Source organism: Oncorhynchus nerka, linkage group LG15 (assembly GCF_034236695.1).
Source record: "Oncorhynchus nerka isolate Pitt River linkage group LG15, Oner_Uvic_2.0, whole genome shotgun sequence".
In the NCBI taxonomy this organism is placed as follows: Eukaryota; Metazoa; Chordata; class Actinopteri; order Salmoniformes; family Salmonidae; genus Oncorhynchus; species Oncorhynchus nerka.
This window is the reverse complement of record NC_088410.1, coordinates 102,964,941-103,109,119: the sequence shown is the minus strand read 5'-3', so window position 1 is coordinate 103,109,119 and position 144,179 is coordinate 102,964,941. Positions and strand designations below refer to the sequence as shown.

Here is a 144,179-nt window from a genome sequence, read left to right as displayed (position 1 = left end):
CACATAGAGGGGGTCTTGTCCTGTTCCTGCATTCATCCCAGTCATCAGTCACATAGAGGGGGTCTTGTCCTGCTCCTGCAGTCATCAGTCACATAGAGGGGGTCTTGTCCTGTTCCTGCAGTCATCAGTCACATAGAGGGGGTCTTGTCCTGTTCCTGCATTCATCCCAGTCATCAGTCACATAGAGGGGGTCTTGTCCTGTTCCTGCATTCATCCCAGTCATCAGTCACATAGAGGGGGTCTTGTCCTGTTCCTGCATTCATCCCAGTCATCAGTCACATAGAGGGGGTCTTGTCCTGTTCCTGCATTCATCCCAGTCATCAGTCACATAGAGGGGTCTTGTCCTGTTCCTGCATTCATCCCAGTCATCAGTCACATAGAGGGGGTCTTGTCCTGTTCCTGCATTCATCCCAGTCATCAGTCACATAGAGGGGGTCTTGTCCTGTTCCTGCATTCATCCCAGTCATCAGTCACATAGAGGGGGTCTTGTCCTGTTCCTGCATTCATCCCAGTCATCAGTCACATAGAGGGGGTCTTGTCCTGTTCCTGCATTCATCCCAGTCATCAGTCACATAGAGGGGGTCTTGTCCTGTTCCTGCATTCATCCCAGTCATCAGTCACATAGAGGGGGTCTTGTCCTGTTCCTGCATTCATCCCAGTCATCAGTCACATAGAGGGGGTCTTGTCCTGTTCCTGCATTCATCCCAGTCATCAGTCACATAGAGGGGGTCTTGTCCTGTTCCTGCATTCATCCCAGTCATCAGTCACATCCCAGTCATCAGTCACATAGAGGGGGTCTTGTCCTGTTCCTGCATTCATCCCAGTCATCAGTCACATAGAGGGGTCTTGTCCTGCTCCTGCAGTCATCAGTCACATAGAGGGGGTCTTGTCCTGTCCTCTTCCAGTCACATAGAGGGGGTCTTGTCCAGTCATCAGTCATCAGTCACATAGAGGGGGTCTTGTCCAGTCATCAGTCACATAGAGGGGTCTTGTCCTGTTCCTGCATTCATCCCAGTCATCAGTCACATGCATTCATCCCAGTCATCAGTCACATAGGGGTCTTGTCCTGTTCCTGCATTCATCCCAGTCATCAGTCACATAGAGGGGGTCTTGTCCTGCTCCTGCAGTCATCAGTCACATAGAGGGGGTCTTGTCCTGTCCCTGCATTCATCCCAGTCATCAGTCACATAGAGGGGGTCTTGTCCTGTTCCTGCATTCATCCCAGTCATCAGTCACATAGAGGGGGTCTTGTCCTGTTCCTGCATTCATCCCAGTCATCAGTCACATAGAGGGGGTCTTGTCCTGCTCCTGCATTCATCCCAGTCATCAGTCACATAGAGGGGGTCTTGTCCTGCTCCTGCAGTCATCAGTCACATAGAGGGGGTCTTGTCCTGTTCCTGCATTCATCCCAGTCATCAGTCACATAGAGGGGGTCTTGTCCTGCTCCTGCAGTCATCAGTCACATAGAGGGGGTCTTGTCCTGTTCCTGCAGTCATCAGTCACATAGAGGGGGTCTTGTCCTGTTCCTGCATTCATCAGTCACAGTCACATAGAGGGGGTCTTGTCCTGTTCCTGCATTCATCCCAGTCATCAGTGACATAGAGGGGGTCTTGTCCTGTTCCTGCAGTCATCAGTCACATAGAGGGGGTCTTGTCCTGTTCCTGCAGTCATCAGTCACATAGAGGGGGTCTTGTCCTGCTCCTGCAGTCATCAGTCACATAGAGGGGGTCTTGTCCTGCTCCTGCAGTCATCAGTCACATAGAGGGGGTCTTGTCCTGTTCCTGCATTCATCCCAGTCATCAGTCACATAGAGGGGGTCTTGTCCTGCTCCTGCAGTCATCAGTCACATAGAGGGGGTCTTGTCCTGCTCCTGCAGTCATCAGTCACATAGAGGGGGTCTTGTCCTGTTCCTGCATTCATCCCAGTCATCAGTCACATAGAGGGGGTCTTGTCCTGCTCCTGCAGTCATCAGTCACATAGAGGGGGTCTTGTTCTGTTCCTGCAGTCATCAGTCACATAGAGGGGGTCTTGTCCTGTTCCTGCATTCATCCCAGTCATCAGTCACATAGAGGGGGTCTTGTCCTGTTCCTGCATTCATCCCAGTCATCAGTCACATAGAGGGGGTCTTGTCCTGTTCCTGCATTCATCCCAGTCATCAGTCACATAGAGGGGGTCTTGTCCTGTTCCTGCATTCATCCCAGTCATCAGTCACATAGAGGGGGTCTTGTCCTGCTCCTGCAGTCATCAGTCACATAGAGGGGGTCTTGTCCTGTTCCTGCATTCATCCCAGTCATCAGTCACATAGAGGGGGTCTTGTCCTGTTCCTGCATTCATCCCAGTCATCAGTCACATAGAGGGGGTCTTGTCCTGCTCCTGCAGTCATCAGTCACATAGAGGGGGTCTTGTCCTGCTCCTGCAGTCATCAGTCACATAGAGGGGGTCTTGTCCTGTTCCTGCATTCATCCCAGTCATCAGTCACATAGAGGGGGTCTTGTCCTGCTCCTGCAGTCATCAGTCACATAGAGGGGGTCTTGTCCTGCTCCTGCAGTCATCAGTCACATAGAGGGGGTCTTGTCCTGTTCCTGCATTCATCCCAGTCATCAGTCACATAGAGGGGGTCTTGTCCTTTTCCTGCATTCATCCCAGTCATCAGTCACATAGAGGGGGTCTTGTCCTGCTCCTGCATTCATCCCAGTCATCAGTCACATAGAGGGGGTCTTGTCCTGTTCCTGCATTCATCCCAGTCATCAGTCACATAGAGGGGGTCTTGTCCTGTTTTTATTTATTTTATTTCACCTTTATTTAACCAGGTAGGCTAGTTGAGAACAAGTTCTCATTTGCAACTGCGACCTGGCCAAGATAAAGCATAGCAGAGTGAACAGACAACACAGAGTTACACATGGAGTAAACAATTAACAAGTCAATAACACAGTAGAAAAAAAGGGGGGGTCTATATACATTGTGTGCAAAAGGCATGAGGAGGTAGGCGAATAATTACAATATTGCAGATTAACACTGGAGTGATAAATGATCAGATGGTCATGTACAGGTAGAGATATTGGTGTGCAAAAGAGCAGAAAAGTAAATAAATAAAAACAGTATGGGGATGAGGTAGGTGAAAATGGGTGGGCTATTTACCAATAGATTATGTACAGCTGCAGCGATCGGTTAGCTGCTCAGATAGCTGATGTTTGAAGTTGGTGAGGGAGATAAAAGTCTCCAACTTCAGCGATTTTTGCAATTCGTTCCAGTCACAGGCAGCAGAGTACTGGAACGAAAGGCGGCCGAATGAGGTGTTGGCTTTGGGGATGCTCAATGAGATACACCTGCTGGAGCGCGTGCTACGGATGGGTGTTGCCATCGTGACCAGTGAGCTGAGATAAGGCGGAGCTTTGCCTAGCATGGCCTTGTAGATGACCTGGAGCCAGTGGGTCTGGCGACGAATATGTAGCGAGGGCCAGCCGACTAGAGCATACAAGTCGCAGTGGTGGGTAGTATAAGGTGCTTTAGTGACAAAACGGATGGCACTGTGATAAACTGCATCCAGTTTGCTGAGAAGAGTGTTGGAAGCCATTTTGTAGATGACATCGCCGAAGTCGAGGATCGGTAGGATAGTCAGTTTTACTAGGGTGAGCTTGGCAGCGTGAGTGAAGGAGGCTTTGTTGCGGAATAGAAAGCCGACTCTTGATTTGATTTTCGATTGGAGATGTTTGATATGGGTCTGGAAGGAGAGTTTGCAGTCTAGCCAGACACCTAGGTACTTATAGGTGTCCACATATTCAAGGTCGGAACCATCCAGTGTGGTGATGCTAGTCGGGCAAGCGGGTGCAGGCAGCGATCGGTTGAAAAGCATGCATTTGGTTTTACTAGCGTTTAAGAGCAGTTGGAGGCCACGGAAGGAGTGTTGTATGGCATTGAAGCTCGATTGGAGGTTAGATAGCACAGTGTCCAGTGACGGGCCAAAAGTGTATAGAATGGTGTCGTCTGCATAGAGGTGGATCAGGGAATCGCCCGCAGCAAGAGCAACATCATTGATATACACAGAGAAAAGAGTCGGCCCGAGAATTGAACCCTGTGGCACCCCCATAGAGACTGCCAGAGGACCGGACAACATGCCCTCCGATTTGACACACTGAACTCTGTCTGCAAAGTAATTGGTGAACCAGGCAAGGCAGTCATCCGAAAAGCCGAGGCTACTGAGTCTGCCGATAAGAATATGGTGATTGACAGAGTCGAAAGCCTTGGCAAGGTCGATGAAGACGGCTGCACAGTACTGTCTTTTATCGATGGCGGTTATGATGTCGTTTAGTACCTTGAGTGTGGCTGAGGTGCACCCGTGACCGGCTCGGAAACCAGATTGCATAGCGGAGAAGGTACGGTGGGATTCGAGATGGTCAATGACCTGTTTGTTGACTTGGCTTTCGAAGACCTTAGATAGGCAGGGCAGAATGGATATAGGTCTGTAACAGTTTGGGTCCAGGGTGTCTCCCCCTTTGAAGAGGGGGATGACTGCGGCAGCTTTCCAATCCTTGGGGATCTCAGACGATATGAGAGAGAGGTTGAACAGGCTGGTAATAGGGGTTGCGACAATGGCGGCGGATAGTTTCAGAAATAGAGGGTCCAGATTGTCAAGCCCAGCTGATTTATACGGGTCCAGGTTTTGCAGCTCTTTCAGAACATCTGCTATCTGGATTTGGGTAAAGGAGAACCTGGAGAGGCTTGGGCGAGGAGCTGCGGGGGGGCCGGAGCTGTTGGCCGAGGTAGGAGTAGCCAGGCGGAAGGCATGGCCAGCCGTTGAGAAATGCTTGTTGAAGTTTTCGATAATCATGGATTTGTCGGTGGTGACCGTGTTCCCTAGCCTCAGTGCAGTGGGCAGCTGGGAGGAGGTGCTCTTGTTCTCCATGGACTTCAGTGTCCCAGAACTTTTTGGAGTTGGAGCTACTCCAACAGGAGTTGGAGCTGTTCCTGCAGTCATCAGTCACATAGAGGGGGTCTTGTCCTGTTCCTGCAGTCATCAGTCACATAGAGGGGGTCTTGTCCTGTTCCTGCAGTCATCAGTCACATAAAGGGGGTCTTGTCCTGTTCCTGCATTCATCCCAGTCATCAGTCACATAGAGGGGGTCTTGTCCTGCTCCTGCAGTCATCCCAGTCATCAGTCACATAGAGGGGTAGGTAGGTAGGTGCATGTCTGACATCAATGTGTACGAGATTACAATGATTAAGTTAATATGGTCAATCTAAGAAAATGCTATTAGGCGAGGTCGACTTGCGCAGCGGGGGTGTGTTCATTAGGCGACGCCGACTTGCGCAGCGGGGGTGTGTTCATTAGGCGACGCCGACTTGCGCAGCGGGGGTGTGTTCATTAGGCGAGGTCGACTTGCGCAGCGGGGGTGTGTTCATTAGGCGACGCCGACTTGCGCAACGGGAGTGTGTTCATTAGGCGAGGTCGACTTGCGCAGCGGGGGTGTGTTCATTAGGCGAGGTCGACTTGCGCAGCGGGGGTGTGTTCATTAGGCGAGGTCGACTTGCGCAGCGGGGGTGTGTTCATTATTTAACAAGCGCTTGTGTCCCTCTTTGAATTGTCAATTTGGGGCGGCAGGGTAGTCTCGTGGTTAGAGCGTTGGACTGGTAAACGTTGCATGTTCGAATCCACGAGCTGACGAGGTACAAATCAGTCGTTCTGCCCCTGAGCAAGGCAGTCAACCTACTGTTTCTAGGCCGCCATTGTAAATAAGAATTTGTAATAAGAGCTAATGAGCGTTTCTTTTAAGGAGACAGGCCAGCGGAGCACAAGGAAAGGTGAAGGGGATAACCTATTCAGTTGTACAACTGAATGTCTTCTGCGTTTAACCCAACCGGTCTGAATCAGAGAGGTGCGGAGGGCTGACATGCCCGCGTATTGCGCAAGAGACGGAGGCGAAAATTACAATCATTATGCATAACCCATAATTAATTAGTTAAATATAAGTCTAATATTGCATTGAATTTATTTGAAAGAGGTAGGCTAGGACGTCTGTATATCAATCTAGAACAGGATTTTCTCTGTTGGATGCAATTTGAATGGAGTTGATGGAGAGAGAAAGACGGTGCTTGTGAGTGCACTGATTTTAATGCAACGATATTTGAGTGATAGTGTTTTAAATCTCTGCAGCTGCAATTTAAAAAAAATCTTTACAATTAAAAAAACAAGGTGACCCCACGAAGGCTGAATGGAGAAATTAGATCGCATTCGATCTTCACAGTGTATTCTGTGAAGGAAGGTATTCAGACCCCTTGACCTTTTCCACATTTTGTTACGTTACATTTATTATACAATTGATTAAATTGTTTCTTTCCTTTATCAATCTACACACAACACCCCACAATGACAAAGCAAAAACACGTTTTTAGAAATCTTAAAAAATGTAACTTCAATGTAACACAAATATTCAGACATTTTACTCAGTACTTTGTTGAAGCACCTTTGACAGCGATTACAGCCTCTAGTCTTCTTGGGTATGACACTACAAGCTTGGCACACCTGTATTTGGGGAGTTTCTCCCATTCTCTGGTTGGATAGGGAGCGTCGCTTCACAGCTATTTTCATGTCTCTCCAGAGATGTTCGATCAAGCTCAAGTCCGGGCTCTGGCTTGGCCGCTCAAGAACATTCAGAGACTTTTCCCGAAGCCACTCCTGCATTGACTTGGCTGTGTGCTTGGGGTCGTTGTCCTGTTGGAAGGTAAACCTTAAGCCCAGTCTGAGGTCCTGGGTGCTCTGGAGCAGGTTTTCATCAAGGCTCTCTCTTTATTTTTCTCTGTTCATCGTTCCCTCGATCCTGATTAGTCTCCCAGTCCCTGCCCCTGGAAAAACATCCCCACAGCATGATGCTGCCACCACCATGCTTCACCGTGGGGATGGTGCCCAAAAAGTTACATCTTGGTTTCATCAGAGCAGAGAATCTTGTTTATCATGGTCAGAGTCCTTTAGGTGTCTTTTGGCCTCCAAGCCGGCTGTCATCTGCCTTTTTCCTGAGGAATGGCTTCCTTCTGGCCACTCTAACATAAAGGCTGGATTGGTGGAGTGCTGCAGAGATGGGAGAACCTTCCGGAAAGAACAACCATCTCCACAGAGAAACTCTGGAGCTCTGTAAGAGTGACATCAGGTTCTTGGTCACCTCCCTGACCAAGGCCCTTCTCCCCTGATTGCTCAGTTTGGCCTGGCGGCCAGCTTTTGGAAGAGTCTTGGTGTTTTCAAACTAATTCCATTTAAGAATGGAGGCCACTGTGTTCTTGGGGACCTTCAATGCTGCAGATGTGTTTGTAGCCTTCCCCACATCTGTGCCTCGACACAATCCTGTCTTAGAGCTCAACGGACAATTCCTTCAACTTCATGGCTTGGTTTTTGCTCTGACATGCACTGTCAACTGTGGGATGTTATATACACAGGTGTGGCCTTTCCAAATCATGTCCAATCAATTGAATTTACCACAGGTGGATTCCAATCAAGTTGTAGAAACATCTCAAGGATGAAAAATTGAAAAATTAGCTCAATTTAGAGTCTCGTAGCAAAGGGTCCGAATGCTTATGTAAATAAGGTATTTTTAAAATATTTTTTAAAATAAAAATGTTCAAACATTTCTAAATGGGTTTCACTTCGTCATTATGGGGTATTGTGATGTCATTATGGGGTATTGTGATGTCATTATGGGGTATTGTGATGTCATTATTAAACTCCCAGACCTGGACTAAAGCATCCTCCAACTCCTGGACAGTCTGTGGTGCAACGTGGCGTTGGTGGATGGAGCAAGACATGATGTCCCAGACGTGCTCAATTGGATTCAGGTCTGGGGAACGGGCAGGCCAGTCCATAGCATCAATGCCTTCCTCTTGCAGAAACTGCTGACACACTCCAGCCACATGAGGTCTAGCATTGTCTTGCATTAGGAGGAACCCAGGGCCAACCACACCAGCATATGGTCTCACAAGGGGTCTGAGGATCTCATCTCGGTACCTAATGGCAGTCAGGCTACCTCTGGCGAGCACTTGGAGGGCTGTTCGGCCCCCCAAAGAAATGCCACCACACACCATGACTGACCCACCGCCAAACCGGTCATGCTGGAGGATGTTGCAGGCAGCAGAACGTTCTCCACGGCGTCTCCAGACTCTGTCACGTCTGTCACGTGCTCAGTGTGAACTTGCTTTCATCTGTGAAGAGCACAGGGCGCCAGTGGCAAATTTGCCAATCTTGGTGTTCTCTGGTAAATGCCAAACATCCTGCACGGTGTTGGGCTGTAAGCACAACTGTTATTTGTTCATTTATATCTGTTATTCATTTATATCCTATCTGTTATTCATTTATATTGGCAGTAATGCCAAATTCCATGGAGCGTTTAATGCCTAAAATACATTTTAAAAAAACATGTTTCCTGTTCCGCCAAATTTATTTATTTTTTGATACCTTAATGCTTAAGGGGTCTTAAAATTCTAAATGAAATAGTTAAATGATCCTCGGTATGGCCATCAAAACAATTCCATGTGTTAGTTTAAAACCTCTAGAGGGTTAAACATTAGAACCGGGTCCGATGCATGTAAATCGTTACAATCCCTATGTCAATATACCCCGGCAGTAGGACAGCTAAGTAACTGGTACGTCCTGGCCCTGCTCCATGGAGGGTTGTCAAGAGCAATGAGTTGCTCCAGGTCCTCGCTGCCGTAAAATGAAACAATCGCCGTAAAAAACAGGATGAGGAAAATCGGAACGCGTTGTGGACCCGGGAGTACCAGATGGCCTCCTGGGGCTCTGACACCTGGTGAGGGCGCCCGCCTCTTCCCTAAGATACAGAAAGTCTCTAGCTCAATGGGACGTGTTTATAGGAGAGACAAGTTGTCTTTTCCATGTAGGGGGGGGGGGGGGTTGCCAGTGAGCCATGGGAACCTGTCCTCCCATAGAATGGGGGAGTTGAATGGTTAGGGTTCCCCCTGCCTTGTTGTATAGAGTAGCCGCACCAGGGTGGAGCGGGAGTGAAGCACTCTGCTGGTCATGTCTAAACACAGCCCAACCTTCCTACTGCAACTCTGAGAGGGGAAGGAGTAGCAGTAGTTACACCCAAAGAGAGAGAGGGTAAGGGCAGGGAGCCGTAGGTTCTGGCTGGTCCTTGCTGCCGCGTAAGACTGCTTCCCTGCAGGTTTGGCCTGATTCAGGGGCCTGCTGCATCAACTCAGTCCCCCAAGGCCAGCTTGTCTCCTCCCAGCTGGGAGGCTGAACCAATGGGCTGCCATGGGGCCTGCATCGTGGCAATTATTTTGTTGCGGTTGGCTATTTAAAAATAGAACCCAGTAGAAAATGTATGATTTCATAACGAACTGAAGCTTGCATCCCCTCGTAATAGACAGCCAATCCTTAGGGAGTGACTGTGTATGCTTTTTCATTCTCCGCTATGAGAAGCCAGATGACTCTCGTTCCCTCGAGGTAGAGTAACACTCTGGTGGCTTCACAGAGAGCCACCTTTTATTGGAATAACACATCCCTGGTTTAAAGGGGCCAGAGTGATATATCTGGAGGCAAAGAGCTGTAGGCTCTCTCAGTCCCGTCTGATACAGCTGTAGTGGGCTCTCAGTCCCGTCTGATACAGCTGTAGTGGGCTCTCAGTCCCGTCTGATACAGCTGTAGTGGGCTCTCAGTCCCGTCTGATACAGCTGTAGTGGGCTCTCAGTCCCGTCTGATACAGCTGTAGTGGGCTCTCAGTCCCGTCTGATACAACTGTAGTGGGCTCTCAGTCCCGTCTGATACAGCTGTAGTGGGCTCTCAGTCCTACATCCAAAAACTGACCACACCTTGTGATACTTCTCAGTCCTGACTGATACACCTTGGTACTTCTCAGACTGACCCACCTGGACAGCTTGGTTGACACCTCTGAGACCAAACTTCTTTATTGTTCTATCTAAAACACTGTAGAAATTATCATGTAACTATGATATTTTCAAATAAGTGGGCTTTTTTTCAGTCCCTGCTGATCTTGCAAATAAATGGGTCCAACAGCAATATCCCGCCATTCTGATTTACACCCTGTATGTGTGGAGCCCCAAAAGGTGTCCGTCTGATAATTTTCTTCTCCGTGTCGCTGTAGCTCTGCAGACCACGGTCAACAGTCACAGGTAGGTGGGCTCTCATTCCCGTCTCAGTCAGCTGTGGTTGGACTCTGCAGACCACGGTCTGAGTACAGTCTGTAGTGGCTCCTGCAGACCACGGTCTGATACAGCAGGTAGTGGGCCTGCAGACCACGGTCAACAGTCAGTCAGGTAGTGCTCTCTCAGTCCCTCTGATACAACAGTCAGTCAGGTAGTGGCTAGACCTCAGTGGGTCAACAGTCAGTCAGGTAGTGGTTAGACCTGCAGTCCCGGTCTGATACAGCTGTAGTGGGCTCTCAGTCCGTCTGGTCAACAGTCAGTCAGGTAGTGGGCTCTCAGTCCCGTCTGATACAGCTGTAGTGGGCTCTCAGTCCCGTCTGATACAGCTGTAGTGGTTAGACTCTCAGTCCGGGTCATACAGCTGTCAGGTAGTGGCTCTCAGTCCCGTCTGATACAGCTCAGGTAGTGGTTAGACCTCAGACCCGGTCTGATACAGCTGTAGTGGTTAGCTCTCAGACCCGGTCTGATACAGCAGGTAGTGGGCTCTCAGTCCCGTCTGATACAGCTCAGGTAGTGGGCTCTCAGACCCGGTCTGATACAGCTGTAGTGGGGCTCTCAGTCCCGTCTGATCACAGCTGTAGTGGGACTCTCAGTCCCGTCTGATACAGCAGGTAGTGGTTAGACCTGCAGACCACGGTCTGATACAGCTGTAGTGGGCTCTCAGACCACGGTCTGATACAGCTGTAGTGGTTAGACCTCAGACCCGTCTGATACAGCTGTAGTGGGCTCTGCTCAGTCCCGTCTGATACAGCTGTAGTGGGTCTCAGTCAGTCTGATACAGCTTAAACAGGGCTCTAGAAGTCCCGTCTGATCTACAGCCTGTTGTAAGTAACCTCTCAGTCCTCTAACCCATTACACTGCTAGTAAGTGGGCTCTCTAGTCCCATTATACTGTCTAGTAAGTAACCTCTCTCTCTAACCCATAACACTGTCCTAACCCTAGTAAGTAACTCTCTCTAACCCATTACACTGTCTAGTAAGTAACCTCTCCTCTAACCCATTACACTGTCTAGTAAGTAACCTCTCTCTAACCCATTACACTGTCTAGTAAGTAACTCTCTCTCTAATCCATTACACTGTCTAGAGTAACCTCTCTCTCTAACCCATTACACTGTCTAGTAAGTAACCTCTCTCTCTAACCCATTACACTGTCTAGTAAGTAACCTTTCTCTCAGGCCTAACCCATTACATCTGACTAGTAGTAACCTCTCTCTCTAACCCATTACACTGTCTAGTAAGTAACCTCTCTCTCTCTCTAACCCATTACTCTGTCTAGTAAGTAACCTCCTCTCTAATCCATTACACCCTAGGGTAATTTTCTCTCTAACCCATTACACTGTCTAGTAAGTAACCTCTCTCTAACCCATTACACTGTCTAGGGGTTAGACTCTCTCTAACCCATTACACTGTCTAGTAAGTAACCCTCTCTCTCTCTAACCCATTACTCTGTCTAGTAAGTAACATCTCTCTCTCTAACCCATTACTCTGTCTAGTAAGTAACCTCTCTCTCTCTAACCCATTACACTGTCTAGTAAGTAACCTCTCTCTCTCTCTAACCCATTACACTGTCTAGTATTAGTAACCTCTCTCTCTCTAACCCATTACTCTGTCTAGTGGTTAACCTCTCTAACCCATTAGTCAGTCAGTCTAGTGGTTAACCTCTCTCTCTCTAACCCATTACACTGTCTAGTAAGTAACCTCTCTCTCTCTCTAACCCATTACACTGGTTAGTAACCTCAGACCTCGGTCTAACCCATTACACTGTCAGTTTAGTGGTAACTCTCTCTAACCCATTCACACTGTCAGTCTAGTAGTAACCTCTCTCTCTAACCCATTACACTGTCTAGTCTAGTTAGACCTGCAGACTCTCTCTAACCCATTACACTGTCTAGTTTAGTAAGTTAACCTGCTCTCTCTCTAACCCATTACACTGTCTAGTCTGGTAAGTAACCTCTCAGACCAAATCAAATCAAATCAAAGGTAGTGGTTTATTTGTCACATACACATGTGTCAAATAGTCAGTCTAGACAGTGTAATGGGTTAGAGAGAGGTTACCTAGACAGAGTAATGGGTTAGAGTCAGAGTAGTGGTTAGACAGTGCTAGTCTAGTCTCTAACCCATTACTCAGTCTAGTAAGTAACCTCTCTCTCTAACCCATTACACTGTCAGTAAGTAACCTCTCTCTCTAACCCATTACACTGTCTAGTTTAATAAGTAACAGTCAGTCAGGTAACCCATTACACTGTCTAGTCTAGTAAGTAACCTCTCTCTCTCTAACCCATTACAGTGTCTAGTAAGTAACCTCTCTCTCTCTAACCCATTACACTGTCTAGTAAGTAACCTCTCTCTCTCTAACCCATTACACTGTCTGTCTAGTAAGTAACCTCTCTCTCTCTAACCCATTACACTGTCTAGTAAGTTCTCTCTCTAACCCATTACACTAGTCTAGTAAGTAACCTCTCTCTCTAACCCATTACACTGTCTAGTTAAGTAACCTCCTCTCTCTCTAACCCATTACACTGTCTAGTAAGTAACCTCTCTCTCTCTAACCCATACACAGTCTGTCTAGTAAGTAACCTCTCTCTCTAACCCATTACACTGTCTAGTAAGTAACCTCTCTCTCTAACCCATTACACTGTCTAGTAAGTAACCTCTCTCTCTCTAACCCATTACACTGTCTAGTAGTAACCTCTCTCTCTCTCTAACCCATTACACAGTCTAGTCTAGTAAGTAACCTCTCTCTCTAACCCATTACACTGTCTAGTAAGTAACCTCTCTCTCTAACCCATTACACTGTCTAGTAAGTAACCTCTCTCTCTCTCTAACCCATTACTCTGTCTAGTAAGTAACCTCTCTCTCTAATCCATTACACTGTCTAGTAAGTAACCTCTCTCTCTAACCCATTACACTGTCTAGTAAGTAACCTCTCTCTCTAACCCATTACACTGTCTAGTAAGTAACCTCTCTCTCTCTCTAACCCATTACACTGTCTAGTAAGTAACCTCTCTCTCTCTCTAACCCATTACTCTGTCTAGTAAGTAACATCTCTCTCTCTAACCCATTACTCTGTCTAGTAAGTAACCTCTCTCTCTCTAACCCATTACACTGTCTAGTAAGTAACCTCTCTCTCTCTCTAACCCATTACACTGTCTAGTAAGTAACCTCTCTCTCTCTAACCCATTACTCTGTCTAGTAAGTAACATCTCTCTCTCTCTAACCCATTACTCTGTCTAGTAAGTAACCTCTCTCTCTCTAACCCATTACACTGTCTAGTAAGTAACCTCTCTCTCTCTCTAACCCATTACACTGTCTAGTAAGTAACCTCTCTCTCTCTAACCCATTACACTGTCTAGTTTAATAAGTAACCTCTCTCTCTCTCTAACCCATTACACTGTCTAGTCTAGTAAGTAACCTCTCTCTCTCTAACCCATTACACTGTCTAGTCTAGTAAGTAACCTCTCTCTCTCTAACCCATTACACTGTCTAGTTTAATAAGTAACCTCTCTCTCTCTAACCCATTACACTGTCTAGTCTAGTAAGTAACCTCTCTCTCAAATCAAATCAAATCAAATCAAATTTTATTTGTCACATACACATGTGACAAATAAAGGTTACTTACTAGACAGTGTAATGGGTTAGAGAGAGAGGTTACTTACTAGACAGAGTAATGGGTTAGAGAGAGAGAGGTTACTTACTAGACTAGACAGTGCTAGTCTAGTCTCTAACCCATTACTCTGTCTAGTAAGTAACCTCTCTCTCTAACCCATTACACTGTCTAGTAAGTAACCTCTCTCTCTAACCCATTACACTGTCTAGTTTAATAAGTAACCTCTCTCTCTCTAACCCATTACACTGTCTAGTCTAGTAAGTAACCTCTCTCTCTCTAACCCATTACAGTGTCTAGTAAGTAACCTCTCTCTCTCTAACCCATTACACTGTCTAGTAAGTAACCTCTCTCTCTCTAACCCATTACACTGTCTAGTCTAGTAAGTAACCTCTCTCTCTAACCCATTACACTGTCTAGTAATGTTCTCTCTCTAACCCATTACACTGTCTAGTCTAGTAAGTAACCTCTCTCTCTAACCCATTACACTGTCTAGTTTAGTAAGTAACCTCTCTCTCTAACCCATTATACTGTCTAGTAAGTAATCTCTCTCTCTAACACAGTACACAGTCTAGTCTAGTAAGTAACCTCTCTCTCTAACCCATTACTCTGTCTAGTAAGTAACCTCTCTCTCTAACCCATTACTCTGTCTAGTAAGTAACCTCTCTCTCTCTAACCCATTACACTGTCTAGTAACCTCTCTCTCTAACACATTACACAGTCTAGTCTAGTAAGTAACCTCTCTCTCTAACCCATTACACTGTCTAGTAAGTAACCTCTCTCTCTAACCCATTACACTGTCTAGTTTAATAAGTAACCTCTCTCTCTCTAACCCATTACACTGTCTAGTCTAGTAAGTAACCTCTCTCTCTCTAACCCATTACAGTGTCTAGTAAGTAACCTCTCTCTCTAACCCATTACACTGTCTAGTAAGTAACCTCTCTCTCTCTAACCCATTACACTGTCTAGTCTAGTAAGTAACCTCTCTCTCTAACCCATTACACTGTCTAGTAATGTTCTCTCTCTAACCCATTACACTGTCTAGTCTAGTAAGTAACCTCTCTCTCTAACCCATTACACTGTCTAGTAAGTAATCTCTCTCTCTAACCCATTACACTGTGTAGTCTAGTTAGTAACCTCTCTCTCTAACCCATTACACTGTGTAGTCTTGTAAGTAACCTCTCTCTCTAACCCATTACACTGTCTAGTAAGTAACCTCTCTCTCTCTAACCCATTACACTGTCTAGTAACCTCTCTCTCTAACCCATTACACTGTCTAGTCTAGTAAGTAACCTCTCTCTCTAACCCATTACTCTGTCTAGTAAGTAACCTCTCTCTCTAACCCATTACTCTGTCTAGTAAGTAACCTCTCTCTCTCTAACCCATTACTCTGTCTAGTAAGTAACCTCTCTCTCTAACCCATTACTCTGTCTAGTAAGTAACCTCTCTCTCTAACCCATTACACTGTCTAGTAAGTAACCTCTCTCTCTCTCTAACCCATTACACTGTCTAGTAAGTAACCTCTCTCTCTAACCCATTACACTGTCTAGTAAGTAACCTCTCTCTCTAACCCATTACACTGTCTAGTAAGTAACCTCTCTCTCTCTCTAACCCATTACTCTGTCTAGTAAGTAACCTCTCTCTCTAATCCATTACACTGTCTAGTAAGTAACCTCTCTCTCTAACCCATTACACTGTCTAGTAAGTAACCTCTCTCTCTAACCCATTACACTGTCTAGTAAGTAACCTCTCTCTCTCTCTAACCCATTACACTGTCTAGTAAGTAACCTCTCTCTCTCTCTAACCCATTACTCTGTCTAGTAAGTAACATCTCTCTCTCTAACCCATTACTCTGTCTAGTAAGTAACCTCTCTCTCTAACCCATTACACTGTCTAGTAAGTAACCTCTCTCTCTCTCTAACCCATTACACTGTCTAGTAAGTAACCTCTCTCTCTCTAACCCATTACACTGTCTAGTAAGTAACCTCTCTCTCTCTAACCCATTACACTGTCTAGTTTAGTAAGTAACCTCTCTCTCTCTAACCCATTACACTGTCTAGTCTAGTAAGTAACCTCTCTCTCTAACCCATTACACTGTCTAGTCTAGTAAGTAACCTCTCTCTCTCTAACCCATTACACTGTCTAGTTTAATAAGTAACCTCTCTCTCTAACCCATTACACTGTCTAGTAAGTAACCTCTCTCTCTAACCCATTACACTGTCTAGTAAGTAACCTCTCTCTCTCTCTAACCCATTACTCTGTCTAGTAAGTAACCTCTCTCTCTAATCCATTACACTGTCTAGTAAGTAACCTCTCTCTCTAACCCATTACACTGTCTAGTAAGTAACCTCTCTCTCTAACCCATTACACTGTCTAGTAAGTAACCTCTCTCTCTCTCTAACCCATTACACTGTCTAGTAAGTAACCTCTCTCTCTCTCTAACCCATTACTCTGTCTAGTAAGTAACATCTCTCTCTCTAACCCATTACTCTGTCTAGTAAGTAACCTCTCTCTCTAACCCATTACACTGTCTAGTAAGTAACCTCTCTCTCTCTCTAACCCATTACACTGTCTAGTAAGTAACCTCTCTCTCTCTAACCCATTACACTGTCTAGTAAGTAACCTCTCTCTCTCTAACCCATTACACTGTCTAGTTTAATAAGTAACCTCTCTCTCTCTAACCCATTACACTGTCTAGTCTAGTAAGTAACCTCTCTCTCTCTAACCCATTACACTGTCTAGTCTAGTAAGTAACCTCTCTCTCTCTAACCCATTACACTGTCTAGTTTAATAAGTAACCTCTCTCTCTCTAACCCATTACACTGTCTAGTCTAGTAAGTAACCTCTCTCTCTCAAATCAAATCAAATCAAATTTTATTTGTCACATACACATGTGACAAATAAAGGTTACTTACTAGACAGTGTAATGGGTTAGAGAGACCTCTCTCTAACTAGACAGAGTAATGGGTTAGAGAGAAGAGGTTACTTACTAGACTAGACAGTGCTAGTCTAGTCTCTAACCCATTACTCTGTCTAGTAAGTAACCTCTCTCTCTAACCCATTACACTGTCTAGTAAGTAACCTCTCTCTCTAACCCATTACACTGTCTAGTTTAATAAGTAACCTCTCTCTCTCTAACCCATTACACTGTCTAGTCTAGTAAGTAACCTCTCTCTCTCTAACCCATTACACTGTCTAGTAAGTAACCTCTCTCTCTAACCCATTACACTGTCTAGTAAGTAACCTCTCTCTCTCTCTAACCCATTACTCTGTCTAGTAAGTAACCTCTCTCTCTAACCCATTACACTGTCTAGTAATGTTCTCTCTCTAACCCATTACACTGTCTAGTCTAGTAAGTAACCTGTCTCTCTAACCCATTACACTGTCTAGTAAGTAATCTCTCTCTCTAACCCATTACACTGTGTAGTCTAGTTAGTAACCTCTCTCTCTAACCCATTACACTGTGTAGTCTTGTAAGTAACCTCTCTCTCTAACCCATTACACTGTCTAGTAAGTAACCTCTCTCTCTCTAACCCATTACACTGTCTAGTAACCTCTCTCTCTAACCCATTACACTGTCTAGTCTAGTAAGTAACCTCTCTCTCTAACCCATTACACTGTCTAGTAAGTAACCTCTCTCTCTCTAACCCATTACACTGTCTTGTAACCTCTCTCTCTAACCCATTACACTGTCTAGTTTAGTAAGTAACCTCTCTCTCTAACCCATTACACTGTCTTGTAACCTCTCTCTCTAACCCATTACACTGTCTAGTTTAGTAAGTAAACTCTCTCTCTAAACCATTACACTGTCTAGTAAGTAACCTCTCTCTCTAACCCATTACTCTGTCTAGTAAGTAACCTCTCTCTCTAACCCATTACACTGTCTAGTTTAATAAGTAACCTCTCTCTCTCTAACCCATTACAGTGTCTAGTAAGTAACCTCTCTCTCTCTAACCCATTACACTGTCTAGTAAGTAACCTCTCTCTCTCTAACCCATTACACTGTCTAGTCTAGTAAGTAACCTCTCTCTCTAACCCATTACACTGTCTAGTAATGTTCTCTCTCTAACCCATTACACTGTCTAGTCTAGTAAGTAACCTCTCTCTCTAACCCATTACACTGTCTAGTAAGTAATCTCTCTCTCTAACCCATTACACTGTGTAGTCTAGTTAGTAACCTCTCTCTAACCCATTACACTGTGTAGTCTTGTAAGTAACCTCTCTCTCTAACCCATTACACTGTCTAGTAAGTAACCTCTCTCTCTCTAACCCATTACACTGTCTAGTAACCTCTCTCTCTAACCCATTACACTGTCTAGTCTAGTAAGTAACCTCTCTCTCTAACCCATTACACTGTCTAGTAAGTAACCTCTCTCTCTAACCCATTACACTGTCTAGTTTAATAAGTAACCTCTCTCTCTCTAACCCATTACACTGTCTAGTCTAGTAAGTAACCTCTCTCTCTCTAACCCATTACAGTGTCTAGTAAGTAACCTCTCTCTCTCTAACCCATTACACTGTCTAGTAAGTAACCTCTCTCTCTCTAACCCCTTACACTGTCTAGTCTAGTAAGTAACCTCTCTCTCTAACCCATTACACTGTCTAGTAATGTTCTCTCTCTAACCCATTACACTGTCTAGTCTAGTAAGTAAACTCTCTAACCCATTACAGTGTCTAACCTAACCCATTACACTGTCTAGTCTAGTAACCTCTCTCTCTCTAACCAATTACACTGTCTAGTAACCTCTCTCTCTAACCCATTACACTGTCTAGTCTAGTAAGTAACCTCTCTCTCTAACCCATTACTCTGTCTAGTAAGTAACCTCTCTCTCTAACCCATTACTCTGTCTAGTAAGTAACCTCTCTCTCTCTAACCCATTACTCTGTCTAGTAAGTAACCTCTCTCTCTAACCCATTACTCTGTCTAGTAAGTAACCTCTCTCTCTAACCCATTACACTGTCTAGTAAGTAACCTCTCTAACCTCTCTCTAACCCATTACACTGTCTAGTAAGTAACTCTCTCTCTAACCCATTACACTGTCTAGTAAGTAACCTCTCTCTCTAACCCATTACTGTCTGTCTAGTAAGTAACCTCTCTCTCTAACCCATTACACTGTCTAGTAAGTAACTCTCTCTCTAACCCATTACTCTGTCTAGTAAGTAACCTCTCTCTCTAACCCATTACACTGTCTAGTAAGTAACCTCTCTCTAACCCATTACACTGTCTAGTAAGTAACCTCTCTCTCTCTAACCCATTACACTGTCTAGTAAGTAACCTCTCTCTCTCTAACCCATTACTCTGTCTAGTAAGTAACATCTCTCTCTCTAACCCATTACTCTGTCTAGTAAGTAACCTCTCTCTCTAACCCATTACACTGTCTAGTAAGTAACCTCTCTCTCTCTAACCCATTACACTGTCTAGTAAGTAACCTCTCTCTCTCTAACCCATTACACTGTCTAGTAAGTAACCTCTCTCTCTAACCCATTACACTGTCTAGTTTAATAAGTAACCTCTCTCTCTCTAACCCATTACACTGTCTAGTCTAGTAAGTAACCTCTCTCTCTCTAACCCATTACACTGTCTAGTCTAGTAAGTAACCTCTCTCTCTCTAACCCATTACACTGTCTAGTTTAATAAGTAACCTCTCTCTCTAACCCATTACACTGTCTAGTAAGTAACCTCTCTCTCTAACCCATTACACTGTCTAGTAAGTAACCTCTCTCTCTCTCTAACCCATTACTCTGTCTAGTAAGTAACCTCTCTCTCTAACCCATTACACTGTCTAGTAAGTAACCTCTCTCTCTAACCCATTACACTGTCTAGTAAGTAACCTCTCTCTCTAACCCATTACACTGTCTAGTAAGTAACCTCTCTCTCTCTAACCCATTACACTGTCTAGTAAGTAACCTCTCTCTCTCTCTAACCCATTACTCTGTCTAGTAAGTAACATCTCTCTCTCTAACCCATTACTCTGTCTAGTAAGTAACCTCTCTCTCTAACCCATTACACTGTCTAGTAAGTAACTCTCTCTCTCTCTAACCCATTACACTGTCTAGTAAGTAACTCTCTCTCTCTAACCCATTACACTGTCTAGTAAGTAACTCTCTCTCTCTAACCCATTACACTGTCTAGTTTAATAAGTAACCTCTCTCTCTCTAACCCATTACACTGTCTAGTCTAGTAAGTAACCTCTCTCTCTCTAACCCATTACACTGTCTAGTCTAGTAAGTAACCTCTCTCTCTCTAACCCATTACACTGTCTAGTTTAATAAGTAACTCTCTCTCTCTAACCCATTACACTGTCTAGTCTAGTAAGTAACCTCTCTCTCTCAAATCAAATCAACATTTTATTTGTCACATACACATGTGACAAATAAAGGTTACTACTAGACAGTCTATGGGTTAAGTAACTCTCTCTCTCTACTAGACAGAGTAATGGGTTAACCCATTACACTGAGTAAGAGGTTCTAGACTAGACAGTCTCTAGTCTAGTCTAGTCTCTAACCCATTACTCTGTCTAGTAAGTAACCTCTCTCTCTAACCCATTACACTGTCTAGTAAGTAACCTCTCTCTCTAACCCATTACACTGTCTAGTTTAATAAGTAACCTCTCTCTCTCTAACCCATTACACTGTCTAGTCTAGTAAGTAACCTCTCTCTCTCTAACCCATTACAGTGTCTAGTAAGTAACCTCTCTCTCTCTAACCCATTACACTGTCTAGTAAGTAACCTCTCTCTCTCTAACCCATTACACTGTCTAGTCTAGTAAGTAACCTCTCTCTCTAACCCATTACACTGTCTAGTAATGTTCTCTCTCTAACCCATTACACTGTCTAGTCTAGTAAGTAACCTCTCTCTCTCTAACCCATTACACTGTCTAGTTAGTAACCTCTCTCTCTAACCCATTACACTGTGTAGTCTTGTAAGTAACCTGTCTAGTCTAGTAAGTAACCTCTCTCTCTCTAACCCATTACACTGTCTAGTAAGTAACCTCTCTCTCTCTAACCCATTACACTGTCTAGTAACCTCTCTCTCTAACCCATTACACTGTCTAGTCTAGTAAGTAACCTCTCTCTCTAACCCATTACACTGTCTAGTAAGTAACCTCTCTCTCTCTAACCCATTACACTGTCTTGTAACCTCTCTCTCTAACCCATTACACTGTCTAGTTTAGTAAGTAACCTCTCTCTCTAACCCATTACACTGTCTTGTAACCTCTCTCTCTAACCCATTACACTGTCTAGTTTAGTAAGTAAACTCTCTCTCTAAACCATTACACTGTCTAGTAAGTAACCTCTCTCTCTAACCCATTACTCTGTCTAGTAAGTAACCTCTCTCTCTAACCCATTACACTGTCTAGTTTAATAAGTAACCTCTCTCTCTCTAACCCATTACAGTGTCTAGTAAGTAACCTCTCTCTCTCTAACCCATTACACTGTCTAGTAAGTAACCTCTCTCTCTCTAACCCATTACACTGTCTAGTCTAGTAAGTAACCTCTCTCTCTAACCCATTACACTGTCTAGTAATGTTCTCTCTCTAACCCATTACACTGTCTAGTCTAGTAAGTAACCTCTCTCTCTAACCCATTACACTGTCTAGTAAGTAACCTCTCTCTCTAACCCATTACACTGTCTAGTTTAATAAGTAACCTCTCTCTCTCTAACCCATTACACTGTCTAGTCTAGTAAGTAACCTCTCTCTCTCTAACCCATTACACTGTCTAGTAACCTCTCTCTCTAACCCATTACACTGTCTAGTCTAGTAAGTAACCTCTCTCTCTAACCCATTACACTGTCTAGTAAGTAACCTCTCTCTCTAACCCATTACACTGTCTAGTTTAATAAGTAACCTCTCTCTCTCTAACCCATTACACTGTCTAGTCTAGTAAGTAACCTCTCTCTCTCTAACCCATTACAGTGTCTAGTAAGTAACCTCTCTCTCTCTAACCCCTTACACTGTCTAGTCTAGTAAGTAACCTCTCTCTCTAACCCATTACACTGTCTAGTAATGTTCTCTCTCTAACCCATTACACTGTCTAGTCTAGTAAGTAACCTCTCTCTCTAACCCATTACACTGTCTAGTAAGTAATCTCTCTCTCTAACCCATTACACTGTGTAGTCTAGTTAGTAACCTCTCTCTCTAACCCATTACACTGTGTAGTCTTGTAAGTAACCTCTCTCTCTAACCCATTACACTGTCTAGTCTAGTAAGTAACCTCTCTCTCTCTAACCCATTACACTGTCTAGTAACCTCTCTCTCTAACCCATTACACTGTCTAGTCTAGTAAGTAACCTCTCTCTCTAACCCATTACACTGTCTAGTAAGTAACCTCTCTCTCTAACCCATTACACTGTGTAGTCTAGTTAGTAACCTCTCTCTCTAACCCATTACACTGTCTAGTTTAATAAGTAACCTCTCTCTCTAACCCATTACACTGTCTAGTTTAGTAAGTAACCTCTCTCTCTAACCCATTACACTGTCTAGTAAGTAACCTCTCTCTCTAACCCATTACACTGTCTAGTAAGTAACCTCTCTCTCTAACCCATTACACTCTCTTGTAAGTAACCTCTCTCTCTAACCCATTACACTGTCTAGTAAGTAACCTCTCTCTCTCTAACCCATTACACTGTCTAGTCTAGTAAGTAACCTCTCTCTCTAACCCATTACACTGTCTAGTCTAGTAAGTAACCTCTCTCTCTAACCCATTACACTGTGTAGTCTTGTAAGTAACCTCTCTCTCTAACCCATTACACTGTCTAGTAAGTAACCTCTCTCTCTCTAACCCATTACACTGTCTAGTCTAGTAAGTAACCTCTCTCTCTAACCCATTACACTGTCTAGTAAGTAACCTCTCTCTCTCTAACCCATTACACTGTCTAGTCTAGTAAGTAACCTCTCTCTCTAACCCATTACACTGTCTAGTTTAGTAAGTAACCTCTCTCTCTAACCCATTATACTGTCTAGTAAGTAATCTCTCTCTCTAACACAGTACACAGTCTAGTCTAGTAAGTAACCTCTCTCTCTAACCCATTACTCTGTCTAGTAAGTAACCTCTCTCTCTAACCCATTACTCTGTCTAGTAAGTAACCTCTCTCTCTCTAACCCATTACTCTGTCTAGTAAGTAACCTCTCTCTCTAACCCATTACTCTGTCTAGTAAGTAACCTCTCTCTCTCTAACCCATTACACTGTCTAGTAACCTCTCTCTCTAACACATTACACAGTCTAGTCTAGTAAGTAACCTCTCTCTCTAACCCATTACACTGTCTAGTAAGTAACCTCTCTCTCTAACCCATTACACTGTCTAGTAAGTAACCTCTCTCTCTAACCCATTACTCTGTCTAGTAAGTAACCTCTCTCTCTCTAACCCATTACTCTGTCTAGTAAGTAACCTCTCTCTCTAACCCATTACTCTGTCTAGTAAGTAACCTCTCTCTCTCTAACCCATTACACTGTCTAGTCTAGTAAGTAACCTCTCTCTCTCTAACCCATTACACTGTCTAGTAAGTAACATCTCTCTCTCTAACCCATTACACTGTCTAGTAAGTAACCTCTCTCTCTAACCCATTACTCTGTCTAGTAAGTAACCTCTCTCTCTCTAACCCATTACTCTGTATAGTAAGTAACCTCTCTCTCTAACCCATAGCACTGTCTAGTCTAGTAAGTAACCTCTCTCTCTCTAACCCATTACTCTGTCTAGTAAGTAACCTCTCTCTCTAACCCATTACACTGTCTAGTTTAATAAGTAACCTCTCTCTCTCTAACCCATTACACTGTCTAGTCTAGTAAGTAACCTCTCTCTCTCTAACCCATTACACTGTCTAGTAAGTAACCTCTCTCTCTAACCCATTACACTGTGTAGTCTAGTTAGTAACCTCTCGCTCTAACCCATTACACTGTGTAGTCTTGTAAGTAACCTCTCTCTCTAACCCATTACACTGTCTAGTAAGTAACCTCTCTCTCTCTAACCCATTACACTGTCTTGTAACCTCTCTCTCTAACCCATTACACTGTCTAGTTTAGTAAGTAACCTCTCTCTCTCTAACCCATTACTCTGTCTAGTAAGTAACCTCTCTCTCTAACCCATTACACTGTCTAGTTTAATAAGTAACCTCTCTCTCTCTAACCCATTACACTGTCTAGTCTAGTAAAAACCTCTCTCTCTAACCCATTACACTGTCTAGTAACCTCTCTCTCTAACCCATTACACTGTCTAGTCTAGTAAGTAACCTCTCTCTCTAACCCATTACACTGTCTAGTAAGTAACCTCTCTCTCTAACCCATTACACTGTGTAGTCTAGTAAGTAACCTCTCTCTAACCCATTACACTGTGTAGTCTTGTAAGTAACCTCTCTCTCTAACCCATTACACTGTGTAGTCTTGTAAGTAACCTCTCTCTCTAACCCATTACACTGTCTAGTAAGTAACCTCTCTCTCTAACCCATTACACTCGCTTGTAAGTAACCTCTCTCTCTAACCCATTACACTGTCTAGTAAGTAACCTCTCTCTCTCTAACCCATTACACTGTCTAGTCTAGTAAGTAACCTCTCTCTCTAACCCATTGCACTGTCTAGTAAGTAACCTCTCTCTCTCTAACCCATTACACTGTCTAGTCTAGTAAGTAACCTCTCTCTCTAACCCATTACACTGTCTAGTTTAGTAAGTAACCTCTCTCTCTAACCCATTATACTGTCTAGTAAGTAACCTCTCTCTCTCTCTAACCCATTACACTGTCGAGTAAGTAACCTCTCTCTCTAACACATTACACAGTCTAGTCTAGTAAGTAACCTCTCTCTCTAACCCATTACACGGTCTAGTTTAGTAAGTAACCTCTCTCTCTCTAACCCATTACACGGTCTAGTTTAGTAAGTAACCTCTCTCTCTAACACATTACACTGTCTTGTAACCTCTCTCTCTCTCTAACCCATTACTCTGTCTAGTCTGGTAAGTAACCCCTCTCTCTCTAACCCATTACACTGTCTTGTCTAGTAAGTAACATCTCTCTCTAACCCATTACACTGTCTAGTAAGTAATCTCTCTCTCTCTAACCCATTACACGGTCTAGTTTAGTAAGTAACCTCTCTCTCTAACCCATTACACTGTCTAGTTTAGTAAGTAACCTCTCTCTCTAACACATCACACTGTCTAGTGTGGTAAGTAACCTCTCTCTCTTACACATTACACTGTCTAGTTTAGTAAGTATCCTCTCTCTCTCTAACCCATTACACTGTCTAGTAACCTCTCTCTCTCTAGCCCATTACACTGTCTAGTAACCTCTCTCTCTAGCACATTACACAGTCTAGTTTAGTAAGTAACCTCTCTCTCTCTAACCCATTACACTGTCTAGTAACCTCTCTCTCTCTAGCCCATTAAACTGTCTAGTAATCTCTCTCTCTAACCCATTACACTGTCTTGTCTTGTAAGAAATCTCTCTCTCTAACCCATTACACTGTCTAGTAACCTCTCTCTCTAACCCATTACACTGTCTAGTCTAGTAAGTAACCTCTCTCTCTAACCCATTACACTGTCTAGTAACCTCTCTCTCTAACCCATTACACTGTCTAGTATCTCGCTCTCTAACCCATTACACTGTCTAGTAAGTAACCTCTCTCTCTCTAACCCATTACACTGTCTTGTAAGTAACCTCTCTCTCTAACCCATTACTCTGTCTAGTCTCGTAAGTAACCTCTCTCTCTCTAACCCATTACACTGTCTTGTCTAGTAAGTAACACCTCTCTCTAACCCATTACACTGTCTAGTAAGTAACCTCTCTCTCTAACCCATAGCACTGTCTAGTTTAGTAAGTATCCTCTCTCTCTCTAACCCATTACACTGTCTAGTAACCTCTCTCTCTAGCACATTACACAGTCTAGTTTAGTAAGTAACCTCTCTCTCTAACACATCACACTGTCTAGTGTGGTAAGTAACCTCTCTCTCTTACACATTACACTGTCTAGTTTAGTAAGTATCCTCTCTCTCTCTAACCCATTACACTGTCTAGTAACCTCTCTCTCTCTAGCCCATTACACTGTCTAGTAACCTCTCTCTCTAGCACATTACACAGTCTAGTTTAGTAAGTAACCTCTCTCTCTCTAACCCATTACACTGTCTAGTAACCTCTCTCTCTCTAGCCCATTACACTGTCTAGTAACCTCTCTCTCTCTAACCCATTACACTGTCTTGTCTTGTAAGAAATCTCTCTCTCTAACCCATTACACTGTCTAGTAACCTCTCTCTCTAACCCATTACACTGTCTAGTCTAGTAAGTAACCTCTCTCTCTAACCCATTACACTGTCTAGTAATCTCTCTCTCTAACCCATTACACTGTCTAGTAATATCTCTCTCTAACCCATTACACTGTCTAGTAATCTCTCTCTCTAACCCATTACACTGTCTAGTAATCTCTCTCTCTAACCCATTACACTGTCTAGTAACCTCTCTCTCTAACCCATTACACTGTCTTGTCTAGTAAGTAACCTCTCTCTCTAACCCATTACACTGTCTAGTAATCTCTCTCTCTAACCCATTACACTGTCTAGTAATCTCTCCCTCTAACACATTACACAGTCTAGATTAGAAAATAACCTCTCTCTCTAACCCATTACACTGTCTAGTAACCTCTCTCTCTAACCCATTACACTGTCTAGTAATCTCTCTCTCTAACCCATTATACTGTCTAGTAAGTAACCTCTCTCTCTCTAACCCATTACACTGTCTTGTAAGTAACCTCTCTCTCTAACCCATTATACTGTCTAGTCTTGCAAGTAACCTCTCTCTCTAACCCATTACACTGTCTAGTTTAGTAAGTAACCTCTCTCTCTAACCCATGACACTGTCTTGTAACCTCTCTCTCTCTCTAACCCATTACTCTGTCTAGTCTCGTAAGTAACCTCTCTCTCTCTAACCCATTACACTGTCTTGTCTAGTAAGTAACACCTCTCTCTAACCCATTACACTGTCTAGTAAGTAACCTCTCTCTCTAACCCATGACACTGTCTTGTAACCTCTCTCTCTCTCTAACCCATTACTCTGCCTAGTCGTGTAAGTAACCTCTCTCTAACCCATTACTCTGCCTAGTCGTGTAAGCAATCTTTCTCTCTAACCCATTACTCTGCCTAGTCGTGTAAGTAACCTCTCTCTCTAACCCATTACACAGTCTTGTAAGTAACCTCTCTCTCTAACCCATTACACAGTATTGTAAGTAACCTCTCTCTCTAACCCATTACACTGTCTAGTTTAGTAAGTAACCTCTCTCTCTAACCCATTATACTGTCTAGTAAGTAACCTCTCTGTCTCTAACCCAGTACTCTGTCTAGTCTTGTAAGTAACCTCTCTCTCTAACCCATTACACTGTCTAGTAAGTAACCTCTCTCTCTAACCCATTACACGGTCTAGTCTAGTAAGTAACCTCTCTCTCTAACCCATTCCACTGTCTTGTAACCTCTCTCTCTCTCTCTCTCTCTAACCCATTACACTGTCTAGTCTAGTAAGTAACCTCTCTCTCTAACCCATTACACTGTCTAGTCTAGTAAGTAACCTCTCTCTCTAACCCATTAAACTGTCTAGTCTAGTAAGTAACCTCTCTCTCTCTAACCCATTACACTGTCTTGTAACCTCTCTCTCTAACCCATTACACTGTCTAGTGTAGTAAGTAACCTCTCTCTCTAACCCATTACACGGTCTAGTCTAGTAAGTAACCTCTCTCTCTCTAACCCATTACACTGTCTAGTGTAGTAAGTAACCTCTCTCTCTAACCCATTACACGGTCTAGTCTAGTAAGTAACCTCTCTCTCTCTAACCCATTACACTGTCTAGTCTAGTAAGTAACCTCTCGCTCTCTAACCCATTACACTGTCTAGTCTAGTAAGTAACCTCTCGCTCTCTAACCCATTACACTGTCTAGTCTAGTAAGTATCCTCTCTCTAACTCATTACACTGTCTAGTAAGTAACCTCTCTCTCTTTAACCAATTACACTGTCTAGTCTTGTAAGTAACCTCTCTCTCTAACCCATTACACTGTCTAGTCTAGTAAGTAACCTCTCTCTCTAACCCATTACACTGTCTAGTCTAGTAAGTAACCTCTCTCTCTAACCCATTAAACTGTCTAGTCTAGTAAGTAACCTCTCTCTCTAACCCATTACACTGTCTTGTAACCTCTCTCTCTAACCCATTACACTGTCTAGTTTAGTAAGTAACCTCTCTCTCTAACCCATTACACTGTCTAGTAAGTAACCTCTCTCTCTTTAACCAATTACACTGTCTAGTCTTGTAAGTAACCTCTCTCTCTAACCCATTACACTGTCTAGTAACCTCTCTCTCTAACCCATTACTCTGTCTAGTCTAGTAAGTAACCTCTCTCTCTAACCCATTAAACTGTCTAGTCTAGTAAGTAACATCTCTCTCTAACCCATTACACTGTCTTGTAACCTCTCTCTCTAACCCATTACACTGTCTAGTCTTGTAAGTAACCTCTCTCTCTCTAACCTATTACACTGTCTAGTAAGTAACCTCTCTCTAACCTATTACACTGTATAGTCTAGTAAGTAACCTCTCTCTCTAACCCATTACACTGTCTTGTAAGTAACCTCTCTCTCTAACCCATTACACTGTCTAGTAAGTAACCTCTCTCTCTAACCTATTACACTGTCTAGTCTAGTAAGTAACCTCTCTCTCTAACCCATTACACGGTCTAGTGTAGTAAGTAACCTCTCTCTCTCTAACCCATTACACTGTCTAGTGTAGTAAGTAACCTCTCTCTCTCTAACCCATTACACTGTCTAGTCTAGTAAGTAACCTCTCGCTCTCTAACCCATTACACTGTCTAGTCTAGTATGTATCCTCTCTCTCTAACCCATTACACTGTCTAGTAAGTAACCTCTCTCTCTTTAACCAATTACACTGTCTAGTCTTGTAAGTAAACTCTCTCTCTAACCCATTACACTGTCTAGTAACCTCCCTCTCTAACCCATTACACTGTCTAGTCTAGTAAGTAATCTGTCTCTCTAACCCATTAAACTGTCTAGTCTTGTAAGTAACCTCTCTCTCTAACCCATTACACTGTCTAGTAAGTAACCTCTCTCTCTCTAACCCATTACACTGTCTAGTAAGTAACCTCTCTCTCTAACTCATTACACTGTCTAGTAAGTAACCTCTCTCTCTCTAACCCAGTACACTGTCTAGTCTTGTAAGTAACCTCTCTCTCTAACCGATTATACTGTCTAGTAAGTAACCTCTCTCTCTCTAACCCATTACACTGTCTTGTAAACTCTCTCTCTCTAACCCAGTACACTGTCTAGTCTTGTAAGTAACCTCTCTCTCTAACCCATTACACTGTCTAGTAAGTAACCTCTCTCTCTAACCCATTACACGGTCTAGTTTAGTAAGTAACCTCTCTCTCTCTAACCCGTTACACTGTCTAGTTTAGTAAGTAACCTCTCTAACCCATTACACTGTCTAGTCTAGTAAGTAATCTCACTCTCTAACCCAATCAAATCAAATTTATTTATATAGCCCTTCGTACATCAGCTGATATCTCAAAGTGCTGTACAGAAACCCAGCCTAAAACCCCAAACAGCAAACAATGCAGGTGTAAAAGCACGGTGGCTAGGAAAAACTCCCTAGAAAGGCCAAAACCTAGGAAGAAACCTGGAGAGGAACCAGGCTATGTGGGGTGGCCAGTCATAACAGAACATGACCAAGATGTTCAAATGTTCATAAATGACCAGCATGGTCGAATAATAATAAGGCAGAACAGTTGAAACTGGAGCAGCAGCACAGTCAGGTGGACTGGGGACAGCAAGGAGTCATCATGTCAGGTAGTCCTGGGACACGGTCCTAGGGCTCAGGTCCTCCGAGAGAGAGAAAGAAAGAGAGAATTAGAGAGAGCATATGTGGGGTGGCCAGTCCTCTTCTGGCTGTGCCGGGTGGAGATTATAACAGAACGTGGCCAAGATGTTCAAATGTTCATAAATGACCAGCATGGTTGAATAATAGTAAGGCAGAACAGTTGAAACTGGAGCAGCAGCATGGCCAGGTGGACTGGGGACAGCAAGGAGTCATCATGTCAGGTAGTCCTGGGGCATGGTCCTAGGGCTCAGGTCCTCCGAGAGAGAGAAAGAAAGAGAGAAGGAGAGAATTAGAGAACGCACACTTAGATTCACACAGGACACCGAATAGGACAGGAGAAGTACTCCAGATATAACAAACTGACCCTAACCCCCGACACATAAACTACTGCAGCATAAATACTGGAGGCTGAGACAGGAGGGGTCAGGAGACACTGTGGCCCCATCCGAGGACACCCCGGACAGGGCCAAACAGGAAGGATATAACCCCACCCACTTTGCCAAAGCACAGCCCCCACACCACTAGAGGGATATCTTCAACCACCAACTTACCATCCTGAGACAAGGCAGAGTATAGCCCACAAAGATCTCCACCACGGCACAACCCAAGGGGGGGCGCCAACCCAGACAGGCTGACCACAACAGTGAATCAACCCACCCAGGTGACGCACCCCCCAGGGACGGCATGAGAGACCCCCAGTAAGCCAGTGACTCAGCCCCCGTAACAGGGTTAGAGGCAGAGAATCCCAGTGGAAAGAGGGGAACCGGCCAGGCAGAGACAGCAAGGGCGGTTCGTTGCTCCAGAGCCTTTCCGTTCACCTTCCCACTCCTGGGCCAGACTACACTCAATCATATGACCCACTGAAGAGATGAGTCTTCAGTAAAGACTTAAAGGTTGAGACCGAGTTTGCGTCTCTGACATGGGTAGGCAGACCGTTCCATAAAAATGGAGCTCTATAGGAGAAAGCCCTGCCTCCAGCTGTTTGCTTAGAAATTCTAGGGACAATTAGGAGGCCTGCGTCTTGTGACCGTAGCGTACATGTAGGTATGTACGGCAGGACCAAATCAGAGAGATAGGTAGGAGCAAGCCCATGTAATGCTTTGTAGGTTAGCAGTAAAACCTTGAAATCAGCCCTTGCTTTGACAGGAAGCCAGTGTAGAGAGGCTAGCACTGGAGTAATATGATCAAATTTTTTGGTTCTAGTCAGGATTCTAGCAGCCGTATTTAGCACTAGCTGAAGTTTATTTAGTGCTTTATCCGGGTAGCCGGAAAATAGAGCATTGCAGTAGTCTAACCTAGAAGTGACAAAAGCATGGATTAATTTTTCTGCATCATTTTTAGACAGAAAGTTTCTGATTTTTGCATTGTTACGTAGATGGAAAAAAGCTGTCCTCGAAATGGTCTTGATATGTTCTTCAAAAGAGAGATCAGGGTCCAGAGTAACGCCGAGGTCCTTCACAGTTTTATTTGAGACGACTGTACAACCATTAAGATTAATTGTCAGATTCAACAGAAGATCTCTTTGTTTCTTGGGACCTAGAACAAGCATCTCTGTTTTGTCCGAGTTTAATAGTAGAAAGTTTGCAGCCATCCACTTCCTTATGTCTGAAACACATGCTTCTAGCGAGGGCAATTTTGGGGCTTCACCATGTTTCATTGAAATGTACAGCTGTGTGTCATCCGCATAGCAGTGAAAGTTTACATTATGTTTTCGAATAACATCCCCAAGAGGTAAAATATATAGTGAAAACAATAGTGGTCCTAAAACAGAACCTTGACGAACACCGAAATTTACAGTTGATTTGTCAGAGGACAAACCATTCACAGAGACAAACTGATATCTTTCCGACAGATAAGATCTAAACCAGGCCAGAACATGTCCGTGTAGACCAATTTGGGTTTCCAATCTCTCCAAAAGAATGTGGTGATCGATGGTATCAAAAGCAGCACTAAGGTCTAGGAGCACGAGGACAGATGCAGAGCCTCGGTCCGATGCCATTAAAATGTCATTTACCACCTTCACAAGTGCCGTCTCAGTGCTATGATGGGGTCTAAAACCAGACTGAAGCATTTCGTATACATTGTTTGTCTTCAGGAAGGCAGTGAGTTGCTGCGCAACAGCCTTCTCTAAAATTTTTGAGAGGAATGGAAGATTCGATATAGGCCGATAGTTTTTTATATTTTCTGGGTCAAGGTTTGGCTTTTTCAAGAGAGGCTTTATTACTGCCACTTTTAGTGAGTTTGGTACACGTCCGGTGGATAGAGAGCCGTTTATTATGTTCAACATAGGAGGGCCAAGCACAGGAAGCAGCTCTTTCAGTAGTTTAGTTGGAATAGGGTCCAGTATGCAGCTTGAAGGTTTAGAGGCCATGATTATTTTCATCATTGTGTCAAGAGATATAGTACTAAAAGACTTGAGCGTCTCTCTTGATCCTAGGTCCTGGCAGAGTTGTGCAGACTCAGGACAACTGAGGTTTGGAGGAATACGCAGGTTTAAAGAGGAGTCCGTAATTTGCTTTCTAATAATCATAATCTTTTCCTCAAAGAAGTTCATGAATTTATCACTGCTAAAGTGAAAGTCATCCTCTCTTGGGGAATGCTGCTTTTTAGTTAGCTTTGCGACAGTATCAAAAAGGAATTTCAGATTGTTCTTATTTTCCTCAATTAAGTTGGAAAAATAGGATGATCGAGCAGCAGTGAGGGCTCTTCGGTACTGCACGGTACCGTCCTTCCAAGCTAGTCGGAAGACTTCCAGTTTGGTGTGGCGCCATTTCCGTTCCAATTTTCTGGAAGCTTGCTTCAGAGCTCGGGTATTTTCTGTGTACCAGGGAGCTAGTTTCTTATGAGACATTATTTTAGTTTTTAGGGGTGCAACTGCATCTAGGGTATTGCGCAAGGTTAAATTGAGATCCTCAGTTAGGTGGTTAACAGATTTTTGTCCTCTGGCGTCCTTGGGTAGGCAGAGGGAGTCTGGAAGGGCATCAAGGAATCTTTGTGTTGTCTGTGAATTTATAGCACGACTTTTGATGTTCCTTGGTTGGGGTCTGAGCAGATTATTTGTTGCAATTGCAAACGTAATAAAATGGTGGTCCGATAGTCCAGGATTATGAGGAAAAACATTAAGATCCACAACATTTATTCCATGGGACAAAACTAGGTCCAGAGTATGACTGTGACAGTGAGTAGGTCCAGAGACATGTTGAACAAAACCCACTGAGTCGATGATGGCTCCGAAAGCCTTTTGGAGTGGGTCTGTGGACTTTTCCATGTGAATATTAAAGTCACCAAAGATTAGAATATATACTGTCTAGTAAGTAACCTCTCTCTCTCTAACCCATTACACTGTCTAGTAAGTAACCTCTCTCTCTAACCCATTACACTGTCTAGTAAGTAACCTCTCTCTCTCTAACCCAGTACACTGTCTAGTCTTGTAAGTAACCTCTCTCTCTAACCCATTACACTGTCTAGTTTAGTAAGTAACCTCTCTCTCTAACCCATTATACTGTCTAGTTTAGTAAGCAACCTCTCTCTCTAACCCATTATACTGTCTTGTAAGTAACCTCTCTCTCTAACCCATTACACTGTCTAGTCTAGTAAGTAACCTCTCTCTCTAACCCATTATACTGTCTAGTTTAGTAAGCAACCTCTCTCTCTAACCCATTATACTGTCTTGTAAGTAACCTCTCTCTCTAACCCATTACACTGTCTAGTCTAGTAAGTAACCTCTCTAACCCATTACACTGTCTAGTTTAGTAAGTAACCTCTCTCTCTAACCCATTACACTGTCTAGTTTAGTAAGTAACCTCTCTCTCTAACCCATTATACTGTCTAGTAAGTAACCTCTCTCTCTCTCTCTAACCCATTACACTGTCTAGTTGAGTAAGTAACCTCTCTCTCTAACCCATTACACTGTCTAGTCTTGTAAGTAACCTCTCTCTCTAACCCATTACACTGTCTAGTTTAGTAAGTAACCTCTCTCTCTAACCCATTATACTGTCTTGTAAGTAACCTCTCTCTCTAACCCATTACACTGTCTAGTCTAGTAAGTAACCTCTCTCTCTAACCCATTACACTGTCTAGTCTAGTAAGTAACCTCTCTCTCTAACCCATTACACTGTCTAGTAACCTCTCTCTCTAACCCATTACACTGTCTAGTCTAGTAAGTAACCTCTCTCTCTAACCCATTACACTGTCTAGTAAGTAACCCCTCTCTCTCTCTCTAACCCATTACACTGTCTAGTTGAGTAAGTAACCTCTCTCTCTAACCCATTACACTGTCTAGTTTAGTAAGTAACCTCTCTAACCCATTACACTGTCTAGTTTAGTAAGTAACCTCTCTCTCTAACCCATTATACTGTCTAGTTTAGTAAGCAACCTCTCTCTCTAACCCATTATACTGTCTTGTAAGTAACCTCTCTCTCTAACCCATTATACTGTCTAGTTTAGTAAGTAACCTCTCTCTCTCTAACCCATTACACTGTCTAGTTTAGTAAGTAACCTCTCTCTCTAACCCATTATACTGTCTAGTAAGTAACCTCTCTCTCTAACCCATTACACTGTCTAGTTTAGTAAGTAACCTCTCTCTCTAACCCATTACACAGTCTAGTAACCTCTCCCTGTGTTTAGCTTTCAGACTCTGACTGCGGCTAGGCTAGCCTTGGCGTCCCCAGACTTCTACGAGTTGAGCGTAGCAGAGCAGGCTCCTCTCACTCTCTGTCTCTCCGTCTGTTTTAAAACTTGTATCTGCTTGGCAGAGTAGAGCACACTGTCCTACATCTGTCTTGGGAGAAGGAATAAATTACTTGGCCCTGCACCGTACAGACAGCCTGCCTGCGAACCTCCGGTAAAGTATACTGGGTTGTCTCACTTTTATTTAGCTTTCTGGCCGTCGCTAGTCATTAAGTTTACTGTGTTGGAGTGTTGATAAGGCTGCAGTGAGGGGTTGTGAGGCTTGTATTGATCCTTGTCCTGTCTGGAGCATGTATTCTGTTTTCATGTAAGCGATGAGCATCAATTTTTAGTTCACTGCAATGTTAGTTAAACAGCTTTTAAACGGTCACTTCCTGTTTCTGTCCTGTGTCTTGCTGGTTAATCGAAGAACTTCAAGTCTTTTTCCTTCTGATGTTGTCAACAAATCCTGTCAGCATTACATCATATCCAACTATTTCGTAAGACTTAAAAAAAACAATTAAAAAAAAAAAACAATTTACTTGTTTAAGTTAAAATAGTTGTTACAGCCTTGAAGAGGCAAACTATCGTTTCATTATTACAGTCTAAAAATGGCCTCATTCAGTGTCTCATCCTCTCCTCTAGGTTAGTTTTTTATTTCAGTCAGCTCTGTATTCCTCCCTCCCTCCCTCCCTCCCTCCCCTGTTTGTATAGAGTTCCTCCATGTGAGCCTAGTCATCCAGAGGGTCACGTTAATCACAATGTTTTCCTCTCTTCTCCCTCTTTCCAGTCCTTTCTTCTCCCCTCTGAGTGGATGGAGGGAGGGTTTGTGTCCCAAATGGCACTTTATTCCCGTCAAAAGTAGTACACTATTAAAGGGAATATGGTGGCATTTTGGACAAAGAAGGGGTTTTAATGCTTCAATTCCAGGGACTATTTATGACTAAACACTGAGTTAACAGTACTGGCATTCTGTTGAAGGATGGTCTCCCGGGAAGGTTGAGGAAACAGTTGAGAGGATCTGTTTACAATATAAACTAGTTTGGAGTAAATAAAACCCAATCCTCAACAGGACTGATTCTCCTCTGCCTCAGCGCTAAAGCTCAACACACTGCCTTTTTTGGCAGAGACCACTGCTTCATTGAGGCAGGAGCTGACGAAATCACGTACGTTAAACAGATGAAACCATTCTGCTTGTTCAAGGAATACAGGTCTTTGTTTTCTCTAGAAGTTGTTTTCCGATGCAAGATAATTGTAGATCCTGTATTAACTAACAGCTGTTGTCTAGGTGACAGGATGGATGTAGATCCTGTATTAACTAACAGCTGTTGTCTAGGTGACAGGATGGATGTAGATCCTGTATTAACTAACAGCTGTTGTCTAGGTGACAGGATGGATGTAGATCCTGTATTAACTAACAGCTGTTGTCTAGGTGACAGGATGGATGTAGATCCTGTATTAACTAACAGCTGTTGTCTAGGTGACAGGATGGATGTAGATCCTGTATTAGCTAACAGCTGTTGTCTAGGTGACAGGATAGATGTAGATCCTGTATTAACTAACAGCTGTTGTCTAGGTGACAGGATGGATGTAGATCCTGTATTAACTAACATCTGTTGTCTAGGTGACAGGATAGATGTAGATCCTGTATTAGCTAACATCTGTTGTCTAGGTGACAGGATAGATGTAGATCCTGTATTAACTAACAGCTGTTGTCTAGGTGACAGGATGGATGTAGATCCTGTATTAACTAACATCTGTTGTCTAGGTGACAGGATGGATGTAGATCCTGTATTAGCTAACAGCTGTTGTCTAGGTGACAGGATGGATGTAGATCCTGTATTAGCTAACAGCTGTTGTCTAGGTGACAGGATGGATGTAGATCCTGTATTAACTAACAGCTGTTGTCTAGGTGACAGGATGGATGTAGATCCTGTATTAACTAACAGCTGATGTCTAGGTGACAGGATGGATGTAGATCTTTATTAACTAACAGCTGTTGTCTAGGTGACAGGATGGATGTAGATCCTGTATTAACTAACAGCTGTTGTCTAGGTGACAGGATGGATGAAGATCCTGTATTAACTAACAGCTGTTGTCTAGGTGACAGGATGGATGTAGATCCTGTATTAACTAACAGCTGTTGTCTAGGTGACAGGATGGATGTAGATCTGTATAAACTAACAGCTGTTGTCTAGGTGACAGGATGGATGAAGATCCTGTATTAACTAACAGCTGTTGTCTAGGTGACAGGATGGATGTAGATCCTGTATTAGCTAACAGCTGTTGTCTAGGTGACAGGATGGATGTAGATCCTGTATTAACTAACAGCTGTTGTCTAGGTGACAGGATGGATGTAGATCTTTATTAACTAACAGCTGTTGTCTAGGTGACAGGATGGATGTAGATCCTGTATTAACTAACAGCTGTTGTCTAGGTGACAGCATGGATGTAGATCCTGTATTAACTAACAGCTGTTGTCTAGGTGACAGGATGGATGTAGATCCTGTATTAACAGCTGTTGTCTAGGTGACAGGATGGATGTAGATCTTTATTAACTAACAGCTGTTGTCTAGGTGACAGGATGGATGTAGATCCTGTATTAACTTACAGCTGTTGTCTAGGTGACAGGATGGATGTAGATCCTGTATTAACTAACATCTGTTGTCTAGGTGACAGGATGGATGTAGATCCTGTATTAGCTAACAGCTGTTGTCTAGGTGACAGGATGGATGTAGATCCTGTATTAGCTAACAGCTGTTGTCTAGGTGACAGGATGGATGTAGATCTTTATTAACTAACAGCTGTTGTCTAGGTGACAGGATGGATGTAGATCCTGTATTAACTAACATCTGTTGTCTAGGTGACAGGATGGATGTAGATCCTGTATTAGCTAACAGCTGTTGTCTAGGTGACAGGATGGATGTAGATCCTGTATTAGCTAACAGCTGTTGTCTAGGTGACAGGATGGATGTAGATCCTGTATTAACTAACAGCTGTTGTCTAGGTGACAGGATGGATGTAGATCCTGTATTAACTAACAGCTGTTGTCTAGGTGACAGGATGGATGTAGATCTTTATTAACTAACAGCTGTTGTCTAGGTGACAGGATGGATGTAGATCCTGTATTAACTAACAGCTGTTGTCTAGGTGACAGGATGGATGAAGATCCTGTATTAACTAACAGCTGTTGTCTAGGTGACAGGATGGATGTAGATCCTGTATTAACTAACAGCTGTTGTCTAGGTGACAGGATGGATGTAGATCTGTATAAACTAACAGCTGTTGTCTAGGTGACAGGATGGATGAAGATCCTGTATTAACTAACAGCTGTTGTCTAGGTGACAGGATGGATGTAGATCCTGTATTAGCTAACAGCTGTTGTCTAGGTGACAGGATGGATGTGGATCCTGTATTAACTAACAGCTGTTGTCTAGGTGACAGGATGGATGTAGATCTTTATTAACTAACAGCTGTTGTCTAGGTGACAGGATGGATGTAGATCCTGTATTAACTAACAGCTGTTGTCTAGGTGACAGGATGGATGTAGATCCTGTATTAACTAACAGCTGTTGTCTAGGTGACAGGATGGATGTAGATCCTGTATTAACAGCTGTTGTCTAGGTGACAGGATGGATGTAGATCTTTATTAACTAACAGCTGTTGTCTAGGTGACAGGATGGATGTAGATCCTGTATTAACTTACAGCTGTTGTCTAGGTGACAGGATGGATGTAGATCCTGTATTAACTAACATCTGTTGTCTAGGTGACAGGATGGATGTAGATCCTGTATTAACTAACAGCTGTTGTCTAGGTGACAGGATGGATGTAGATCCTGTATTAACTAACAGCTGTTGTCTAGGTGACAGGATGGATGTAGATCCTGTATTAACAGCTGTTGTCTAGGTGACAGGATGGATGTAGATCCTGTATTAACTAACATCTGTTGTCTAGTTGACAGGATGGATGTAGATCCTGTATTAGCTAACAGCTGTTGTCTAGGTGACAGGATGGATGTAGATCCTGTATTAACTAACAGCTGTTGTCTAGGTGATAGGATGGATGTAGATCCTGTATTAACTAACAGCTGTTGTCTAGGTGACAGGATGGATGTAGGTCCTGTATTAACTAACAGCTGTTGTCTAGGTGACAGGATGGATGTAGATCCTGTATTAACTAACAGCTGTTGTCTAGGTGACAGGATGGATGTAGATCCTGTATTAGCTAACAGCTGTTGTCTAGGTGACAGGATGGATGTAGATCCTGTATTAACTAACAGCTGTTGTCTAGGTGACAGGATGGATGTAGATCCTGTATTAGCTAACAGCTGTTGTCTAGGTGACAGGATGGATGTAGATCCTGTATTAACTAACAGCTGTTGTCTAGGTGACAGGATGGATGTAGGTCCTGTATTAACTAACAGCTGTTGTCTAGGTGACAGGATGGATGTAGATCCTGTATTAACTAACAGCTGTTGTCTAGGTGACAGGATGGATGTAGATCCTGTATTAGCTAACAGCTGTTGTCTAGGTGACAGGATGGATGTAGATCCTGTATTAACTAACAGCTGTTGTCTAGGTGACAGGATGTATGTAGATCCTGTATTAACTAACAGCTGTTGTCTAGGTGACAGGATGGATGTAGATCCTGTATTAGCTAACAGCTGTTGTCTAGGTGACAGGATGGATGTAGATCCTGTATTAACTAACAGCTGTTGTCTAGGTGACAGGATGGATGTAGATCCTGTATTAACAGCTGTTGTCTAGGTGACAGGATGGATGTAGATCCTGTATTAACTAACAGCTGTTGTCTAGGTGACAGGATGGATGTAGATCCTGTATTAACAGCTGTTGTCTAGGTGACAGGATGGATGTAGATCCTGTATTAACTAACAGCTGTTGTCTAGGTGACAGGATGGATGTAGGTCCTGTATTAACTAACAGCTGTTGTCTAGGTGACAGGATGGATGTAGATCCTGTATTAACTAACAGCTGTTGTCTAGGTGACAGGATGGATGTAGATCCTGTATTAACTAACAGCTGTTGTCTAGGTGACAGGATGGATGTAGATCCTGTATTAGCTAACAGCTGTTGTCTAGGTGACAGGATGGATGTAGATCCTGTATTAGCTAACAGCTGTTGTCTAGGTGACAGGATGGATGTAGATCTTTATTAACTAACAGCTGTTGTCTAGGTGACAGGATGGATGTAGGTCCTGTATTAACTAACAGCTGTTGTCTAGGTGACAGGATGGATGTAGATCATGTATTAACTAACAGCTGTTGTCTAGGTGACAGGATGGATGTAGATCCTGTATTAACTAACAGCTGTTGTCTAGGTGACAGGATGGATGTAGATCCTGTATTAACTAACAGCTGTTGTCTAGGTGACAGGATGGATGTAGATCCTGTATTAACAGCTGTTGTCTAGGTGACAGGATGGATGTAGATCCTGTATTAGCTAACAGCTGTTGTCTAGGTGACAGGATGGATATAGATCCTGTATTAACTAACAGCTGTTGTCTAGGTGACAGGATGGATGTAGATCTTTATTAACTAACAGCTGTTGTCTAGGTGACAGGATGGATGTAGATCCTGTATTAACTAACAGCTGTTGTCTAGGTGACAGGATGGATGTAGATCCTGTATTAACTAACAGCTGTTGTCTAGGTGACAGGATGGATGTAGATCCTGTATTAACAGCTGTTGTCTAGGTGACAGGATGGATGTAGATCCTGTATTAACTAACAGCTGTTGTCTAGGTGACAGGATGGATGTAGATCCTGTATTAACTAACAGCTGTTGTCTAGGTGACAGGATGGATGTAGATCCTGTATTAGCTAACAGCTGTTGTCTAGGTGACAGGATGGATGTAGATCTTTATTAACTAACAGCTGTTGTCTAGGTGACAGGATGGATGTAGGTCCTGTATTAACTAACAGCTGTTGTCTAGGTGACAGGATGGATGTAGATCATGTATTAACTAACAGCTGTTGTCTAGGTGACAGGATGGATGTAGATCCTGTATTAGCTAACAGCTGTTGTCTAGGTGACAGGATGGATGTAGATCCTGTATTAACAGCTGTTGTCTAGGTGACAGGATGGATGTAGATCCTGTATTAGCTAACAGCTGTTGTCTAGGTGACAGGATGGATGTAGATCCTGTATTAACTAACAGCTGTTGTCTAGGTGACAGGATGGATGTAGATCTTTATTAACTAACAGCTGTTGTCTAGGTGACAGGATGGATGTAGATCCTGTATTAACTAACAGCTGTTGTCTAGGTGACAGGATGGATGTAGATCCTGTATTAACTAACAGCTGTTGTCTAGGTGACAGGATGGATGTAGATCCTGTATTAACAGCTGTTGTCTAGGTGACAGGATGGATGTAGATCCTGTATTAACTAACAGCTGTTGTCTAGGTGACAGGATGGATGTAGATCCTGTATTAACTAACAGCTGTTGTCTAGGTGACAGGATGGATGTAGATCCTGTATTAACAGCTGTTGTCTAGGTGACAGGATGGATGTAGATCCTGTATTAACAGCTGTTGTCTAGGTGACAGGATGGATGTAGATCCTGTATTAACTAACAGCTGTTGTCTAGGTGACAGGATGGATGTAGATCTGTATAAACTAACAGCTGTTGTCTAGGTGACAGGATGGATGAAGATCCTGTATTAACTAACAGCTGTTGTCTAGGTGACAGGATGGATGTAGATCCTGTATTAGCTAACAGCTGTTGTCTAGGTGACAGGATGGATGTAGATCCTGTATTAACTAACAGCTGTTGTCTAGTTGACAGGATGGATGTAGATCTTTATTAACTAACAGCTGTTGTCTAGGTGACAGGATGGATGTAGATCCTGTATTAACTAACAGCTGTTGTCTAGGTGACAGGATGGATGTAGATCCTGTATTAACTAACAGCTGTTGTCTAGGTGACAGGATGGATGTAGATCCTGTATTAACAGCTGTTGTCTAGGTGACAGGATGGATGTAGATCTTTATTAACTAACAGCTGTTGTCTAGGTGACAGGATGGATGTAGATCCTGTATTAGCTAACAGCTGTTGTCTAGGTGACAGGATGGATGTAGATCCTGTATTAACTAACAGCTGTTGTCTAGGTGACAGGATGGATGTAGGTCCTGTATTAACTAACAGCTGTTGTCTAGGTGACAGGATGGATGTAGATCCTGTATTAACTAACAGCTGTTGTCTAGGTGACAGGATGGATGTAGATCCTGTATTAACTAACAGCTGTTGTCTAGGTGACAGGATGGATGTAGATCCTGTATTAGCTAACAGCTGTTGTCTAGGTGACAGGATGGATGTAGATCCTGTATTAGCTAACAGCTGTTGTCTAGGTGACAGGATGGATGTAGATCTTTATTAACTAACAGCTGTTGTCTAGGTGACAGGATGGATGTAGGTCCTGTATTAACTAACAGCTGTTGTCTAGGTGACAGGATGGATGTAGATCATGTATTAACTAACAGCTGTTGTCTAGGTGACAGGATGGATGTAGATCCTGTATTAACTAACAGCTGTTGTCTAGGTGACAGGATGGATGTAGATCCTGTATTAACTAACAGCTGTTGTCTAGGTGACAGGATGGATGTAGATCCTGTATTAACAGCTGTTGTCTAGGTGACAGGATGGATGTAGATCCTGTATTAGCTAACAGCTGTTGTCTAGGTGACAGGATGGATGTAGATCCTGTATTAACTAACAGCTGTTGTCTAGGTGACAGGATGGATGTAGATCTTTATTAACTAACAGCTGTTGTCTAGGTGACAGGATGGATGTAGATCCTGTATTAACTAACAGCTGTTGTCTAGGTGACAGGATGGATGTAGATCCTGTATTAACTAACAGCTGTTGTCTAGGTGACAGGATGGATGTAGATCCTGTATTAACAGCTGTTGTCTAGGTGACAGGATGGATGTAGATCCTGTATTAACTAACAGCTGTTGTCTAGGTGACAGGATGGATGTAGATCCTGTATTAGCTAACAGCTGTTGTCTAGGTGACAGGATGGATGTAGATCTTTATTAACTAACAGCTGTTGTCTAGGTGACAGGATGGATGTAGGTCCTGTATTAACTAACAGCTGTTGTCTAGGTGACAGGATGGATGTAGATCATGTATTAACTAACAGCTGTTGTCTAGGTGACAGGATGGATGTAGATCCTGTATTAGCTAACAGCTGTTGTCTAGGTGACAGGATGGATGTAGATCCTGTATTAACAGCTGTTGTCTAGGTGACAGGATGGATGTAGATCCTGTATTAGCTAACAGCTGTTGTCTAGGTGACAGGATGGATGTAGATCCTGTATTAACTAACAGCTGTTGTCTAGGTGACAGGATGGATGTAGATCTTTATTAACTAACAGCTGTTGTCTAGGTGACAGGATGGATGTAGATCCTGTATTAACTAACAGCTGTTGTCTAGGTGACAGGATGGATGTAGATCCTGTATTAACTAACAGCTGTTGTCTAGGTGACAGGATGGATGTAGATCCTGTATTAACAGCTGTTGTCTAGGTGACAGGATGGATGTAGATCCTGTATTAACTAACAGCTGTTGTCTAGGTGACAGGATGGATGTAGATCCTGTATTAACTAACAGCTGTTGTCTAGGTGACAGGATGGATGTAGATCCTGTATTAACAGCTGTTGTCTAGGTGACAGGATGGATGTAGATCCTGTATTAACAGCTGTTGTCTAGGTGACAGGATGGATGTAGATCCTGTATTAACTAACAGCTGTTGTCTAGGTGACAGGATGGATGTAGATCTGTATAAACTAACAGCTGTTGTCTAGGTGACAGGATGGATGAAGATCCTGTATTAACTAACAGCTGTTGTCTAGGTGACAGGATGGATGTAGATCCTGTATTAGCTAACAGCTGTTGTCTAGGTGACAGGATGGATGTAGATCCTGTATTAACTAACAGCTGTTGTCTAGTTGACAGGATGGATGTAGATCTTTATTAACTAACAGCTGTTGTCTAGGTGACAGGATGGATGTAGATCCTGTATTAACTAACAGCTGTTGTCTAGGTGACAGGATGGATGTAGATCCTGTATTAACTAACAGCTGTTGTCTAGGTGACAGGATGGATGTAGATCCTGTATTAACAGCTGTTGTCTAGGTGACAGGATGGATGTAGATCTTTATTAACTAACAGCTGTTGTCTAGGTGACAGGATGGATGTAGATCCTGTATTAGCTAACAGCTGTTGTCTAGGTGACAGGATGGATGTAGATCCTGTATTAACTAACAGCTGTTGTCTAGGTGACAGGATGGATGTAGATCTTTATTAACTAACAGCTGTTGTCTAGGTGACAGGATGGATGTAGATCCTGTATTAACTAACAGCTGTTGTCTAGGTGACAGGATGGATGTAGATCCTGTATTAACTAACAGCTGTTGTCTAGGTGACAGGATGGATGTAGATCCTGTATTAACAGCTGTTGTCTAGGTGACAGGATGGATGTAGATCCTGTATTAACTAACAGCTGTTGTCTAGGTGACAGGATGGATGTAGATCCTGTATTAACTAACAGCTGTTGTCTAGGTGACAGGATGGATGTAGATCCTGTATTAACAGCTGTTGTCTAGGTGACAGGATGGATGTAGATCCTGTATTAACAGCTGTTGTCTAGGTGACAGGATGGATGTAGATCCTGTATTAACAGCTGTTGTCTAGGTGACAGGATGGATGTAGATCCTGTATTAACTAACAGCTGTTGTCTAGGTGACAGGATGGATGTAGATCTGTATAAACTGACAGCTGTTGTCTAGGTGACAGGATGGATGAAGATCCTGTATTAACTAACAGCTGTTGTCTAGGTGACAGGATGGATGTAGATCCTGTATTAGCTAACAGCTGTTGTCTAGGTGACAGGATGGATGTAGATCCTGTATTAACTAACAGCTGTTGTCTAGGTGACAGGATGGATGTAGATCTTTATTAACTAACAGCTGTTGTCTAGGTGACAGGATGGATGTAGATCCTGTATTAACTAACAGCTGTTGTCTAGGTGACAGGATGGATGTAGATCCTGTATTAACTAACAGCTGTTGTCTAGGTGACAGGATGGATGTAGATCCTGTATTAACAGCTGTTGTCTAGGTGACAGGATGGATGTAGATCTTTATTAACTAACAGCTGTTGTCTAGGTGACAGGATGGATGTAGATCCTGTATTAGCTAACAGCTGTTGTCTAGGTGACAGGATGGATGTAGATCTTTATTAACTAACAGCTGTTGTCTAGGTGACAGGATGGATGTAGATCCTGTATTAACTTACAGCTGTTGTCTAGGTGACAGGATGGATGTAGATCCTGTATTAACTAACATCTGTTGTCTAGGTGACAGGATGGATGTAGATCCTGTATTAGCTAACAGCTGTTGTCTAGGTGACAGGATGGATGTAGATCCTGTATTAGCTAACAGCTGTTGTCTAGGTGACAGGATGGATGTAGGTCCTGTATTAACTAACAGCTGTTGTCTAGGTGACAGGATGGATGTAGATCCTGTATTAACTAACATCTGTTGTCTAGGTGACAGGATGGATGTAGATCCTGTATTAGCTAACAGCTGTTGTCTAGGTGACAGGATGGATGTAGATCCTGTATTAGCTAACAGCTGTTGTCTAGGTGACAGGATGGATGTAGATCTTTATTAACTAACAGCTGTTGTCTAGGTGACAGGATGGATGTAGATCCTGTATTAACTAACAGCTGTTGTCTAGGTGATAGGATGGATGTAGATCCTGTATTAACTAACAGCTGTTGTCTAGGTGACAGGATGGATGTAGGTCCTGTATTAACTAACAGCTGTTGTCTAGGTGACAGGATGGATGTAGATCCTGTATTAACTAACAGCTGTTGTCTAGGTGACAGGATGGATGTAGATCCTGTATTAACTAACAGCTGTTGTCTAGGTGACAGGATGGATGTAGATCCTGTATTAGCTAACAGCTGTTGTCTAGGTGACAGGATGGATGTAGATCCTGTATTAACTAACAGCTGTTGTCTAGGTGACAGGATGGATGTAGATCCTGTATTAACTAACAGCTGTTGTCTAGGTGACAGGATGGATGTAGATCCTGTATTAGCTAACAGCTGTTGTCTAGGTGACAGGATGGATGTAGATCCTGTATTAACTAACAGCTGTTGTCTAGGTGACAGGATGGATGTAGATCCTGTATTAACAGCTGTTGTCTAGGTGACAGGATGGATGTAGATCCTGTATTAACTAACAGCTGTTGTCTAGGTGACAGGATGGATGTAGATCCTGTATTAACTAACAGCTGTTGTCTAGGTGACAGGATGGATGTAGATCCTGTATTAACAGCTGTTGTCTAGGTGACAGGATGGATGTAGATCCTGTATTAACTAACATCTGTTGTCTAGGTGACAGGATGGATGTAGATCCTGTATTAGCTAACAGCTGTTGTCTAGGTGACAGGATGGATGTAGATCCTGTATTAGCTAACAGCTGTTGTCTAGGTGACAGGATGGATGTAGGTCCTGTATTAACTAACAGCTGTTGTCTAGGTGACAGGATGGATGTAGATCCTGTATTAACTAACATCTGTTGTCTAGGTGACAGGATGGATGTAGATCCTGTATTAGCTAACAGCTGTTGTCTAGGTGACAGGATGGATGTAGATCCTGTATTAGCTAACAGCTGTTGTCTAGGTGACAGGATGGATGTAGATCTTTATTAACTAACAGCTGTTGTCTAGGTGACAGGATGGATGTAGATCCTGTATTAACTAACAGCTGTTGTCTAGGTGATAGGATGGATGTAGATCCTGTATTAACTAACAGCTGTTGTCTAGGTGACAGGATGGATGTAGGTCCTGTATTAACTAACAGCTGTTGTCTAGGTGACAGGATGGATGTAGATCCTGTATTAACTAACAGCTGTTGTCTAGGTGACAGGATGGATGTAGATCCTGTATTAACTAACAGCTGTTGTCTAGGTGACAGGATGGATGTAGATCCTGTATTAGCTAACAGCTGTTGTCTAGGTGACAGGATGGATGTAGATCCTGTATTAACTAACAGCTGTTGTCTAGGTGACAGGATGGATGTAGATCCTGTATTAACTAACAGCTGTTGTCTAGGTGACAGGATGGATGTAGATCCTGTATTAGCTAACAGCTGTTGTCTAGGTGACAGGATGGATGTAGATCCTGTATTAACTAACAGCTGTTGTCTAGGTGACAGGATGGATGTAGATCCTGTATTAACAGCTGTTGTCTAGGTGACAGGATGGATGTAGATCCTGTATTAACTAACAGCTGTTGTCTAGGTGACAGGATGGATGTAGATCCTGTATTAACAGCTGTTGTCTAGGTGACAGGATGGATGTAGATCCTGTATTAACTAACAGCTGTTGTCTAGGTGACAGGATGGATGTAGGTCCTGTATTAACTAACAGCTGTTGTCTAGGTGACAGGATGGATGTAGATCCTGTATTAACTAACAGCTGTTGTCTAGGTGACAGGATGGATGTAGATCCTGTATTAACTAACAGCTGTTGTCTAGGTGACAGGATGGATGTAGATCCTGTATTAGCTAACAGCTGTTGTCTAGGTGACAGGATGGATGTAGATCCTGTATTAGCTAACAGCTGTTGTCTAGGTGACAGGATGGATGTAGATCTTTATTAACTAACAGCTGTTGTCTAGGTGACAGGATGGATGTAGGTCCTGTATTAACTAACAGCTGTTGTCTAGGTGACAGGATGGATGTAGATCATGTATTAACTAACAGCTGTTGTCTAGGTGACAGGATGGATGTAGATCCTGTATTAACTAACAGCTGTTGTCTAGGTGACAGGATGGATGTAGATCCTGTATTAACTAACAGCTGTTGTCTAGGTGACAGGATGGATGTAGATCCTGTATTAGCTAACAGCTGTTGTCTAGGTGACAGGATGGATGTAGATCCTGTATTAGCTAACAGCTGTTGTCTAGGTGACAGGATGGATGTAGATCCTGTATTAGCTAACAGCTGTTGTCTAGGTGACAGGATGGATGTAGATCTTTATTAACTAACAGCTGTTGTCTAGGTGACAGGATGGATGTAGGTCCTGTATTAACTAACAGCTGTTGTCTAGGTGACAGGATGGATGTAGATCATGTATTAACTAACAGCTGTTGTCTAGGTGACAGGATGGATGTAGATCCTGTATTAACTAACAGCTGTTGTCTAGGTGACAGGATGGATGTAGATCCTGTATTAACTAACAGCTGTTGTCTAGGTGACAGGATGGATGTAGATCCTGTATTAACAGCTGTTGTCTAGGTGACAGGATGGATGTAGATCCTGTATTAGCTAACAGGTGTTGTCTAGGTGACAGGATGGATGTAGATCCTGTATTAACTAACAGCTGTTGTCTAGGTGACAGGATGGATGTAGATCTTTATTAACTAACAGCTGTTGTCTAGGTGACAGGATGGATGTAGATCCTGTATTAACTAACAGCTGTTGTCTAGGTGACAGGATGGATGTAGATCCTGTATTAACAGCTGTTGTCTAGGTGACAGGATGGATGTAGATCCTGTATTAACTAACAGCTGTTGTCTAGGTGACAGGATGGATGTAGATCCTGTATTAACTAACAGCTGTTGTCTAGGTGACAGGATGGATGTAGATCCTGTATTAGCTAACAGCTGTTGTCTAGGTGACAGGATGGATGTAGATCCTGTATTAGCTAACAGCTGTTGTCTAGGTGACAGGATGGATGTAGATCTTTATTAACTAACAGCTGTTGTCTAGGTGACAGGATGGATGTAGATCCTGTATTAACTAACAGCTGTTGTCTAGGTGATAGGATGGATGTAGATCCTGTATTAACTAACAGCTGTTGTCTAGGTGACAGGATGGATGTAGGTCCTGTATTAACTAACAGCTGTTGTCTAGGTGACAGGATGGATGTAGATCCTGTATTAACTAACAGCTGTTGTCTAGGTGACAGGATGGATGTAGATCCTGTATTAACTAACAGCTGTTGTCTAGGTGACAGGATGGATGTAGATCCTGTATTAGCTAACAGCTGTTGTCTAGGTGACAGGATGGATGTAGATCCTGTATTAACTAACAGCTGTTGTCTAGGTGACAGGATGGATGTAGATCCTGTATTAACTAACAGCTGTTGTCTAGGTGACAGGATGGATGTAGATCCTGTATTAGCTAACAGCTGTTGTCTAGGTGACAGGATGGATGTAGATCCTGTATTAACTAACAGCTGTTGTCTAGGTGACAGGATGGATGTAGATCCTGTATTAACAGCTGTTGTCTAGGTGACAGGATGGATGTAGATCCTGTATTAACTAACAGCTGTTGTCTAGGTGACAGGATGGATGTAGATCCTGTATTAACAGCTGTTGTCTAGGTGACAGGATGGATGTAGATCCTGTATTAACTAACAGCTGTTGTCTAGGTGACAGGATGGATGTAGGTCCTGTATTAACTAACAGCTGTTGTCTAGGTGACAGGATGGATGTAGATCCTGTATTAACTAACAGCTGTTGTCTAGGTGACAGGATGGATGTAGATCCTGTATTAACTAACAGCTGTTGTCTAGGTGACAGGATGGATGTAGATCCTGTATTAGCTAACAGCTGTTGTCTAGGTGACAGGATGGATGTAGATCTTTATTAACTAACAGCTGTTGTCTAGGTGACAGGATGGATGTAGGTCCTGTATTAACTAACAGCTGTTGTCTAGGTGACAGGATGGATGTAGATCATGTATTAACTAACAGCTGTTGTCTAGGTGACAGGATGGATGTAGATCCTGTATTAACTAACAGCTGTTGTCTAGGTGACAGGATGGATGTAGATCCTGTATTAACAGCTGTTGTCTAGGTGACAGGATGGATGTAGATCCTGTATTAACTAACAGCTGTTGTCTAGGTGACAGGATGGATGTAGATCCTGTATTAACTAACAGCTGTTGTCTAGGTGACAGGATGGATGTAGATCCTGTATTAGCTAACAGCTGTTGTCTAGGTGACAGGATGGATGTAGATCCTGTATTAGCTAACAGCTGTTGTCTAGGTGACAGGATGGATGTAGATCTTTATTAACTAACAGCTGTTGTCTAGGTGACAGGATGGATGTAGATCCTGTATTAACTAACAGCTGTTGTCTAGGTGATAGGATGGATGTAGATCCTGTATTAACTAACAGCTGTTGTCTAGGTGACAGGATGGATGTAGGTCCTGTATTAACTAACAGCTGTTGTCTAGGTGACAGGATGGATGTAGATCCTGTATTAACTAACAGCTGTTGTCTAGGTGACAGGATGGATGTAGATCCTGTATTAACTAACAGCTGTTGTCTAGGTGACAGGATGGATGTAGATCCTGTATTAGCTAACAGCTGTTGTCTAGGTGACAGGATGGATGTAGATCCTGTATTAACTAACAGCTGTTGTCTAGGTGACAGGATGGATGTAGATCCTGTATTAACTAACAGCTGTTGTCTAGGTGACAGGATGGATGTAGATCCTGTATTAGCTAACAGCTGTTGTCTAGGTGACAGGATGGATGTAGATCCTGTATTAACTAACAGCTGTTGTCTAGGTGACAGGATGGATGTAGATCCTGTATTAACAGCTGTTGTCTAGGTGACAGGATGGATGTAGATCCTGTATTAACTAACAGCTGTTGTCTAGGTGACAGGATGGATGTAGATCCTGTATTAACAGCTGTTGTCTAGGTGACAGGATGGATGTAGATCCTGTATTAACTAACAGCTGTTGTCTAGGTGACAGGATGGATGTAGATCCTGTATTAGCTAACAGCTGTTGTCTAGGTGACAGGATGGATGTAGATCTTTATTAACTAACAGCTGTTGTCTAGGTGACAGGATGGATGTAGGTCCTGTATTAACTAACAGCTGTTGTCTAGGTGACAGGATGGATGTAGATCATGTATTAACTAACAGCTGTTGTCTAGGTGACAGGATGGATGTAGATCCTGTATTAACTAACAGCTGTTGTCTAGGTGACAGGATGGATGTAGATCCTGTATTAACTAACAGCTTTTGTCTAGGTGACAGGATGGATGTAGATCCTGTATTAGCTAACAGCTGTTGTCTAGGTGACAGGATGGATGTAGATCCTGTATTAGCTAACAGCTGTTGTCTAGGTGACAGGATGGATGTAGATCCTGTATTAGCTAACAGCTGTTGTCTAGGTGACAGGATGGATGTAGATCTTTATTAACTAACAGCTGTTGTCTAGGTGACAGGATGGATGTAGGTCCTGTATTAACTAACAGCTGTTGTCTAGGTGACAGGATGGATGTAGATCATGTATTAACTAACAGCTGTTGTCTAGGTGACAGGATGGATGTAGATCCTGTATTAACTAACAGCTGTTGTCTAGGTGACAGGATGGATGTAGATCCTGTATTAACTAACAGCTGTTGTCTAGGTGACAGGATGGATGTAGATCCTGTATTAACAGCTGTTGTCTAGGTGACAGGATGGATGTAGATCCTGTATTAGCTAACAGGTGTTGTCTAGGTGACAGGATGGATGTAGATCCTGTATTAACTAACAGCTGTTGTCTAGGTGACAGGATGGATGTAGATCTTTATAAACTAACAGCTGTTGTCTAGGTGACAGGATGGATGTAGATCCTGTATTAACTAACAGCTGTTGTCTAGGTGACAGGATGGATGTAGATCCTGTATTAACAGCTGTTGTCTAGGTGACAGGATGGATGTAGATCCTGTATTAACTAACAGCTGTTGTCTAGGTGACAGGATGGATGTAGATCCTGTATTAACTAACAGCTGTTGTCTAGGTGACAGGATGGATGTAGATCCTGTATTAGCTAACAGCTGTTGTCTAGGTGACAGGATGGATGTAGATCCTGTATTAGCTAACAGCTGTTGTCTAGGTGACAGGATGGATGTAGATCTTTATTAACTAACAGCTGTTGTCTAGGTGTTTATATATATAACCCTAACCCTTTATTTAACCAGGTATTTATATATATAACCCTAACCCTTTATTTAACCAGGTATTTATATATATAACCCTAACCCTTTATTTAACCAGGTATTTATATATATAACCCTAACCCTTTATTTAACCAGGTATTTATATATATAACCCTAACCCTTTATTTAACCAGGTATTTATATATATAACCCTAACCCTTTATTTAACCAGGTATTTATATATATAACCCTAACCCTTTATTTAACCAGGTATTTATATATATAACCCTTTATTTAACCAGGTATTTATCTATATAACCCTAACCCTTTATTTAACCAGGTATTTATATATATAACCCTAACCCTTTATTTAACCAGGTATTTATCTATATTACCCTTTATTTAACCAGGTATTTATATATATAACCCCCTAACCCTTTATTTAAAACCTCTTGATGCTACCCATCCCGTATCCGGGATCGTGACTACGGCTCAAGCTCATTACCATAACGCACAATGCAAAAAAATATTCTTAGAAATATTTAACCTCCACACATTAACAAGTCCAATAGCTCAAATGAAAGATAAACACCTTGTTCATCTACCCAGCAAGTCAGATTTCTAAAATGTTTTACGGCGAAAACATAGCACATATTTATATTAGATCACCACCGAAACAAAAGACAAGCGGCAGCCATTTTGTCCCAGAAAATATAAAATTTAAAAGTAGGATTAAAAAATAAATAATTCACTAACCTTTTGAAAATCTTCATCAGATGACAGTAATATTACATGTTACACATCATCAGATGACAGTAATAGGACATGTTACACATCATCAGATGACAGTAATAGGACATGTTACACATCATCAGATGACAGTAATAGGACATGTTACACATCATCAGATGACAGTAATAGGACATGTTACACATCATCAGATGACAGTAATAGGACATGTTACACATCATCAGATGACAGTAATAGGACATGTTACACATCATCAGATGACAGTAATAGGACATGTTACACATCATCAGATGACAGTAATAGGACATGTTACACATCATCAGATGACAGTAATAGGACATGTTACACATCATCAGATGACAGTAATAGGACATGTTACACATCATCAGATGACAGTAATAGGACATGTTACACATCATCAGATGACAGTAATAGGACATGTTACACATCATCAGATGACAGTAATAGGACATGTTACACATCATCAGATGACAGTAATAGGACATGTTACACTTCATCAGATGACAGTAATAGGACATGTTACACATCATCAGATGACAGTAATAGGACATGTTACACATCATCAGATGACAGTAATATTACATGTTACACATCATCAGATGACAGTAATAGGACATGTTACACATCATCAGATGACAGTAATAGGACATGTTACACATCATCAGATGACAGTAATAGGACATGTTACACATCATCAGATGACAGTAATAGGACATGTTACACATCATCAGATGACAGTAATATTACATGTTACACATCATCAGATGACAGTAATAGGACATGTTACACATCATCAGATGACAGTAATAGGACATGTTACACATCATCAGATGACAGTAATAGGACATGTTACACATCATCAGATGACAGTAATAGGACATGTTACACATCATCAGATGACAGTAATAGGACATGTTACACATCATCAGATGACAGTAATAGGACATGTTACACATCATCAGATGACAGTAATAGGACATGTTATACATCATCAGATGACAGTAATAGGACATGTTATACAGGACATTTATTTATTTTCAATAATATGCCATTTATATCCATAAATCTCTGTTTACAATGACGACATTTCAAAAAATGCTACTCAAATGTCCGGAGAAATGATGATAGCTCCGACAGAGAACGTCAGATAACAAGCAATAAACATGACTAAATATACATGTTCTACATATATTTACAAAGATACACTTCTTCTTAATGCAACCGCTGTATTACATTTATTTTTAACGTTACAGACATCGTTCACTAGGCTATACAATGAGACCAGAATTCGTTCACTGGGCGGCGCTCAGATATTAGCAGTATGTCTCCTCTACGTTTGGAGTCCACAGAAACCCAAAATAACCACATAAATATTCCCTTACCTTTGATGTTCTTCCATCAGAAGACGTAGAAGGAGTCATACTTACCCAATACATCGTTTGGTTTCACGTTGTGTGTGTCTGTATTAGCATATGCTAACAGCTTCAGTTGAAATGCACCCAAAATGACTTCTGGTCCCGCACTCTTGCGCATCAAAACTTCAAAATTACATATTATATGTCGACTAAACTGGTCAAACTATGTGCAGAATCGAGCTTTATGATGTTTTTAACATGTAAAACAATGATCAGCGCGAACAGACAAACCGGCTTCGATTGGTGTATCTTGGAAAAGACCGTTCTCCAAATCGGCCGCGCGCAATAGAGTGCCTGTATTTGAGAGTGACCCAAGCGTTTTTGCCCGCCAAAGGACGAGGGCTCGCGGGATTCTCACAATGAACGCGCCATTTGAAAGCTGGCATCGCTCTGAACAAATACATACTGTTCCCAGATCGGTAGCTGCCTGGGAAGGGTGGGGGCGATGACGTCAAAGTTGACCCAACTTTTCTTTTGACAAGAGAGAGTTTGGGAGAAAGGCTGCCCTGAGAGTTCTGCTTTACATACAGACATAATTTAAACGGTTTTAGAAACTTTAGAGTGTTTTCTATTCAATAATAATTATTATATGCATATATTATCAATTTTGGGAAAAAATATTTTCAGTTTACTATGGGCACGCACTTCCTCTAAAGGGGGCAGTATTCAGCCCTAGCTCCATTTAACCAGGTCGGCCAGTTGAGAACAAGTTCTCATTTACAACTGCGACCTGGCCAAGATGAAGCAACGCAGTGAGACACAAACAACACAGAGTTACACATGGAGTAAACAAACGTACAGTCAATAACACAATAGAAAAGTCTATACACAGTGTGCAAATGTAGTAAGATTAGGGAGGTACGGCATTAAATTGGCCATAGTGGCTTTGGGGATGACCAGTGAGATATACCTGATGGAGCGTGTGCTACGGGTGGGTGTTGCTATGGTGACCAGTGAAATATACCTGATGGAGCGTGTGCTACGGGTGGGTGTTGCTATGGTGACCAGTGAGATATACCTGATGGAGCGTGTGCTACGGGTGGGTGTTGCTATGGTGACCAGTGAGATATACCTGATGGAGCGTGTGCTATGGGTGGGTGTTGCTATGGTGACCAGTGAAATATACCTGATGGAGCGTGTGCTACGGGTGGGTGTTGCTATGGTGACCAGTGAGATATACCTGCTGGAGCGTGTGCTACGGGTGGGTGTTGCTATGGTGACCAGTGAGATATACCTGATGGAGCGTGTGCTATGGGTGGGTGTTGCTATGGTGACCAGTGAGATATACCTGATGGAGCGTGTGCTACGGGTGGGTGTTGCTATGGTGACCAGTGAGATATACCTGATGGAGCGTGTGCTACGGGTGGGTGCTGCTATGGTGACCAGTGAGATATACCTGATGGAGAGTGTGCTACGGGTGGGTGTTGCTATGGTGACCAGTGAGATATACCTGATGGAGCGTGTGCTACGGGTGGGTGTTGCTATGGTGACCAGTGAGATATACCTGATGGAGCGTGTGCTACGGGTGGGTGTTGCTATGGTGACCAGTGAGATATACCTGATGGAGCGTGTGCTACGGGTGGGTGTTGCTATGGTGACCAGTGAAATATACCTGATGGAGCGTGTGCTACGGGTGGGTGTTGCTATGGTGACCAGTGAGATATACCTGATGGAGCGTGTGCTACGGGTGGGTGTTGCTATGGTGACCAGTGAGATATACCTGATGGAGCGTGTGCTATGGGTGGGTGTTGCTATGGTGACCAGTGAGATATACCCGATGGAGCGTGTGCTATGGGTGGGTGTTGCTATGGTGACCAGTGAGATATACCTGATGGAGCGTGTGCTATGGGTGGGTGTTGCTATGGTGACCAGTGAGATATACCTGATGGAGCGCGTGCTATGGGTGGGTGTTGCTATGGTGACCAGTGAGATATACCTGATGGAGCGTGTGCTACGGGTGGGTGCTGCTATGGTGACCAGTGAGCCAAGGCAGGGCTTTACCTAGTAAAGACTTAGATAACCTGGAGCCAGTGGATTTGGCAATGAATATGAAGCGAGGGCCAGCCCACGAGAGCATGCAGGTCGCAGTGGTGGGTAGTTTATGAGGCTTTGGTGATGAAACGGATGGCACTGTGACAGACTGCATCCAGTTTGTTGAGTTGGCCAGTTCATTTGCAGCTGCGACCTGGCCAAGATAAATCTAGAGACTATTTTGTAAATGACATCACCGAAGTCGAGGATCGGTAGGATAGTCAGTTTTACGAGGGTATGTTTGGCAGCATGACTGAAGGAGGCTAGGAAGCCGATTTCTAGATTTAATTTTGGATTGGAGATACTTAATGTGAGTCTGGAAGGAGAGTTTACAGTCTAACCAGACACCCAGGTATTTGTAGTTGTCCACATATTCTACTGTCTGTCTGACTGGGACTAGAGACCAGAGGCTTGTTATTATGGAGGTATTACATTTACATTTAAGTCATTTAGCAGACGCTCTTATAGCATGTGGAAACTGCACAATTTGGAAAAATTTAAAATTATTCCCTATGTAGTGCACTACTTTTGACCAGAGCCCTATGGGGGGAATATGACTATATAGGGAATAGGGTGCCATTTGTTACGCAGACTCTATATCAGCTTTACCGGCATCTAAACCCCTCGATCCGATGTTTTAGCCATGAAGCTGTAATTGATGAACTGTTTTATGAGGTCTTCCTATTGGAAGATGTTGTTGCCTGTTTTCCCCAGAGTAGGATAGAACAAAAACACTGGAATCAAACTATTCTTTAGGGATACCATGGTGCCTTTGTGTCTTCATAAGATTTTAAAAATATATTTTTTTAAATCATGTCTTGTCATTGTAATTCATTGACAATGCATGCTGGGATAAAACAATTTCCCAAGTCAGGCTTAATAAAGTAATACTCTACTCTACTCTCTCTACTCTACAGACTAGCCTGACTTTCTCCTGAGCCTCTATGGAGCGCTGGGTTCTCTTCTCTCTATTGCTCCTGGTCTACCTGTATTTGGAGGTGTCTGGAGCTGAAGCTGGGGCCCAGGACCAGAGAGTGCTGACTGGTCAGGGGAGGAGGAGGAGGAGAGGGCCATGGGAACCAGGGGGCCCGGAGTTCAACCAGCCCCAGCGAGGAGAGCTAGGATGGGGGAAGAGGAGGAAGGCAGGAGGGCCTGGGCAGGGGAGAGCCAGGGGGAACAGGGACAACCAGCAATCTCAAACCCCTCTGGGTCTGACGAGGCTGGGGAGCCTTCCAGCCAACGCCGGAGGAGATGATGGAGCGTCTATTTTCATTGAGTCATATAAGAGTGTTGACGAGAGACAGACTAACTACAATGTCATCCCGGGTTGGTTCACCACCACACCTCTCTTTGTCTTCCTCTCCCTAGCCCTCTCTCTCCCTCTGGCCCTCTCTCTCTCCCTCTGGCCTTATCTCTCTGTCTGGCCCTCTCCCTCTCTCTCCCTCTGGCCCTCTCTCTTCCTCTAGCCCTCTCTCTCTCTCTCTCCCTCTCTCTCTCTCTCTCTCTCTCTCTCTCTCTCTCTCTCTCCCTCTTTAATTCTCTCAATCGCTCTATTTGCATTCCATCTGCCTCTCTCCCTGATTTTCTCACTCTCCCTCTGGCCCTCTCTCTCTGTCTGGCCCTCTCTCTCTCTCTCTCTCTCTCTCTGGATCTCTCTCTCTCCCTCTGGCCCTCTCTCTCTCTCTCTGGCCCTCTCTCTCTCTCTCTCTCGCTCCCTCTGGCCCTCTCTCTCTCTCTCTCTCTCTGGCCCTCTCTCTCTCTCTCTGGCCCTCTCTCTCTCTCTCTCTCTCTCTCTCTCTCTCTCTCTCTCTCTCTCTCTCTCTCTCTCCCTCTGGCCCTCTCTCTCTCTCTCTCTGGCCCTCTCTCTCTCTGGCTCTCTCTCTGGCCCTCTCTCTCTCTCTGTCTGTCTGGCCCTCTCTCTGTCTCTCTCTCTCTCTGGCCCTCTCTCTCTCTCTCTCTCTCTCTCCCTCTGGCCCTCTCTCTCTCTCCCTCTGGCCCTCTCTCTCTCTGGCTCTCTCTCTCTCTCTGGCTCTCTCTCTCTCTCTGGCTCTCTCTCTCTCTCTCTCTCTCTCTCTCTCTCCCCCTCTGGCCCTCCCTGTCTCTCTTTAATTCTCTCAATCACTCTATTTGCCTTCCATCTGCCTCTCTCTCTCGTACTAGATGGTTGTTCTCTCCCTGATTTTCTCTCTCTCTCGTACTAGATGGTTGTTCTCTCCCTGATTTTCTCTCTTTCTCGTACTAGATGGTTGTTGATATTACGCACCAAGAGTTATACTCACAGTCCTTTTATTTCCTACACAATCAAACATTTAACCAGTTTGATTAGGTTTGGTGTGTTAGTACAGTTGTAGAACTGAAAAAGGCAGCGGATTATTTCAACAGGGACCAGTGTCCTGTATTAGACTAGTAGGTAATGTACTGAAATAATTATCTTGTATTTAACACTATAGACCTCAGTCAGTGGTTTACAGGGTGCCAGTCTGCCTGTGCTATCATACCAACTCCTTGTAACTCATTGTCATGTTTGACTTGAAATTGACAGCAATGGAGGTGTCAAGGGCACCGACAGATTAACGGCGGCGCCGGAGTGAAGGGCGATTCTGGCAGCTCCTGGCTGAATGACGGCTCTGGCTGGCTGACGGCTCTGGCAGCTCCTGGCTGAATGACGGCTCTGGCTGGCTGACGGCTCTGGCAGCTCCTGGCTGGCTGACGGCTCTGGCAGCTCCTGGTTGGCTGACGGCTCTGGCAGCTCCTGGCTGGCTGGCGGCTCTGGCAGCTCCTGGCTGGCTGGCGGCTCTGGCAGCTCCTGGCTGGCTGACGGCTCTGGCAGCTCCTGGCTGGCTGACGGCTCTGGCAGCTCCTGGCTGGCTGACGGCTCTGGAAGCTCCTGGCTGGCTGACGGCTCTGGCAGCTCCTGGCTGGCTGACGGCTCTGGAAGCTCCTGGCTGGCTGACGGCTCTGGCAGCTCCTGGCTGGCTGACGGCTTTGGCAGCTCCTGGCTGGCTGGCGGCTCTGGAGGCTCCTGGCTGGCGGCTCCTGGCTGGCTGGCGGCTCAGGACAGACCGGCGGCTCTGGCGGCTCAGGACAGACCGGCGGCTCTGGCGGCTCAGGACAGATGGGAGGCACTGGCGGCTCAGGGCAGACGGGCGGCTCTGGCGGCTCAGGACAGACGGTAGGCTCTGGCGGCGCTGGACAGGCTGGAGCACCTGTAGTGAGAAGAAGGAGAGACAGCCTGCCACCGGAGGACTGGTGCGGGGAGGTGGCACCGGATAGACCGGACCGTTGCAGGCGTACTGGAGCTCTTGAGCACCGAGCCTGTCCAACCTTACCTGGTTGAATGCTCCCCATAGCCAGGCCAGTGCGGCGAGGTGGAATTGCCCGCACTGGACTGTGCTGGCGAACCGGGGACACCATGCGTAAAGCTGGTGCCATGTACGCTGGCCCAAGGAGACGCACTGGAGACCAGATGCGTAGAGCCGGCTTCATGGCACCTGGCTCGATGCCCACTCTAGCCCGGCCGATACGAGGAGCTGGAATGTACTGCACCGGGCTATACACAAGCACTGGGGACACCGTGCGCTCCACCGCATAACATGGTGCCTGTACCAAAGCGCAGCGTGGTTAGTGTTCATCTTTTTAATAAGAAACTGAACACTTCAAAAATACAAAACAACAAAGCGACAACCGAAACAGTTCTGTCTGGTGCAGACACACAAAGACTGAAAATAACCACCCACAAAACACAACAGAAAACAGGCTACCTAAATATGGTTCTCAATCAGGGACAACGATAGACAGCTGCCTCTGATTGAGAACCATATCAGGCCAAACACAGAAATAGTAAATATAGAAACACTAACATAGACTGCCCACCCCAACTCACGCCCTGACCATACTAAATAGAGACAAGACAAATTAATAAAGGTCAGAACGTGACAGTATCTTAATCGGCGTCAGTTCAAAATTTGAAGTCAGCATACGCCGATTAAAACACATGGTTTTCTGAGTAATTTTTCAAATGTACATGTGAAGACCTTAATCGGCATTCCAGCTGTGTACTTGATCTGTGCTAGCATCAGCCAAGCTAGCCTCCCTCTTTAGCGCAAGTGAAGTGAGTTCGGGACAACTGAATGTAGTTTAGTAGAAGTAGTTTTCACATACTGTACCTTTACGTAGTATGTCTGAACTCAGAATAAATATACTTGCCAAAAATAACATGCTTGCTGGGTAAAATGTTTATTTTGATTGGCGATTATCTGCGTTTCTCAGAGTGCCATCAGGTAGCCTGTTTTCAGATGTGTCCATGTAAACATTATTATGTTCTATTGGGGAAAACCCCCTGTGTTCTATTGGGGAAAACCCCCTGTGTTCTATTGGGGAAAACCCCCTGTGTTCTATTGGGGAAAACCCCCTGTCTTCTATTGGGGAAAACCCCCTGGGTTCTATTGGGGAAAACCCCCTGGGTTCTATTGGGGAAAACCCCCTGTCTTCTATTGGGGAAAACCCCCTGTCTTCTATTGGGGAAAACCCCCTGTCTTCTATTGGGGAAAACCCCCTGTCTTCTATTGGGGAAACCCCCTGTGTTCTATTGGGGAAAACCCCTGTGTTCTATTGGGGTAAACCCTTGTGTTCTATTGGGGAAAACCCCCTGTGTTCTATTGGGGAACCCCCCTGTGTTCTATTGGGGAAAACCCCCTGTGTTCTATTGGGGAAAACCCCCTGTGTTCTATTGGGGAAAACCCCCTGTGTTCTATTGGGGAAAACCCCTGTGTTCTATTGGGGAAAACCCCTGTGTTCTATTGGGGAAAACCCCTCCAGGTAATTTGGTTCTGCTATGGAGGTGTCAAGGGCACCGACAGATTAACGGAGGTGTCAAGGACACCGACAGATTAACGGAGGTGTCAAGGACACCGACAGATTAACGGAGGTGTCAAGGACACCGACAGATTAACGGAGGTGTCAAGGACACCGACAGATTAACGGAGGTGTCAAGGACACCGACAGATTAACGGAGGTGTCAAGGACACCGACAGATTAACGGAGGTGTCAAGGGCACCGACAGATTAACGGAGGTGTCAAGGACACCGACAGAGGATCACCATTCAACTGCCAACGCGGCGGTCCACTCGACTGCCAACGAGGCGGTCCACTCGACTGGCAACGCGGCGGTCCACTCGACTGCCAACGAGGCGGTCCACTCGACTGCCAACGAGGCGGTCCACTCGACTGCCAACGCGGCGGTCCACTCGACTGCCAACGCGGCGGTCCACTCTACTGGCAACGAGGCGGTCCACTCGACTGGCAACGCGGCGGTCCACTCTACTGGCAACGCGGCGGTCCACTCTACGGGCAACGCGGCGGTCCACTCGACTGCCAACGTGGCGGTCCATTCGACTGCCAACGAGGCGGTCCACTCGACTGCCAATGCGGCGGTCCACTCGACTGCCAACGAGGCGGTCCACTCGACTGGCTCCTGAGTGGCACAGCAGTCTAAGGTACTGCATCTCAGTGCAAGAGGCGTCACTACAATCCCTGGTTTGATTCCAGGCTCTATCTCATGCGGCCGTGATTGGGAGTCTTATAGGGTGACACACAATTGGCCCAGCGTCGTCCTGGTTTGGCCGGGGTAGCCGCCATTGTAAATAAGTCTGGACTTTCTAGACGATAATAGTTAGCTGCTGTTGGAGCTCCACTTCTACCACCATCACTCTCTGATAACATGACACGGTCATACCTGGAGGAGTATCGCACAGTAAACACTTCCTCCCCAAGCTGGTCACCTGGAGGAGTATCGCACAGTAAACACTTCCTCCCCAAGCTGGTCACCTGGAGGAGTATCGCACAGTAAACACTTCCTCCCCAAGCTGGTCACCTGGAGGAGTATCGCACAGTAAACACTTCCTCCCCAAGCTGGTCACCTGGAGGAGTATCGCACAGTAAACACTTCCTCTCCAAGCTGGTCACCTGGAGGAGTATCGCACAGCAAACACTTCCTCTCCAAACTGGTCACCTGGAGGAACCTCACAGCAAACACTTCCTCTCCAAACTGGTCACCTGGAGGAACCTCCAAACTGGTCACATGGAGGAACCTCACACAGCAAACACTTCCTCTCCAAACTGGTCACCTGGAGGAACCTCACAGCAAACACTTCCTCCCCAAGCTGGTCACCTGGAGGAACCTGACACAGCAAACACTTCCTCCCCAAGCTGGTCACCTGGAGGAACCTCACAGCAAACACTTCCTCTCCAAACTGGTCACCTGGACAAACCTCACACAGCCAACACTTCCTCTCCAAACTGGTCACCTGGAGGAACCTGACACAGCGAACACTTCCTCTCCAAACTGGTCACCTGGAGGAACCTCACAGCAAACACTTCCTCTCCAAACTGGTCACCTGGAGGAACCTCACACAGCGAACACTTCCTCTCCAAACTGGTCACCTGGAGGAACCTCACAGCAAACACTTCCTCTCCAAACTGGTCACCTGGAGGAACCTCACAGCAAACACTTCCTCCCCAAGCTGGTCACATGGAGGAATATCACAAGCTGGTGCTGTGCTCATTTAGCCCGGGGACAAGGTTATGCCTGGAGCCTAAGATGGTAGTGAAGTCTCAGTTTTAAAGTTTAAAATAAGAACATAATCAAATTCCTAGAATAATGATGCCCCTCCAGATATCAGCCCCTCTGCCCCTCCAGGTATCTGCCCCTCCAGGTATCAGCCCCTCTGCCCCATCTCTCCCTCCAGGTATCAACCCCTCTTCCCCTCCAGGTATCAGCCCCTCTTCCCCTCCAGGTATCAGCCCCTCTGCCCCTCCAGGTATCAACCCCTCTGCCCCATCTCTCCCTCCAGGTATCATCCCCTCTGCCCCATCTCTCCCTCCAGGTATCAGCCCCTCTGCCCCTCCAGGTATCAGCCCCTCTGCCCCTCCAGGTATCAGCCCCTCTGCCCCTCCAGGTATCAGCCCCTCTGCCCCTCCAGGTATCAACCCCTCTGCCCCATCTCTCCCTCCAGGTATCAGCCCCTCTGCCCCTCCAGGTATCAACCCCTCTGCCCCATCTCTCCCTCCAGGTATCAGCCCCTCTGCCCGTCTCTCCCTCCAGGTATCAGCCCCTCTTCCCTCCAGGTATCAGCCCCTCTGCCCCTCCAGGTATCAACCCCTCTGCCCCTCCAGGTATCAGCCCCTCTGCCCCTCCAGGTATCAACCCCTCTGCCCCATCTCTCCCTCCAGGTATCAACCCCTCTGCCCCGTCTCCCCCTCCAGGTATCAACCCCTCTGCCCCATCTCTCCCTCCAGGTATCAACCCCTCTGCCCCATTTCTCCCTCCAGGTATCAGCCCCTCTGCCCCTCCAGGTATCAACCCCTCTGCCCTGTCTCCCCCTCCAGGTATCAGCCCCTCTGCCCCTCCAGGTATCAACCCCTCTGCCCCTCCAGGTATCAACCCCTCTGCCCTGTCTCCCCCTCCAGGTATCAACCCCTCTGCCCCGTCTCTCCCTCCAGGTATCAGCCCCTCTGCCCCTCCAGGTATCAACCCCTCTGCCCCATCTCTCCCTCCAGGTATCATCCCCTCTGCCCCATTTCTCCCTCCAGGTATCAGCCCCTCTGCCCCTCCAGGTATCAACCCCTCTGCCCTGTCTCCCCCTCCAGGTATCAGCCCCTCTGCCCCTCCAGGTATCAACCCCTCTGCCCCTCCAGGTATCAACCCCTCTGCCCTGTCTCCCCCTCCAGGTATCAACCCCTCTGCCCCATCTCTCCCTCCAGGTATCAGCCCTTCTGCCCCTCCAGGTATCAACCCCTCTGCCCTGTCTCCCCCTCCAGGTATCAACCCCTCTGCCCTGTCTCCCCCCAGGTATCAGCCCCTCTCCCCCTCCAGGTATCAACCCCCTCTCCCCCTCCAGGTATCAACCCCTCTGCCCCGTCTCTCCCTCCAGGTATCAGCCCCTCTGCCCCGTCTCCCCCTCCAGGTATCAGCCCCTCTGCCCCGTCTCCCCCTCCAGGTATCAGCCCCTCTGCCCCGTCTCTGCCTCCAGAACAAAGGGACAACGTGTGTACCAGAGCATCGACATGTTTCTCTCTCCTCTCTTTGTCTCTCACTTTCCCGCCTTCTGTGTCTTTCCCTCCCCCGGCTAAGAAGGGCATATGTATGCCAAGGCCTGTTTCAGCCCCTCCACCGCTGTCCCTTCATGTTGGAGTCGTAGAGAAGGAAAGAGTTCTCAATTTATCTGTGCCATTATGGCGTGACAGCATTGAGGATTTATTGAACCAGGTCTTGTGCCATGTATTTATTGTGACCACTAGACCACTAGGTAGACCTTACAGTGAAATGCTTACTTACAGAAGACAATGCTCTGATCATTGGCTGACGCCTCCCAACCAATTGGAATCCCCACCCAGCTAACTACTTTAAAATGGTGGCCCTCAATGGCAACACAGACAGAACAAGGAGTTGGATCTGGTTGGATTTTCCAGAACAAGGAGCCAGATGTTTCAATGGATGTATAAATCTGAAACATCTGGTTGGATTTTCCATTCCCCACCAAATATGGTGAGGAATGGAATCCCAGTGGCCGGCCGCGGGAGAGTATGGAGCGAGATGGAATTGAGCCGACATTCTCACAATTTTTCTCACAGTTTTCTGTTCCCAAAACTAGGATCTGTTACACACAAAGTGCACAAAGTTTTGTAGAATTGACCCTTTGCCAAAGTTTTAAAAAATGGCATTGTTTACAAGGAGTTCCACAGCGACTATAGTTACTGCACACGCGTACTTCACAGAGTATTCCTTAACCGACTTGATTGTTTTTCCCACAATGCTTCATTTGCTCCCATTGGAAACGACACATATGAATTATCTTGGGTTAGTTATTAATATCTTTGATGGCAATGTTCATGCAACAAAATGTTATTTCCAAGTAGAGATCTCTATACATTTCTATGGTTTGATCAGGCCACCGGTCCCCCAAGCCGTGTGTCACCTAGCATCTCCTAACAAACCCTGCCCTTCCCCATCTCTCCCGCAGGTAAAAAGGGCCAGTGTGTGTACCAGGGCATCACCATGTTTGAGCAGGCCGTCTGGTCCCCCAAGCCGTGTGTTACCTGTCTGTGTAGCGGAGGGGAGGTGCTGTGTGACGAGGTCACATGTCCTCCTCATCGATGTCACTTCCCCTACACCCCCTCTGGCGAGTGCTGTCCCGTCTGTATGGACACAGGTAGGTGTTTGTCTGAATGACGTGGTTGTGTTAAAGGGTATCATTATCTAGCGTAACTTAGCTTAACTTCTTGCGTCGAGCCATCCCGGATCCGGGATCGTGAATACAGCCTCAAGCTCATTACCATAACGCAACGTTAACTATTCATGAAAATCGCAAATGAAACGAAATAAATATGCTAGCTCTCAAGCTTAGCCTTTTGTTAACAACACTGTCATCTCAGATTTTCAAAAATATGCTTCTCAACCATAGCAAAACAAGCATTTGTGTAACAGCATTTAGCATTAGCATAGCATTTAGCGTTAGCATTCAGCAGGCAACATTTTCACAAAAACCAGAAAACCATTCAAATAAAATAATTTACCTTTGAAGAACTTCGGATGTTTTCAATGAGGAGACTCAGTTAGATAGCAAATGTTCAGTTTTTCCTGAAAGATTATTTGTGCAGGAGAAATCGGTCCGTTTTCTGCGTCATGTTTGGCTACCAAAAAAAAACGAAAATTCATTCATCCAAACGCCAAACTTTCTTCCACATTAACTCCATAATATTGACTGAAACATGGTAAACGTTGTTTAGAATCAATCCTCAAGGTGTTTTTCACATATCTCTTCATGATATATCATTTCTGGAAGTCTCCTCTCTGTCTCAATCACATGGATGAATGCGTGCATCTTGGAGATTACGCAACAATTTCAACAAAGGACACTGGGCGGACCCCTGGTAAATGTAGTCTCTTATGGCCAATCTTCCAATGATATGCCTACAAATACGTCACAATGCTGCAGACAACTTGGAGAAACAGGGCAGGCTAATTCGTGGCGCTTTCACAGCCATATAAGGAGACAATGAAAAACAGAGCGTCAAAAATCCTGCTCATTTCCTGTTTGAAGTTTCATCTTGGTTTCGCCTGTAGCATCAGTTCTGGGGCACTCACAGATAATATCTTTGCAGTTTTGGAAACGGTAGAGTGTTTTCTTTCCAAAGCTGCCAATTATATGCATAGTCGAGCATCTTTTCGTGACAAAATATTGCGCTTAAAACGGGCACGTTTTTTTATCCAATAATGACATAGCGCCCCATAGGTTGAAGAGGTTAAAGGTCCAGTACAGTTATTTTTTTAAATCTCAATATCCAATCATTTCTAGGTAACAATTTAAGTACCTTACTGTGATATTTTTGACTTTTTAAATTTAAAACAAAGTAAAAAATAAATCAAAATTGCTTCTTCAAAAAGAACAATTTCTCAAACAATAATTTTGCTATGATTTTTTGAGTGGGGGAGGGGAAAACTGAAAACATATATTTTGTTTAACTAGGCAAGTCAGTTAGGAACTAATTCTTATTCTTATTTACAAAACTAGCTGTTATTGGCAGAGGTTTGGAACTCTCTTTCTTATTAGTTTATGAACTATTTTACCACCTAGTGATTTAACCAGGTAGGCCAAAACTCCATCCCACCAAAACAGGCTGAAGTTTCAGGCAGACTTTTCAAACAGCTTTTACACTAAAAGGGCATTAACATAAATTCCCAGTATTATTCAGACATCAGACTGCTGAACGCTTGAACTCGACATCTGCACTGACTCTCTGCACCTTAGTACACATGCATAGACAGATACACATATACATTCATGCTACACACACACACACACACACACACACACACACACATTCATGCTACATACACACATTCATGCTACACACACACACACATTCATGCTACGAACACACATTCATGCTACACACACACACACACACACACACACACACACACATTCATGCTACACACACACACATTCATGCTACACGCACACACACACATTCATGCTACACGCACACACACACATTCATGCTACACACACACACACACACACACACACACACACACACACACACACATTCATGCTACACACACACATTCATGCTACACACACACACTACACACACACATTCATGCTACACACACACATTCATGCTACACACACACACACACATTCATGCTACACACACACATTCATGCTACACACACACACACACACACACACACATTCATGCTACACACACACATTCATGCTACACACACACATTCATGCTACACACACACATTCATGCTACACACACACATTCATGCTACACACACACATTCATGCTACACACACACACACACACACACACATTCATGCTACACACACACATTCATGCTACACACACACATTCATGCTACACACACACACACACGCTACACACACACGTTCATGCTACACACACACATTCATGCTACACACACACACACACACACACACACATTCATGCTACACACACACATTCATGCTACACACACACACACACACACACACACACACATTCATGCTACACACACACATTCATGCTACACACACACACACATTCATGCTACACACATCACAACTGCTGCTTCCAGACTCTTATTAAACTGCTCAGTTTATACATAACAACTCATCTGGAATAGCAGTGCTTTTTAAATGATCATTGATGGAGACATGAATTCTCACTGGGCCATTTCTGCTTCCCTCTTTCCCCTCCCTCCCTTCTCCGTCCTCCTCTCTAACACTCTGTGGTTCTGATTGGCTGGGCCAGCTTCCCGTGGTGATGTCCTTGACTTCTCTGGCGATTCCCCGGTAGCCAACGACCCTGACTCTGTGACCCCTGACCTTGACCCAATCCTTGACCCCGTGGTGACCCGCACCAAGGCCGAGATTGAGCTCCTGAATAGAGAGGAGGAGCAGCGCCTCCTCGAGAAGGAAAAGAGGAGGAAGAAACAGAAGGAGGAGGCGGAGAGACAGCGGCGGCGGCAGGAGGAGAAGAGGAGGAGGCAGGAGGAGGAGAGGAGGAGGCAGGAGGAGGAGAGGCTGCAAATGGAGAAGGAAGAGAGGAGGCAGGAAGAGGCAAGGAGACTAAAGGAGGAGGTGGCCATGAAGGAGCGGGAGAGGAAGCTGGAGGAGGAGAGGAGAAGACATGAGGAGGAGCTAAAGGAGAAACTGAGGGAACTAGCAGAGCTGGAAGAAAAAGAAGAAGAAGAGGAGGACGAAGAGGAGGAGATGGAGTGGCTGCTGAGAGGAGATGTTTTCCAAATGTTTCCAGATGAGCCGACCGAAGAGGACCTCCTTCCTCCTCCCCTAGCCAAGCCCACTGACAGAGAAGAGGAGGATGGAAAAGAGGTGGTGGTACATAGACCTGGGATCACCCTCCCGCTAGGTTGTGATATCTCTGATGTCACTGTGACGTGTGAGAACGCTAAACTGACCAACTTCCCTCCTCTCAACATCCCTGAGCTCAAGTCCCTAAGTCTGGAGGGTAAGTCTGTGTATGTTACCCTTCCCTGAACATTGTTACAGGCCAATACAGAGATTACAGGTCATCAACTTCTATTTAGTCTCTGTAGCCAGATAGGAATTACATTCACAACTAAAACAATCCCTTTATTGAGAAGGGAGTAGTGTGTTTGGTAATACCTAATATGGCCACAGGGACTAAAGTTAACAGGTGTAAAAACTGAGGGGGGAATATGAACCCGAGGATAAATATTTTTCCATGCTGCCGTTTTGGATACTTTGCATAATTAGACAATAAAGGCTATGAGAGTTTAGCCTTTGGACCATGTTTTGACTTGCAGGACACGAAGTCATGCTGAGTACGACAGTTATTCTAAACACACAGCGGTGGCTTCGCAGGGTCCCATTTTTGGAGGGAAATAACAGTTAACTTCCTGCAGCTCTACACATTTCACCTGAGGGGCTGAGAGAAAATGTTGTAGTTTTAAAACTGAGTGGTTTCCCAAAATATTGTATAAAGTTGCACTTGAAAGTCGCTTGTTATTTACCCACTGCCTCAGACCGTAGAACCTCAAAGTGTTGGATGAACCTGTAAGTGCATCGCTAGTGGATTTTTATACCCTTCCGTTTTGTACACAGAAGACCTAAACATACACTACATGAGCGAAAGTATGTGGACACCTTCTTGTTGAACATCTCATTACAAAAATCATGGGCATTAATATGGAGTTGGTCCCCTCTTTGCTGCTATAACACTCTTCCACTCTTCTGGGAAGGCTTTCCACTAGGATGTTGGAACATTGCTGCTATAACAGCCTCCACTCTTCTGGGAAGGCTTTCCACTAGATGTAGGAACATTGCTGCTATAACAGCCTCCACTCTTCTGGGAAGGCTTTCCACTAGATGTAGGAACATTGCTGCTATAACAGCCTCCACTCTTCTGGGAAGGCTTTCCACTAGATGTAGGAACATTGCTGCTATAACAGCCTCCAGATTTGTCCGTTGGACTGCCAGATGGTGAAGCATGATTAATCACTCCAAAGACTGCGTTTCCACTGCTCCAGAGTCAAATGGTGGCGAGCTTTACACCACTCCAGCAGACGCTTGGCATTGCATATGGTGATCTTAGGCTTGTGTGTGGCTGCTCAGCCATAGAAAACCATTTCATGATGTTTCCGACTAACAGTTCATGTGCTGACGTTGCTTAGAGGCAGTTTGGAACTCGGAAGTGAGTGGCCCCGGTGCACAACTGTGGAAGAGGACAAGTACATTAGAGTGTCTAGTTTGAGAAACAGACGCCTCACAAATCCTCAACTGGCAGCTTCATTAAATAGTACCCACAAAACACCAGTCTCAACGTCAACAGTGAAGAGGCGACTCCGGGATGCTGGCCTTCTAGGCAGAGTACCTATGTCCAGTGTCTGTTCTTTTATCCATCTTAATCTTTTATTTTAATTGGCCAGTCTGAGATATGTTTTTTTCTTTGCAACTGCCTAGTGACTAGTGATCCATTTATTAAAGTGGGTTAGGGTTACAGGCAGTGGCTCGGGTGGTTGTTGTCCTTGATGATCTTTTTGGTCTTCCTGTGACTGTAGGTGCTGTAGGTGTCATGGAGGGCAGAATGTTTGCCCCCGGTGATGCTTTGTGCAGACCTCACTACCCTCTGGAGAGCCTTATGGTTGAGGGCAGAGCAGTTGCCATACCAGGCTGTGAAACAGCCCGACAGGATGCTCTTGATCATGCTTCTGTAAAGGTTTGTCAGGGTTTTGGGTGACAAGACACATTTCTTCAGCCTCCTGAGGTTGAAGAGGCGCTGTTGTGCCTTCCTCACCACACTGTCTGTGTGGACCATTTCGGTATGTCTGTGATCTGAGGAACTTAACTTTCCATCTTCTCCACCGCTGTCCCTTCAATGTGGATACGGGGGTGCGCCCTCTGCTGTTTCCTGAAGTCTACGATAATCTCCTTTGTTTTGTTGACGTTGAGTGAGAGGTTATTTTCCTGACCGCACACTCCGAGTGCCCTCACCTCCTCCCTGTAGGCTGTCTCGTCGTTGTTGGTGGTCAAGCCCACTACTGTAGCGTCGTCTGCAAACTTGATGATTGAGTTGGAGGAATGCATGGCCACGCAGTCATGGGTGAACAAGGAGTACAGGAGAGGGCTCAGAACGCACCCTTATGGGGCCCCAGTGTTGAGGGTCAGCGAAGTGGAGATGGTGTTTCCTACCTTCACCACATGGGGGGGGAGGGGGGCGGGTTGAGGGCCGGGTGTGACGTCGGTGTCCCTGACGTGGCTGGTTTTCTTTTTGTAGTCCATGATTTCCTGTAGACCCTGCCACATACGTCTCGTGTCTGAACTGTTGAATTGCGACTCCACTTTTTCCCTGTACCGGCATTTCGCCCGTTTGATTACCTTACGGAGGGAATAACTACACTGTTTATATTCAGCCAGACCTTTTGCCATGGTTAAATGCTGTGGTTTGCGCTTTCAGTTTTGTGTGAATGACCATCCACAGTTTCTGGGTAGGGTACCTTGATGTCAAGAGGCTGGACATTGGCGAGTAGTATATTCGGGAGCGGTGGGCGATGTGCACAGTCTACGGAGCCTGACCAGGAGGCCGCTCTGTCTGCCTCTTCTGCGGCTCTGTTGTTTTGGGATGCCTACAGGGATCCGATCCATTGTCCTGGGTGGTGGTCCAAACAGAGGATCTGATCCATTGTCTTGGGTGGTGGTCCAGAGGTTCTGATCCATTGTCCTGGGTGGTGGTCCAAACAGAGGATCTGATCCATTGTCCTGGGTGGTGGTCCAAACAGAGGTTCTGATCCATTGTCCTGGGTGGTGGTCCATACAGAGGATCTGATCCATTGTCCTGGGTGGTGGTCCATACAGAGGTTCTGATCCATTGTCCTGGGTGGTGGTCCAAACAGAGGATCTGATCCATTGTCCTGGGTGGTGGTCCAAACAGAGGATCTGAACCATTGTCCTGGGTGGTGGTCCAAACAGAGGTTCTGATCCATTGTCCTGGGTGGTGGTCCATACAGAGGATCTGATCCATTGTCCTGGGTGGTGGTCCATACAGAGGTTCTGATCCATTGTCCTGGGTGGTGGTCCAGAGGTTCTGATCCATTGTCCTGGGTGGTGGTCCAAACAGAGGATCTGATCCATTGTCCTGGGTGGTGGTCCAAACAGAGGATCTGATCCATTGTCCTGGGTGGTGGTCCAAACAGAGGTTCTGATTCGGGAAAGTCGTATTCCTGGTGGTAATTTTGGTAAGTTGACATTGCTCTTATATCCAATAGTTGTATGTATGTAATAAGACTTAACATTTTCTGGGGTAACAATATGAGAAATAATCCATTAAAAACTAAATACATCGTTTCCTAAGGACTCGAAGCGAGGCGACCATCTCTGTCGGCGTCATCTTGCATATGGAGATTGCATAGCTGTGTGCTCAATTTTATACACCTGTCAGCAACGGGTGTGGCTGAAATAGCTGAATCCACTAATTTTAAGGGGTGTCCACATACTTTTGTGTATATATAGTGTCATTGTAATCTAAACCCAACCTTCATTTACTCATTGTGACACACTGAGAATCCAAACTCAGTTTTTGACCAGACTGACTCCCATTTTCACTTTGTAGTCAATTTTGACACTAGAATAAATGTTTCTGACCATTTTCAAAAGGATTTAGTTGTGTTTTTTGAGGGGCAGTTGCTATTTAAGGTCTTGTTGAGCAGCTAATTAGTATAATCAGTGTTAAATTGGGATTGGATTGAAAACCCACAGGACTGTAGTTCTCTAGTGAGAGGGTTGGACTGAAAACCCACAGGACTGTAGATCTCCAGGGAGAGGATTGGACTGAAAACCCACAGGACTGTAGTTCTCTAGTGAGAGGGTTGGACTGAAAACCCACAGGACTGTAGTTCTCTAGTGAGAGGGTTGGACTGAAAACCCACAGGACTGTAGATCTCCAGGGAGAGGATTGGACTGAAAACCCACAGGACTGTAGTTCTCCAGTGAGAGGGTTGGACTGAAAACCCACAGGACTGTAGTTCTCTAGTGAGAGGGTTGGACTGAAAACCCACAGGACTGTAGTTCTCTAGTGAGAGGGTTGGACTGAAAACCCACAGGACTGTAGATCTCCAGGGAGAGGGTTGGACTGAAAACGCACAGGACTGTATATCTCCAGGGAGAGGGTTGGACTGAAAACCCACAGGACTGTAGTTCTCTAGTGAGAGGGTTGGACTGAAAACCCACAGGACTGTAGTTCTCCAGGGAGAGGATTGGACTGAAAACCCACAGGACTGTAGTTCTCTAGTGAGTGGGTTGGACTGAAAACCCACAGGACTGTAGATCTCCAGGGAGAGGATTGGACTGAAAACCCACAGGACTGTAGTTCTCTAGTGAGAGGGTTGGACTGAAAACCCACAGGACTGTAGATCTCCAGGGAGAGGATTGGACTGAAAACCCACAGGACTGTAGTTCTCTAGTGAGAGGGTTGGACTGAAAACCCACATTACTGTAGATCTCCAGGGAGAGGATTGGACTGAAAACCCACAGGACTGTAGATCTCCAGGGAGAGGATTGGACTGAAAACCCACAGGACTGTAGATCTCCAGGGAGAGGGTTGGACTGAAAACCCACAGGACTGTATATCTCCAGGGAGAGGGTTGGACTGAAAACCCACAGGACTGTAGATCTCCAGGGAGAGGGTTGGACTGAAAACCCACAGGACTGTAGATCTCCAGAGAGAGGGTTGGACAACCCTGATCTAGACGATCTAAGCATTGAGGAGAATAATGTGAAGGGATTTCATATGAATGCTTGTGCTGAACCACCAGGTAACTCCATCACAACCATCCCAGTGGGGGCGTTCAACGGCATCCCCAACCTGGAGTCCATCAACCTGGGAAAGAATAAGTTGACAACTGCTGGAATCGCCCCACACACCTTCAAAGTAAGAGTCTTTCCTTCAAAATAAGAGTGCTTAATTAACAAGCATTTCCACACGCCTTGAAAGTATGAATCTTACCTTCATAATACAAGTCTTTCTCTTCTGGCATCAGCCCGCACGCTTTCTAAGTAAGAGTTACATTGCATCAATGTTATGTTAATAGCACCACCCTGGATCGCATGGTGCTACAGAGGGTGGTGCGGACAGCCCAGTACATCACTGGGGCCCAGCTCCATCCAGGACCTCTCTTTATCAGGCTGTGTGAAATGAAGGCCTGGAAAAAATTAAAGACTCCAACCAAGCCATAGACCGTTCTCTCTGCTTGGTGTCAAGACTTGCTTATCAAGTCTGACACCAACAGGCTCCTGAACAGCTTCTGTCCCCGAGCCATAAGACTAAATGGTTACCGGGACTATTTGCATTGACCCCCTTATTTCATTAAATAGTTATACATATGTTTGGCACTGACTCTCTTGAACAGACTCAATGTACACTCACTGGTCTCTAACCACACACTTACATTCTACACTGACTCTCCAACATACACACACACAAAACGCGCATATTGACCCAGACATGCAAACACTGCTGCTACTCTTTGTTTATTATCCAAGTCATTTTACCCCTATCTACATGTGCATATTGTGTTCAGGACCAAAAGTGAATTGCTTTGCCACATTTTTGCATTAGTGCCTCGTTGCAAACAGGATGCATGTTTTGGAATATTTTTATTCTGTACAGGCTTCCTTCTTTTCACTCTGTTATTTAGGTTAGTATTGTGGAGTAACTACAATGTTGTTGATCCATCCTCAGTGTTCTCCTGTCACAGCCATTAAACTCAAATCAAATCAAATCAAATTCTATTTGTCACATACACATGGTTAGCAGAGGTTAGTGCGAGTGTAGCGAAATGCTTGTGCTTCTAGTTCCGACAATGCAGTAATAACCAACAAGTAATCTAGCTAACAATTCCAAAACTACTACCTTATAGACACAAGTGTAAGGGGATAAAGAATATGTACATAAAGATATATGAATGAGTGATGGTACAGAGCGGCATAGGCAAGATACAGTAGATGGTATTGAGTGCAGTATATACATATGAGATGAGTATGTAAACAAAGTGGCATAGTTAAAGTGGCTAGTGATACATGTATTACATAAGGATGCAGTAGATGATATAGAGTACAGTATATACGTATACATATGAGATGAATAATGTAGGGTATGTAAACATTATATTAGGTAGCATTGTTTAAAGTGGCTAGTGATATATTTTACATAATTTCCCATCAATTCCCATTATTAAAGTGGCTGGAGTTGAGTCAGTGTTGGCAGCAGCCACTCAATGTTAGTGGTGGCTGTTTAACAGTCTAATGGCCTTGAGATAGAAGCTGTTTTTCAGTCTCTCGGTCCCAGCTTTGATGCACCTGTACTGACCTCGCCTTCTGGATGATAGCGGGGTGAACAGGCAGTGGCTCGGGTGGTTGCTGTCCTTGATGATCTTTATGGCCTTCCTGTGACATCGGGTGGTGTAGGTGTCCTGGAGGGCAGGTAGTTTGCCCCCGGTTAGTATTGTGGATTAACTACCATGTTGTTGATCCATCCTCAGTATTCTCCTGTCACAGCCATGAAACTCTAACTGTTTGTCACCATTGGCCTCATGGTGAAATCCCTGAGCAGTTTCCTTCCTCTCTGGCAACTGAGTTAGGAAGGACGCCTGTATCTAGTGACTGGGTGTGTTGATAATAACTTCACCATGCTCAAATGGATATTCAATGTCTGCTTTTTGTATTTTTACCCATCTACCAATCTGTGCTCTTCTTTGCGAGGCATTGGGAAAACCTCCCTGGTCTTTGTGGTTGAATCTGTGTTTGAAATTCACTGCTCGGCTGAGGGACCTGTATGTCTGGGTACACAGATGAGGTAGTCATTCATTTAAAAACACATATTAAACACTATTACTGCACAGAGTCTATTCAACTTATTATGGGACTTGTTAAGATACGTTGTTACCCCTGAACTTATTTAGGTTTGCCATAACAAAAGGGTTGAATACTTATTGACCCAAGACATTTTATCTTTTCAGTTTTTATTAATTAGTGCAATTTCAAAAAACACTCCGCTTTCACATTATGGGTTGTTATTGTGTGTAGTCAGTCCCGTGACAAAAACATCTCACATGAATCCCTTCAGGATGTAACATTTTAACAATGTTTTTGGGGAAGATTATATTATTTTATACTAATATGCTCAGAGAAATATTTTTTTAAAGTGATACAAAATATACATATTTTTAAAAGACACGGGTCAAAATGATTGGATCTCCTTTTTTCTACAGCATACTGCCCTTAAGAGGATGACGACACTGAGCCTTTTTCTAAAATGTTTTATGAGATTGGAAAACACAGAGATCTTAGACCATGGGAGAGATCTTAGACCATGGGAGAGATCTTAGACCATGGGAGAGATCTTAGACCATTCCTCCATACAGAATCTTCACAGATCCTCGATATCCTTTGTCTGCTCTTATGAACTGCACTCTTCCACGACTGAAGGTCAATGTAATTCAAATCCGGAGACTGTTGATTTTGTGGTCAGCTAAACATTTCCTTGTGGATTCTGATGTTTGCTTAGGGTTATTATATTGCTGGAAGCCTCTTGGTTGAAACCAACCAGGTTTTTGTCTCTGTTTTATTCCATTAGTATGTTTTTCTTCTCTATTTCCAAGGTCCCTTAAGGTGAGAATCTAGAGACAGTCAGGACGTTTCTATAACAAAAATAGAGCTTGACTTTGTTAACAAGAAACTCCCTATCGTGACAGGAGTGCCAACATCGACAGTTTTCTTTCCAAACCACACCCACTCACAGCTACGGGTCACACCCACTCACTGCTACGGGTCACACCCACTCACTGCTACGGGTCACACCCACTCACTGCTACGGGTCACACCCACTCACTGCTACGGGTCACACCCACTCACAGCTACGGGTCACACCCACTCACTGCTACGGGTCACACCCACTCACTGCTACGGGTCACACCCACTCACTGCTACGGGTCACACCCACTCACTGCTACGGGTCACACCCACCCACTGCTACGGGTCACACCCACCCACTGCTACGGGTCACACCCACCCACTGCTACGGGTCACACCCACTCACTGCTACGGGTCACACCCACTCACTGCTACGGGTCACACCCACTCACTGCTACGGGTCACACCCACTCACTGCTACGGGTCACACCCACTCACTGCTACGGGTCACACACACTCACTGCTACGGGTCACACCCACCCACTGCTACGGGTCACACCCACCCACTGCTACGGGTCACACCCACCCACTGCTACGGGTCACACCCACCCACTGCTACGGGTCACACCCACCCACTGCTACGGGTCACACCCACCCACTGCTACGGGTCACACCCACCCACTGCTACGGGTCACACCCACTCACTGCTACGGGTCACACCCACTCACTGCTACGGGTCACACCCACTCACTGCTACGGGTCACACCCACTCACTGCTACGGGTCACACCCACTCACTGCTACGGGTCACACCCACTCACTGCTACGGGTCACACCCACCCACTGCTACGGGTCACACCCACCCACTGCTACGGGTCACACCCACCCACTGCTACGGGTCACACCCACTCACTGCTACGGGTCACACCCACCCACTGCTACGGGTCACACCCACCCACTGCTACGGGTCACACCCACCCACTGCTACGGGTCACACCCACCCACTGCTACGGGTCACACCCACTCACTGCTACGGGTCACACCCACTCACTGCTACGGGTCACACCCACTCACTGCTACGGGTCACACCCACTCACTGCTACGGGTCACACCCACTCACTGCTACGGGTCACACCCACTCACTGCTACGGGTCACACCCACTCACTGCTACGGGTCACACCCACCCACTGCTACGGGTCACACCCACCCACTGCTACGGGTCACACCCACCCACTGCTACGGGTCACACCCACCCACTGCTACGGGTCACACCCACCCACTGCTACGGGTCACACCCACCCACTGCTACGGGTCACACCCACCCACTGCTACGGGTCACACCCACCCACTGCTACGGGTCACACCCACCCACTGCTACGGGTCACACCCACCCACTGCTACGGGTCACACCCACCCACTGCTACGGGTCACACCCACTCACTGCTACGGGTCACACCCACCCACTGCTACGGGTCACACCCACCCACCCAGGTCTGATACTGAGTAGTTTACAATCCAATGTACAATATTTCAATTTCTTTAACTGTTTCCACTATGACAGAATGACAGATTATTAGCCAATACTATTACATGTCAATTATACATGTTTATTGATCTCCTTTATTAGCCAATACTATTACATGTCAATTATACATGTTTATTGATCTCCTTTATTAGCCAATACTATTACATGTCAATGATACATGTTTATTGAAGGATCGGACCCCTTTTTTCAATTTTCTCCTAAAATGACACCCAAATCTAACTGCCTGTAGCTCAGGACCTAAAGTGACATACCCAAATCTAACTGCCTGTAGCTCAGGACCTAAAATGACACCCAAATCTAACTGCCTGTAGCTCAGGACCTGAAACAAGGATATGTATTTTCTTGGTACCATTTGAAAGGAAACACTTTGAAGTTTGTGGAAATGTGAAATTAATGTAGGAGAATATAACACATTAGATCTGGTTAAAGATAATACAAAGAACAAAAACATGCCTTGTTTTGTATTTTTTCTGAACCATCTTTGAAATGCAAGAGAAAGGCCGTAATGTATTATTCCAGCCCCTTTGCAATTTAGTCTTTGGCCACTAGAGGGCAGCAGTGTATGTGCAAAGTTTTCAACTGATCCAATGACTCATTGCATTTCTGTTCAATATGTTGTATCAAGACTGCCCAAATGTGCCTAATTGGTTTATTAATAACTTTTCAAGTTCAGAACTGTGCACTATCCTCAAACAATAACATGGTATTCTTTCACTGTAATAGCTACTGTAAATTGGATAGTGCATTTAGATTAACAAGAATTTAAGCTTTCTTCCCATATCAGATATGTCTATGTCCTGGGAAATGTTCTTGTTACTTACATCCTCATGCTAATCACATTAGCATAGAGGTTAACTTTATTGTCCATTACTATTACATGTCAACGAAACAACTGACATTGATCGTCTAGCGTTCGCAACACCCCAGCGCTCGCGCGCACACAGACACACAGACGCACAAGCATTTCGCTACACTCGCATTAACATCTGCTAACCATTTGTATGTGACAAATAACATTTGATTTGATTTGATTTGACATTGTTCATGTTTGTTGTTCAGGCCCTGAAGTTCCTGAGCCGTCTTTACCTGGACAACAACCTCCTAGAGACTGTCCCACTAGACTTCCCATCAACAATACAGGAGCTGAAGATCAACGAGAATCACCTCAAAGGGATCGAAGAGAACAGCTTCCAAGGTAGTACAAAGAAATAACTCATTTGCTTGCTGCTACTTACTGGACAAAAATACAAATTACTTTTCAAACTTCTTTTGGGGGTGTTTCAGGCCATATAGTGCTCCAATCTAAAATACCTTGACAACAGAAACATACATAATTGTTATTGGAAGAGTCTGAAACTATAAACAAACTCAGGGAGACGTTTTTATAGGAAAATATTTTAATTTCTGTGTAATTTCTCGAAGGTCTGAGCGACCTGTTGACCTTGGAGTTGGAGGGGAATCTCCTGAGTGAAGGCAACGTGGATCCTTTAGCTTTCAGACCCCTCTCCCAGCTCTCCTACCTCCGTCTGGGCAGAAACCACTTCAGGACCGTCCCCCAGGGCTTGCCCCCATCTCTACTGGTGAGCTTTTATACATTTTATAGAAAAACCTTGGATAAATCTAAGGTACATTTTGTAGTTCCTCAATGTTTTCGACCACTGTTTCTTTTGCTACCTCTCTGCAATTTTAGTCATAGACGCAGTGTACATTTTCACTGGGACGATACACATTTCGATGAAACGGTGATGCAACTGCAACCTTTTTCTTACTTCTTGAGTGTAGGGGGCAGTATTTTCGTATTTGGCAAAAAAAACGTACCCATTTGAAACTGCCTATTTCTCAGGCCCAGAAACTAGACTATGCATATAATGGTCAGATTAGGATAGAAAACACTATTAAGTTTCCAAAACTGTCAAAATATTGTCTGTGAGTATAACAGAACTGATATTGCAGGCAAAAACCTGAGGAAAATCCAAACAGGAAGTGCTGTTTTTCCTGAAAGCTCTCTGTTCCATTGGATGCCTCGCCTCCATTCAAAGGGATATCAACCAGATTCATTTTCCCATGGCTTCCTCAAGCTGTGAACACTCTTTAGACATAGTTTCAGGCTTTTATTTTGAAAAATGAGCGAGAAAGAACCCACCGCGTCAGTGGATGGCTGGGTGCCAGCAGAGTTTTTCATGCACAACAGCCATTTTCTCTCTCTCTCTCCTATGGAAGAAGCTACATTCCGGTTGACATATTATCGATTATATATTGTAAACACAACCTGAGGATTGATTATAAAAAAACATTTGACATCCTTCTACGCACTTTACGGATAATATTTCAAATTTTCGTCTGCGATGTCGTGACCGCTCGTGCCTGTGGATTTCTGAACATAACGCGCCAAACAAATGGAGTTATTTTGGATATAAAAATAATCTTTATGGAACAAAAGGAACATTTATTGTGTAACTGGGAGTCTCGTGAGTGCAAACATCCAAAGATCATCAAAGGTAAGCGATTTAATTTATTGCTTTTCTGACTTTTGTGACCAATCTACTTGGCTGCTAGCTGTTTGTAATATTTTTACCTACTGAGAGAGATGTTCTTACATAAACGCTTGGATAGCTTTCGCCAAAAAGCTTTATTGAAATCTGACACGCGTCAAGAAGTTTTAAAAACTATTTTCCACAACTCACTCTCATGCTCTGGTTAAAGGCAAGGCGCCAGGAAGGAGTGGCTCTGTCAGACATTTTCTCCTTAAAACTACCACTGAGGTCTGTCTGTGGGGAAACAATCTGAACAAACATACCAACGATGGCTAACCCAAACAGTCAGGGCTGACCACAGACATGGAGGCCTGCTTCAATTAACACCCAGTATAACATGTTCAATAACAACAGCTATGTATGCTGAGTATACACGAGAGGAACGAAGGGTCTCATCAGAGCATCTCTCCCAGAGGAACGAAGGGTCTCATCAGAGCATCTCTCCCAGAGGAACGAAGGGTCTCATCAGAGCATCTCTCCCAGAGGAACGAAGGGTCTCATCAGAGCATCTCTCCCAGAGGAACGAAGGGTCTCATCAGAGCATCTCTCCCAGAGGAACGAAGGGTCTCATCAGAGCATCTCTCCCAGAGGAACGAAGGGTCTCATCAGAGCATCTCTCCCAGAGGAACGAAGGGTCTCATCAGAGCATCTCTCCCAGAGGAACGAAGGGTCTCATCAGAGCATCTCTTCCAGAGGAATGAAGGGTCTCATCAGAGCATCTCTCCCAGAGGAACGAAGGGTCTCATCAGAGCATCTCTCCCAGAGGAACGAAGGGTCTCATCAGAGCATCTCTCCCAGAGGAACGAAGGGTCTCATCAGAGCATCTCTTCCAGAGGAACGAAGGGTCTCATCAGAGCATCTCTTCCAGAGGAACGAAGGGTCTCATCAGAGCATCTCTCCCAGAGGAACGAAGGGTCTCATCGGAGCATCTCTCCCAGAGGAACGAAGGGTCTCATCAGAGCATCTCTTCCAGAGGAATGAAGGGTCTCATCAGAGCATCTCCATTCTTCATTGTATCATTCTGTTTCTTTGCAGGAGGTTTATCTTGAGAACAACCTGATAGAAGAGATATCTGACTCTGTCTTCAACCAAACCACTAACCTGAACGTGATCTCACTGAGACACAACAGACTGGAGGAGTCCAGGATTGCACCTCTAGCATGGATCAACCACAAGTAAGGAAACAGTAAGATCTCACAAGTCTTCTTTTTTTCTCATCAATAAATCTTACAGGGAATAACATTCCTTTCTCTTTCATTTGTTGGCTCTCTCTCTCTCTCTCTCGCTCTCTACACACACACACACACACACACACACACACACACACACACACACACCCCCCCTCCATCCATCAGGAACCTGGAGTCCATTGACCTGTCCTACAACCGTCTGTACCTGGTCCCATCCTACCTGCCCAGAGCTCTGGTCCACCTGGTCTTGGTAGGGAACCAGATTGAGAGGATCCCAGGTATTTACCATTGAGGACAGGAAGTGTTTTAATAAATACTTAAGTGCTATCCTCTGGGAATACAATGTTCATCTTGTGTTTATGTTTTAATTCAGGGTTTGTGTTCGCCCACATGGAGCCGGGGATAGAGTACCTGTACCTGTCCCACAACAAGCTGGATGGGGAGGGAGTGGAGCCACAGTCCTTCTTGGGCACCTACACCTCCATGACAGAGCTGTGTTTAGACCACAACCAGCTGATAACGGTTCCCCCTGGTATCAACCAGATGAGCACTCTGCACTTCCTGCGCCTCAATAACAACAACATTAGGTATTGGATTGTTACTGTACATTGACGTAAATGTTTATAGATGCACCGTTTCACCATATGCTATTTCAATAGCTACACTGACTGCAGTTATTTATATATAATAACCTAGTGACAGGGCTGTAATAACCAAGTGACAGGGCTGTAATAACCTAGTGGCAGGGCTATAATAACCAAGTGGCAGGGCTGTAATAACCTAGTGGCAGGGCTATAATAACCAAGTGGCAGGGCTGTAATAACCTAGTGGCAGGGCTATAATAACCAAGTGGCAGGGCTGTAATAACCTAGTGGCAGGGCTGTAATAACCAAGTGGCAGGGCTGTAATAACCGAGTGACAGGGCTGTAATAACCAAGTGACAGGGCTGTAATAACCAAGTGACAGGGCTGTAATAACCAAGTGGTATCACCATATGTGCAGATCTGAACCTTCAGTGCTAACCATTTCTGATCAGTTTGTAGTTTTGGGAGAGGAACATGATTTGAATTGGCCTTCACAGAAGATTTATCAATTGAAGAGTATTGACTTCTCGACGTCCAATACAGAGTAATACAAGTAATCACTTCATGCTGTACAACCAATTCACCTTATCAATATCTTCCAGGACGTTTGCAGAGGACGCTTTCTGTGACCCCGAGAACGACGAGGACGCTAACATATTGACGCTGCGCCTGGAGAACAACTACATCGACCCCAGGAAGATCTCTTCCTCCGCCTTCTCCTGCGTACGCTCCTACTCCAGCATCGTCTTGAAACCTCAGTGGACCAAGTAACATGCGTCCTTTTTAACGCTGTTATTTTTTACTAAAAGTCCAGGAAAATGTCACTAAATCACCAGCTGTGTTGAAACCTCAGTGGATGAAATCACATGCTTCTAACATTAACAACATAACATAACAAACATAACAAACAAACGAGAGGAAATGCCTGGAAGTCCACGTGGAATTCAGCCTGTGTATTCTGTCTGTTATTCTAGTAAAAACCAAAGAAACTGTCACTGGCCGTGTCCCGAAATCTGTCAAGTACGGGTTGTTACAGTATATCAAGGAAAATGTCACTAAATCACCAGCCTCCGGTGTCTCAATGTTACTGAGTGATGCGTGCAACCTGCATGTTAATGTAAAGTAGAAGGTGAAACATTCTGCTATGAAAATGTAAACACACTGTATGTACCTTTCATGTCTCAGTGTTTTATTCATCTTTTATTAAACTGTTTTTTTTTTTTTTACCATGTAAGGGAAGACCCCCCTGTATTGGACAAAAATGAATGGCAACATATTGGCAGTGGCCAAACCATATACACATTGTCCAATTACCACCCAATTCGGCGTTGATTCATGCAAAGCATATTGCAAATGCCATATGGCTATTGCCAGTTGTAACACTTTAAAAATTCAACAGGTGGCGAATCCGCTCCACCGTGGTTTTTCATATTGGATATGTAACCCAAGTCAACGTCCAAAAGCAAAATTTTGAAAAAATGAAATTTTTGTAAAAAACTTATCACCCCTTAAAAAAGTGCTTTCTGGACCGTTTTTCGAAATTCTTTCGATTTTTTTTGTCAATTACACATGTGTAAGAACTGTATGAATATACTTTTGTCCAATTTTATTATCATCATTTTTTATTTTTTTTTACATGCGCATAAGGAATATGTTTTGTCCAATTTCAATATGATTTCATACGAAGTCAAAAGTCAAAAGTCAAAAATGTCAAAATTTTGGAAAAAACTTCACACACCCTTAAAAAGTGCTTTCTGGACCGTTTTTCGAAATTCTTTCAAATTTTGTGTCAATTACACACGTATAAGAACTGTATCAACATACTTTAGTTGTATTTTAATATCATATATATATTATTTTTTTTAACTTGTGCATAAGGAATATGATTTGTCCATTTACAATATGATTTCATAGGAAGTCAAAAGTCAAAGTCAAAATTCACTTTTTTTGGGGCCAAATGCCATATGAAATTTGACATGCTCAAAAATGCTAAATTGACTGGCCTGATGAACACAGGGTGGCCGAGCAGTGATAGTTGTACATTTCCATCACTCGTTGTGTTGATTTCATCATGTCCATTAGGTGATGTTTTTTCACTATAGAATCATATTGCAAGTGCGCGTGCATTTGCAATATGGTTCAATGGACAATTACCATATGAAATTTGACATGCTCAAAAATGCTAAATTGACTGGCCTGATGAACACAGGGTGGCCGAGCAGTGATAGTTGTACCTTTCCATCACTCGTTGTGTTGATTTCATCATGTCCATTAGGTGATGTTTTTTCACTATAGAATCATATTGCAAGTGTGCGTGCATTTGCAATATGGTTCAATGGACAATTACCATATGAAATTTGACATGCTCAAAAATGCTAAATTGACTGGCCCGATGAACTCGGGATGGCTGGGCAGTGATTCTGGTTCATCTCAATCGCTCGTTAGGGTTGATTTCAGAATGTCCATTAGGTGATGTTTTTTCACTATAGAATCATATTGCAAATGCACGTGCATTGTTGTGCAACTGGTAACCCAAAAATAAAAATAAGGTGATTTCTATATGTCCATTTGTTTATGTTTGCTTACTTTTGCAAAGTCACTGTGCATTTGCAATATGGTTCAATGGGCAGGTACCATCACGAATTTGTCATGCTATAAAAACCCTGCAGGAATGTGAAATTGACTGGCCCGATGAACTTGGGATGGCTGGGCAGTGATTCTGGTTCATCTCAATGGCTCGTTAGGGTTGATTTCAGAATGTCACTTTTGGTGATGGTACCTCACTGTTTAAACATATTGCAAATGGACAAGAGTCACCAGCAAGTCACCGTCCATCAGTCAATTAGATATCATTCTGACACCAAGCTGATACAAACTGACACTAACCCCACTTTTTCCAACTTGTTTAGTAGCCAACTATCACATACTTCAGAGCTGGCCCAAAATTCACAACGCCTTCGGTTCAAACCATTAAAAAAACATAAAACACATAGTTACGTTCTAGCTGCGGGTCCATTTCTTATGTTACGTGTAGGCCTAGCTGAGACGACCCCGAATCCCAAGTTTCGGCTCGATCGGTCATTTGGTGTCCGAGCAAAACCCTAATTGGTGCTGAAAATCAACTTTTTTCTATGACTTGCTACGGGGTCCTTGAATGAGCTATCGAGACCGAAACATTGGGGTCCGTCTCTATGGGCCGAGCCGGTTTCAATGAACCTAGTCTTGTGTCTCTGAGACTTTTCTAAATGTCGCCATTTTCGTAATGGTCAAAATGAATTGAAGTCATTGCAAATGTACGAAGCTGTTTCTCGGTCCGAGAACCGTCTAGAGCCACGTAACTCACCACGCACTATTGAACTGAGGTCTAGAACAGGATTCTAAAGTTTCGGAACTCTAGGTCTGACGGTTCTTTAAAAGTTCCAACAAGGTTAACTAATGCAGGCAGTGTATGTCTCTACGCACCCCAATGGGTCCCTCCTTCCAAGCTGTGTGTGTGTGTGATTTAGTTTTCCTTTGAAATTTTATGGGAAAAATGACTGATTTACAGTTCATGGGGGTTGCCTAATCACATATATGAAGTTTTGGAAAGATCTGACTTTTTTAACCCCTCGAAACTGCCCAAGAGACACCAATTATGGCACTTCCGGTTGGCACAGGAAGCTATAAGTCAACACATATCCTCACTGGGGTATGCTTTTACAGAATCCTGAGTTTTAAGTCTTTACGTTAAGAACTGACTGATTTACACAGGGTTGAATGCACTATGTCTATCAAACTGCAGGCAGGGTATGGAAAAACACTTTTAGGGTGATTTTAACCACTTCCGGTTGGTCCAGGAAGCTCAGAATCAACACAGGTAGACCTCATACTGGCCTGATGGACTGTTACCAAAGACAGGTTCATACGGCATTCATAACCCATATAGGCTTCAGGTTGAATTTAGGGGTGCAGGCAATGTATTCCTATGGGGAGACAAGTCAATGCAAACTCTTTGAAGTAAACACCTTCTTTTAACTATTAAGGGTTAATGCCACACGGTCAAGGTTAGGCTTGCACGGATCGGAAGGACCTTAGGAACGTACCTGAGGTCAAATTGTGCTTCTCACCCTAAAGGTTCTCTCACTGTCACCCAAAAGCAAATGACGTGGTGGGGCAGGCTTAATTTTGGGCCTACTTTTCTAATGGTCGCTGCGCTTAGACCGAGCGAGCTACGGTCAAGCGGGATATCTCGTTGAACTCGGCACGGCCTAGAGATTATGGTAATGCCATTGCCTGCTCTCTGTGTCTTTAACCTCTTAAGTCGACCCTCTACTTTTTTGAACATTCTGTTAAAAATCGCGCAACATTTCAGCGCCCTGCTACTCATGCCAGGAATATAGTATATGCATTTGCTTAGTCTGTGTGGATAGAAAACACTCAGACGTTTATAAAACTGGTTAAATCACTGCTGTGGCTTTACCAGAACGGCATTTACATCGAAAAGCACAGGAAAAACTGATCACTGAAAATGGGAAAATATATCCATGCGCTACTTGAACCCATTGATAAAGGTGAACCACAATTAATTGACTGAGGTTGCAGTACCTACAGCTTCCACACGGTGTCTAGAGTCTTGTCATTTCCCTTCAAGTTTTTTCTTGGTCAAACACATGCAGGGCACCGTATCTCCTCAGGTCTAGGACCGGATATTTTCGTTGAGTTTCTAGCCGGACATTTTTCCAGACGGACAGCTAATGATCTTTACATCGCCTCCTGATGAATTGTATCGCTTATTAACGTTTACTAATACCTAAAGTTGCATTACAAACGTATTTCGAAGTGTTTTGTGAAAGTTTATCGTCGACTTTTTGAATTTAAAAAAATGACGTTACGTTTTGAAACGATGTTTTTTCGTTTATCACACAGTCTACATATAACGATATCTAGGCTTTATATGGACCGATTTAATCGAAATAAAGACCCAAATAGTGTTTATGGGACATCTAGGAGTGCCAACAAAGAAGATGGTGAAAGGTAATGAATGTTTTCTATTTTATTGTGCGGTTTGTGTAACGCCGAAATGCTAATTATTTTGTTTACGTCCCCTGCGGGTCTTTTGGGGTGTTACATGCTATCAGATAATAGCTTCTCATGCTTTCGCCGAAAAGCATTTTAAAAATCTGACTTGTTGCCTGGATTCACAACGAGTGTAGCTTTAATTCGATACCCTGCATGTGTATTTTAATGAACTTTTGAGTTTTAACTAATACTATTAGCATTTAGCGAAGCGCATTTGCATTTCCAGAGCTCTAGTTGGGACGCAAGCGTCCCGAGTAGAAGCAAGAGGTTAAGAACCGCACTTTTTAACTCCATCCTTGCTGTGTGTGCGTGTGAGAGCTTTTCTTTGACATCTATTGGGAGAAATGACTGATTTACAGTTTAGGAGGGTCACCTAGTCACACATATGAAGTTTTGGAGAGATGTGACTTTTTTAACCCTTCAAAACAGACAGTGTGACCCAATTAAAGGCACTTCCGGTTGGCACAGGAAGCTATAAGTAAACACATATCTTGATTGCCATAGACACTTACAGAATCCTGAGTTTTAAGTCTTTAAGTTAAGAATTGACTGATCTACGATCTACAGAGGGTTGAATGTAGTCATTTTCACCTTTGAAGGTTATGTACATCAAAACACCTTTTGGGTCAATTTAACCACTTCCGGTTGCTCCAGGAAGCTTAGAATCGACACAGGTAGACCTCATAGTGGTCTGATGGACTGTCATAGAAGACAGCTTCATTAGGCATTCATAACCCACATAGGCTTCAGGTTGAATTTAGAGGTGCAGGCAATGTATTCCTATGGGGAGAGACGTCAATGCAAACTGTTTGATGTAAACACCTTCTTTTAACTGGTAAGGCTTAATGCCACACGGTCAAGGTTAGGCTTGCACGGATCGGGAGGACCTCAGGTACGTTCCTGAGGTCGAATTGTGCTTCTCACCTTAACGGTTCTCTCACTGTCACCCAAAAGCAAATGACATTGAGGGCCAGCCTTCATTTTGGGCCTACTTTTCTAATGGTTGCTGTGCTTAGACCGAGCGAGCTACGGTCAAGTGGGGCATCTTGTTGAACTCGGCACGGCCTAGAGATTACGTTTATGCCATTGCCTGCTCTCTGTGTCTTTGAGCACTGCCCTTTTTCACTCCATCCTTGCTGTGTGTGCGTGTGAGAGCTTTTCTTTGACATCTATTGGGAGAAATGACTGATTTACAGTTTAGGAGGGTTACCTAGTCACACATATGAAGTTTTGGAGAGATATGACTTTTCTAACCCTTCAAAACAGACAGTGTGACCCAATTAAAGGCACTTCCGGTTGGCACAGGAAGCTATAAGTAAACACATGTCTTGATTGACATAGAAACTTACAGAATCATGAGTTTTAAGTCTTTAAGTTAAGAATTGACTGATCTACGATCTACACAGGGTTGAATGTAGTCATGTTCACCTTTGAAGGTTATGTACATCAAAAAACACCTTTTGGGTCAATTTAACCACTTCCGGTTGCTCCAGGAAGCTTAGAATCGACACAGGTAGACCTCATAGTGGTCTGATGGACTGTCATAGAAGACAGCTTCATAAGGCATTCATAACCCACATAGGCTTCAGGTTGAAATTAGAGGTGCAGGCAATGTATTCCTATGGGGAGAGAAGTCAATGCAAACTCTTTGAAGTAAACATCTTCTTTTAACTGTTAAGGGTTAATGCCACACGGTCAAGGTTAGGCTTGCACGGATCGGGAGGACCTTAGGAACGTACCTGAGGTCGAATTGTGCTTCTCACCCTAACGGTTCTCTCACTGTCACCCAAAAGCAAATGACATTGAGGGCCAGGCTTCATTTTGGTTCTGCTTTTTTTCAAGGTCACTGCACTCAGAGCGAGCTACGGTCAAGCGGGGCGTCTCGTTGAACTCGGCACAGTCTGGAGACTATGGTGATGCCATTTTTGTGTTGATTTCAGAATGCCATTTTGGTGATGGTCCCTCTCCGTTTAAACATATTGCTAATGTACAAAAGTCAACTAGCAAGTCAGTGTCCACCAGTCAATTAGATGTCATTCTGACACCAAACTGATACCAATTGACACCAAACCCACTTTTTCCAACTCATTTAGAAGCCAACTATCACATATGTCAGAGCAGGCCCATAATTCACAGCGCCATTAGTTTAAAACATAATAAAAACGTAAAACACATAGTTACGTTCTAGCTGCGGGTCCAGGTCGGACATTATGTGAAGGCCTATGTGAGGCGACCCCGAATCCCGAGTTTCGGCTCGATAGGTCCTTCGGCGCCCGAGTAAAACCCTAATTGGTGCTGAAAATCCACTTATTTCAATGCCTTGCTATGGGGTCCTTGAATGAGCTATCGGACCGAAACGTTGGGGTCCGTCTCTATGGGCCGAGCCGGTTTCAATGAACCTAGTCTTGTGTCTCTGAGACTTTTCTAAATGTCGCCATTTTCGTAATGGTCAAAATGAATTGAAGTCATTGCAAATGTACGAGGCTATTTCTCGGTCCGAGAACCTTCTAGAGCCACCTAACTCACCACGCACTATCGACCCGAGGTCTAGAACAGGTTTCTAAAGTTTCGGAACTCTAGGTCTGACGGTTCTTTTTTAGCTCGAACAAAGCTAACTATTGGAGGCACTGTCTGTCTCTACAAACCCCAATACGTCCCTCCTTCCAAGTTGTGTGTCTGTGTGATTTAGTTTTCCTTTGAAATTTTATGGGACAAATGACTGATTTACAGTTCATGGGGGTTGCCTAATCACACATATGAAGTTTTGGAAAGATCTGACTTTTTTAACCCCTCGAAACAGCCCCTGAGACACCAATTAAGGCACTTCCGGTTGGCACAGGAAGCTATAAGTCAACACATATCCTCACTGGGGTATGCTTTTACAGAATCCTGAGTTTTAAGTCCTTACGTTAAGAATTGACTGATTTACACAGGGTTGAATGCACTATGTCTATCAAACTGCAGTCAGGGTATGGAAAAACACTTTTAGGGTGATTTTAACCACTTCCGGTTGGTCCAGGAAGCTTAGAATCAACACAGGTAGACCTCATACTGCCCTGATGGACTGTTACTAAAAACAGGTTCATACGGCATTCATAACCCATATAGACTTCAGGTTGAATTTAGGGGTGCAGGCAATGTATTCCTATGGGGAGACAAGTCAATGCAAACTCTTTGAAGTAAACATCTTCTTTTAACTATTAAGGGTTAATGCTACACGGTCAATGTTAGGCTTGCACGGATCGGGAGGACCTTAGGAACGTACCTGAGGTCGAATTGTGCTTCTCACCCTAACGGTTCTCTCACTGTCACCCAAAAGCAAATGACATTGAGGGCCAGGCTTCATTTTGGTTCTGCTTTTTTTCAAGGTCACTGCACTCAGAGCGAGCTACGGTCAAGCGGGGCGTCTCGTTGAACTCGGCACAGTCTGGAGACTATGGTGATGCCATTTTTTGTGTTGATTTCAGAATGCCATTTTGGTGATGGTCCCTCTCCGTTTAAACATATTGCTAATGTACAAAAGTCAACTAGCAAGTCAGTGTCCATCAGTCAATTAGATGTCATTCTGACACAGAACTGATACCAATTGACACCAAACCCACTTTTTAGGCTTTGTGTGTCTTTAAGCACCGCACTTTGTCACTCCATCCTTGCTGTGTGTGTGTTTCTGTGTGTGTGTGTGTGAGAGAGAGCTTTTCTTTGACATCTGTTGGGAGAAATGACTGACTTACAGTTTATGGTGGTTGCCTAATCACACATATGAAGTTTTGAAAAGATCTGACCTTTTTAACCCTTGGAAGCTGCCACTGGGACACCATTTAAGGCACTTCCGGTTGGCACAGGAAGCTATAAATAAACTCATATCATGATTTGGGTATGCCTTTACAGAATCCTGAGTTTGAAGTCTTTACGTTAAGAACTGAGTTATTTACGGAGGGTTTAGTGAGTGTGTGTTATTTTAGAAAATCATAGAAAATCACAGAAATCTCGCAGAGCTCCCCAGCACACTTTAAAAAGATTCGTAAGAACACCCTGCAACTGGATCTGTAACCGTTGAAAAAAAAAAACACCTATCCGTGAACATCACCTAGGTGTCGTTGTACGATTTCTCTTAAATGACGATAGATAAATGGCTGGTTCTTTTTTTATTGACACCGGAGGCTCCTTGACTTTGACGTGAAGTGGAAAAATAATTTCTCTATTTTCATTTTGGACCTTTAATCCCAGATGAACTCAAATTAATCCCATAACTCAAAAACCTTTGAGGCCTAGACGCCATCTTGTTCGGGGCCAACTGCCCATTATGCCGGCCCTACGCTCACCGAGTTTCGGCTTCTAAATATTTTCAGTTTTCGAGATAAGGCCCCGTCGTGAATCGTGATGTTTTGTCCAATACCAATATGATTGGTTATGCCCTCTTGTGGGAATTTCCGGGACAGCGGAAAAATTACCTAAATCTTATTATTTTTGTAAAACGGAAACCGAATGTCCGACAAAGTTCATTTGATGACTTCCTGGTAGGTCCGGCCCTGCCGCTCGGCCCGACGCCGTCCGCGAATTTTACAAACGATTTCGGACGTCTAGTAAGGGACCGTACATTTGCAATATGGACTTTCTCACTAACCATACAGGTACTGCCAAAATCTTCCCTTAGGTATGGAAGGAAAATGTCTTGGCGATTGAGGCACAACTTCTTGGGCTTTCTTTCCCTGAAACCTTTTAATTTAAAGATTGAAGAGTTTCATCCATTGTAGAGAAACCTCAGTCTATCAAAAGCACTGAGGCTGGATCTGGGTGTAACGTCGGATGAGTGAGGAGTCAAATGCAGAGAGCAAAGTGACCGGGAAAAACGCTTTAATGTCCTTCAAAACGTAACAGGTCCAAACATGGGTGAAGCCCTAAAACACTGGTGGTAAACAAACCCAAAATCTAGTGACAAACACTGGCGCTATAAACAAACCCAAAACCTAGTGACAAACACTGGAACTAAACAAACCCAAAACCTAGTTACAAACACTGGAGCTAAACAAACCCAAAACCTAGTGACAAACACTGGAGCTAAACAAACCCAAAAACCTAGTGACAAACACTAGACAGCGAAAACCCAAAACCTAGTGACAAACACTGGCGCTAAACAAACCCAAAACCTAGTGACAAACACTGGACAGCGAAAACCCAAAACCTAGTGACAAACACTGGCGCTAAACAAACCCAAAACCTAGTGACAAACACTGGACAGCGAAAACCCAAAACCTAGTGACAAACACTGGACAGCGAAAACCCAAAACCTAGTTACAAACACTGGACAGCGAAAACCCCAAAACAAACACGATACATCACCAAACGTAACAACCAACAAGCCCGCACAAACACCAGCGGGCAAAACAAACTTAAATAACACCCATCCCAAAACCCCAACAAGGAACAGGTGAAAACAATTAGACAAAAACAAACGAAAAGGAAAAAGGGATCGGTGGCAGCTAGTAGACCGGCGACGACGACCGCCGAGCGCCACCCGAGCAGGAAGGGGAGCCACCTTCAGTGGCAGCTAGTAGACCGGCGACGACGACCGCTGAGCGCCACCCGAGCAGGAAGGGGAGCCACCTTCAGTGGCAGCTAATAGACCGGCGAGCGCCACCCGAGCAGGAAGGGGAGCCACCTACAGTGGCAGCTAGTAGACCGGCGACGACGACCGCCGAGCGCCACCCGAGCAGGAAGGGGAGCCACCTACAGTGGCAGCTAGTAGACCGGCGACGACGAGCGCCGAGCGCCACCCGAACAGGAAGGGGAGCCACCTTCAGTGGCAGCTAGTAGACCGGCGACGACGACCGCCGAGCGCCACCCGAGCAGGAAGGGGAGCCACCTACAGTGGCAGCTAGTAGACCGGCGACGACGACCGCCGAGCGCCACCCGAACAGTAAGGGGAGCTACCTTCAGTGGCAGCTAGTAGACCGGCGACGACGACCGCCGAACGTCACCCGAACAGGAAGGGGAGCCACCTTCAGTGGCAGCTAGTAGACCGGCGACGACGACCGCCGAACGTCACCCGAACAGGAAGGGGAGCCACCTTCAGTTGCAGCTAGTAGACCGGCGACGACGACCGCCGAGCGCCACCCGAACAGTAAGGGGAGCTACCTTCAGTGGCAGCTAGTAGACCGGCGACGACGACCGCCGAACGTCACCCGAACAGGAAGGGGAGCCACCTTCAGTGGCATCTAGTAGACCGGCGACGACGACCGCCGAACGTCACCCGAACAGGAAGGGGAGCCACCTTCAGTGGCAGCTAATAGACCGGCGACGACCGCCGAGCGCCACCCGAGCAAGAAGGGGAGCCACCTTCAGTGGTATTCGTGACACTGGGCTGCTTTTGAAATGGCACCCTATACCCTATACAGTGCACTACTTTAGACCAGGGCCCATATGGGATAGGGTGCACTACTTTAGACCAGGGCCCATAGGGGATAGGATGCACTACTTTAGACCAGGGCCCATACGGGATAGGGTGCACTACTTTAGACCAGGGCCCATAGGGGATAGGATGCACTACTTTAGACCAGGACCCATAGGGGATAGGGTGCACTACTTTAGACCAGGACCCATACGGGATAGGGTGCACTACTTTAGACCAGGGCCCATACGGGATAGGGTGAAACGAGGTCCTGGTGACGGAGTGTTACAATAAGGACGTTACAGAGATCAAATCAAACTTTATTAGTCACATGCGCCGAATACAAAAAGTGTAGACTTTACTGTGAAATGCTGACTTACAAGCCCTTAACCAACAGTGTAGACCTTACTGTGAAATGCTGACTCACAAGCCCTTAACCAACAGTGTAGACCTTACAGTGAAATGCTGACTTACAAGCCCTTAACCAACAGTGTAGACCTTACAGTGAAATGCTGACTCACAAGCCCTTAACCAACAGTGTAGACCTTACAGTGAAATGCTGACTTACAAGCCCTTAACCAACAGTGTAGACCTTACAGTGAAATGCTGACTTACAAGCCCTTAACCAACAGTGTAGACCTTACAGTGAAATGCTGACTTACAAGCTTTCCTTGGATCACTGGGGCCAAGCTTCCTGACATCCATCGTACAAGCTTTCCTTGGATCACTGGGGCCAAGCTTCCTGACATCCATCTTACAAGCTTTCCTTGGATCACTGGGGCCAAGCTTCCTGACATCCATCGTAGAAGCTTTCCTTGGATCACTGGGGCCAAGCTTCCTGACATCCATCGTACAAGCTTTCCTTGGATCACTGGGGCCAAGCTTCCTGACATCCATCTTACAAGCTTTCCTTGGATCACTGGGGCCAAGCTTCCTGACATCCATCTTACAAGCTTTCCTTGGATCACTGGGGCCAAGCTTCCTGACATCCATCTTACAAGCTTTCCTTGGATCACTGGGGCCAAGCTTCCTGACATCCATCTTACAAGCTTTCCTTGGATCACTGGGGCCAAGCTTCCTGACATCCATCTTACAAGCTTTCCTTGGATCACTGGGGCCAAGCTTCCTGACATCCATCTTACAAGCTTTCCTTGGATCACTGGGGCCAAGCTTCCTGACATCCATCTTACAAGCTTTCCTTGGATCACTGGGGCCAAGCTTCCTGACATCCATCTTACAAGCTTTCCTTGGATCACTGGGGCCAAGCTTCCTGACATCCATCGTACAAGCTTTCCTTGGATCACTGGGGCCAAGCTTCCTGACATCCATCTTACAAGCTTTCCTTGGATCACTGGGGCCAAGCTTCCTGACATCCATCTTACAAGCTTTCCTTGGATCACTGGGGCCAAGCTTCCTGACATCCATCTTACAAGCTTTCCTTGGATCACTGGGGCTTCCTGACATCCATCTTACAAGCTTTCCTTGGATCACTGGGGCCAAGCTTCCTGACATCCATCTTACAAGCTTTCCTTGGATCACTGGGGCCAAGCTTCCTGACATCCATCTTACAAGCTTTCCTTGGATCACTGGGGCCAAGCTTCCTGACATCCATCTTACAAGCTTTCCTTGGATCACTGGGGCCAAGCTTCCTGACATCCATCTTACAAGCTTTCCTTGGATCACTGGGGCCAAGCTTCCTGACATCCATCTTACAAGCTTTCCTTGGATCACTGGGGCCAAGCTTCCTGACATCCATCTTACAAGCTTTCCTTGGATCACTGGGGCCAAGCTTCCTGACATCCATCTTACAAGCTTTCCTTGGATCACTGGGGCCAAGCTTCCTGACATCCATCTTACAAGCTTTCCTTGGATCACTGGGGCCAAGCTTCCTGACATCCATCTTACAAGCTTTCCTTGGATCACTGGGGCTAAGCTTCCTGACATCCATCTTACAAGCTTTCCTTGGATCACTGGGGCCAAGCTTCCTGACATCCATCTTACAAGCTTTCCTTGGATCACTGGGGCCAAGCTTCCTGACATCCATCTTACAAGCTTTCCTTGGATCACTGGGGCCAAGCTTCCTGACATCCATCTTACAAGCTTTCCTTGGATCACTGGGGCCAAGCTTCCTGACATCCATCTTACAAGCTTTCCTTGGATCACTGGGGCTAAGCTTCCTGACATCCATCTTACAAGCTTTCCTTGGATCACTGGGGCCAAGCTTCCTGACATCCATCTTACAAGCTTTCCTTGGATCACTGGGGCCAAGCTTCCTGACATCCATCTTACAAGCTTTCCTTGGATCACTGGGGCCAAGCTTCCTGACATCCATCGTACAAGCTTTCCTTGGATCACTGGGGCTTCCTGACATCCATCGTACAAGCTTTCCTTGGATCACTGGGGCCAAGCTTCCTGACATCAATCTTACAAGCTTTCCTTGGATCACTGGGGCTTCCTGACATCCATCGTACAAGCTTTCCTTGGATCACTGGGGCCAAGCTTCCTGACATCCATCTTACAAGCTTTCCTTGGATCACTGGGGCTTCCTGACATCCATCTTACAAGCTTTCCTTGTATGCCTATTTTGACCAAATAAAGTGATACTTTAAACATCTAACAGAATAATTAATTAGATTGGAAAGAAAAAGCCATATCTCAGACTGGCCAATAAAAATAAAATATTAAGGTGGGCAAAAGAACACAGACATTGGACAGAGGAACTCTTTTATTTATTTATTTATTTTTATTTCACCTTTATTTAACCAGGTAGGCAAGTTGAGAACAAGTTCTCATTTACAATTGCTGCCTAGAAGGCCAGCATCCAGGAGTCGCCTCTGCACTGTTGATGTTGAGACTGGGGTTTTGTGGGTACTATTTCATAAGCTGCCAATTGAGGACTTGTGAGGCATCTGTTTCTAGACACTCTGATGTACTTGTCCTCTTTCTCAGTTGTGCACCGGGGCCTCCCACTCCTCTTTCTATTCTGGTTGGAGCCAGTTTGCGCTGTTCTGTGAAGGGAGTAGTACACAGCGTTGTACGAGATCTTCAGTTTCTTGGCAATTTCTCGCATGGAATAGCCTTCCTTTCTCAGAACAAGAATAGACTGACGAGTTTCAGAAGAAAGTCCTTTGTTTCTGTCCATTTTGAGCCTGTAATCGAGCCCACAAATGCTGATGCTCCAGATACTCAACTAGTCTAAAGAAGGCCAGTTTTATTGCTTCTTTAATCAGTACAACAGTTTTCAGCTGTGCTAACATAATTGCAAAAGGGTTTTCTAATGATCAATTAGCCTTTTTAAAATTATAAACTTGGATTAGCTAACACAACGTGCCATTGGAACACAGGAGTGATTGGTTGCTGATAATGGGCCTCTGTACGCCTATGTAGATATTCCATTGGAACACAGGTGTGATGGTTGCTGATAATGGGCCTCTATACGCCTATGTAGATATTCCATAAAAAGAATCTGCCGTTTCCTGCTACAATAGTCATCTACAACATTAATAATGTCTACACTGTATTTCTGATCATTTTGATGTTATTTTAATGGACAAAAAATGAGCTTTTCTTTAAAAAACAAGGACATTTCTAAGTGACCCCAAACTTTTGAACGGTAGTGTACATGTGATATGAGTAATGTAAGATATGTAAACATTATTAAAGTGCCATTATTTAGAGTGCCATTGTATAAAGTGACAGTGGCATTGTAAAAAAGTGACCAGCAATCAGCCATGAACCACTGATCACGTCTCTTCCTGTCACATGACTTCTGTTCTGATGATGCAGTAAGTAGGTATGGACATTCACTTTACCGTAAGCTGCCGAGTCATATTTTCCCCTAATTTCAATGAGAACATCATACCTGGGTTCAAATACTATTTGAAATCTTTCAAGTAATTTGAGTGTTTGCTTCATCCTTCCTGGGGTGCCAAATGGGTTTACAGTTTTGGGACTATTTTATTGGTTTCATTAAGCCAGGCAAGCTCAATCAAGCACAGCTATTGTATTTGAAACTATTTCAAATAGTATTTGAACCCAGGTCTGGAAGACATACACAGTTTATTGGTGTCCATGGAAATGACTCTAAACTGTCTGTGTCTTGTGCTAAGCTAATTGGACATAATAAGGGTATATCCTGTTTATACTGAATGGAACTCATTTGAAAAGGTTGACTATAGATCTATAGATCTCATGAGCACAGACATAACTAATTGAAATCACGGTCATAGAAGAGAATGGAGAGGGCTCTTTATTCATGTTTCAATATAGTAAATATGGTAGTATTGATTCTTGAAAGATTTGAATCATTTCCATATTTAAGCATGCAGAATGTGAGAGAAGAGTGGAGCAGGCTCTATGCTTCATACCGAATCATCTGGTTGTGTTGTGAATATGCATATTTTCATTGAACTTTTATCTATTCATGCAGGTCAGTTAAGAACAAATCTGTTTTACAACGATGGCCCTAAAGTCTAATGAATCGGAACAAATGCAGACAAATCAACTGAAAATTATTGTTATTGCAAGATCTCAGTCTACAGACTGATCTTCTGTAGGAAAATAATACAAAACCAACTCAATATGAGAGAGATGGTGCACTTAAACATGAATAAAAACCCCTGTCCATTATAGCTGGGTGTTTCAGCCAAACCCTAACCTAGTTGGGCCCTCTGGGTTTCACCCTTCAGACTGCAGTGTGCTGTGGCAAGCAAATATCAGATGCCACAAACATTTTAAGCACTGAAGGAAACATGCACTTAGATCTATTCTGTGCTTTTTGTTGAGTATGAGTAGGGAGATTTCTGGTAATTCCAACGTAATTCAATGGTTATTTTGGCCATGACTCATTCCTAAAACAGAACTCAAAGTGAAACTGGGAAGTGAGAATGCAATCCCAGCTGCTGCTAAAGAGTGTAAACAAGAGACGCATTAACTGAGCTATGGGGCCATTTTAGAGAATCATTAGCTAGCTGAGCTATGGGGCCATTTTAGAGAATCATTAGCTAGCTGAGCTATGGGGCCATTTTAGAGAATCATTAGCTAGCTGAGCTATGGGCCATTTTAGAGAATCATTAGCTAGCTGAGCTATGGGGCCATTTTAGAGAATCATTAGCTAGCTGAGCTATGGGGCCATTTTAGAGACACATTAACTAACTTAGCTATGGGGCCATTTTAGAGACACATTAACTAACTTAGCTATGGGGCCATTTTATAGACACATTTACTAGCCAACCATGGGGCCATTTTAGAGACACATTAACTAGCTAAGCCATGGGGCCATTTTAGAGAGACATTAATTAGCTAGCTAAGCCATGGGGCCAATTTAGAGACACATTAATTCTTTGGGATAGGGGGCAGCATTTTCACTTTTGGATGAATAGCGTGCCCAGAGTGAACTGCCTCCTACTCAGTCCCAGATGCTAATATATGCATATTATTATTAGTATTGGATAGAAAACATTCTAAAGTTCAGGCTTCTACTGTGAAGGGGGGCCGGATGGGAGCTGTTTGACTAAGGGGTCTGCCTGCAGCCTCGTTCTCAGTCACGCGGTTTCACATGAGAGGTATCTCTCGTTCCATTGCTTTTCTACAGACAATGGAATTCTCCGGTTGGAACATTATTGAACATTTATGATAAAAACATCCTAAAAAATGGATTCTATACTTATTTTGACATGTTTCTTCGACCTGTAATATAACTTTTTGAACTTTCCGTCCAACTGGACCTGAACTCGATTTTGGTTTGTTTACCAAACGCCCTAACAAAAGAAGCTATTTTACATAAATGGACATAAATGACGGACATTATCGAACAAAACACGCATTTATTGTGGAACTGCGATTCCTGGGAGTGCATTCTGGGAGTGCCACCCCCATAGACTGCCAGAGGTCCGGACAACAGACCCTCCGATTTGACATATTGAACTCTGTCTGAGAAGTAGTTGGTGAACCAGGCGAGGCAGTCATTAGAGAAACCAAGGCTGTTGAGTCTGCCGATAAGAATGTGGTGATTGACAGAGTCGAAAGCCATGGCCAGGTCGATGAATACGGCTGCACAGTATTGTCTTTTGTCATTGGCGGTTAGGATATCTTTTAGGACCTTAAGCGTGGCTGAGGTCCACCCAAACCAGATTGCATAGCGGAGAAGGTACGGTGGGATTCAAATTGGTCGGTGATCTGTTTAACTTGGCTTTCAAAGACCTTAGATAGGCAGGGTAGGATAGATATAGGTCTGTAGCAATTTGGGTCTAGAGTGTCTCCCCCTTTGAAGAGGGGGATGACCACGGCAGCTTTCTAATCTTTGGGAATCTCAGACGATACGAAAGAGAGTTTGAACAGGCTAGTAATAGGGGTTGCAACAATTGCGGAGGATAATCTTAGGAAGAGAGGGTCCAGATTGTCTAGCCCGGCTGATTTGTAGGGGTCCAGGTTTTGCAGCTCTTTCAGAACATCAGCTATCTGGATTTGGTTGAAGGATATGGGGAGGCTTGGAGAGGCTTGGGCAAGTTACTATGGGGGGTGCAGAGCTGTTGACCGGGGTTGGGGTAGCCAGGTGGAAAGCATGGCCAGCCGTAGAGAAATTCTTATTGAAATTCTCAATTATTGTGGATTATTGGTGGTGAAAGTGTTTCCTAGCTTCAGTGCAGTGGGCAGCTGGGAGGAGATGCTCTTATTCTCCATGGACTTTACAGTGTCCCAAAATGTTTTGGAATTAGTGCCACAGGATGCAAATTTCTGTTTGAAAAAGCTTGCCTTTGCTTTCCGAACGGACTGTGTATATTGGTGTCTGACTTCCTGACTTCCCTGAAAAGTTGCATATCGCTGGGACTATGCGATGCTAGTATGCCACAGGATGTTTTTGTGCTGGTCAAGGGCAGTCAAGTCTGGAGTGAACCAAGGGCTAAATCTGTTCTTAGTTCTACATTTTTTGAAAGGGGCATGCTTCCGATGGTGAGGAAAGCACTTTTAAAGAACAACCATGCATCCTCTACTGACGGGATGAGGTCAGCATCCATCCAGGATACCCGGGCCAGGTCGATTACAAAGGCCTGCTCGCAGAAGTGTTTTAGGGAGCGTTTGACATTGATGAGTGGAGGTCATTTGACCGCAGACCCATAAAGGACGCAGGCAGTGAGGCAGTGATTGCTGAGATCCTGGTTGAAAACAGCAGAGGTGTATTTAGAGGGAAAGTTGGTCAGGATGATATCTATGACGGTGCCCATGTTTACAGATTTGGGGCTGTACCTGGTAGATTCCTTGATAATTTGTGTGAGATTGAGGTTTAGAAAGTAGGACGGCGGCGTTGTTAAACCTGTTATGGTTAGACATCCGGTGAAATGGCAGAGCGCCAAATTCAAATTAAATTACTATAAATATTAAACTTTCATGAAATCACAAATGCAATACACCAAATTAAAGCTACACTTGTTGTTAATCCAGCCAACGTGTCAGATTTCAAAAAGGCTTCACGGTGAAAGCAAACCATGCTATTATCTGAGGACAGCAGCCCATCATACAAACACATGATAATCATATTTCATCCTGCCAGGCGTGACACAAAACTCAGAAATAACGATGTAATTCATGCATTACCTTTGAAAAACGTATTTTGTTGGCACGCCAATATGTCCCATAAACATCATCCTTTTGTTCAATTAATTCCGTCGTTAATCTCTCCAAAATGTCCATTTATTTGGCGCGTTTGATCCAGAAAAACACCGGTTCCAACTCGCGCAACATGATATCTAATAAGTTACCTGTAAACTTGTTCCAAACATTTTAAATTTTTTTCCTAATACAACTTTAGGTATTTTTTTACGTAAATAATCGATACAATTTAAGACGGGATAAACTGCGTTCAATACAGGATGAAAACAACGTGGAGAAAGCTTTCAGGTCACGCGCCTCTAACAAACAGTACACTAGACTCGACCCTTGTTCTGAACAGCCCTACTTCTTCATTTCTCAAAGGAAAAACATCAACCAATTTCTAAAGACTGTCGACATCCAGTGGAAGCGATAGGAACTGCAAGCAAGTGCCACCGAAATCTCGATCCCCATAGAAAACCCATTGAAAAGAGAGTGACCCCAATCTTTTTTTCCTGGATGGATTTTTCTCCTGCCATATCAGTTCTGTAGACTGTTTTCTATCTAAATCTACCAATTATATACATATCCTAGTTTCTTGGCCTGAGTAGCAGGCAATTTACCTTGGGCACGCTTTTCATCCGAACGTGAAAATACCGCCCGCTAGCCTGAAGAGGTTTTAAACATATCCCAGTTCAGGTCAGCTAACAGAACGAACTCAGATGATAGATGGGGGGCAAATCAATTCAGATATGGTGTCCAGGGCACAGCTGGGAGCTGAAGGGGGGTCTATAACAAGCGGCAACAGTGAGGGACTTATTTCTGGTAGTAGAAGTAGAAGCTCGAACTGTTTGGGCATAGACCTGGATAGTATGACAGAATTCTGCAGGCTTTCTCTACAGTAGATTGCAACTTCGCCCCATTAAGCAGTTCTATCTTGATGGAAAATGTTGTAATTGGGGATGGAAATTTCAGATTTTTGATGGCCTTCCTAAGCCAGGACTCAGACACGGCTAGGACATCAGGATTGGCGGAGTGTTGTGTTGCTAACATGTCGTTATGTTGTGTTGCTAACATGTCGTTATGTTGTGTTGCTAACATGTCGTTATGTTGTGTTGCTACCATGTCGTTATGTTGTGTTGCTACCATGTTGTGTTGCTAACATGTTGTGTTGCTAACATGTCGTTATGTTGTGTTGCTAACATGTCGTTATGTTGTGTTGCTAACATGTTGTTATGTTGTGTTGCTACCATGTCATTATGTTGTGTTGCTACCATGTCATTATGTTGTGTTGCTAACATGTCGTTATGTTGTGTTGCTAACATGTTGTGTTGCTAACATGTCGTTATGTTGTGTTGTTACCATGTCGTTATGTTGTGTTGCTAACATGTCATTATGTTGTGTTGCTACCATGTCATTATGTTTTGTTGCTACCATGTCGTTATGTTGTGTTGCTACCATGTCGTTATGTTGTGTTGCTACCATGTTGTGTTGCTAACATGTCATTATGTTGTGTTGTTACCATGTCGTTATGTTGTGTTGCTAACATGTCATTATGTTGTGCTGCTACCATGTTGTGTTGCTAACATGTCGTTATGTTGTGTTGCTAACATGTTGTTATGTTGTGTTGCTAACATGTTGTGTTGCTACCATGTTGTGCTGCTACCATGTTGTGTTGCTACCATGTTGTGCTGCTACCATGTTGTGTTGCTAACATGTCGTTATGTTGTGTTGCTACCATGTCGTTATGTTGTGTTGCTAACATGTTGTGTTGCTACCATGTTGTGTTGCTACCATGTTGTGTTGCTACCATGTCGTTATGTTGTGTTGCTACTATGTTGTGTTGCTACCATGTTGTGTTGCTAACATGTTGTGTTGCTACCATGTTGTGTTGTTACCAAAAAAAAATTTCTTAACGGACTTGCTTAGTTAAATAAAGGTTAAATAAATAAAAAAAAGAATAAAATTCCCCTAACCCTAACCTTAACCCTTTAACCTACTGATCAAACGTTTTAGAACACCTACTCATTCAAGGGTTTTTCTATATTTTTACTATTTTCTACATTTTAGAATAATACTGAAGACATCAAACTATGAAGTAACCCGTATTGAATCAATGTGTAACCAAAAAAGTGTTAAAGAAATTCTTCAAATAGCCACGCTTTGCCTTAATGACAGCTTTGCACACTCTTGGCATTCTCTCAACCAACTTCATATTGTAGTCACCTGGAAAGCATTTTGGGCTAAGACCATAACAGGACAGATAAAATAAGCATAGAAACATGACTGTATATGGTAAGATACGGAAAATGCGAAGAAACTTTGAAAGTTTCTTCAAGTGCAGTCGCAAAAACCATCAAGCGTGATGATGAAACTGGCGCCTATGAGGACTGCCACAGGAAAGGAACACCCAGAGGTCCTCAGACCACCAGAAATTGCAGCCCAAATAAGTTCTTCACAGGGTTCAAGTAACAGACACATTTCAACATCAACTGTTCAGAGGAGACTGTGTGAATCAGGCCTTCATGGTCAAATTGTTGCAAAGAAACCACTATTAAAGGACACCAATAATAAGTAGAGACTTGCTTGGACAAGAAACACGAGCAATGGACATTAGACTGGTGTAAATTTGTCCAAATCGAAGATTTCTGGTTCCAACCACTATGTCTTTGTGAGACACGGTGTGGGTGAACGGATGATCTATATGTATTTCCCACTGTGAAGCATGGAGGAGGCGGTGTGATGGTGTGTATTTCCCACCGTGAAGCATGGAGGAGGCGGTGTGATGGTGTGTATTTCCCACTGTGAAGCATGGAGGAGGCGGTGTGATGGTGTGTATTTCCCACTGTGAAGCATGGAGGAGGCGGTGTGATGGTGTTGGGGACTCTTTGCTGGTGACACTGTCTGTGATTTATTTCGAATTCAAGGTACACCTAACCAGCATGGCTACCACAGCATTCTGCAGCGATACGCCATCCCATCTAGTTTGGGCTTAGGGAGACTATAATTTGTTTTTCAACAGGACAATGACCCAACACACCCCCAGGCTGTATAAGGGCTATTTGGCCAAGAAGGAGAGTGATGGAGTGCTGCATCAGATGACATGGGCTCCACAATCTCCCTACCACAACCAAATTGAGATGGTTTGGGATGAGTTGGACCGCAGAGTGAATTAAAAGCAGCTAACAAGTCCCCAGCATATGTGGGACCTCCTTCAAGACTGTCGGAAAAGCATTCCAGGTGAAGTTGGTTGAGAGAAATCCAAGAGAGTGCAAAGCTGTCATCAAGGCCAAGAGTGGCTATTTGAAGAATCTCAAAAATAAAATATGTTTTGATTTGTCTAACACTTTTTTGGTTACTACATGATTCCATATGTGTTATTTCATAGTTGTGTTGTCTTCACTGTTATTCTACAATGTAGAAAATAGTACAAATTAAGAAAAAGTATCAATACTTTTGACTGGTAGTGTAACTCCTAACCTTAACCCTAACCCTACCCTCTAGCCTAGCTAATGTTAGCCACCTAGTTAACGTTAGCATTAGCCACCTAGCTAACGTTAGTCATAACAAATTGGAATTCGTAACATATCATACAAAATGGATGATGGACATCCACAAATTAATATACCATACGAAACGTAACATATCATAGCAATTGGAGTGTCCCAGGTTTACATGCACTATTTACATGCACTATGTGAGTCCAGGTTGCAATTTAAACACGCCTCTGGGGGGTGTCTGCCAAGCACAAAAGGGAAACTATAAAAATCAAGATCAATATAAAATGTATGCTTGCACAAAATACAAGAATATGTTTTTAATCCACTTAACTTGTTACCAAATAGTCTTCAAATCTAATTTTATTTGTCACATACACATGGTTAGCAGATGTTAATGCGAGTGTAGCGAAATGCTTGTGCTTATACTTCCGACAATGCAGTAATAACCAACAAGTAATCTAACTAACAATTCCAAAACTACTGTCTTATACACACAAGTGTAAGGGGATAAAGAATATGTACATAAAGATATATGAATGAGTGATGGTACAGAGCGGCATAGGCAAGATACAGTAGATGGTATTGAGTGCAGTATATACATATGAGATGAGTATGTTCAGTTTGTCTGTGATGTGTATGCCGAGGAGCTTAAAACTTGCTACCCTCTCCACTACTGTTCCATCGATGTGGATAGGGGGGTGTTCCCTCTGCTGTTTCCTGAAGTCCACAATCATCTCCTTAGTTTTGTTGACGTTGAGTGTGAGGTTATTTTCCTGACACCACACTCCGAGGGCCCTCACCTCCTCCCTGTAGGCCGTCTCGTCGTTGTTGGTAATCAAGCCTACCACTGTTGTGTCGTCCGCAAACTTGATGATTGAGTTGGAGGCGTGCGTGGCCACGCAGTCGTGGGTGAACAGGGAGTACAGGAGAGGGCTCAGAACGCACCCTTGTGGGGCCCCAGTGTTGAGGATCAGCGTGGTGGAGATGTTGTTGCCTACCCTCACCACCTGGGGGCGGCCTGTCAGGAAGTCCAGTACCCAGTTGCACAGGGCGGGGTCGAGACCCAGGGTCTCGAGCTTGATGACGAGCTTGGAGGGTACTATGGTGTTAAATGCCGAGCTGTAGTCGATGAACAGCATTCTCACATAGGTATTCCTCTTGTCCAGGTGGGTTAGGGCAGTGTGCAGTGTGGTTGAGATTGCATCGTCTGTGGACCTATTTGGGCGGTAAGCAAATTGGAGTGGGTCTAGGGTGTCAGGTAGGGTGGAGGTGATATGGTCCTTGACTAGTCTCTCAAAGCACTTCATGATGACGGAAGTGAGTGCTACGGGGTGGTAGTCGTTTAGCTCAGTTACCTTAGCTTTCTTGGGAACAGGAACAATGTTGGCCCTCTTGAAGCATGTGGGAACAGCAGACTGGGATAGGGATTGATTGAATATGTCCGTAAACACACCAGCCAGCTGGTCTGCGCATGCTCTGAGGGCGCGGCTGGGGATGCCGTCTGGGCCTGCAGCCTTGCGAGGGTTAACACGTTTAAATGTCTTACTCACCTCGGCTGCAGTGAAGGAAAGGCCGCATGTTTTGGTTGCAGGCCGTGTCAGTGGCACTGTATTGTCCTCAAAGCGGGCAAAAAAGTTATTTAGTCTGCCTGGGAGCAAGACATCCGGGACATCTTTGGGTATTGAAAAGTACTTTATATGATTCTAAAAAGATTTTGTAGACATTTTATATAAACATTTTATAACATTTTTCTGTGATGTTAAATATTTTCCAATGACTCTTTTGTGGGTAGAAACAGCATTTGGTTGCAGAATGGAGCAATTCCTGACCATGATCACAACCACAGTTCTGCTCCTTTTCTCTCTGTTGGAAAGTCTGAGAAATGCTACATGACAATGAACACAATCCTCTCTGTGTGTGTTCAGGCATCAGTTGTTTTATTCTCTTCTCACACTCCCACAATCCTCAGGTCAGGGTTATTCACCCATATTCAACGGTGGGCCAGATGTAACATTTAAAAAAAGAATAAACATTTTCCACATCTAATTATTCTTCAGAGGAGAATACAAAACAAATAAATAAAAAGCAACGTACACACAGCATATAAAGCCCTTTTCTTAAAACGTAATGTTGCTCAAAGTAATTATGAAAGAAATGGTGGGTGCTCAACAGAGGTACAACCAAAGAAAATCTGATTTTTAAAAGAAAAAGGTTCACCACTTAAAATATCCTTAAAAAATAATGACATTTTTAAAAGTCGTCTAAAAACTAAAGCGGTTCAATAAATCACACATGAAGATATGACAAACCAATCTGAAGGAAGCTTTAATTTCCCTAAGTCATGAGCTGCTTAAAGGCTTAATATAACAGGTGTAGACCTGTGGAAGCTTTAATTTCCCTAAGTCATGAGCTGCTTAAAGGCTTAATATAACAGGTGTTGACCTTACTGTGAAAGGCTTAATACAACAGGTGTAGACCTTACTGTGAAAGGCTTAATACAACAGGTGTAGACCTTACAGTGAAAGGCTTAATACAACAGGTGTAGACCTTACAGTGAAAGGCTTAATACAACAGGTGTAGACCTTACTGTGAAAGGCTTAATACAACAGGTGTAGACCTTACTGTGAAAGGCTTAATACAACAGGTGTAGACCTTACAGTGAAAGGCTTAATACAACAGGTGTAGACCTTACTGTGAAAGGCTTAATACAACAGGTGTAGACCTTACTGTGAAAGGCTTAATACAACAGGTGTAGACCTTACAGTGAAAGGCTTAATACAACAGGTGTAGACCTTACAGTGAAAGGCTTAATACAACAGGTGTAGACCTTACTGTGAAAGGCTTAATATAACAGGTGTAGACCTTACTTTGAAATATAACAGGTGTAGACCTTACAGTGAAAGGCTTAATACAACAGGTGTAGACCTTACTTTGAAATATAACAGGTGTAGACCTTACTGTGAAAGGCTTAATATAACAGGTGTAGACCTTACTGTGAAAGGCTTAATACAACAGGTGTAGACCTTACTGTGAAAGGCTTAATACAACAGGTGTAGACCTTACAGTGAAAGGCTTAATACAACAGGTGTAGACCTTACAGTGAAAGGCTTAATACAACAGGTGTAGACCTTACAGTGAAAGGCTTAATACAACAGGTGTAGACCTTACAGTGAAAGGCTTACTGACATGCCCTTAACCAACAATGCAGTTCAAGAAACAGTTTTTACATTAAATATTTACTAAATAAACAAAAGTAAAAAATCAGATAAATCAAAAAGTAACACAAGAAAAGTACATAACAATAAGGAGGCTATATACAGGGGGTACCGGTTAGTAATGGGACTATATACAGGGGGTACCGGTTAGTAATGAGACTATATACAGGGGGTACCGGTTAGTAATGAGACTATATACAGGGGGTACCGGTTAGTAATGGGACTATATACAGGGGTACCGGTTAGTAATGAGACTATATACAGGGGGTACCGGTTAGTAATGAGACTATATACAGGGGGTACCGGTTAGTAATGAGACTATATACAGGGGGTACCGGTTAGTAATGAGACTATATACAGGGGTACCGGTTAGTAATGAGACTATATACAGGGGGTACCGGTTAGTAATGAGACTATATACAGGGGTACCGGTTAGTAATGAGACTATATACAGGGGTACCGGTTAGTAATGAGACTATATACAGGGGGTACCGGTTAGTAATGAGACTATATACAGGGGTACCGGTTAGTAATGGGACTATATACAGGGGGTACCGGTTAGTAATGAGACTATATACAGGGGGTACCGGTTAGTAATGGGACTATATACAGGGGGTACCGGTTAGTAATGAGACTATATACAGGGGGTACCGGTTAGTAATGAGACTATATACAGGGGTACCGGTTAGTAATGAGACTATATACAGGGGGTACCGGTTAGTAATGAGACTATATACAGGGGGTACCGGTTAGTAATGGGACTATATACAGGGGTACCGGTTAGTAATGAGACTATATACAGGGGGTACCGGTTAGTAATGAGACTATATACAGGGGTACCGGTTAGTAATGGGACTATATACAGGGGGTACCGGTTAGTAATGAGACTATATACAGGGGTACCGGTTAGTAATGAGACTATATACAGGGGGTACCGGTTAGTAATGAGACTATATACAGGGGGTACCGGTTAGTAATGGGACTATATACAGGGGTACCGGTTAGTAATGAGACTATATACAGGGGGTACCGGTTAGTAATGGGACTATATACAGGGGTACCGGTTAGTAATGAGACTATATACAGGGGTACCGGTTAGTAATGAGACTATATACAGGGGTACCGGTTAGTAATGAGACTATATACAGGGGTACCGGTTAGTAATGAGACTATATACAGGGGTACCGGTTAGTAATGGGACTATATACAGGGGGTACCGGTTAGTAATGAGACTATATACAGGGGGTACCGGTTAGTAATGAGACTATATACAGGGGGTACCGGTTAGTAATGAGACTATATACAGGGGGTACCGGTTAGTAATGGGACTATATACAGGGGGTACCGGTTAGTAATGGGACTATATACAGGGGTACCGGTTAGTAATGGGACTATATACAGGGGTACCGGTTAGTAATGAGACTATATACAGGGGTACGGTTAGTAATGAGACTATATACAGGGGGTACCGGTTAGTAATGAGACTATATACAGGGGGTACCGGTTAGTAATGGGACTATATACAGGGGGTACCGGTTAGTAATGAGACTATATACAGGGGGTACCGGTTAGTAATGAGACTATATACAGGGGGTACCGGTTAGTAATGAGACTATATACAGGGGGTACCGGTTAGTAATGAGACTATATACAGGGGGTACCGGTTAGTAATGAGACTATATACAGGGGGTACCGGTTAGTAATGGGACTATATACAGGGGGTACCGGTTAGTAATGGGACTATATACAGGGGGTACCGGTTAGTAATGGGACTATATACAGGGGTACCGGTTAGTAATGAGACTATATACAGGGGTACCGGTTAGTAATGAGACTATATACAGGGGGTACGGTTAGTAATGAGACTATATACAGGGGGTACCGGTTAGTAATGGGACTATATACAGGGGGTACCGGTTAGTAATGAGACTATATACAGGGGGTACCGGTTAGTAATGAGACTATATACAGGGGGTACCGGTTAGTAATGAGACTATATACAGGGGTACCGGTTAGTAATGAGACTATATACAGGGGGTACCGGTTAGTAATGAGACTATATACAGGGGGTACCGGTTAGTAATGAGACTATATACATTTACATTACATTTAAGTCATTTAGCAGACACTCTTATCCAGAGCGACTTACAAATTGGTGCATTCACCTTATGACATCCAGTGGAACAGTAGTGCATCTAAATCTTTTAAGGGGGGGGGGGGAGAGGGATTACTTTATCCTATCCTAGGTATTCCTTAAAGAGGTGGGGTTTCAGGTGTCTCCGGAAGGTGGTGATTGACTCCGCTGTCCTGGCGTCGTGAGGGAGTTTGTTCCACCATTGGGGGGCCAGAGCAGCGAACAGTTTTGACTGGGCTGAGCGGGAACTGTACTTCCTCAGTGGTAGGGAGGCGAGCAGGCCAGAGGTGGATGAACGCAGTGCCCTTGTTTGGGTGTAGGGCCTGATCAGAGCCTGGAGGTACTGAGGTGCCGTTCCCCTCACAGCTCCGTAGGCAAGCACCATGGTCTTGTAGCGGATGCGAGCTTCAACTGGAAGCCAGTGGAGAGAGCGGAGGAGCGGGGTGACGTGAGAGAACTTGGGAAGGTTGAACACCAGACGGGCTGCGGCGTTCTGGATGAGTTGTAGGGTTTAATGGCACAGGCAGGGAGCCCAGCCAACAGCGAGTTGCAGTAATCCAGACGGGAGATGACGAGTGCCTGGATTAGGACCTGCGCCGCTTCCTGTGTGAGGCAGGGTCGTACTCTGCGGATGTTGTAGAGCATGAACCTACAGGAACGGGCCACCGCCTTGATGTTAGTTGAGAACGACAGGGTGTTGTCCAGGATCACGCCAAGGTTCTTAGCGCTCTGGGAGGAGGACACAATGGAGTTGTCAACCGTGATGGCGAGATCATGGAACGGGCAGTCCTTCCCGGGAGGAAGAGCAGCTCCGTCTTGCCGAGGTTCAGCTTGAGGTGGTGATCCGTCATCCACACTGATATGTCTGCCAGACATGCAGAGATGCGATTCGCCACCTGATCATCAGAAGGGGGAAAGGAGAAGATTAATTGTGTGTCGTCTGCATAGCAATGATAGGAGAGACCATGTGAGGTTATGACAGAGCCAAGTGACTTGGTGTATAGCGAGAATAGGAGAGGGCCTAGAACAGAGCCCTGAGGGACACCAGTGGTGAGAGCACGTGGTGTGGAGACGGATTCTCGCCACGCCACCTGGTAGGAGCGACCTGTCAGGTAGGACGCAATCCAAGCGTGGGCCGCGCCGGAGATGCCCAACTCGGAGAGGGTGGAGAGGAGGATCTGATGGTTCACAGTATCGAAGGCAGCCGATAGGTCTAGAAGGATGAGAGCAGAGGAGAGAGAGTTAGCTTTAGCAGTGCGGAGCGCCTCCGTGATACAGAGAAGAGCAGTCTCAGTTGAATGACTAGTCTTGAAACCTGACTGATTTGGATCAAGAAGGTCATTCTGAGAGAGATAGCGGGAGAGCTGGCCAAGGACGGCACGTTCAAGAGTTTTGGAGAGAAAAGAAAGAAGGGATACTGGTCTGTAGTTGTTGACATCGGAGGGATCGAGTGTAGGTTTTTCAGAAGGGGTGCAACTCTCGCTCTCTTGAAGACGGAAGGGACGTAGCCAGCGGTCAGGGATGAGTTGATGAGCGAGGTGAGGTAAGGGAGAAGGTCTCCGGAAATGGTCTGGAGAAGAGAGGAGGGGATAGGGTCAAGCGGGCAGGTTGTTGGGCGGCCGGCCGTCACAAGACGCGAGATTTCATCTGGAGAGAGGGGGGAGAAAGAGGTCAGAGCACAGGGTAGGGCAGTGTGAGCAGGACCAGCGGTGTCGTTAGACTTAGCAAACGAGGATCGGATGTCGTCGACCTTCTTTTCAAAATGGTTGACGAAGTCATCTGCAGAGAGGGAGGAGGGGGAGGGGGAGGAGGATTCAGGAGGGAGGAGAAGGTTGCAAAGAGCTTCCTAGGGTTAGAGGCAGATGCTTGGAATTTAGAGTGGTAGAAAGAGGCTTTAGCAGCAGAGAGAGAAGAGGAAAATGTAGAGAGGAGGGAGTGAAAGGATGTCAGGTCCGCAGGGAGGCGAGTTTTCCTCCATTTCCGCTCGGCTGCCCGGAGCCCTGTTCTGTGAGCTCGCAATGAGTCGTTGAGCCACGGAGCGGGAGGGGAGGACCGAGCCGGCCTGGAGGATAGGGGACATAGAGAGTCAAAGGATGCAGAAAGGAGACGAAGAGAGAGCAGTAGGAGTAGCAGTGTTGTCTGTGGTGATCCATGTTTCCGTCAGTGCCAAGAAGTCGAGGGACTGGAGGGAGGCATAGGCTGAGATGAACTCTGCCTTGTTGGCCGCAGATCGGCAGTTCCAGAGGCTACCGGAGACCTGGAACTCCACGTGGGTCGTGCGCGCTGGGACCACCAGATTAGGGTGGCCGCGGCCACGCGGGGTGGAGCGTTTGTATGGTCTGTGCAGAGAGGAGAGAACAGGGATAGACAGACACATAGTTGACAGGCTACACAAGAGGCTACGCTAATGCAAAGGAGATTGGAATGACAAGTGGACTACACGTCTCGAGTGTTCAGAAAGTTAAGCTTACGTAGCAAGAATCTTATTGACTAAAATGATTAAAATGATACAGTACTGCTGAAGTAGGCTAGCTGGCAGAGGCTGCGTTGTTGACTATGTAGGCTAGCTGGCAGTGTCTGCGTTGTTGACACTACACTAATCAAGTCGTTCCGTTGAGTGTAATGGTTTCTACTGTGCTACTGTGCTGCTATTCGGGGCTAGCTGGCTAGCTAGCAGTGTTGATTTACGTTACGTTGCGTTAAAAGAACAACAATAGCTGGCTAGCTAACCTAGGAAATCGCTCAAGACTACACAATTATCTTTGATACAAAGACGGCTATGTAGCTAGCTATGTAGCTAGCTACGATCAAAAAAATCAAGCCGTTGTACTGTAATGAAATGAAAAATGTGATACTACCTGTGGAGCGAAGCGAAATGCGACCGGATTGTTGAGTGCGGAAGTTCTGTTACGTTAAGGACGACGAATAGCTGGCTAGCTAACCTCGGTAAATTACGATAATCACTCTAAAACTACACACTCTAAACTACACAATTATCTTGGATACGAAGACAGCAAAGACAACTATGTAGCTAGCTAACACTACACTAATCAAGTCGTTCAGTTGAGTGTAAGTTGTGCTGCTAATCGGTAGACGGTGGACTAGCTAATGGTAGACGTTAGCTAGCTAGCTAGCTGCAGGGCGGTGTAGACTGCGTTAGGACGACGAAATACGATATACAGGGGGTACCGGTTAGTAATGAGACTATATACAGGGGGTACCGGTTAGTAATGGGACTATATACAGGGGGTACCGGTTAGTAATGGGACTATATACAGGGGGTACCGGTTACTAATGAGACTATATACAGGGGGTACCGGTTAGTAATGGGACTATATACAGGGGGTACCGGTTAGTAATGAGACTATATACAGGGTGTACCGGTTAGTAATGGGACTATATACAGGGGGTACCGGTTAGTAATGAGACTATATACAGGGGGTACCGGTTAGTAATGAGACTATATACAGGGGGTACCGGTTAGTAATGGGACTATATACAGTGGGTACCGGTTAGTAATGGGACTATATACAGGGGGTACCGGTTAGTAATGGGACTATATACAGGGGGTACCGGTTAGTAATGAGGCTATATACAGTGGGTACCGGTTAGTAATGAGACTATATACAGGGGGTACCGGTTAGTAATGGGACTATATACAGGGGGGTACCGGTTAGTAATGGGACTATATACAGGGGGTACCGGTTAGTAATGGGACTATATACAGGGGGTACTGGTTAGTAATGGGACTATATACAGGGTGTACCGGTTAGTAATGAGACTATATACAGGGGGTACCGGTTAGTAATGGGACTATATACAGGGGGTACCGGTTAGTAATGGGACTATATACAGGGGGGTACCGGTTAGTAATGGGACTATATACAGGGGGTACCGGCTAGTAATGGGACTATATACAGGGTGTACCGGTTAGTAGTGGGACTATATACAGGGGGTACCGGTTAGTAATGAGACTATATACAGGGGGTACTGGTTAGTAATGAGACTATATACAGGGGGTACCGGTTAGTAATGAGGCTATATACAGGGGGTACCGGTTAGTAATGAGGCTATATACAGGGATTCAGGGTAGTGTACCGGGTGGTTGCTGGCTAGTGACAGTGACTAAGGTTCAGGGTAAAGTACCGGGTGGTTGCCGGCTAGTGACAGTGACTAAGGTTCAGGGTAGTGTACCGGGAGTTTTTCCTAGCCACCGTGCTTCTACACCTGCATTGCTTGCTGTTTTGGGGTTTTAGGCTGGGTTTCTGTACAGCACTTTGAGATATCAGCTGATGTACGAAGGGCTATATAAATACATTTGATTTGATTTGATTTGGTTCAATTATCCTACATCATAGTACATTTTATGGCAATGTAGTACAGTAAGTACATGAGTCTGGATGGTGAATAATTGGTATGACAGAGTCGTATGTTGAAGACCTACTACTGGGTCTGTTCACTTCTTATTATACATGATACCTCTCTGTGATTTTAGTGGTAAACACAGATTCAATCTTTACTGCCACGTGGAGATACACAGCTGGTAGATTGGATTTTACATTTCAACTGTGTTTCCTGACATCTTGTATCCACAAGGGTTGCTCTCCGTGCCTGAGAACGTCCCGACCGACACATTAATGATCGACCGTCCAGAACAACGACCTCACTGAGGTTAAGGAGGACGACTTCAAAAGGCCAACTCTATGTAAGAAACACTGACACGTCTCCTACTGTGAACAAACTCTACATAAGAAACATAAACATCTCTCCTACTTTGATCATCACTGTAAATTCCTTCACTGTTTCCTCTCAGTTTGGACTAGAGCTTGCCCACTGTGCACAAACTGGTTGAATCAACGTTGTTTCATCGTAATTTGTCAAAGTATTGTGATGTTGAATCTGCAAAAAGTCATCAGTGTTGAAATTAGGGTAAAACTTCAACTTAAATACAATGACTTAACCTGACTAACGGGTTAGTTTTATTTAATTGAACTTTTCGAGGCAACTCGGTTAAGAACAAATTCTTATTTACAATGACGGCCTACCAAAAGGCAAAAGGCCTCCTGTGGGGATGGAGGCTGGGATAAAATTTTTATAAATAAATAAAATAAATATAGGACAAACACACATCATGACAAGATAGACAACAACACTACATAAAGAGAGACCTTTGACAACAACACTACATAGAGTCCTATGACAACACTACATAGAGAGAGACCTAAGACGGCAACACTACATAAAGAGAGACCTAAGACAACAACACTACATAGAGAGAGACCTAAGACAACAACACTACATAGAGAGAGACCTAAGACAACAACACTACATAGAGAGAGACCTAAGACAACAACACTACATAAAGAGAGACCTAAGACAACACAAGAGCGTCTGCTAAATGACTTAAATGTAAATGTAAATGTACATAGAGAAACCTAAGACGACAACACTACATAGAGACATAAGACAGCAACACTATATAGAGAGAGACCTATGACAACACTACATAGCGACCTATGACAACATACATAGAGACCTATGACAGCAACACTACATAAAGAGAGACCTATGACAACAACACGACATAGCGACTTATGTCAACATACATAGAGACCTATGACAACAACACTACATAAAGAGAGACCTAAGACAACGCTACATAGAGAGAGACCTATGACAACAACACTACATAAAGAGAGACCTAAGACAACAACACTACATAAAGAGAGACCTATGACAACAACACTACATAAAGAGAGACCTAAGACAACAACACTACATAAAGAGAGACCTAAGACAACATCATAGCATGGCAGCAACACATGAAAACACAGAATGGTCGGAACACAACATGGCAGGAGCCTAACATGGTAGCAGCACAAAACATGGTACAGGCAAGAAGGTAGAGACACCAATACATCACGCGAAGCAGCTGTCCATGATTGAGTCTTTGAATGAAGAGAGAATGAAGAATTGCTACATTAATCTTATTTCAATGTAGTCATCAAAACGATGTATTACAATGGCTGTTGTAACACAATCTCATCTCAGCACCTCCTCCCAGCTGTCCACTGAGGCTAGGAAACACAGTCACAACCCATAAATCTCCAATATTTGAGAATTTCAATTAGCATTTTTCTAAGGCTGTCCATGCTTTCCACCTGGCCACCCCTACTCTGGTCAACAGCCCTGCGCTCCCCACAGCAACTCGCCCAAACCTCCCCCACTTCTCCTTCACCCAAATCCAGACAGCTGATGTTCTGAAAGATCTGCAAAATCTGGACCCCTACAAATCAGCCAGGCTAGACAATCTGGACCCTCTCTTCCTAAAATTATCTGCCGAAATTGTTGCAAGCCCTATTACTAGCCTGTTCAACCTCTCTTTCGTATCGTCTGAGATTCCCAAAGATTAGAAGGCTGCCACGGTCATCCCCCTCTTCAAAGGGGGAGACACTCTAGAGCCAAACTGCTACAGACATATATCTATTCTACCCTGCCTTTCTAAGGTCTTTGAAAGCCAAGTTAACAAATAGATTACTGACCATTTCGAATCTCACCGTACTTTCTCCGCTATGCAATCTGGTTTCAGAGCTGGTCATGGGTGCACCTCAGCCACGCTCAAGGTCCTAAATGATATCATAACCGCCATCAATAAGAGACATTACTGTGCAGCAGTATTCATCGACCTGGCTAAGGCTTTCGACTCTGTCAATCACAACATTCTTATTGGCAGACTCAACAGCCTTGGTTTCTCAAATGATTGCCTCGCCAGGTTCACCAACTACTTTTCAGATCGAATTCAGTGTGTCAAATCGGAGGGCCTGTTGTCCAGACCTCTAGCAGTCTCTATGGGGGTGCCACAGGGTTCAATTCTCGGGCGACTCTCTTCTCTGTATACATCAATGATGTCGCTCTCGCTGCTGGTGATTTTCTGATCCACCTTTATGCAAATGACACCATTCTGTATACTTCTGGCCCTTCCTTGGACACTGTGTTAACTAACCTCCAAACGAGCTTCAATGCCATACAACTCTCCTTCCGTGGCCTCCAACTGCTCTTAAATGCAAGTCAAACTAAATGCATGTTCTTCAACCGATCGCTGCCTGCACCTGCCCGCCCATCCAGCATCACTACTCTGGACGGTTCTGACTTAGAATATGTGGACAACTACAAATACTTAGGTGTCTGGTTAGACTGTAAACTCTCCTTCTAGACTCACATTAAATATCTCCAATCCAAAATTAAATCTAGAATCGGCTTCCTATTTCGCAACAAAGCATCCTTCAGTCATGCTGCCAAACATACTCTCGTGAAACTGACCATCCTACCGATCCTCGACTTCGGCGATGTCATTTACAAAATGGCCTCCAACACTCTACTCAACAAACTGGATGCAGTCTATCACAGTGCAATCCGTTTTGTCACCAAAGCCCCATATACTACCCACCACTGTGACCTGTATGCTCTCATTGGCTGGCCCTCGCTTCATACTCGTCGCCAAACCCACTGGCTACAGGTCATCTACAAGTCTCTGATAGGTAAAGCCCCGCATTATCTTAGCTCACTGGTCACCATAGCAGCACCCACCCATAGCACGCGCTCCAGCAGGTATATCTCACTGGTCACCCCCAAAGCCAATTCTTCCTTTGGCTGCCTTTCCTTCCAGTTCTCTGCTGCCAATGACTGGAACAAACTGCAAAAATCTCTGAAGCTGGAGACTCTTACCTCCCTCACTAGCTTTAAGCACCAGCTGTCAGAGCAGCTCACAGATCACTACACCTGTACATAGCTCATCTGTAAATAGCCCATCCAATCTACCTCATCCCCATACTGTATTTATTTACTTATTTATCTTGTTCCTTTGCACCCAAGTATCTCAACCTGCACATTCATCCCCTGCACATCTACCATTCCAGTGTTTAATTGCTATATTGTAATTACTACCCCACCATGGCCTATTTATTGTCTTACCTCCCTAATATTACCTCATTTGAATATTCTCTATATAGATTTTTCTACTGTATTATTGATTGTATGTTTGTTTTACTCCATGTGTAACTCTGTGTTGTTGTCTGTTCACACTGCTACTCTTTATCTTGGCCAGGTCGCAGTTGTAAATGAGAACTTGTTCTCAACTAGCCTACCTGGTTAAATAAAGGTGAAAGAAAAATACTTCTACACCTGCATTGCTTGCTGTTTGGGGTTTTAGGTTTCTGTACAGCACTTTGAGATATCAGCTGATGTACGAAGGGTTTTGTAAATACATTTGATTTGATTGATAGTTGTTGTTTAGGGGATGTACATGAACTGTACGTTTTGAAAGGTGTCTAGTCAAGCTGTTCACGACGTCGTCTGACAGCTGTACCCTGTTGACCTGATTGCCTTAATAGTATGGGTGAAAAAGTCTGCGTTTACACAGGCAGCCCAATTAGTTTTTCCCAAAAGCATCTTAATGCAAAGGTCATTATTAGAATAATTTTGGTGAACCGGGCCCAGATCTTTTGCCAATAAATTATCAGAATTGGGCTTCCTGTGTAAACGCAGACTTTTTCACCCGAGTCCGAATCACCTTCAGACACTCATTTCCCCCATAGGCCTCTATGAAACACGGTGTCCATATTAGGACAGAATCAGAACTTCCATGGTTCTACATGACCCAGTCTAACACTGTAACAGCTGAGGGAGAGATGTGTGGACAACAGAGAAAACAAACCACTAACATCTGTTCATCAGACGGAGACCTTTGATTGTGCTTTGCGGTCACAGCTTGCAGTCAACCACACGAAGGAAAGCCTGAGCCAAGTAGTGGTTTATTGAAAGACTCCTTTTTGACGGAATGAAAAACTGAACCAGCATTGTTTACCTGTAGATCCATCGGTCTATACAGACTCTGTAAAACACCCTGACGAAGGCTATATGATTAAACTGTAATTGCAAAGGTCAGACCACCTTGTTGAAACATGACTCTGGATGTTGCTTCACCCGGAAATAACGACGGCCCCTTTTAGTTTATCGCCAAAGTTTTTTCCTAAACAAAGTCCGTTATCCTCCAGGGGTTGCTGAATATCTTTCCCATGATGTTCCTGGTGAGCAACAAGATCTCTAAAATCCATCCCAAGGCCTCCTTTAACATGGATCGGCTGCAGCTGCTGTTGCCTGTCCTACAACCAGCTGACCCAGATACCTGCCAACCTGCCCCGGGACGTCCTGGAGCTGCTGTTGCCTGTCCTACAACCAGCTGACCCAGATACCTGCCTACCTGCCCCGGGACGTCCTGGAGCTGCTGTTGCCTGTCCTACAACCAGCTGACCCAGATACCTGCCAACCTGCCCCGGGACGTCCTGGAGCTGCTGTTGCCTGTCCTACAACCAGCTGACCCAGATACCTGCCAACCTGCCCGGGACGTCCTGGAGCTGCTGTTGCCTGTCCTACAACCAGCTGACCCAGATACCTGCCAACCTGCCCGGGACGTCCTGGAGCTGCTGTTGCCTGTCCTACAACCAGCTGACCCAGATACCTGCCAACCTGCCCCGGGACGTCCTGGAGCTGCTGTTGCCTGTCCTACAACCAGCTGACCCAGATACCTGCCAACCTGCCCCGGGACGTCCTGGAGCTGCTGTTGCCTGTCCTACAACCAGCTGACCCAGATACCTGCCAACCTGCCCGGGACGTCCTGGAGCTGCTGTTGCCTGTCCTACAACCAGCTGACCCAGATACCTGCCAACCTGCCCGGGACGTCCTGGAGCTGCTGTTGCCTGTCCTACAACCAGCTGACCCAGATACCTGCCAATCTGCCCCGGGACGTCCTGGAGCTGCTGTTGCCTGTCCTACAACCAGCTGACCCAGATACCTGCCAACCTGCCCCCGGACGTCCTGGAGCTGCTGTTGCCTGTCCTACAACCAGCTGACCCAGATACCTGCCAACCTGCCCCGGGTGGTCCTGGAGCTGCTGTTGCCTGTCCTACAACCAGCTGACCCAGATACCTGCCAACCTGCCCCAGGACGTCCTGGAGCTGCTGTTGCCTGTCCTACAACCAGCTGACCCAGATACCTGCCAACCTGCCCCGGGACGTCCTGGAGCTGCTGTTGCCTGTCCTACAACCAGCTGACCCAGATACCTGCCAACCTGCCCGGGACGTCCTGGAGCTGCTGTTGCCTGTCCTACAACCAGCTGACCCAGATACCTGCCAACCTGCCCGGGACGTCCTGGAGCTGCTGTTGCCTGTCCTACAACCAGCTGACCCAGATACCTGCCAACCTGCCCCGGGACGTCCTGGAGCTGCTGTTGCCTGTCCTACAACCAGCTGACCCAGATACCTGCCAACCTGCCCCGGGACGTCCTGGAGCTGCTGTTGCCTGTCCTACAACCAGCTGACCCAGATACCTGCCAACCTGCCCCGGGACGTCCTGGAGCTGCTGTTGCCTGTCCTACAACCAGCTGACCCAGATACCTGCCAACCTGCCCCGGGACGTCCTGGAGCTGCTGTTGCCTGTCCTACAACCAGCTGACCCAGATACCTGCCATCCTGCCCTGGGACGTCCTGGAGCTGCCGGTCCATGACAACAAGATCAGCAAGGTCCAGAAGGAGGCCTTCAAAGGGATCAAACCACTGCATGTTCTGGGTACGGTCCACAAGCTAGTGATCACTGGTGACTCCTGGTCTAGTGACAGAGACCAAAGTGATATGCAAGAGTCTCTCAGAAGTGACACACTATAGTATATGGTGTGGTTCTAGGGCTGGGCGATACGGCCTTATGGGTGATTCACAATATGCAGTGCCTTTTAGGTTACAGCCTTATTCTAAAATGGATTAAATAGTTTTTTTCCCCCTCATTAATCTAAAACACAATAATGACCAAGCGAAAACAGGTTTCTAAGAAATTTTTGCAAATTTATGAAAACATTTACATAAGTATTCAGACCTTTTACTCAGTACTGTGTTGAAGCACCTTTGGCAGTGATTACAGCCTCGAGTCTTCTTGGGTATGATGCTGCAAGTTTGGCACACCTGTATTTGGGGAGTTTCTCCCAGTCTTCTCTGCAGATCCTCTCAAGCTCTGTCAGATTGGATGGGGAGCGTCGCTGCACAGCTATTTTCAGGTCTCTCCAGAGATGTTAGAACAGGTTCAAGTCTGGGCTCTGGCTGGGCCACTCATGGACATTCAGAGACTTGTCCCGGAAAATCTACTTTTTTGGTTACTACATGATTCCATATGTGTTACACACGGGGGTACAGCTGGGTAACAACAGGAGGAGGTAACATCCATATGCATGATCAAGCACACAAACATATGTAAACACACACACACACACACGTCTGTCCAATATCCTCACTGGTCTCATCACAGCTGAGATGCTGGACGACAGACTGAGTGACAATCTGTTTCAATGTCTTGTTGCACCATATCTGTTGTATGTCCCACTGTCAGGTCTGTTTCCTGGCACTGTGGCCCATCTCTAAGGACTGGATAAGGGGAAGCAACATGGCAGACAGTTTCTGGCCCCAGCCTATCAGATGGCAAGGGGAAGCTTGGACCATATTGCTGATATCTATCCTATATCCTGTCAGATCTAAGGGGGTAGGGACTGGACTATCACCATCACAAGCATCCTATAGCGCCTCCTGGTGGTGGACTTCAGTAACAACTATGTCCTCAGCACATGGGATTTATTTTTTATAAAGACCAACTCTTCTATCTCTTCTCAATGAGTCGACCCTGATTTTACTTCAATACCTTTTTGTGTGTTTTTACCTTTATTGTAACATTTAGTGTTTGGTCCACTTGTATATTTATTTCTTAACACTTCACAAATATGTTAGATAAATAAGACTAGTCCCCTTGCATATTTGGTCCCCTTGTATATTTATTTCTTAACACTTCACAAATCTGTTAGATAAATAAGACTAGTCCCCTTGTATATATGGTCCCCTTGTATATTTGTTCCCCTTGTATATTTATTTCTTAACACTTCACAAATCTGTTAGATAAATAAGACTAGTGGTGCTAAGTACCTAAAATTACAGAACATATTCCAGTCCGCGTGATAAAACAATCTTGAAGTTTGGATTCTGATTGGTCAGACCAGCGTTAAATTGTTCGGTTCTAGTCACTGGTACATCCTGTTTGATAAGAGGATAGGAGCAAGATGGCGTCGTGGTCGGATTTGCCAAACGGAGGGCAGAGGAGGGCTTTGTATGCATCGCTGAAGTAAGAGTAGCAGTGATCGAGTGTATTACCCCCGCACGTAGTGTAATCAATGTGCTGATAAAATTTAGGTAGCCTTGTTCTCAAATTTGCTTTGTTAAAATCCCCAGCTACAATAGATGCAGCCTCAGGATATATGGTTTCCAGTTTACATAGAGTTCAGTAAAGTTCCTTGAGGGCCGTCTTGGTGTCTGCTTGAGGGGGAATGTACACCACTGTGACGATAACTGACAATAATTATCTTGGAAGGTAATATGGCCGGCATTTGATTGTGAGGAACTTTAGGTCGGGTGAGCAGAAGGACCTGAGTTCTTGTATGTTGTTATGATTACACCATAAAGCCCCTTCCTCTTGTCAGACAGGTGTCTGTCAGCACGATTCATGGAGAAGCCCGGTGGCTGAACCGATTCCGACAACATATCCAGAGAGAGCCATGTTTCCATGAAACAACGAATGTTACAATCTCTGATGTCTCTCTGGAAGGCAACCCTTGCTCGAATTTTGTCTACCTTGATGTCAAGAGACTGGACATTGGCGAGTAGTATACTCGGGAGCGGTGGGCGATGTGCACGTCTACGGAGCCTGACCACGAGGCCACTCCGTCTGCCCCTTCTGCGGCGGCATTGTCTTGGGTCGGCTTCTGGTATTAGATCCTATGTCCTAGGTGGTGGTCCAAACAGAGGATCCATTCGGGAAAGTCGTATTCCGTATTTCCTCCAATAGTTCTTCCCGGTTGTACATAATAAGACTTAAGATTTCCTGGGGTAACAATGTAAGAAATAATACATGCAATAGTTCTTCCCGGCTGTAAAAACAAAATACTGCATAGTTTCCTAAGGACTCGAAGCGAGGTGAACATCTCTGTTGACACCATCTTTGCCCTATTTCATTCACCTGTAGGCTCAAATCTGAGTAAGGGGAAACACCGGTACTGTTTGCCCCTAGAGAGTTAGTTTTTGTTTCGTTGATGAAACTGAGGAGAGGAGCCTCCAGCATCGTGGTGACAAAACGGAAGAGCCTCCAGCATGATGGTGACGAAACGGAAGAGCCTCCAGCATGATGGTGACGAAACGGAAGAGCCTCCAACATGATGGTGACGAAACGGAAGAGCCTCCAACATGATGGTGACGAAACGGAAGAGCCTCCAGCATGATGGTGACGAAACGGAAGAGCCTACAGCATGATGGTGACGAAACGGAAGAGCCTCCAACATGATGGTGACGAAACGGAAGAGCCTCCAACATGGTGGTGACGAAACGGAAGAGCCTCCAGCATGATGGTGACGAAACGGAAGAGCCTCCAACATGGTGGTGACGAAACGGAAGAGCCTCCAGCATGATGGTGACGAAACGGAAGAGCCTCCAACATGATGGTGACAAAACGGAAGAGCCTCCAACATGGTGGTGACGAAACGGAAGAGCCTCCAGCATGATGGTGACGAAACGGAAGAGCCTCCAACATGATGGTGACGAAACGGAAGAGCCTCCAGCATGATGGTGACGAAACGGAAGAGCCTCCAACATGGTGGTGACGAAACGGAAGAGCCTCCAGCATCGTGGTGACGAAACGGAAGAGCCTCCAACATGGTGGTGACGAAACGGAAGAGCCTCCAGCATGATGGTGACGAAACGGAAGAGCCTCCAACATGGTGGTGACGAAACGGAAGAGCCTCCAACATGATGGTGACGAAACGGAAGAGCCTCCAACATGATGGTGACGAAACGGAAGAGCCTCCAACATGATGGTGACGAAACGGAAGAGCCTCCAACATGGTGGTGACGAAACGGAAGAGCCTCCAACATGGTGGTGACGAAACGGAAGAGCCTCCAGCATCGTGGTGACGAAACGGAAGAGCCTCCAACATGGTGGTGACGAAACGGAAGAGCCTCCAACATGGTGGTGACGAAACGGAAGAGCCTCCAGCATCGTGGTGACGAAACGGAAGAGCCTCCAGCACCGTGGTGACGAAACGGAAGAGCCTCCAACTATCGGGCGTGATGTGCTACGATGTCAGAAAGGGCAAAAAAAGCTTCTTGTTTTGAAGTAACTTTTCCGGTTTTCGCGGTGTTGTAATATCGTAAACAGACATGGCAGTTTCAGTGCAGATTCCAGCTTTAAGAAAACGTTGTTTTCCTTATGAAACCTGTGGATTGCGATTACTTAATGTCTTTGACTACAGGATGATAGGTTCAGTAGGAAGATACTGTAGGAAACGGAGAGGACAGTAGTAGTCTCATATCACCTGTAGATGGTGCCAATGAACCAAACTAAACTTTCTTTGCCTATGTTCTGGCTCAACACCTCGGTTTCTGGGACCAATCAGACGGTCTAGAATGTGTTTCCATTCTAGAAATCATAGGGGAGGTACTCAGATCCAGACTCATTGCGGAGAAAAGTAGTATTTGGCTGGAGCAAGTAGTTTGGGTCGCCAGGCAATACAACTATGACACTACCGATTTCTGTGGTACTTTGTCTCGCCTGAACAATGCACTCCAGTCCCCAAACAGATCATCTCTACTTTATTTGCATGTGGACTAATGCTGGCTGGAACAATCCATGTTGGCATGTAATTACTACTTATCCATCCAGTATCCAGTACTGTGCGTTAAAACTTCATCGATTGCAGATAGCACAGCCACAACTGTGGACACTTGAAGAACATTGTAGTGTACCTCAGGGCCCGTCGCTCAGGGCCCGTCCCTCAGGGCCCGTCGCTCAGGGCCCGTCCCTCAGGGACTCTCTCTCCTCAGGGCCCGTCGCTCAGGGCCCGTCCCTCAGGGCCCGTCCCTCAGGGACTCTCTCTCCTCAGGGCCCGTCGCTCAGGGCCCGTCGCTCAGGGCCCGTCGCTCAGGGCCCGTCACTCAGGGCCCGTCCCTCAGGGCCCGTCCCTCAGGGACTCTCTCTCCTCAGGGCCCGTCGCTCAGGGCCCGTCCCTCAGGGCCCGTCGCTCAGGGCCCGTCACTCAGGGCCGGTCGCTCAGGGCCCGTCCCTCAGGGACTCTCTCTCCTCAGGGCCCGTCGCTCAGGGCCCGTCCCTCAGGGACTCTCTCTCCTCAGGGCCCGTCGCTCAGGGCCCGTCCCTCAGGGACTCTCTCTCCTCAGGGCCCGTCCCTCAGGGCCCGTCCCTCAGGGCCCGTCGCTCAGGGCCCGTCCCTCAGGGCCCGTCCCTCAGGTCCCGTCCCTCAGGGCCCGTCGCTCAGGGCCCGTCGCTCAGGGCTCGTCGCTCAGGGCCCGTCCCTCAGGGCCCGTCCCTCAGGGCCCGTCCCTCAGGGACTCTCTCTCCTCAGGGCCCTGTCGCTCAGGGACTCTCTCTCCTCAGGGCCCTGTCGCTCAGGGCCCTGTCCCTCAGGGACTCTCTCTCCTCAGGGCCCTGTCCCTCAGGGACTCTCTCTCCTCAGGGCCCTGTCCCTCAGGGACTCTCTCTCCTCAGGGCCCTGTCCCTCAGGGACTCTCTCTCCTCAGGGCCCTGTCCCTCAGGGACTCTCTCTCCTCAGGGCCCGTCGCTCAGGGCCCGTCGCTCAGGGCCCGTCGCTCAGGGCCCGTCACTCAGGGCCGGTCGCTCAGGGCCCGTCCCTCAGGGACTCTCTCTCCTCAGGGCCCGTCGCTCAGGGCCCGTCCCTCAGGGACTCTCTCTCCTCAGGGCCCGTCGCTCAGGGCCCGTCCCTCAGGGACTCTCTCTCCTCAGGGCCCGTCGCTCAGGGCCCGTCCCTCAGGGACTCTCTCTCCTCAGGGCCCGTCCCTCAGGGCCCGTCCCTCAGGGCCCGTCACTCAGGGCCCGTCCCTCAGGGCCCGTCCCTCAGGTCCCGTCCCTCAGGGCCCGTCGCTCAGGGCCCGTTGCTCAGAGCCCGTCCCTCAGGGCCCGTCCCTCAGGGACTCTCTCTCCTCAGGGCCCTGTCGCTCAGGGACTCTCTCTCCTCAGGGCCCTGTCGCTCAGGGCCCTGTCCCTCAGGGACTCTCTCTCCTCAGGGCCCTGTCCCTCAGGGACTCTCTCTCCTCAGGGCCCTGTCCCTCAGGGACTCTCTCTCCTCAGGGCCCTGTCCCTCAGGGACTCTCTCTCCTCAGGGCCCTGTCCCTCAGGGACTCTCTCTCCTCAGGGCCTCTCTCTCCTCAGGGCCCTGTCGCTCAGGAACTCTCTCTCCTCAGGGCCCTGTCCCTCAGGGACTCTCTCTCCTCAGGGCCCTGTCCCTCAGGGACTCTCTCTCCTCAGGGCACGTCCCGTTTGGTTTTTACGGGAATGAAGTCATTCCAAACCCTCTCAAATTAAACCACATGGAAATAACAATAATATATATTTAATTGATAGTTTAAGCATTTCACTGTTAGTCTACACCTGTTGTTTACAAAGCATGTGACAAATAACATCAGATTTAATCTCACACAAACCTCTCCTGTAAATAAAATCACATTGACCTACTGATCTGGTGAAAATATACCTCTTAATTAGAGGAAAACTCTGACTGTGTTTAAAATACATCGGACTATTGATTACACTGGGTAATCTACTGGTATAGACCAGGATTAAACTGGGACTTAAAACCACATTACAGGTCAGCCAAAAACTATCCAGGAAGAACAAAGAGTCCTCCTCAGTCAAAAGTGCCAGTACTTGTCTTGAGTAATAGACAAAATGTACAATACTTAAAGGAGAAATACAGCTGTAGAACATTCTGGTCACCAGAGACCAGGGAGACGTGCCAGTTTGTCACAGAGAAACAAGCTCTGAAGACTGACTTGAGAAGCTTTCTGGCAAAGTTGCGGCATAGTTGGAGAGTGGGAACAATACATCAGCCTCCTCACATCTCTCTTTCCCTTTCTCTCCTCACATCTCTCTTTCCCTTTCTCTCCTCACATCTCTCTTTCCCTCTCTCTCCTCACATCTCTCTTTCCCTCTCTCTCCTCACATCGCTCTTTCCCTCTCTCCTCACATCTCTCTTTCCCTTTCTCTCCTCACATCCCTCTTTCATTCACTCCCCTCACATCTCTCTTTCCTTCTCTCCTCACGTCTCTCTTTCCCTCTCTCTCCTCACATCCCTCTTTCCTTCTCTACCCTCACATCTCTCTTTCCCTCTCTCCTCACGTCTCTCTTTCCCTCTCTCTCCTCACATCTCTCTTTCCCTCTCTCCTCACGTCCCTCTTTCCTTCTCTCTCCTCACATCTCTCTTTCCCTCTCTCCTTACATCTCTCTTTCCCTCTCTTCTTTACATCTCTCTTTCCCTCTCTCACATCTCTCTTTCCCTTTCTCTCCTCACATATATTTCCCTTTCTCTCCTCACATCTCTTTCCCCCTCTCTCCTCCCTCTCTTTCCCTCTCGCTCCTCACATCTCTTTCCCCCTCTCTCCTCCCTCTCTTTCCCTCTCGCTCCTCACATCTCTTTCCCCCTCTCTCCTCCCTCTCTTTCCCTCTCTCTCCTCACATCTCTTTCCCTTTCTCTCCTCACATCTCTTTCCCTTTCTCTCCTCCCTCTCTTTCCCTCTCTCTCCTCACATATATTTCCCTTTCTCTCCTACATCTCTTTCCCCCTCTCTCCTCACATCTCTTTCCCTTTCTCTCCTCCCTCTCTTTCCCTCTCACTGATCACATCTCTTTCTCTCTCTCCTCACATATATTTACCCCTCTCTCCTCACATCTCTTTCCCTCTCTCTCCTCCCTCGCTTTCTCCCTCTCTCTCCTCAGGTCTCTCTTTCCCTCTCTCTCCTCAGGTCTCGCTTTCCCTCTCTCTCCTCACATCTCTCTTTCCCTCTCTCTCCTCACGTCTCTCTTTCCCTCTCTCTCCTCACATCTCTCTTTCCCCCTCTCTCCTCCCTCTCTTTCTCTTTCTCTCCTCACATCTCTTTCCCCCTCTCTCCTCCCTCTCTTTCCCTCTCTCTCCTCACATCTCTTTCACCCTTTCTCCTCACATCTCTTTCCCTCTCTCTCCTGACATCTCTTTCACCCTCTCTCCTCCCTCTCTTTCCCTCTCTCTCCTCCATCTCTTTCCCTCTCTCTCCTCACATATATTTCCCTTTCTCTCCTCACATCTCTTTCCCTCTCTCTCCTCCCTCTCTTTCCCTCTCTCTCTTCACATACATTTCCCTTTCTCTCCTCACATCTCTTTCCCTCTCTCTCCTCCCTCTCTTTCCCTCTCGCTCCTCACATCTCTTTCCCTCTCTCTCCTCCCTCTCTTTCCCTCTCTCTCCTGACATCTCTTTCACCCTCTCTCCTCCCTCTCTTTCCCTCTCTCTCCTCCATCTCTTTCCCTCTCTCTCCTCACATATATTTCCCTTTCTCTCCTCACATCTCTTTCTCTCTCTCTCCTCCCTCTCTTTCCCTCTCTCTCCTCACATCTCTTTCCCTCTCTCTCCTCCCTCTCTTTCCCTCTCTCTCTTCACATATATTTCCCTTTCTCTCCTCACATCTCTTTCCCTCTCTCTCCTCCCTCTCTTTCCCTCTCGCTCCTCACATCTCTTTCCCTCTCTCTCCTCCCTCTCTTTCCCTTTCTCTCCTCACATCTCTTTCTCCTCTCTCCTCCCTCTCCTTCCCCCTCTCTCCTCCCTCTCTTTCCCTCTCTCTCCTCACATATATTTCCCTTTCTCTCCTCACATCTCTTTCCCTCTCTCTCCTCCCTCTCTTTCCCTCTCGCTCCTCACATCTCTTTCCCTCTCTCTCCTCCCTCTCTTTCCCTCTCTCTCCTCACATATATTTCCCTTTCCCTCCTCACATCTCTTTCCCTTTCTCTCCTCCCTCTCTTTCCCCCTCTCTCCTCACATCTCTTTCCCTCTCTCTCCTCACATATATTTCCCTTTCTCTCCTCACATCTCTTTCCCTTTCTCTCCTCCCTCTCTTTCCCTCTCTCTCCTCACATCTCTTTCCCTCTCTCTCCTCCCTCTCTTCACATATATTTCCCTTTCTCTCCTCACATCTCTCTTTCCCTTTCTCTCCTCACATCTCTCTTTCCCTCTCTCTCCTCACATCTCTCTTTCCCTCTCTCTCCTCACATCTCTCTTTCCCTCTCTCTCCTCACATCTCTCTTTCCCTCTCTCTCCTCACATCTCTCTTTCCCTCTCTCTCCTCACATCTCTCTTTCCCTCTCTCTCCTCACATCTCTCTTTCCCTCTCTCCTTACATCTCTCTTTCCATCTCTTCTTTACATCTCTCTTTCCCTCTCTCACATCTCTCTTTCCCTTTCTCTCCTCACATCTCTTTCCCTTTCTCTCCTCACATCTCTTTCCCCCTCTCTCCTCCCTCTCTCTCCTCACATATATTTCCCTTTCTCTCCTACATCTCTTTCCCCCTCTCTCCTCACATCTCTTTCCCTTTCTCTCCTCCCTCTCTTTCCCTCTCGCTTCTCACATCTCTTTCTCTCTCTCCTCACATATATTTACCCCTCTCTCCTCACATCTCTTTCCCTCTCTCTCCTCCCTCTCTTTCTCCCTCTCTCTCCTCAGGTCTCTCTTTCCCTCTCTCTCCTCAGGTCTCGCTTTCCCTCTCTCTCCTCACATCTCTCTTTCCCTCTCTCTCCTCACGTCCCTCTTTCCCTCTCTCTCCTCACATCTCTCTTTCCCTCTCTCTCCTCACATCTCTTTCCCCCTCTCTCCTCCCTCTTTCCCTTTCTCTCCTCACATCTCTTTCCCCCTCTCTCCCCCACCTCTTTCCCTCTCTCTCCTCACATCTCTTTCCCCCTTTCTCCTCACATCTCTTTCCCTCTCTCTCCTCCCTCTCTTTCCCTCTCTCTCCTGACACCTCTTTCACCCTCTCTCCTCCCTCTCTTTCCCTCTCTCTCCTCCATCTCTTTCCCTCTCTCTCCTCCCTCTCTTTCCCTCTCTCTCCTCACATCTCTTTCCCTCTCTCTCCTCCCTCTCTTTCCCTCTCTCTCTTCACATATATTTCCCTCTCGCTCCTCACATCTCTTTCCCTCTCTCTCCTCCCTCTCTTTCCCTCTCTCTCCTGACATCTCTTTCACCCTCTCTCCTCCCTCTCTTTCCCCCTCTCTCCTCACATATCTTTCCCTCTCTCTCCTCCCTCTCTTTCCCTCTCTCTCTTCACATATATTTCCCTTTCTCTCCTCACATCTCTTTCCCTCTCTCTCCTCCCTCTCTTTCCCTTTCTCTCCTCACATATATTTTCCCTTTCTCTCCTCACATCTCTTTCCCTCTCTCTCCTCCCTCTCTTTCCCTCTCGCTCCTCACATCTCTTTCCCCCTCTCTCCTCCCTCTCTTTTCCTCTCGCTCCTCACATCTCTTTCCCCCTCTCTCCTCCCTCTCTTTCCCTCTCTCTCCTCACATCTCTTTCCCTTTCTCTCCTCACATCTCTTTCCCTTTCTCTCCTCCCTCTCTTTCCCTCTCTCTCCTCACATATATTTCCCTTTCTCTCCTACATCTCTTTCCCCCTCTCTCCTCACATCTCTTTCCCTTTCTTTCCTCCCTCTCTTTCCCTCTCGCTTCTCACATCTCTTTCTCTCTCTCCTCACATATATTTACCCCTCTCCTCACATCTCTTTCCCTCTCTCTCCTCCCTCTCTTTCTCCCTCTCTCTCCTCAGGTCTCTCTTTCCCTCTCTCTCCTCAGGTCTCGCTTTCCCTCTCTCTCCTCACATCTCTCTTTCCCTCTCTCTCCTCACGTCCCTCTTTCCCTCTCTCTCCTCACATCTCTCTTTCCCTCTCTCTCCTCACATCTCTTTCCCCCTCTCTCCTCCCTCTTTCCCTTTCTCTCCTCACATCTCTTTCCCCCTCTCTCCCCCTCTCTTTCCCTCTCTCTCCTCACATCTCTTTCCCCATTTCTCCTCACATCTCTTTCCCTCTCTCTCCTCCCTCTCTTTCCCTCTCTCTCCTGACATCTCTTTCACCCTCTCTCCTCCCTCTCTTTCCCTCTCTCTCCTCCATCTCTTTCCCTCTCTCTCCTCCCTCTCTTTCCCTCTCTCTCCTCACATCTCTTTCCCTCTCTCTCCTCCCTCTCTTTCCCTCTCTCTCTTCACATATATTTCCCTTTCTCTCCTCACATCTCTTTCCCTCTCTCTCCTCCCTCTCTTTCCCTCTCGCTCCTCACATCTCTTTCCCTCTCTCTCCTCCCTCTCTTTCCCTCTCTCTCCTGACATCTCTTTCACCCTCTCTCCTCCCTCTCTTTCCCTCTCTCTCCTCACATCTCTTTCCCTCTCTCTCCTCCCTCTCTTTCCCTCTCTCTCTTCACATATATTTCCCTTTCTCTCCTCACATCTCTTTCCCTCTCTCTCCTCCCTCTCTTTCCCTCTCGCTCCTCACATCTCTTTCCCTCTCTCTCCTCCCTCTCTTTCCCTTTCTCTCCTCACATCTCTTTCTCCTCTCTCCTCCCTCTCCTTCCCCCTCTCTCCTCCCTCTCTTTCCCTCTCTCTCCTCACATATATTTCCCTTTCTCTCCTCACATCTCTTTCCCTCTCTCTCCTCCCTCTCTTTCCCTCTCGCTCCTCACATCTCTTTCCCTCTCTCTCCTCCCTCTCTTTCCCTCTCTCTCCTCACATATATTTCCCTTTCTCTCCTCACATCTCTTTCCCTTTCTCTCCTCCCTCTCTTTCCCCCTCTCTCCTCACATATATTTCCCTTTCTCTCCCCACATATATTTCCCTTTCTCTCCTCCCTCTCTTTCCCTCTCTCTCCTCACATCTCTTTCCCTCTCTCTCCTCCCTCTCTTCACATATATTTCCCTTTCTCTCCTCACATCTCTTTCCCTCTCGCTCCTCACATCTCTTTCCCTCTCTCTCCTCCCTCTCTTTCCCTTTCTCTCCTCACATATATTTCCCTTTCTCTCTTCACATTTCTCTTTCCTTCTCCTCAGATCTCTTTCCCCCCCTCTCTCCCATGAGGGGGAAAGAGAGATGGAAGAAAGAGTGATGTGAGGATGGAGAGAAAGTTGTGCTTGTGCTAAAGTGCTCAGTGGTGTAAAGTGCTTTAGTAAAAATACTTTAAAGTACTACTTGGGGTATCTGTACTTACAATTTTTACTTTTACTTCACAACATTCCTGAAGAAAATGATTTACTTTTTACTCGTTACATTTTGAATGCTGGACAGAACAAGACAGAGCAGAGCAGGACAGAAAATAGTCCAATTCGCACACTTATCAAGAGAACATCCCTGGTAATCCCTACTGCCTCTGATCTGGAGGACTCACTAAACAGAGAACATCCCTGGTCATCCCTACTGCCACTGATCTGGCGGACTCACTAAACAGAGAACATCCCTGGTCATCCCTACTGCCTCTGATCTGGAGGACTCACTAAACAGAGAACATCCCTGGTCATCCCTACTGCCACTGATCTGGCGGACTCACTAAACACACATGTTTTGTGTTTAAATGATGTCTTATTGATGGAGTGTGACCCTGGCTATCCGTAAATAAATAAAAAACAAGAAAATTGTGCCATCTGGTTTAAGGAATAAGGAATATAAGGAATTTTTAATTATTCGTACTTTTACTTTTGATACTTAAGTATATTTTAGTAACTACATTTACTTTTGATAAAGTATATTGATTAAGTATATCTAAAACAAACTACTTTTAGACTTTTACTCAATTAGTATTTTAATGGGTGACTTTTACTTGAGTCATTTTCTATGAAGGTACCGTTGACTTTTACTACAGTATGGGATTTTAGTACTTTTTCAACCACTAATTGTCCTTTAAAGTATTTTTACTTAAGTACTTTATACCACTGCGTTTTTGTGAGTGAGATTTTTATTTATTTATTTATTTCACCTTTATTTAACCAGGTAAGCAAGTTGAGAACAAGTTATCGTTTACAATTGCGACCTGGCCAAGATAAAGCAAAGCAGTTCGACACATACAACAACACAGAGTTACACATGGAGTAAAACAAACATAGAGTCAATAATACAGTATAAACAAGTCTATATACAATGTGAGCAAATGAGGTGAGAAGGGAGGTAAAGGCAAAAAAGGCCATGGTGGCAAAGTAAATACAATATAGCAAGTAAAACACTGGAATGGTAGTTTTGCAATGGAAGAATGTGCAAAGTAGAAATAAAAATAATGGGGTGCAAAGGAGCAAAATAAATAAATAAATTAAATACAGTTGGGAAAGAGGTAGTTGTTTGGGCTAAATTATAGGTGGGCTATGTACAGGTGCAGTAATCTGTAAGATGCTCTGACAGTTGGTGCTTAAAGCTAGTGAGGGAGATAAGTGTTTCCAGTTTCAGAGATGTTTGTAGTTCGTTCCAGTCATTGGCAGCAGAGAACTGGAAGGAGAGGCGGCCAAAGAAATAATTGGTTTTGGAGGTGACTAGATATGGTTGTCCTTGTTTCATAGAGCTATTGGACGTCTTTCAGCGATGATCCTATCGGTGGATTCATTGCTAAATATACAAGCAGACACATTTTTTCCATTCTCTGAAAGACTACAACTTGTGTTGGGCGGTGCTTCATGCTCTGGCCCACGTTCCTCCCCAAAGGTGGGCTTTGTTTTAACATTCTACTTCGGGATCGGTGTTCCTTCCACGGGACGGTTGAGCTAACGTAGTCTAATGCGATTAGCGTGAGGTTGTAAGTAACAAGAACATTTCCCAGGACATAGACATTGGCAGAAAGCTAAAATTCTTGTTAATCTAACTGCACTGTCCAATTTACAGTAGCTATTACAGTGAAAGACTACCATGCTATTTTTTGAGGAGAGTGCAACATTTTGAACATGAAAAGTTATTAATAAACAAATAAGCACATTTGGGCAGACTTGACACAACATTTTGAACAGAAATGCAATGGCTCATTGGATCAGTCTAAAACTTTTCATATACACTGATGCCCTCTAGTGGCCAAAATTGCAACTGGGCTGGAATAATACATTATGGCCTTTCTCTTGCATTTCAAAGATGATGATACAAAGAACGGTTGATTTATTCTTCGTATTATCTTTTACCAGATCTATTGTGTTACATTCCTTTCACATTTCCATAAACTTCAAAGTGTTTCCTTTCAAATGGCACCAAGAATATGCATATCCTTGCTTTTCAGGTCCTGAGCTAAAGGCAGTTAGATTTGGGTATGTCATTTTAGGAGAAAATGGAAAAATAAGTGGTAATCCTTAACCTGTTGCTTCTACCCGGGACGCTTGCGTCCCAACTAGAGCTCTGGAAATGCAAATGCGCTACGCTAAATGCTAATAGTATTAGTTAAAACTCAAAAGTTCATTAAAATACACATGCAGGGTATCGAATTAAAGCTACACTCGTTGTGAATCCAGGCAACAAGTCAGATTTTTAAAATGCTTTTCGGCGAAAGCATGAGAAGCTATTATCTGATAGCATGCAACACCCCAAAAGACCCACAGGGGACGTAAACAAAATAATTAGCATTTCGGCGTTACACAAACCGCACAATAAAATAGAAAACATTCATTACCTTTCACCATCTTCTTTGTTGGCACTCCTAGATGTCCCATAAACACTATTTGGGTCTTTATTTCGATTAAATCGGTCCATATAAAGCCTAGATATCGTTATATGTAGACTGTGTGATAAACGAAAAAAACATCGTTTCAAAACGTAACGTCATTTTTTAAAATTCAAAAAGTCGACGATAAACTTTCACAAAACACTTCGAAATACGTTTGTAATGCAACTTTAGGTATTAGTAAACGTTAATAAGCGATAAAATTCATCAGGAGGCGATGTAAAGATTATTAGCTGTCCGTCTGGAAAAATGTCCGGCTAGAAACTCAACGAAAATATCCGGTCCTAGACCGGATTAGATACGGTGTCCTGTATGTGTTTGACCAAGAAAAAACTCGAAGGGAAATGACAAGACTCTAGACACCCTGTGGAAGCTGTAGGTACTGCAACCTCAGTCAATTAATTGTGGTTCACGTTTATCAATGGGTTCAAGTAGCGCATGGATATATTTTCCCCATTTTCAGTGATCAGTTTTTCCTGTGCTTTTCGATGTAAATGCCGTTCTGGTAAAGCCACAGCAGTGATTTAACCAGTTTTTTAAACGTCTGAGTGTTTTCTATCCACACAGACTAAGCAAATGCATATACTATATTCCTGGCATGAGTAGCAGGGCGCTGAAATGTTGCGCGATTTTTAACAGAATGTTCAAAAAAGTAGAGGGTCGACTGAAGAGGTTAAGAGGATGAAGGTGGAGGACACAGACAACAAACCTTTTGGCAAAACTGAAAGCACTGATCAGACGCAATGGCTTCAAGTGATTCCTCTCATCAACATGAATTTGACGAGCATCTATTAGCTACATTGTGACATTAAACCTGAATATAACAAAGAGGATTTGAAACAAAGAGTTGGATTTAGCTAACATTATTTATTTATTTGTTATTTTACCATGTAAGTTGACTGAGAACACGTTCTCATTTACAGCAACGACCTGGGGAATAGTTACAGGGGAGAGGAAGGGGATGAATGAGCCAATTGGAAGCCCCACTACAGCCGATGCAAGCACCAAGAGGGCAACTTAAGTTTATCTACTGAAAACATATTGTGTATTGGTGGCTAACATACTACTGTGTTAGTGGGGGATAATCAATAATTTTCTCTTTGCTAACTATGCAGCTAGCTAGGTAGGTAGCTAGCTAAACAACTACTAGTAGCCATATCTATGACTAAAAATAGAATATGTTGTACAATCAGAACTTTTGTATCTCGATTGTAAAACCTCTTCTCTTTTTAGTCGTAGATATGGCTACTAAACAGCAAGCTACAACCAGCCACCTAATACTAGGTTTACCAGCAAACATTAACACATTAATGAAGTTGGCTAGCTAGTTAGCCTGGCATGTGCTAACTTGTTATGCACCACAACTCACATTTGTAACTTGTTTGCAAATATGTAACGTCAGCAACTGTAAATAATTTTACTGGCTAGCTATGTAATATAAGCCACTGTAAATCATTTTACCAGCTAGCTTTGTAGGCATATTATTATGACCGTGGATGCATTTTAATCTCACAAAATAATATTCCAAACAGATGTAAATAACAATTATTGCATATCCAGCTAGCTAGCAAAATTTACCAGCAAACGGTGAGGGGAAACAACAATATAACAATTTGTTTAAAATCTCTAAATCTGAAGCTGGTTTTACTTAAAAAAAAAATATTTGCTTAAGCATGCTGTAGCTAAATATTGTCTGCCTACTTACTGTACCTAGGTACATCTACAGTGGGGCAAAAAAGTATTTAGTCAGCCACCAATTGTGCAAGTTCTCCCACTTAAAAAGATGAGAGAAGCCTGTAATGTACATCTACATGCCTATACTCATGTACGCATTTTCAAGCATTTCGCTACATCTGCTAAAAAATGTGTATATGAACCAAAAATGTGATCTGAACTAGTCTTCCCTAATGTTGATGTTAAGCTGGCATGATTCAACTGTTGTTCAAACTGTACAATAGGGTATAAAAAAAAAGTATTATAGACAATAACATGTGGTGCCTGGGCTTCTTCCTGGAGACGATTCTATATGGAGAGAAACATAATTAATTTGCCTACGTGTGTCATTGCAGCAGAACTGTATCTTGTGATCTCTATCCCTCTTGAGGGATTAGACATTATGCTGAATTTCAAGCTGATGCCTCATGAGGAGCTGAATGGCAGTTTGGTCATGCAAACACTCCTCCCACAGCTTTACAAGTATTTCCTGAACTTACTGTATGTTTCTTTGGAATGGCAGTTTCATCATGACCACCTCTCGAATCATCTGCTGATCACCAGTTCTCTTCGCTGTAGATTGTTACACCAGATAATGTGATTTAAGCAATTATAGCCTCGAGTCTTCTTGGGTTTGAAGCTACAAGCTTGGCACACCTGTATTTGGGGAGTTTCTCCCATTCTTCTCTGCAGATCCTCTCAAGCTCTGTCAGGTTGGGGAGTGTTGCTCCACAGCTATTTTCAGGTCTCTCCAGAGATGTTCAATCAGGTTCAAGTCTGGGCTCTGGCTGGACCACTCAAGGACATTCAGACACTTGTCCCTAAGCAACTCCTGCAACTCCGGCTGTGTGTTTAGGGTCGCTGTCCGGTGAACCTTCGCCCCAGTCTGAGGTCCTGGGCACTCTGGAGCAGTTTTTCATCAAAGATCTCCTTGTACTTTTCTAAGTTAATCTTTCCCTCGATCCTGACCAGTCTCTTGGTGCCAGGTTTCCTCCAGATGTGATGCTTGGCATTTGGGCCAAAGAGAACAGAGAATCTTGTTTCTCATTATCTGAGAGTCCTTTCGGTGCCTTTTGGCAAAGTCCAAGCAGGCTGTCATGTGCTTTTTACTGAGGAGTGACTTCTGTCTGGCCACTCTACCATAAAGGCCTGATTGGTGGTGGAGTGCTGCAGAGATGGTTGTCCTTCTGGAAGGTTCTCCCATATCCACAGAATAACTTTAGAGCTCTGTCAGAGTGACCATTGTGTTCTTGGTCACCTCCCTGACCAAGGCTCTTCTCCCTCGAGTGCTCAGTTTGGCCGGGCGGCCAGCTCTAGGAAGAGTCTTGGTGGTTCCAAACTTCTTCCATTTAAGAATGATGGAGGCCACTGTGTTCTTGGGGACCTTCAATGCTACAGAAATGTTTTGGTACCCTTCCCCAGATCTGTTTCTCAACACAATTCTGTCTCTGAACTCTATGGACAATTCCTTCAACCTCATGGCTTGGTTTTTGCTCTGACATGCACTGTCAACTGTGGGACCTTATATAGACAGGTGTGTGCCTTTCCAAATCATGTCTAATCAATTTAATTTACCACAGGTGGACTCCAATCAAGTTGTAGAAACATCTCAAGGATGATCAATGGAAACAGGATGCACCAGAGCTCAATTTCGAGATTCATAGCAAAGGGTCTGAATACTTATGTAAATACATTTTGTGTTTTTGTTCAAAAAAACGTTTCGCTTTGTCATTATTTGGGTATTGTGTGTAGATTGCTGAGATTGATTTATTTTTACTCCATTTTAGAATAACGTAACAATGTGGAAAAAGTCAAGGGGAATAATTTCCGAAGTCACTGTATAAACGGAACCAAAATCAAACCTTGTGGAACGCCACATGTGATGTGTATTTTCTCTAAGTTATGTTCTCCAAGGTTGACAAAAAACTCTTGACCGATTAAATAGGTCCTAAACCAATTTAGAACTGGACCAGAGAAGCCAACCCACCTCTCCGGTCTGTCCAGAAGGACATCACGGTCAACAGTGTTGAATGCAGCACTTAAATCTAAGAGTACAAGGACAGAGCTGTTTGGCATCTGTGTTGGCCATTAGATACTTCACCACTTTAACTAAGACTGTCGCTGTGCTGTGTCGGGCACGAAAAAAACAGATTGGAATAACAATTAAAATAACAGTTGGCCGAATTTTTGTTTAAGAATGGAAGGTTGGAGATTGACCCAAAATAGCTAAAAAGCTGAAGAATCTATATTACTTTCCTTCAGGGTTTCATCCTAAGAGTTTTTAGTGCAGTGAGGAAAGTGCCTGTGAACAGGGATTGATTAAAAATAGCTTGCACTTCTTCAGATTAATTAATTATCAATTAAAAACTGTTTTGAAGAAGGTGGTGGGGGATAGGATGGAGAAGGCAGGTAGAAGGTGGTGAGGATAGGATGGAGAAGGCAGGTAGAAGGTGGTGAGGATAGGATGGAGAAGGCAGGTAGAAGATGGTGAGGATAGGATGAAGAAGGCAGGTAGAAGGTGGCGGGGATAGGATGGAGAAGGCAGGTAGAAGGTGGCGGGGATAGGATGGAGAAGGCAGGTAGAAGGTGGTGAGGATAGGATGGAGAAGGCAGGTAGAAGGTGGTGAGGATAGGATGGAGAAGGCAGGTAGAAGGTGGTGAGGATAGGATGGAGAAGGCAGGTAGAAGGTGGCGGGGATAGGATGGAGAAGGCAGGTAGAAGGTGGCGGGGATAGGATGGAGAAGGCAGGTAGAAGGTGGTGAGGGATAGGATGGAGAAGGCAGGTAGAAGGTGGTGAGGGATAGGATGGAGAAGGCAGGTAGAAGGTGGTGGGGGATAGGATGGAGAAGGCAGGTAGAAGGTGGCGGGGATAGGATGGAGAAGGCAAGTAGAAGGTGGCGGGGATAGGATGGAGAAGGCAGGTAGAAGGTGGCGGGGATAGGATGGAGAAGGCAGGTAGAAGGTGGTGGGGATAGGATGGAGAAGGCAGGTATAAGGTGGCGGGATAGGATGGAGAAGGCAGGTAGAAGGTGGCGGGGATAGGATGGAGAAGGCAGGTAGAAGGTGGCGGGGATAGGATGGAGAAGGCAGGTAGAAGGTGGCGGGGATAGGATGGAGAAGGCAGGTAGAAGGTGTTGGGGGATAGGATGGAGAAGGCAGGTAGAAGGTGGCGGGGATAGGATGGAGAAGGCAGGTAGAAGGTGGCGGGGATAGGATGGAGAAGGCAGGTAGAAGGTGGTGAGGGATAGGATGGAGAAGGCAGGTAGAAGGTGGCGGGGATAGGATGGAGAAGGCAGGTAGAAGGTGGCGGGGATAGGATGGAGAAGGCAGGTAGAAGGTGGTGAGGGATAGGATGGAGAAGGCAGGTAGAAGGTGGTGAGGGATAGGATGGAGAAGGCAGGTAGAAGGTGGTGGGGATAGGATGGAGAAGGCAGGTAGAAGGTGGCGAGGATAGGATGGAGAAGGCAGGTAGAAGGTGGCGGGGATAGGAGGGAGAAGGCAGGTAGAAGGTGGCGGGGATAGGATGGAGAAGGCAGGTAGAATGTGGCGGGGATAGGATGGAGAAGGCAGGTAGAAGGTGGCGGGGATAGGATGGAGAAGGCAGGTAGAAGGTGGTGGGGGATAGGATGGAGAAGGCAGGTAGAAGGTGGTGAGGATAGGATGGAGAAGGCAGGTAGAAGGTGGTGAGGATAGGATCTAGAAGGCAGGTAGAAGGTGGTGGGGATAGGATCAATAAGGCAGGTAGAAGGCTTAAGTTGTGATGTCACTTTCCTGAGCATGTCAACCAGGGAAAATAAATCCATAGTGCCTCTGTGTGGTAGGCTAGGGCACATACAGTGCCTTGCGAAAGTATTCGGCCCCCTTGAACTTTGCGACCTTTTGCCACATTTCAGGCTTCAAACATAAAGATATAAAACTGTATTTTTTTGTGAAGAATCAACAACAAGTAGGACACAATCATGAAGTGGAACGACATTTATTGGATATTTCAAACTTTTTTAACGAATCAAAAACTGAAAAATTGGGCGTGCAAAATTATTGAAAAGTATGAAAAGCTGTAGTTAGGGGGGGTGGTCTTCAATAAGAGCAGCACCACAGTCTGAAGAATGAATGTTTCAGTGAGAAACATGCAATTAACTTTCGCGCTCAGTAATGAGCCAGAGGCATAGCACCCTACAAACCCTGAATGGGAGACCAGATGCTGCTGGAAGTGGTGTTGGAGGGCACTCTTTCCTCTGGTCAAAAATAAAATCCCAATGCCCCAGGGCAGTTTTTTTTTATTTTTTTTATTTCACCTTTATTTAACCAGGTAGGCTAGTTGAGAACAAGTTCTCATTTGGAACTGCGACCTGGCCAAGATAAAGCGTAGCAATTCGACACATACAACAACACATGGAGTCACCCATGGAATAAACAAAACATACAGTCAGTAATACAGTAGAGCAAAAGAAAACAAAAAGTCTATATACAGTGAGTGCAAATGAGGTAAGATAAGTAAATAAATAGGCCATGGTGGCGAAGTAATTACAAAATAGCAATTAAACACTGGTATGGTAGATGTGCAGAAGATGAATGTGCAGGTAGAGATACCCAGTATCAAAGGAGCTAAATAAATACCAGTATGGGGATGAGGTAGGTAGATAGATGGGCTGTTTACAGATGGGCTATGTACAGGTGCAGTGATCTGTAAGCTGCTCTGACAGCTGGTGCTTAAAGCTAGTGAGGGAGATGTGAGCCTCCAGCTTCAGAGATTTTTGCAATTCGTTCCAGTCATGGGCAGCAGAGAACTGGAAGGAAAGACGACCAAAGGAGGAATTGGCTTTGGGGGTGACCAGTGAGATATACCTGCTGGAGCGTGTGCTACGAGTGGGTGCTGCTATGGTGACCAGTGAGTTGAGATAAGGCGGGGCTTTACCTAGCAGAGACTTGTAGATAACCTGTAGCCACTGGGTTTGGCGACGAGTATGAAGCGAGGGTCCAACCAACGAGAGCTTACAGGTCACAATGGTGGGTAGTGTATGGGGCTTTGGTGACAAAACAGATGGCACTGTGATAGAATGCATCCAGTTTGTTAAGTAGAGTGTTGGAGGCTATTTTATAGATGACATCACCGAAGTAGAGGATCGGTAGGATGGTCAGTTTTACGAGGGTATGTTTGGCAGCATGAGTGAAGAATGCTTTTTGCGGTATAGGAAGCCGATTCTAGATTTAATTTTGGATTGGAGATGCTTAATGTGAGTCTGGAAGGAGAGTTTACAATCGAACCAGACACCCAGGTATTTGTAGTTGTCCACGTATTCTAAGTCAGAGCCGTCCAGAGTAGTGATACTGGACGGGCGAGCAGGTGCGGGCAGTGATCAATTGAATAGCATGCATTTAGTTTTACTTGCGTTTAAGAGCAGTTGGAGGCCACGGAAGGAGAGTTGTATGGCATTGAAGCTCATCTGGAGGTTAGTTATCACAGTGTCCAAGGAGGGGCCAGAAGTATACAGAATGGTGTCGTCTGCGTAGAGGTGGATCAGAGAATCACCAGCAGCAAGAGCAACATCGTTGATGTATACAGAAAAGAGAGTCGGCCCGAGAATTGAACCCTGTGGCACACCCATAGAGACTATCAGAGGTCCGGGCAACAGGCCCTCCGATTTGACACACTGAACTCTATCAGAGAAGTAGTTGGTAAACCAGGCGAGGCAATCATTTGAGAAACCAAGGCTGTTGAGTCAGCCAATAAGAATGTTGTGATTGACAGAATCGAAAGCCGTGGCCAGGTCGATGAATACGGCTGCACAGTAATGTCTCTTATCGATGGCGGTTATGATGTCGTTTAGAACCTTGATCGTGGATGAGGTGCACCCATGACCAGCTCTGAAACCCGATTGCATAGCAGAGAAGGTATGGTGGGATTCGAAATGGTCAGTAATCTGTTTGTTAACTTGGCTTTCGAAGACCTTAGAAAGACAGGGTAAGATAGATATAGGTCTGTAGCAGTTTGGGTCTAGAGTGTCACCCCCTTTGAAGAGGGGGATGACCGCGGCAGCTTTCCAATCTTTGAGAATCTCAGACGATACGAAAGAGAGGTTGAACAGGCTAGTAATAGGGGTTGCAACCCCTTGTAATAGGGGTTGCAACAATTTCGGCAGATAATTTTAGAAAGAGAGGGTCCACATTGTCTAGCCCGGCGGATTTGTAGGGGTCCAGGTTTTGCAGCTTTTTCAGAACATCAGCTATCTGGATTTGGGTAAAGAAGAAATGGTGGGGGCTTTGGTGGGTTGCTGTGGAGGGTGCCGGGCAGTTGACCGGGGTAGGGGTAGCCATGTGGAAAACATGGCCAGCCGTAGAGAAATGCTTATTGAAATTCTCAATTATAGTGGATTTATCGGTGGTGACAGTGTTTCCTAGCCTCAGAGCAGTGGACTTTACAGTGTTCCAGAACTTTTTTGTACTACAGGATGCAAATTTCTGTTTGAAAAAGCTTGCCTTAGCTTTTATAACTGCCTGTGTATATTTGTTCCTAACTTCCCTGAAAAGTTGCATATCACGGGGGCTATTTGATGCTAATGCAGAACGCCACAGGATGTTTTTGTGCTGGTCAAGGGCAGACAGGTCTGGAGTGAACCAAGCACTATATCTATTCCTAGTTTTACATTTTTTGAGAGGGGCATGCTTATTTAAGATGGTGAGGAAGGCACTTTTAAAGAATAGCCAGGCATCATCTACTGACGGGATGAGGTCAATGTCATTCCAGGATACCCCGGCCAGGTCGATTAGAAAGGCCTGCTCGCAGAAGTGTTTCAGGGAGCATTTGACAGTGATGAGGACCGCAGACCCATTACGGATGCAGGCAATGAGGCAGTGATCACTGAGATCTTGATTGAAAACAGCAGAGGTGTATTTGGAGGGCGAAATAGTTAGACATCTATGAAGGTGCCCGTGTTTATTGATTTGGGGTTGTACCTGGTAGGTTCATTGATAATTTGTGTGAAATTGAGGGCATCAAGCTTAGTTTGTAGGATGGCCGGGGTGTTAAGCATGTCCCGGTTTAGGTCACCTAGTAGCACGAGCTAAGAAGATAGATGGGGGGCAATCAGTTCACATATAGTATCGAGGGCACAGCTGGGGGCAGAGGGAGGTCTATAGCAAGCGGCAACGGTGAGAGACTTGTTTCTGGTGCATTTTTAGAAGTAGATGCTCTAATTGTTTGGGTACAGATACCCTGCAGAGTTCTGTATTACATTCTATCTCTGCAGTAGATTGCAACACCACCCCCTTTGGCAGTTCTATCTTGGCCGAAAAACGCTATAGTTAGCAATGGAGATTTCAGGGTTTTTGGTGGTTTTCCTAAGCCAGGATTCAGACACGGCTAAGACATCTGAGTTGGCAGAGTGTGCTAAAGCAGTGAGTAAAACAAACTTAGGGAGGAGGCTTCTAATGTTAACATGCATGAAACCAAGGCTTTTACGTTTACAGAAGTCAACAAATGAGAGCACCTGAGGGGTGGGAGTGGAGCTAGGCACTGCAGGACCTGGATTAACCTCCACATCACCAGAGGAACAGAGCAGGAGTAGGATAAGGGTATGGCTAAAGACTATACAAACTGGCCGTCTAGCACGTTCAGAACAGAGAGTAAAAGGAGCAGGTTTCTGGGCACGATAGCATAGATTCAAGGCATAGTGTACAGACAAAGTTAAGGTAGGATGTGAGTACATTGGAGGTAAACCTAGGCATTGAGTAATGGAGAGAGAGATATAGTCTCTAGAGATGTTTAAACCAGGTGATGTCATCGCATATGTAGGAGGTGGAACAACATGGTTGGTTGAGGCATATTGAGCAGGACTAGAGGCTCTACAGTGAAATAAGACAGTAATCACTAACCAGGACAGTAATGGACAAGGCATATTGATATTAGAGAGAGGCATGCGTAGCCAAGTGAACATATGGGTCCAGTGAGTGGTTGGGCTGGCTGGGGACACGGCGATTCAGACAGTTAGCAGGCTAACAAGCTAACAGTTAGTAGGCCAGGGCTAAACAAGCTAGCAACTAGTAGACTGGGGCAAGCTAGCAGTTAGCAGGCTGGGTTAGCAAGCAAGCAGTTAGCATGGGCTAGCAGTTACAGACCGGGCAGGTCAGCTAGCAGTTAGCATGGGCTAGCAGTTACAGACCGGGCAGGTCAGCTAGCGGTTAGCAGGCCGGGGCCGGCAGCAGTGATTGGGGACATTGCCCTGTGTGAAGTCCTGTCTTCGGATGGGATATTAAACAGGTGTCCTGCCTCTCTGTGAAAACTTAAGATCCAATGGCACTTATTGTGAGAGTAGTGTCCTGGCTAAATTCCCAATCTAGCCCTCATACCATCATGGTCAGCTAATCATCCCCAGCTTCCAATTG

The 144,179-nt window shown here is 44.9% G+C and overlaps 1 protein-coding gene across 1 annotated transcript; it reads left to right on the top strand.

Moving 5' to 3' along the window:
• The first annotated feature begins 34,285 nt into the window (after positions 1 to 34,285).
• LOC115124709 (extracellular matrix protein 2) lies at positions 34,286 to 84,147 on the top strand. The gene is made up of 11 exons (XM_065002111.1): positions 34,286 to 34,462; positions 56,406 to 56,814; positions 64,509 to 64,697; positions 67,315 to 68,031; positions 72,854 to 72,969; positions 78,334 to 78,469; positions 78,697 to 78,854; positions 80,844 to 80,983; positions 81,164 to 81,276; positions 81,372 to 81,585; positions 82,185 to 84,147. The coding sequence occupies exons 2-11, from the start codon at positions 56,433 to 56,435 to the stop codon at positions 82,351 to 82,353; spliced, it is 2,334 nt and encodes a 777-aa protein (XP_064858183.1). The 5' UTR covers positions 34,286 to 34,462; positions 56,406 to 56,432; the 3' UTR covers positions 82,354 to 84,147.
• Positions 84,148 to 144,179: the final 60,032 nt, after the last annotated feature.

Excerpts from the sequence above, each read along its gene's own strand:
- LOC115124709 (XM_065002111.1), top strand. The coding sequence starts at position 56,433 with ATGGAGCGCTGGGTTCTCTTCTCTCTATTGCTCCTGGTCTACCTGTAT. Across the intron at positions 56,815-64,508 it reads TAACTACAATGTCATCCCGG|GTAAAAAGGGCCAGTGTGTG; the intron begins GTTGGTTCACCA and ends TCTCTCCCGCAG. Across the intron at positions 68,032-72,853 it reads CAAGTCCCTAAGTCTGGAGG|GTAACTCCATCACAACCATC; the intron begins GTAAGTCTGTGT and ends CTGAACCACCAG.